At 38.5% G+C, this 144,179-nt stretch overlaps 1 protein-coding gene across 2 annotated transcripts; it reads left to right on the plus strand.

The window, feature by feature from the left end:
* Positions 1-17,444: 17,444 nt before the first annotated feature.
* FGF10 (fibroblast growth factor 10) lies at positions 17,445-84,941 on the plus strand. Of its 2 annotated transcripts, XM_054186641.1 has the most exons (5): positions 17,445-17,544; positions 17,646-17,720; positions 17,816-18,379; positions 77,878-77,981; positions 81,859-84,941. In XM_054186641.1, exons 3-5 carry the CDS (start codon positions 18,043-18,045, stop codon positions 82,054-82,056), a joined length of 639 nt encoding a protein of 212 aa, XP_054042616.1. In that variant the 5' UTR covers positions 17,445-17,544; positions 17,646-17,720; positions 17,816-18,042; the 3' UTR covers positions 82,057-84,941. The 2 variants fall into 2 exon arrangements, with proteins under 2 accessions (XP_054042616.1, XP_054042615.1); XM_054186640.1 differs by lacking the exons at positions 17,445-17,544; positions 17,646-17,720 and having other exon boundaries at positions 17,740-18,379.
* Positions 84,942-144,179: the final 59,238 nt, after the last annotated feature.

The following is a 144,179-nucleotide window of genomic DNA, read 5'->3' on the forward strand; positions in this document are numbered from 1 at the left end:
TTTTCTTTTCACACTCTTTTCAACTTTCTGTTTAAATGCAAGTTAGTTTCTTACCTTTTTGCTGTGTTCTATTTAAGCTTTTATTTTCTCTTTTAATTTTATTTCTTTTATGGCGGGCTGGCACGATTGGGAATTCATCCCCGCTGGGTGAGTCTCTGCCTGTAGACCTAGGGAGGCAAGGTACCTTATATACACTAGTATAGCCATTTATGCAGACCACATCAGTTTATTTAGAAGACTCATCATACCCCTGCAGAGCTCAGGGCTTGGTATGAGAGTGCTCGGTTTTGTTAAGCATCATCCCTTTAATGCTTAAATAGTAAGAACATTTCCAAAGGAAACTAGTAGCAGAGAATAAAATACGGGGTTGGGGGGAAGAAACACTCAAACTAGACACCCCTACACAAGACTAACCCTCTGGCACAAAACTGATTAGCCACCTAAGGCCGCTAAGAGCATAGGCACAGGATGTTTTCATAAAGAAAGGAGGGGCTAGCTTGACCTTTTAATTTATAAAGGGAAACCACACACCCAGGTGTTGCAGCTCTGCTCACCAGGAGCAATTAGGACATAATCTGGGTTGTTTATTTTGTTGGGTTCAGAGGTCCATGCTGAAAGATCAAAAAAGACTTACAGTCACTCAGTAAGCCCCATGGATGTGGTGTTTTTCAACTGGCCTTTGTGTTGGTGCTGTCTAGTTATTTGTTTGTTTGGAAAGTAAAACAGTCTCTTTAAGTAGGAAATCCCACTTGGGCTACAAGAAGTCAAATTGCTTCTTCATGTTAAAGTTGGATTTTAAAGGAAAAGAACCTTGAAAGGAAATCTGTGTCAGAACAGTGAGCTGTAGCTGTTCAGTTAAAAGTGTATTCTTAAAACTGATATAGCCAATCCCTTCTAGATGAATCCACTTTTATTGAATACTTAGTGGCTTAAGGTATATTGTTATAAACAAACTTAATAAAGAGATTGATTTAGTATATTTTAAACCATTAACAGGCTTCAGAGGCTGGAACAATTCGACTTGTTATCTATAGAGATATAAAAGAAAACATATAGCCATGAATTACAACAGATGCTTTAAGGGGCTCTTCTGAGCAACAGTGACAACAATGTGCACTGAAGTTGCACAATTACCTCTGTGACCTTCCTAGAATGAAAAAGTCAAGCTTGCATGGCTCTTCTGACCCAAACTGTGGCAGCATGGCAAAGAAAGTTGGACAGTATTTCAAACAAGCAATAAAAAAATGTTTCTCAGGCTGTCAGCAGAGACCAATAGTGAGACAAATAGAATATACTGTGGTGTTCCCAACCTCTGGTACCGTGAATCTCTCCAAAGATTTATAGGTGCTGTCCTAATAGGTGCTGTCCTAAAAGTGCTGCCTATTAGTGTGCTCTCAGGTTTCTTTAAAACAGTCCTGCATTGAAGATGTGCACAGTAGACCCTTTGGCCATGATACTGTTTCAAGGATGAATCTGACTGTAACAGCTTAAGTCACTTTTTTTTTTTTTTTTTTTTTTTTTTTAGTGCCGGTGGAATATAATACTTAAAGGAGAATTGCTTCTCTTATCCACCCAGAAAAAGTAGGTCCCTCTGTGTGACAAGACCTATCATTTATTATACTGATATGCAACTTTTAGCATATTGTAATGTCTTGGACAATCTTTGAGCAAGAAAGAGATTCTTCCCCTCTACTAAAGTGCTTGGTAGTTGATCTGTCATCAAGTACCCACAAGAGAGAAGAAGGGTAAAAATAGCCATTCTTCACAACAAATTCCTTTCCAAATCTTTCAGATTCCCTGTCAATGCCTTTTCTGTGGCTACTATTCTTGCAGCTACAGGGGACCTTGGCCAACAGGATGGCAGGCCAGCCAGTGGAAACTCTCTGAAATCTTGAGATTGGCGCAGAAAGTTATCAAAACTTGCCAACAGACTTACATTACTACAACAACTAACAACAGGCTGGAATACCACAATCTGGTCTTTACCCTTGAGAAGATTTGTACACAACCTCAAATCCACATACTGTTAGCCTGATCCAGAAAACGTTGATACTAACGGAGACCTTTTTCCGGGTGATGTGACAGACCTTTGGCTCAGGAATTGTAAACAGCCTCATTTGTACGAGTAGGGTTTCTTTCTGTGTGTGTGAACTTAAATCACTGCGGTTATGGCAGCAGCACCTACCTGGGACATGTTGGGATATGGCAGCCAAAAGCATTAGAAAGGAATTAATAGAGGGTGTTTTTTTTCTTGAAATATTCTTTTTATTTCTAATGTTTGCTGACATTTAATCTTACATCAACAAGAAACTTCAAATAAAGACAGAGTGGCTGTTTGGTCTTGTCTCCACTATTTAGAAATTTCTTCTCTAAGGTTTTCATGGAAAGAAAATAAAAATCAAGTCCAACACCTCAGAACCCATAAGACTAGACTTTTTCTAGTCTTTCCATTTTTTTTTTCCCCCATGAAAATGAAGCAAGTGTGTTTTTCTAAAGGAAATGGCATATGAAGAATTTGGCACTGTAAGATCTGATTCACTGCAATGTCTTCTTCTTCCATTCCATTCTGACTAGCACAAAGACCAGTGATGTAGAAATGTCAGCCCTCCTTTTATATGACATTAATATTTTCCACAGCTTTGACACTCTAAGACAAAAATTACAACAGAATCAGTTCTGCTGTCCTTAGCTTCAATGAAGAAAAAATACAGCATTCTATAAGATTCACAAAACTCATTTTTCTTTCATCAGAGCTAAAAGCTAATTTGCCGTGGCACAAACAGGAAAGACAGAGAAAATCTATTTCTGAATGTATCTGTTAGTTATGAACACGAATTAAGCTGACTTTTCCTTCTTTTTAAGTGACGGAAAACTTTAAAATCTCAAAAACACAGTAAGAGCAGAAAATTTTAGAAGTTTCAATATTTCATCCAAAAATAAATGTCCTGAACTTAGACACCAATTGCTTGACTTTTATATAACTGGAATATGCTTTCATTGTTTCAATTTTGATGTTTTGGGGGTAAGGCTATTGTACAAATTCATGAATGTCTAGTCCACAGCCAGTGGACGTCATACTCGGATCTTGTTCCTCCTCACAGCGTTGACTAGAATCCACTGTTGGAGGCTTCTGGAAAGTCACTTTTAACCACAAGTTATTGCACTAGCCGCAGGAATTGCGTGGAAGACAGATACGGGAAAGAGGAGATTTCTGTAGCACGCTTTAGAACACAAGATGGATCTGATTGCCATAATAGTTACTCCCGACTCTAGTGTTTATGAAAAATACGGAATCTTTATCAATAACGGATGTAAATTTTATTCCATATTTTAAAGAAAGCCTACCATGTACAAAGCAACAGAGCTACCAAGCTGGTTGTAATTTAAAAAGAAAGGCAAAGTATAATTGAGAAAGAAAGCAAATTCAATGGTTTTTTTCTTAAAATTTTAAACTACATCAGATGAGCAAAATAGCAAATGAACAAATAAGCAGATGAGCAAAATCTTATTTTGTCAGCTATTTTACAATCCAATGTAAGCGGACACTAGACTGGAAAGAATTTGCTGCATAGATGGAGCAGGCTCCAATTCTGGAGATTTGGCTCTTACCTCTTCTACTGGCCTTCCAGGTTGCCTTCAGCAGGTCACTTCCATAGCTTGTACCTCAGTTTCATTGTATGGAATGTGGATTTCCTCTGAAAAGAATTCTGAGATCTCTTCATAATACTCTCATAGTTAAATTGTATTGGTTTCTTATTTTACCGTCATCTTATCCTTTTTGAAGGCAAAATATAGTTTGGGCATGTAGGATATAATTTATTCCACAGCATTACCCTTGGGCAAATAATGTTAACCCAGGGCTGTTTGCAGTACACAAAATGGAATTTAAGGCAGACATGCATCTAATCAACTGAACTTTTGAAAACTTTTGCTCAGATATTATTTAAAGTTCATGGGGGCCTCAGGCTTCGACAAAGGTGCGTCGGCACCTGTAGAACAACTTTGAGTGTGTAAAAAGCACTTATGCACCTAAAATTGGACAGGACCAACTAACTCTGCACACTAGTCCATACTTTATATCATGGTGTAAGCACATGTGCTGCTGGAATCCTGACAGTAAATCTGCGTATTTCCATGAGGGATTCAATCCAGTGGGTGTTAAGATTCATACCTGTGAGAAGAGAGACTTCAATTTCAGTGCCTGCTTGAACTGCTGCTTATTTATTTTGCATTAGGTATTCATAAAATGCATAAACAGACTGTGGAGCAATGACTGGAACCTAAATCTTTATTTTCAGAGGAAATCTTTAACCCTAGGCCACAGTTGGTGTTTTTCTTGAAATGAGTGCATGCAAACTGGAAAAACATTTGAGTTGAGTAAGACGAAGAGAGATTATTTCACCTACATGGCTCAAGCACATTGTTGGACTGGAAATGTGGACCTAAATGCTCTTCATGCAGAGGGATTTAAACTGAAAAGTCCCATCACATTAGTTAGAACCTGTCTATGAATAGCAGTCACCACCTGTGCTTTCACCTCTGTTTCAAAGTACTGATTCCCACTTCATTTGAACAAAGATGACTTACCTGAAGTGTCTATAAATTCAAAGGAGAAGGCGGCAGCTTCCTCTAGTACGGAAACAGAACATAGGTCTCCAACAGAGTGGTAACCAGGTCAGAATATTTTCCCTTAGGAATACAGAAAACAACCTAGATGCAACAGGCTGTAGCTTCTTCTAGAGGAGCCAAGCATCTGACACTTAGTGATAAAGTGACAATGAACATCACAATGCTGAAATCCTTTGTTATGAACAGATTCTCATGGTAGTTATATTGGACTGAAACAGAGCTCACTTGTAGACATGATGATGACTCCGGACACCCAAAAATTTTTGGCCATTCTTACAGTGTTTCAGTTCAGATTCCAACTTTGTAACTCACATTTTCTCATAAAAATATGTAGGAAGAATGTTTTTGTTATCTTACATTTACCAGTAAGAAACCACATTCTGACAGTCATGTAAAGGCATAATCAGTAACTAATCTGACATGAGTAAAACACTGTCCATATGTACTTCAGGTCCTCAGTACCTTAACCTGTTGTCATATTTATTACAGCTAATTTCAAGAATGTTGCAAAAAGCTGTCGGTGGAAGGGGTGGGGAGGGAGGAGGTGTGTGTGCACACATTTCTGAAGAGGTTGATTCAGTCAGGATTTGTGGCAATATAAATTACGACTTTCTGTGTTGTTATTATTGCATTATTTGTTTGAACGCCAGCTGTCTGAGGATGTGATTCTTGGTATACTTCCCTGTTTTTCACATCTTTTACCTATACAGAAAATATCACAAAATCTGGCTCAATAAAAGACAAAGACAAGACTACTTCAAACTGATGGAGTACTTACACAGTTAAATTTTTGACACAATTAACATGGTTAAATTTTTGACATAATTTAAAAATGGCAGGAACTCTACAAATTGGTCCGGGACCTGTATTGTTACTGTAGCCTTGAGTAAGAGTGACAAATAAACGGTATCATGACAGAAGCCCTTCTGTGTCAGATAGCCTCTCATGACATTTTTTTCCCCCTTTCCATGAAGGTTGATAATATCACCAGCAGAAGACTCCTCTAGTTCAGCACCAGAGGAGTAAAAGGAACTTAGTGTACCTAAAGCTGTGGATGTTATCTACTTGGATTTTTGCAAAGCTTTTGACACTGTTTCCCACAGCATTCTCCTGGAGAAACTGGCTGCTCATGGCCTGGACAAGTGTACTCTTCGCTGGGTAAAAAACTGGCTGGATGGCCGTGCCCAGAGAGTGGTGGTAAATGGAGTTAAATCCAGTTGGTGTCCGGTCACAAGTGGTGTCCCCCAGGGCTCGGTGCTGGGGCCGGTTCTCTTTAATATCTTTATCAATGATCTGGATGAAGGGATCGAATGCACCCTCAGTAAGTTCGCAGATGACATTAAACTGGGCGGGCGTGTTGATCTGCTTGAGGGTAGGTTGGCTCTGCAGAGGCATCTGGACAGGCTGTACCGATGGGCTGAGGCCAATGGTATGAGGTTCAACAAGGCCAAGTGCCGGGTCCTGCACTTGGGTCACAACAACCCCAAGCAACGCTACAGGATTGGGGCAGAGTGGCTCGAAAGCAGCCCAGCAGAAAAGGACCTGGAGGTGTTGGTGGACAGCCGGCTGAATATGAGCCAGCAGTGTGCCCAGGTGGCCAAGGTGGCCAACAGCATCCTAGCCTGTATCAGGAATAGTGTGGTGAGCCGGACTAGGGAAGCAATCATCCCCCTGTACTCAGCACTGGTGAGGCCCCACCTCGAGTACTGCGTTCAGTGTTGGGCTCCTCTCTACAAGAGGGACATTGAGGTGTTGGAGCGTGTCCAGAGAAAGGCTACAAAGTTGGTGAGGGGTCTGGAGGACAAACCTTATGAAGAACGACTGAGGGAGCTGGGGTTGTTTAGCCTGGAGAAGAGGAGGCTGAGGGGAGACCTTATCACCCTCTACAACTACCTGAAAGGAGGTTGTAGAGAGATGGGGGCTGACCTCTTCTCCCTGGTGACAAGTGATAGGACGAGAGGAAATGGGTTCAAGTTATGTCAGGGGAGGTTTAGATTGGATATTAGGAAACATTTTTTCACTGAAAGGGTTATTAAACATTGGAATAGGCTGCCCAGGGAGGTGGTGGATTCACCATCCCTGGAGGTGTTTAAAAAAAGGGTAGATGGGGCACTTAGGGACATGGTTTAGAAGTGCCTTTTGTCAGGGTAGGTTAAAGGTTGGACTTGATGATCTTAAAGGTCCCTTCCAACCTCAGCAATTCTATGATTCTATGATTCTATGATTCTATTCCCTGCTACCACCACCGCCAACTAAATACCTTGGTGCACCAAGTGCACGCACACAAAGCTCCTACTTACCATTGCTGCAGCAGACCAATGTCCAAGACAACGGAACAAGGGTAGCTGAAGAGGTCCTCTTTTTCTCAGCTGTAAGGATGCATTCTTCAGTCTAATTGGTCACAAATGTTCACTTAACAAGCAAAGTTATTCATATGTTACAGTAATGCAATAGTGAGTCTTGAAGATTTTAAATTTTGTTCACTTGTCTCTCTAAATCAAAATCACACAGCAATTCTTATGGAAAAAAAAAAACAACCGTACTTAAAGCAAATGTCATTTTTCATCCAGGGGAAATTTGTATCCTGGAATTTAATGGATTGTTAGCATTCTTGTCTTTTTTCCTTTTTTTTTTTTTTTTACCAGAAAGCAAACCCTCTATATCAATGCATAGCAATGCTAAAAAAAAAAAACAAAGCCAAGGATTAGAAATAAAAGTAGAAGCCCTTTGCAGCTATGCTATTGATTTTTTCACTCAGATGTGATCAAATAGTCATACTGTCTGACAAGTATTCAGTGCACTGTATAAAACAAACCACTAAACCAGCTCCTAGTAGGTGTGCACACGACACAAACATACTACGCTGGAAAAAATAAAGGAAGGATGGAAAAAATCAACATCCACTAAATGAGCACTAACTACTGTCTTCCTGGGAATTTCCAGGGAATTTCTAGAATTGCCATGCCCTGATGTATTTTCTGCAATTTTGTCAGTGCAGGAAAACCACATAGAATTTGTTGAAGTCAGCTGAACAGAATCAACTGAAATTTGAGTCCTGTTTATTTTCTAAGTTTTGCAGAATTAGAGTTTTAGAGAGAGAGGATTCTCATAAAAAGAAATGGAAAATAAATTATTGTGAAAGGATGAGAGAGCTTGCTCTGTTCTTGCCTATTTTGTAGTTCACAGGAGGTGTGTCTTAGTAATGCAAGCCTTTTGTTAAGCATTTCATCAAGACCTATTTGGTTTCTTCAAAATCCTGAAAACTATAGGAAAAGAACACAACAATCATCTAAACTGATCACTGCATCAGATCAGGTCCACCTAGAACAACCCAACAAATTTCTTTTTAATTTACTTTTGAAACTTCCCATGAAAATGATCATAAAACCTACTTGTTCCTTGTAATGCTCATCAGAAGCACTGAACATTGTGTCCATAATAATGACCTTCTCCTGAGAAGATATCTAACAGCTACTTTGGTACCATTCTTTACAGTTATGAAAATGTTAGTATCTTCCAGACTTGAAAAAGCGCCGTGCAAAAACAGTTTTTCTTCTCCCATTCTGGCTAGTTTTTGATCCCTTAAAAATCTTGATAATCTCACTCCCAATACCCAGATTTCTACAAGAAGAACCCCACACCTGAGGAACCTTTTATAAGCCAGCTGAAAGTCTGAGTAGGAAAAGCTGAATAAACCTGCCCTAAGAGTGCTTAAACGCACAGGTAGCTTTGAACATATGTGCTATCATATTGAAATTTATTGGAATATGCAGGTGCTTCAGCACGTGCGTAACAAGTTGTCTAGATGGCTGGCAAAGGGCTCCAAGTTCTGTAGGGCCAAGCCCAGTTTCGCTTGAAGATTTCTAGATTAGAAGGTCTTATTTAGGGATAGTGGTTTTTATGTCATGATTTGGTGAGCGGACTTTCGTTTATTTCCCTGACATTAACCTCAGTCATTATCTCTTCATAGGTATGACTTGCACATTTGCTCCTGTTGTAGAGGACAATACTTTTTTACACATTAGCTGATGTTGATCGATTTGCTTTTGTCAGAAATCCAGGCTGGACATAGTCATTTGTGGTGCCAGGCTACTCCCTACCCCCCAAATCTATTCAGTGTTCGGAAAGGAGATCTACACATGTCAGCCATCAATCAAAAAACTGAGGAGACGACATCCCAGCCATCACTCCTCTGCAGATGCTCAAGTCAGGAACGGGACAGGCTGTTTTCAGGGTCCACAATACTGTGCATTTCTGAACAGATGTTCAAGGACAAGTTTCCATTTTGGAGGATGTATGGCTTCTCCCTAGCTCCCGTTTGAGGATACTAAGCAAGTGCAAAAGAATGGAAGGTGACCAGGGAGTAACTTGTCCAATGGAGCTGTGCATAAGCTCCCAGTCTTAAGACTTCTGGAGGAGCACCTTTTACTGCAAACTGTAGAGAAAAAAAAGAGCTTTATTTCCCTCACACTCCTCTCCTCAGAGAGCTGACTTGTGGTGGCTTATCTGATGATGTGATTTGTTCACAAATTTAAATGCATGTCCATAGGGAACCAGGACCAGAAAGACTGTTTGGTTATTAAACTGTATGGTCTGAGTTAATACATAATTTGTAAATGCTTTTTATTTTTTTTCTGACTAATCACCATTCAGTGACCATGAATCTAACTAGCTGTCTCTCATGCATAGTGTGTTTTTGCAGGGAGAATTTACCTGCCACTTTACTAACTAACCAACTAAATAAATAAATAATACAATTGTTAATTAATTGAAGAGTTTTCTGCATTTTGGTTTATGCCTGGCACAAGCACAAACAAGCGAAGCTGACCTGGGGCAGGCTGAAGCAAGGGTCACTACTGTTTCGTTAAATCATTTGTAGGACAGACTGACAGAAGTTCAGAAGACATTAAAAGCACTAGTGTTGAATGCCTCAGAAATTAAGCAAATACTTTTACCCCTGTGTCATCTGCGGATATTGTAGGTTGGCCTATCTATTCATCCCTGCCATATGCTCTCCTCTGCTTAGACAGCGTTTTGTTTTAAATAGTGCTTTTCCACAGACAACAGTCAGCATTTGCCACAACCAACGAACTTGTTCTCTGTTGTTTATATTTCTGTTGTTCAGATACACAAAAGGGGCTCCAAGATGATATTCTTTTTCCAGTAATCACGTGCATAGGATAACTTGGTGATTCAGGGCTGGAAGGAATACCAGAGGGAAGGCAGCACCACAAGCAGAGTAGAAGAGAAAGAACTGGAGGTGTCCCCCCCTTTGGCTTCCTCCCTCCGTTCTTTGGTGCAAGAAGCTCTTGTATGCCTTTGAAACTGCTCAGAATCAGCTTATGCCATATACACAGGCTTCTACTGCTTGCTATGATCAGTAATGTCTCTTGGTTTGGCAAATTTGAGCCTGGTTTAGGGGGTGCATATCTCTGAGCTGCACTGAAAAAAACTGCAGCAGTTTTTTTTTATTATTTAGTAATATCCAAGGAAGGTATTTTACCAATTATTGGCATGCAAAAACTAATGTGTCTCATTTTCAAAGTTCCTTCGTTTTAACTGCATGTAGGACACGTGAAACGTGATGTCATGTTTGCTGAATCTGGCATTTAGGAGCTAATCATTATCATCAGTAACTGGCAACATGGTTGAAATCTGCAAAAATTTGGATCTGTGTGGCCAGTTGCTACCCATATGCTGTAAAGAAAAATAATCTCTTTAAGCCTCACAGAATGGATGACTGCTCTTCAGAGAGTTGCTTAAATCTTTAACATGCTGTAAACATTTCAAATAATGCTAGAAAGAATATACCGTATTGTTATCCTTTGTGTTTTGGTCTTAAAAAGCTAAACAATCTGCTAATAAATATAGAACTAATCACGCTGCATTTCCAAAACCATAATCAGCAGCTGGAGAGTACACTATAATAGAAGAAAATCATCTTCAAAAAGATGACAACTCAGCAATAAGCTGATTTTGAGAGACTCGTCATTTGATACAGAGCCTAGCACAGCAGTAGAGCCTGGCTGTTATTTCTGAAATCCAGGACTAAATACTAAGAAGGGTGTATCTAGCTGGGCAATTATATCTGAGTCATGGTGTTCTTGCTAATAACATTAAGGGTGCTGGTATGCCCTAAGCTATGAAGTGCTTAGGAAAAAATCCTGTATATTTGAGCGGACTCCACATCTGCATTTTGTCTTCATGGTACCTTTGATGAGACATTTGTCACATACGTGTGACGAGGTGTGGTCTTAGGAAAGGTCATGTGCAACCCTGCACAGCACTTTGGTGGAAAAACAGGTGGGATGTACCTTGTAAGAGATTCTGTGCCATGTATCTCCCAGACGATGCCATGCATAGGAAGGCTGACAGGTGCCCAGCCTGGCCTGCAGCAGCTCCGGCGCTGCCCGATCAGCAGAAGGGTATGGGGAGCCATCTCTTGCTGCCCAGCCCTGCCCCACACTTCCCTGCTAGTGCAGAGCTCGCTTCCATCACCCTTCCTCACGCTGAGAGGTGCCTACTCACAGAAGTAATTCCAGTGACTGCTACAAATTAGCTGACAAAGAAGAGGCAATGTGTGAGCTCCCCCTGCAATGTGTGAGCTATTAACTAGCTCAGAAGGAGCCCAGCTGGCTACCCTGGTTGCCTGTGGTGAGGCAAGCATGTTCAGCTGTTGGGCTGATGTTCCTAGCTGTCAGCTCTGTTTCAAATAGCTCCACAAGCAATGCCTAGAAGTGACTTCTTCGCCGCCTTCCAGTAGCGCTCAAGGAGGATGGAGCCTAGCAAAGCTGTGGAGTTTTGGTTTGGCTTTGTCGCCTTTCTAAAAGGGATCCATTTGGATCCAGGAAGAGTACAGGATAGTTACCACCTTTCAGGGTACACACCCCTGTTCATAAAAAAGTTTGTGTAACTTTTTTGGTTTTGTCTCAGTTACATGCCAAAGACCTTAGATACAATTGAAATATACAAAGATGACATTTAAGTATCAAATTATCTCTATTTCTGGGAAGTTTCCTCCAGGGAACAGGAGTTTCAATGTCACAAATAAGCCAACACCTTGTTTCAGCTGAAGTTTTGGATCCTGGGAATGATTAGTGAAAATGTTTATAGTGTATCTTAAGAAGAAGTTATAGCGTATCTTAAGAATAATCTTATCTTAGAATAATCAGTATGGGAGGGAGGGGGGAATCATTACTATTACAAGGAAAACTCACAGGTGTATAGGTTTATGTGGAGGGAGGGTATACCAGAATGCAGAAAGTATGTATAAGTCCTGGTAGGTTTCCCCAAGGAATATGTAGACGAGATTGGGGGGGGGGGGGGGGGGGGCCGGGCAGGGGAGGGAAGAAAGAATCTGCAAAAACCTGACTGACATTTACCTCTTCCTGATATTTACCTCTTCCTGGCAGTTTCTGACAGTTTTGTTCTCAATCACTCATATTTATAGGAGTATTTAAGTGGCCTGCATTCATGGCAGTTCTGTATGAAATGAGAAAGAAAAACAAATCCTCTAAGATTAAAGTACCCCCTTGGAAATATTGCTTTTTTAATTATGTTTGTGCCGCAGAGTATGCAAAACTGGCTGCCAGCAGACCATTACTAAACACGGTCAGTGTCCAACCCACGCACGCTGCTATTTATGGCACTGCAGCTCAACATCTGGGGGTCTGTAGTCTCCTCTAGCTGACCTCCATAGAATGCATTTTTTTTTACTTCTTCTTCTTTTTTTAATAGCTGTATTTATCAAACAAAAAACACACATATTTTCAAATGTCATACATCTCTGTAATTTCTTTGTCAGACATAGCATAACTATAAACATACTCTAAGAGAATAGCCATAATTAGCATTTTAAGAAGAATAAACAATTTTCTTAATTGTCTGCTTGAAGCGCAGCTTTCAGACAGTTTTGCCAATGCATCCACAAGAGAGAAACACATAGTACTAATTTAAGAAATGGAGTAAATCCTGCCCGGTCCCACAATCTATATGTCTCTTCACAAGAAGATGACCTGTGCGGTCCCAAGAGCTGCCATATTTTGGTTCTGTTTCTTAAAAGAAAAAACATAAAACACGGTATATTCCAGATAATCATTACTTAGCACCAGTGGCAGTGCTAGCCGAGACAGCTCTTCATTCTTCCACCAAATCGCACAGAGTGAGTATCATTTAACTCCTCCCGAGGACTCACCTCAGCCTGGGCAGGGCACTTGGCCATTCTCACCAGTGACTCCATAGGCTGGGTGGAACCAGCTCTGGATGAACTACGTTTTGGTTATCTCAGGCTCATTTTGCACGTGTCTGTTGTTATGTCTGATCTAGAAAGCCAAGTCATTTTGAAATAAAAAAGTAATGCTGAAACAAGCATTTTGTTAACCTCTGCTATTAACTCTTGCTCGAGTTCTTCTACAGTTGTGCATACTTAGTTGGAAAGGAGCATGAACAGAGGAGCCAAGGAGCGTGCTCCAGACACTACCAAATCCCACTGCAGGCAGCTAAAACAGTATTCTGATTTTATATGTCTTATTCCAGCTTCATACACACAAATGAGTTACACCGCCTTCAGTCTTGATCTTTGACAACTTAAGGGCTTATTTTATACCTCATTCTATACATGAAATTAGAATACGAGTATTTTGAAATTAGAATACGAGTATTTTGACACTTTTTAAATGACATGGAGGTACACAAAATGGTGAAAAATAGAGATAAATACAATGATGCTGTTTTTTCAGATTTCTAAAAAAAAAAATAATCAGCTGTAATGATGATCTTTTTCTCAAACTTTAGGACATACTTTATCCAGCTGAAATGCAATGGCCTTCAGTCCCTGCTGTTGGTGGGCGTGAACTCCACAACGGAAAGATTTCAGCAGGTAGCACTGCATCTCAAGTCAAACAGCTTGTCTCATCACTGGTTGGTGACTGTGGACACTATGTGCCACTGCCTTTTCTTTATAACCAAGGCTTGTGTTTTATAACACTACCAAGTTACGCAGTTCAGAACTGACATATAGAAGGAGCCATCTGGGCTGTCGCTGGCACTTGGCATTCCTCACCTCATTTCTGGCAGATCTGCCTCGCTGGCAGTGACATTCTTGGCCCAAATTTCTCTCAATGAAATCACTGTCAAATTTCCAAACACCTTGGATAAGAACAGAATTGGGTCCCATGACCAGAAGATGCATATGCATCTCTCATCATACTGGAAGCAGCAAATGTTCATGATTGCTATCTAGCAATTCAAACTGAGGGGCTGGTGACATCTGAGAGTGAGTTGACTATTTTAACACTCAAAGGCAGAGGCAGAACTTGGTTACAACATCAGAAAAGACAACAACCCGTTGAAGGAAAATCATACAAGGCAAAAATCTATTCCAACTACCTTAAAATATTCCTTCTCTGATTCAAGTCATCTACTTAGTAAGGAAATAAAAAAGAAAACCCACAAACAAAAAAATCTCAAAACATCCCTCCTTGCTAATCAAAAGACAGAAAGATGACATAAGCTATTGCTACAAGTAACAAAAAAGTATTTTGTTTAGACTATTTTGCATTAAAATTCATGTGTGCAATTAATTTCCCTGAACATTCTTTGGAAAGAAAACAGCCTGAAAAGCAAATTCTTAAAAGGTATTTTAGAAATTTTTTAGAAAGGGTTTTCTTTATTTCATTCTGGATAGGTCAATGTAATTCAGCATTTATAGAACTGCAGCGCAGGAAACTTTTCACAGAATCTTAGAGCGAGTAAAAGGCAAAACAGAAACACTGTTTTAGAAGCAGCAGGTACCATTTCTAGTCCAAGACCCGTACTGAAGGTAGCTGCTTTTCAAGCTTAGCAATGGAACAATTAATAAAGGAACCCATTAAGGTCTGATTGTTGCTGCTAAAAAGGAAGGTTGAATTTCAGTCCTTTGAAGTAACTGAGAATGATTCAGGCCTCATTACAGAGATATAATCTACATTCATACATTTATGTTAGTGATTCAAATCTATTGGGACAGATTGAATTCCGTTAAATAGCGCATCTTTCCTGTGGAACTTTTCTCAGGCTTTCTCAGGCTAACCTAAGAGGTGACCTGACAATACAAAGTAGTGGGGTATTTAGGGATTCAACTGTGCTATAAAAGAAAGGCTATACAGAAAGTAGAAAAAAGAATGAGATATAATCTAAAAAGCTATGTCAGCTTTTCATTTGGACTCTGTTTTGTAAATGCCCTCCCTGTCATCGCACGGGATAGAAAAGGACTCTATGCGTTGTAGTAGTTTTAAGTACTGCACTGAATATTGCACCTGGCAGAAGAAGATCCAATACAAAATTCCAGATATGTTGGGTTTGCTCTTAACCACAAGATCTTACAACCAACATACAACCAATCAGAAGCTAGAAACATGTCTAAGCAGAACTCTTTTTGCGTAAACTAAAAATGGCACCTATTTTTTTAATGATCAGGGGTTAAATGTATGTGTTTGACCCCCACACTACTATGTTGTCCTGCCACCACAGATCCTAAAAGGACGATTCATTGTATTTTCCAGCACTTGACAGGAAAAAGAGAAAAAATGAAGTGTTTCTTCAAATGTATAATTTTAAGACATTATAGTAATTATTTATGATTTAAGCTGACGGATTCAAAAGAACTGCAATTTTAGAAATACCGTATTGTACCCTTCAGGACCTAGACAGCAAGCAAACATTGACATCAGTTTTGCAGACATACATGTAAGCTGTCAGGTATTTACCAGAAAGTAGGCTTTTGCCTTTCATTTTGGTTTTATTTCTTTTTTTTTATTAGTTGCCACAAAAGGAAAGCCTAAATCAGAGTCACAAAAAAAAAACTGAAATGCTTTGCACTCAGTGAAAATACACGCAGAATAAATACTCTGAAGTACCATAAACAACATCATAAAACACATTGATTCTAACATTAAATGGTTTCATTTTTAAGGCTATTTAAATGTCACCCCCAGAAGCTGAACACATAAATTTAGGAGCCGACTCTCTCCTGAATAAACACCATAATTGGAGAAAATCATTTCTAATTTCTGTTGTGAAGTTAACAATATATTTAACATCCTAATCTAATGAATCAGTCTAATTTTAGAACCATTTGTTCTTTTCTGCATTTTTGTTGTTTAAATTAAGATTTACTCCAAATGCCAACTGTAATTGCATAGGCAGTTTTCCATTGCATTCCACTGATCTGCATTATTAAACTGCCTCTATTTCAAAAAAGTTCTAGGTTTACATATTGAGCTACTCACTGTCTTTCTGTACTGCTTCACTTCTCTGCTACTCCATTCTCTTAGCGAATGTTCCACCTACTTGCATTCCAAAACAGTTATTTTACAATACTAAATACTGAACCAAAATTTAATTTCTTGCATGCTGCCCATATCCTGTCAGTCCCTGATCCCTCATTCTGGTGTTAAAAGACAGTACATCATATGGAAGATGCCTGTTAATTACTGGGAAAGTTGACAGTTCAGTGATGAGCTAGAAATATGAATCTGTCATAACATTCAGTATGTGAAATGACAAATCCATTCAGAGAGATGGAATCAAAGGAAAAACCAACTACATACACCCCTCCCGGAAAATAATAGCTTGAAAAATCACTTTAAAATAGCCTTGAAAATGGAAAATTTGTTTCTTTCTGGCAAAGGAAACTGCATTAGTTTAAGAAAAAGAAAAAAAAAAAACACCAGCAAAATATTCAGACAGATTTTATGGGGAAACCTTTGCAATCCCAATAAAGCCCCTTTTGCTTTGAAGTCAGACGCGTGATTCAGTAAATGACTCATGTTAGCAATTAGAAAATGGTCATTTAGGGCCCTGATTTCTTTTGAGACAAGGAGGGTGAGGGTGGGGAAAGAGGCACAATAAATCTTGAGAGGCTTAAAAGGAAGAGCAGGCTAAAGTGTGAACTTTTTATTTCAGCAACGGAAGCGAGAAATCAGTGATTCATTAAAGGAGGGAGAAAGACCTCCATGGAAGCTGGCAAAGAAGAAGGAAAAGGAGCTAATTATGTCTCTTCCCTTCTTACTCTCTCTGACCACCATATAATCTGCTTTTCCAGGGTCTGCCTGTAGTATATACTTTTTTCCAACCTCTCCACTCAAACCCTCCTCCAGCGGGGGGGAGGGGGAGATCTAGCAGGCAACAAGCTCCAGGTGGCTTTCTCAAGCACTTCACTGCCAAAAAAATAAAATCAAATCCTCCGCTAGAAAACAAGTTTCTTTTTTTTTTTTTTTGGTTGGGGGGTGGTGGTGAAGGGGGAGTGAAGCCTCCCTACAGGGGATTGGTTCAGCCTGGAAGACAGGGAAATTAGTAAAGCATGAGGCTCCAAGCCATGCTGGTGGCCGGCTCTCGTAGGAGAAGAACGCTTTAGGAGCAATTAGCAGCGAGCCGAAGGCGGCGGCTGCTGCTGCCGCCGCAGCCCGGGAGGAAGCAAGGGCAGCTCCCGAGGCCCCCTCCGCAGCAGGCACCGCTCGCTCCCGCTGCAGAAGGGTTTCAGATGTCCCACCGCCGCTTGACCCCCTGCAAATAAGGGTTGACCACCAGAGGCACATCCCACCTCTGACTTGTAATCGCTGACATTTAGGCTACAGCTTCCAACCTGTTTACAACCAAAGGGGGAGGGAAAGGAAGGGAAGTGGGGGGAGACAAGTTGGGATTTTTCCCTCTCTCTCTTTCTTGGTCTCTCTCTCTCGTTGGATTTTTTTTTTTTTTTTAAATACTGTTCTGGAGAATTCAAAGCAAAACAAAGAAACTGCCTCCTCTGGGGTTGTCAGTGAGAAAGGACGAGTTGTGCAACTGGTTGGGGATTTGCAAAAAGGCAAGGGGGTGGGGATCAGAAGAAGGTGCAAAGCCACAAAGTGTGAGTGCGTGCGTGTGTGTGTGTGTAAAGGGGTATGTGTGAAAAATCCCTTACAGCACCCCTTTCCGCTGGTTATTATTTATTTTTGTTGTTGTTGTTGTTGTTGTTCACTTTGCTGTCATCTATTTTTCAGACCTTTCTGCATCTAAGATGGTGAAGAAAGGAGTGAGGAAGAGAACAAAATAACTACTGGGAAGTCTCAAACCAGGTTGGGGAGTGTGTGTGTATGTGGTGGGGGGTGGGGTGGGGAAGAGAAAAAGGAAAGAGGATTAACCACAGCAACCCCCCCAAAAAACCCAACAGCTCTTTTTTCTGAGGGAGGACTCGAAGGATTAAAAGGCAGCAACTTCTGAGGCGATTTGTCCCCTGAGTTATGGATGTTGGTGCACTTACTTCAGGCCAGATCAGAGCTCAGAGGGATCTAACCAGAAGCAGCAACCACCGGCTCTCCACTTGCCTTTTACCGGGTTTTACCCTTCCAGTATGTTTCATTTGATAAGACATTTTCCAGCGCCCAGAGTTTCAGTACAATGTGCAAATGGATACTGACAAATGGTGCCTCAGCCTTTTCCCACCTGCCTTGTTGCTGCTTGCTGCTGCTCTTCTTGGTGTCTTCTGTGCCTGTCACCTGCCATGACCTCGGCCAGGACATGCTGTCCCCGGAGGCCACCAACTCTTCTTCTTCATCATCCTCCTCCTTCCCCTCGTCCTTCTCCTCTCCTTCCAGTGCGGGGAGACACGTGCGGAGCTACAATCACCTCCAAGGAGACGTGCGCAAGAGGAAGCTCTACTCTTACAACAAGTACTTTCTCAAGATCGAGAAGAACGGCAAGGTCAGCGGCACCAAGAAGGAGAACTGCCCCTTCAGTAAGTACCGCTCTGCCGCCGCGATGCCGGGCAGCGGCTGCCGGTCCCCTCCCCTCCCCGAGCGCCCCGGCGGCGGCGGCGGCCCCGCTCCCGCCGCGCCCGAGCCCCCTCGCCGGGGAGGGAAGGGGAAGGTGGCGCCTCGGCGGGGAGGGGGCGCGGGGCAGAGGTGGGGTGGGCTCCTCCGGGACGCCGCTCCCCGCCAGCCCCTATCCGCGCATCTCTCCGGTTACTACATTTGTTTTGCAAACGGAGCACAGTTTGTTTCTTTGCCTGGCAGAAAAGCAAATTAGAAAGATTTGTAAGGATGTGGCGCGGAGCGTGTGCGTGGGGGGGCATTGTCTCCCGAATCTGAAAATCATTATCCCCTGTCATTAAAGTGCCTTGACGAGAACGCTGTATGGAAACAATGCATCGATTTCCCCCGCGCACACACACGCACGCACACACAAGAGCTGTCTGCTCCTCGCTCCCTCCTCCCCGAGCCCGGAACAAGGGCAGAGGCGGTGGGGGGGGTGTTTCTCTCCTTTTATCCCCTTTTCCCGGGTGTGCTCCTTGCCGCGGGGGTGCCCAGCAGCCGGCGGTGAGGCGATGCCGGTGCCCGCCGCGTCCCGGGCGTGCGCCCCGCCGCTGCCGGGCGGCAGCGCCGCTGCACCGCTACCCGCTCCATTGTCAACATCTGGGGCTGGCTTCGCACGGACCTCACACGCATTTCATTGTCGTGTTTTTTATTTATTTTTTTTTTTAAAAGAAATTATTTCAAAGTAAAAGTCATATGGCGGTTTCCATGGCTGTAGTTTCGAGCTTTTCTGTAGTACTAATTAGGCTGTTACTAACAGCATGCTTCTGGTAATGCATTTTTGGCTGTCAGTGCTGGAAACGTAACCTTTATTCGGTTTTCCTGCCTGTGCAATCTCAAATTGAAGTAACTGTAGTAAATCACAATATATTGCATTGTAACTCTTAAGTGACTGCATCCCGCTATAGTAGCATGCTGCGAAAGTAAGCTCTGTTATGCAAGCGTTGGAGGAAATTCTCTGACTTGCTTCGCTGGTGGAGAACCACGTTTTGGTTCTTGGGTTGTTTTACGTAAATCCAGATAAACCTGGGGATAAATCCTCTGTTAAATTAAAACAACTTAAAGCGACTTAAGTAGATCCCTTGATAGCTAATGTGTAAAATGTGGAGTGGTTCAGCAAACAATTCAGCTGTATTTCTGTTAAACACCCATAACATTAGCTTACAAACAGGGAGGAGAGGGCTGCTGCATCATATGTCACTACTTCACTTGCTCCACCTTGCAACTTCATACTTCATCATTGAGCTTAATGTTTGTAAAAGCTTTAGATGTCAAAGCAGCTGAATCTTACCACCTCTGTTTCTGTATTTCATAGAAAGCCAAACTCTTGAAAAACAGAGCTATGATGAAGGCTTCATTTGATGAATTTGTGTGGAATCAGGTCCTACCACTGTATTTCTTAGATTATTTTAATTTGTGGAGGAGGACAGCATAATTTCCCCAAAATGGGATTCTGAAAGCTTTGTGTGCATCTCTGAGCACACCAGCCATTCTGTGTAGGACATTGGTGCCGAGAAGGCTGTAAGGGCCCAGTCTGACAACAGTGTACTCAGAGAAGTAAGTACTCATCCGAGCAGTCCCACTTAGCCAGCAGAGCTGTTCCGTGAGTAAAGTTGCACGCCTGCATGAGCTTCTCCTAGATTTTGCCAAGAAGAGGTAGAATACACTGAAATGCACACATACATCTTTCTACTCTTTCAGTCGACATGCAAGAACACCCCCCTGCAACTATAGGGTGTGATTCTTTTTTCCTAGTTTTCCAGTGAGTGCATCAGAAAGGGAATTGGCATTCTTGGTAATGTCATGGTTATTGTCACATCTGCAGAGTATCTACTGAAAAAGAGGAGAATGTAATTTTTTTCATATAAAAGCAAAACAATGCCTTTATTATACATAGCTGTATCCTGTCCTTCAAGTTTTATGTGCAGTGAAGAAAGTTCTCCCATCGTTTTAGAACTTGCAGCTTGCTAACAGCACTTACATCAGTCAGACGTACTGTACAACATCTTTAAATACAAAACAATTAGGATCTTGTTAGCAGAAGATCAAGTCAAACAGTTGTATATTCTTCTTGAATAGTCATTATAATTTGCAGTGTGAAATTGTGTTTTCTGTAAAAGTGCATAGTCTGAGATGATTTGAGACTATATTTACTGTGCCTTTATTTCAAGGCTGTCTGTGTAGCAACATGTTGCAAGAGATTCACAAAATCTACGCTTCTCATAACCTCATGTGTAGCTGTGCCATCATAATGCTGCCGCAATCCCCCAGTGGACTGATTGCATGCAAGTATACGGTATCTTTAGAACAGTCTGAAATACGTACTCACATGTGAATAGATTTCTGCCATGCGTAAAGACTTAGCCAGCCAGCCCACTAAATTGTAGCCTGTTTAACATTAAAGGATATTTAATCTCTTAATATAAGTTCCTCTTTCAAAACCATGCATTCTAAAACAAATAATAATGACTATTGACACACAAGGCTTTGAAATATTCTAATTTGAAGGCTAATTGTCTTTTTCTCATATGCTAATGTTTAAAATTCATTTATGCTGCAGTAAAGCCTTATCTATAGGGCTGTAAGATTGTGATATGTTGTGTAATTAGACAACAGCTTTCGTGGCTGGTTGCCAACTAAGCACTGTCAAGTAAGAAGAACAGTTGGAGAAAGTCAGAATAAACATTCAGAAAACAGAATTTAGTGTCCAGCCTTTAAATGGCTCAAGCAGCATAGATTTGCTCTGTAAATATTGTGTAGAGTGTGCTAAATTAAAACTCACTCTGGGAGATGTTTTCCAACTTGATTGCTTGGAACTATTCCATCAGCCTTTCTCTACCTGTAGGGTAATGGGAACAGAGGTGACTTCTGACTGCTCTGACAGGAGGCTGGGGGAACTTGCATCATTTGGTATAGCTGGAGGGTGTCTGTCACTAGTAAGGACACTTTTAGGTTTTGTTTGTTTGTTCCTTACATCTGGAAGTTGGTCCTCAAAGTGCAACTACTACGCAGTCCCACAGCACCACAGCTGTGAAGTCCCTTGCCCGCTGTTCTTGATGGCGCCATTCACATGCATGAATAAGGAGAGCTAAACTGCTTTCTGGTGACTGAAGTACTTGCTGGGGGAGTGGGAGGGAGGATAATCAAAAAGCCTCCAAAGAGCAATTACAAAAGCTTTCAATATAACCTGAGATTTGGGATGACCAAGAGGAGATAATTTCATATATTAAAATGGAGAGGTAACTGCATGTATGCAGTTTCTGACTTTACTTGCACACAGAAAGTTTTACTGAAGATGGTGAAACTCTTTGGGTTTAATGGGTGACATGCATTGGGCTACATGATATATGATAAACTGGTTCAGGAAAACTTGAACGTATTTTCGAGTGCTATACTGTATTCAGTTGACTTTTGAGGCAACGGTTAATAGTGCTGTAAAGCACACAGAGTTTAAATTTACAGGACAGATCTTAGTAGCAGAAGAATGGTAACACAATATGTGATGCTTAATTAGCAGCAACTAACCTGCAGTCTGCGGAGAGAGTTCTGCCTGAGTCACGCCGTTATTTAGGTACGTGTTTAGGGAGTGGAGTTTCTGTCACCGAGCCTGGATATTAGTGGGAAGAATTGCTGGAGCGAATCCTGCAGGCTTTGGACCAAGCAGTGCTATTCAAAACCTACGGTAGGTGGCGGCACAGCCACTGTCTGGTGTCACTTCTGCTCGACATAGGTGGACAAGAAGGGGCTGGATCCTCAGCTGTACGAGCTAATTTAATTCAGCTCAAGCAAAGTTAAAAGGCTCACACCAGCTGGAAGGCTATCAATTGGCCTTCTTAGCATCCAAAGTGGGTTAATCCAAACCGTGCAACAGCACTACAATTGCAGGGAAAGAGTGTTCGTTGGGGAACCTAGCATGAAATAATTAGCTACTTCTCATGAACTAACCTATTCTAGGCTTTTCCCCTGGGTATGGAATTATCTTTTATAAATAACTTCAGGATCTGCAGAAGTCCCTTTGGTTTGCTTTAGTTAGTGGGATCAGATTAGCAACATAGTGACTAATAGCAGAAAGTTTTCAGCCTCATTCTGTAGGCCAAAAGATTGTAAACAAACAGTCTAATTACTAGGAATTCTGAACATTAGCGTTTTAAGGGTGTGCACTTAAAACATGACATATAAATACAGATTTGTACTATATATTGGGTTATATACATAAAAATAGCATTAAACGTGGGTTGATTAAGTATACTCGGTTTGATACTCAGTTTCCTGATTATACCTCAATTGTAATAAAGTCATAAAACTTGATAGGTACCTTAACATCATCTCTAAAGCTCAAACCAGAACAGAATACTTGGTAAAATATATTCTTTTGCCACTGAACATTTTTTAAGCTAGCTGGTTGGGGTTATCAACTCCTCATGAGTTGATGTTTGTAAATTAATGTGAGAACTTTTCTCTGTTTCTCTGAAGACTGATTAACAGGCATATGAGTTTTGTTGGTTTACTCTCCATAGAGATCTGGTTTATTTTTTCACCTATCAAAAAGACTTAAAATAGGAAATAATACTGTTTTAGTGAGGTAATTTGAAACTTAGGTTCTTTAATATGAAATGTATAAGTTCTTATGGAGATCATTTCTCACTTTAAGTCTTTTTTTTTTTTTCCTTCTTCTCTGCAGAACTCAGTTACATAATTTATAACCATCTGTATACAACCTTAGGCACTTAGGATTTATGAATGTGGAAAGAATTGTACTATTTAACATCTACATGACACTCTCCTGTTACCCTTACTGCATTCCTGCCTTGTGGACCCTCCGTGCCGATGCTGTAGCCCTGTCATAAATCTGTTCAAAATATACAGTTGTAAGAAGACTTTTTGTCTTCATAAATCTAACTTATAGCCACTTGCAAAGAAAGAAAGAGTTAGGGGCAATTGGAAGTTTGTTCTTCTTAAAACCTCAGAAGAAAGAAACCAAAGGGCATGCAGGCTCGTAGATGCCGTGCTGCTCTATTAGTGGAAGGGTTCTCAGGTAGTGGCTCGGTCAAAGCTTCCCTTGAAGAGCGCGTTAGCTGAGTGAGCACTATAGAATGTGCTTACACTTCTGAAACATCTTGGATGCATTCACTTGTAGGATAAGATCCTCTGTTTTGAAATAAGGCATTTTAAGATGACTTTCAGATGTCTTTGAGCTGTGTGTGTGAATAGGGGCCTTTTCACTTCAAATGGGAGTCAGATCAGATCCTGCAATAGGGGAGTTTTCATTTATTCCACACAGCCTTTCATTTTGGGAAAGGAAAAACCCTTCTATGCGCAAATCTTGCTAATCTGCTGTTGTAAGTTGAAAATAGCAGGTACCTGTATGAACATAAGGCAACATCTTCTGTCATGGTGAGATTCCTGAGTTTTTCTCTGTCCAAGTAATATCATTGCACAAGGAAGGTTCTAAATAGGGAAAAAAAAAATCTTTGTAAACAGTTTTGTATTTTTGGTCTTAAGTTTATTATTTGGGATGATAGAAATAGTGCCAGCAAAGCAGAGAAATTATTCGGTCAAGTCAGGATTTGTTATATTGCTCCCTTCATGACCTGTTCTCGTTTGTTTTCTCAGTTTTCTGAAGAGCTTTCTGAACCAAACTCTTACAGTCCCTTCTTCCCCATAATAGCACCAAGTTGAAGTTTCAGTTTGCACATTTTGAACACTTGTACTGTTGGTTGCAGTCTCCATAAAACACTGAACTACCTTATCCTAGTATTCTGGGATTTATCATCTAATGACGTCTTTGCCAATTTGAACAGCACAAATAGTTTGAATATTTATCAGTACAGCAACCAATGTCAACTTGATGAGACTGCATGGTAAAGTAACCTTTGCTTGTTTTGGGCTATGAAAACCAAATTATCAGTTGAGAAATGGAGGACGCATTTAGTTAACATCAGCACATGTATATTTCTCAATCGGTAGGTATACTAGTACTGATAGTCTTACTGTATGTACTTATCAAACAAATTCTCCTTCTTTTGCTTTGACAATTTATTTTGATGCAATATTTTATTAAGTTGCAGCCTTTCATTGCTCATATGCTTTGAACACAGAAAAATAGTCAGGGGTACTTGCAACCATTAGTTCTGTTAACTAGAAAGATCGTTTCCTATCTGTATTTATTGCTTCTGTTTCTAGTGCCAATTTGTTGTAAAATATCACTGTTAGTTACAACACAGTACAAAGGAGACAGGAAACACTGTTATGTGACGTTTTGAAAAGTCAGCCTGGGCAAACTCTTTGTGTTTATGGAGAAATTAAAATCTTCAAGGGTAGGCGTGAGGAGGAAGCGGGTTAATCTTTAATCACTGAATGGATATTAAAACTGAATTCATTAGCTGAGTGGATTATTAAAACTGATTATGCTACTTCATGAATACAGTGCAACAAATGGAAGTTGCAGGGGAAAGAAATGGTTCTAAGTGAGCCAGGTCACACGCTAAATAATGGCTTTAAAGGCACTCTTTGTTTTTAAATTAGGTCACTTGTGCTCTTTCTTTGAACATTCAGTTCTAATTGCAACAGTAAATCAAAGAATACACTCAAAGTAGATTCCCATGTAAGGTGGACAACTGGACAGTGCCTTTTTACTGCTACTAACACGTGCATCCAATTACTGAGTTGATATACTCACAGTGTCAGCTGTAAAGCATTCCCCTATTTTATAGTTAGACTAAAGAATTATTAGCCTGTCCCCTTTCACATTTACCTCTAAATAATCTGTCAGTAGTGTATATCTTCTACAGTTAAAGAGGAATTTTCACACACATTGAAGCTGACTTTCAGGAAAAAAGAAATGTTGAAACTGCACCAAAAAGCTTCATTCCTTTTCTCCCTACCCCCTTCCATAATTTCTGGTGTTGTGCAAGACAGGAAAAAGCTATGGATACTAGAAACATAAATGCTCATGAATTTTATATAAAAAAATAAAGATCAGATCTTTCATAAACCTTGATCTAGTAAAGCAATATGATGCTTATGCCTTTCATGGTGGAAAACGTATGTGAAGGACGATAAATTTAGTTGTTTTTTGCAGTTCCTGGCTCCTCTTTCTACATGGGGAGCAGAAGTGAAAATAGGGGCCCTGAGGAGTCTAATTGCTCTTCCTTTTTCTGCCACTGGTATTAAAGGTTGAAACATTGCATAGAATAAAGGCAATATAAGTTTTCTTTTTGGTTTCTGATGCACATCTGTGCAGCTGTAGTCAGTGTGTGTGGGAGTTGGGGAGGGAACATTGAAGCATTTTGGAAGCATTCAGGATGTTGTTTAATTGGAATTAAGGCATGGTGCTAAGTGGAGGCTGAGCATAAATCAATGATTTTGTGCCCGCATTAGAGGAAGGGGCTGGGAAGTGTGACGAGTGCCAGAGCAACCCTGGAAAGGATGACAAGAAAGAAATAGGGGCAGCATGTGTCGTGAGGGGGAGCATGACTTACCCTTTTGGCAGCTGTGGACCATCAGTGATGTTGAATTGTCCTGTCTCATCTCACTGCATCATCGGTTTGCTCAGAGCCTGAACATGTGAAGCCGTTAAGGTGCCTGTTGAATTTGTCTAAAACCGTGTAATCAGCATGGGAACATAAACTCTTCCCACTCCCAATTTCATTGTGTGTTCTTTGACCCTATTCTATGGATACTAACTGGTACCTGCTCTGGGATTCTCTTCTTCATGTTACCCTCTTCGAGAGGATTGATAACCTGCTTTATTCCTAATGTCAAGTAGAAAGGTGGGTGAACTTACCTTTGGAAGTAATGAGCTATTTAAAGCAGCCACAAGCAAACCTGTGTTACAGAAGAAAAAAGTTGGGGTTTTGGTTGGTTGGTTTTTCTTCGATTTTTCACTATGCTAGTATCATCCACAACATTTTTTATGAGAAGCATAAACTCGAAGGACATCAAGATATCTTAAATTTCTAAGTGTTTTAATCTTTTGAGGGTGGAATAGGGTATTTTTATGACTGTTGTTTAGTGTTATCAAATATGTCATACATTGTAAGCTTATTTTTAAGATGGGAAGTAGTTATATAGCTACAAGTCCATATGTTCAGTAACTGTTACTACAGTGACAAGGGAACATATGCTTTAGAATAGGGATAGGATGATTGTGTTTAATATGAAGTGGATTTGATAAGACTGAAGTTTTAGTGCCTTCTTTTCATACATTTACAGATATTTTAGGAGATGCTAAAGCTCCTGATATTCACTGAGACAGCCTTTTGACTTCAACAGAACAAAGATTGATCTCTGTGTATTTCCTAGATAGTTATTTCTTCCTGCCAGGTTTTCCTGGAGGTAAACATTAAAAGCGTAAACCATGTCAATCTGGAAGTACCTCTCTTATCCACATGAAGCATCTTGCACCTGTGGCACCTGTCCCATGCAGGCAAGGAGGCTAATGAAAACCTTCTCCTGAACTGTAACCTTAGCTGACTTCGCTGTGTCCTTCTCCCCTGTCTCAGGGGAAGCAGAGCAGTGCTCTGGACCACGTTCTGATGACAGGACACTTTTCCTTTGTCAAAACATTCGTGCTAATAACTGCAATACATAAACTGTGTGCTCACTGAGGTCCATAACTGCAAACCTAATGTTAATATGAAAAGAAGCAGCAGAACAAGTCTAGAGCTAACCATGTGAGCTGAGTTGTGGCCACTTTTTGTTACTCTGCTTCAAGTACTAGGCCTGGTTGCTCAGCTGGTTTTTCAGATGCTGAAAAGATAACCTCCTCCCATAAAAGATACATGTGTGGTTTTGGTGCTACCCTTACTGGCTAGCTGGCTCAACAGTAGGTAATTTGGCTGAAGGGCCGGGCTAAGGCATCACTGTGTGTAAACTGGAGCAGAAAGTCAGTACAAGGTGAGTTTCACCCAGGTGTTCTGATGTACAACTGGACATCCAAACTACTGCAAACTCTTTAAATTATCGCTTTACCTGGTTCTGACAGAAATAGCTTGGAAAGTGAGTAGCATGTAAGAAATAGAAGGAAATTATTATTGTTTCAGCATCTTACAGGTGAAGATGCTGGATGAAGGCACATGTTGTGCAAGTACGCTGATTATTATGAAGAGTAACATCTACTGTCATGTCTGTCAGCTTTTATCCACAGACCAGCATCATCTCTGCTTCCAAGCACCAATGAGCACACACAACAGCAATGACTCACTTCTTAAGGCAATGCATAATTTCAACATCCTAAGCAGCTAAAAAAAAAAAAATTACTAAGGTTAGCACTGGGAGGTGCAAATTATGCCCTTTCTGGGGCCCACAAGTGGTTTCAATTCAAGCAGTTTTGCTGCTTCCCTTGGGTTTTGCTTTGTGGTCAGCCCTAGTCCCAGGCCAAGGGGGACAGAGGGAGATGCTGAAACCATGCAGACTTGCAATTCTATCCATCCTGTCAATGATGATGTTTCCCATTGCCAACATACAGTGGGAGATACTGCAGGACAGGGAGAGGGGGACAGTACTAACAAGAATCTCTGCTTGAAGTACTATTTAGAGAAATGGACCGTTTCTCTCACAACCTCATGTGCCTGAATAACCTGAGGAGTGGTAACTGGAACCCAGTCTGGAACCTGGTTCCAGTGGTAACTGGAACCCATGGCATTTAGACTATGTAACACCTATATATTACTTAGTTATTCCTTGGTACTTCGTTTTCTCATATGGCATAAACCAGTCAAGAGCAGTGACTACCAATTGCTTAAAAGCTGATTATAATTCTGTATTGAGGAGCTACAAAATTGAACCCACTGACATCACTAAAAACGTTTTAAGATCACTGTATGGAAGACATAGAAAGATTACTATTAGTAAATGCAGTGTGCAAAATACCTTACTGTAGGGCTTTGGGTGAGGAAATGTGTTTCAGTTGGATGTTATACCTCAGAGGACTGCTACTCCGTCAAGGTTGCAACTAAATTGGTTGGGAAATAAAAGGTCCAACAACAGCTTTCTTTGTAGAACAGTTTGTGGGTTTTTTGAATTTCAGAAAGATTGTTAATGTCCACAATGGATTTATTATCTTTTTTATCAAAACAAGACTGAAATGCACGGTATAATGTTGTGGGATTGTGGGAAACTAAAGGCTCATGTCCTTAACCATGTGCTGTGAAGATACCCTGGGCATGAAGGGGACTGGGGGGCTTCTTCTGAGTTCCCTGTTCTTTTCCTACTGATGATCAAGCAACGCAGAGGAGGAATCTGCTTAGAGAGAGGGAAGAAGACTGAACAATTTGTCAGAATTTGTCAGGAACTAAACTTTGAGTATAGGGACTCCCATAAAGTGTAAGGTATTATGAAATATCAGGTCCTATATATGTTTGTTATCCACTGTATCCCAACATTTATAAATGTATTTGACTCTAATCTCTCTTCAGTTCTTTGCTGCTTATAAAATGAGGATAGTAATACTTCCTACATAAGCAAGGGTGTTATGAAAACAAATTATTTGTGAAACACACCAGTAACATTGTGATGAGTGCCAGGAAAAAAAAAACACCCAGAGGGTAATCATTCTCTTTTTGCAGAAAGGTTTGGATATAAGGAATAGCAAGGGCAGTTTTGTCCTCTTATGGAACAAGAAAGAGTAGGCTGCTTCATAACTCTAGCAGACTTTGGTGTTTGCCTTTTGACTAGAAAAAATCTAAGATTCCCCAGAAAAAAAAAAATTCTATCGCCTCTCTTGCAAGCTCTCTGTCAAGATTACTCAACAAATTTATTGCATAGCATAATGGTAAATTTAACGGCAAAATAGCTCCTAACCAAGTAGCATGGGTGCAAATTGGATCTATCCTGTCAAGCTAAGCTCTAGGTCTGGTTGTGCTGCATGAACATTATAGTCATGAGTGATGTCAAAATTTATTTTGCATTACAGATATGAACATTAGGATGTTTCAGCTCAAGGATCTATAGAATTTCCATGACTAAAGGATTAAAATATAATTGCAATTTCGCTCTCTTCTCTTTACTGTCAGGCCTATCAGTCAAAGAAATTTGAGCATGATCTCCACCTAAAATTTATTGTAGTTGGCTCTATTATATATTTTTGGGACTGACTTAATTTCCCTGAAATGCTGTCTATGTGTTGGAGTTAAGCTACTGGAATTATTTGTTTGGTTTTTATTTCTTTTCCTACCATTTTTTTTTTATTATTGATACTTCCCCTTTAGTGCCACAGACATTATTCTTTCAGTTTAATTTATTACAGTTACTTTTACATGTCACAACTTCTGTTTGAAATGACAGCCATCCAAGTTAAAGTCTTTTCAACTTTAGTGAAAACACATATAATGAGGCTGACACTTGGCTCATGTGGTATTAATCTGGTCTCTTGGTCATTTCTTCTGTCTCCTGCTGCAGTCTGCTCTCAAAAAGATGTATCTGCAGCTGGGGAGTACATAAGATTAACTTCCGCCTCTCTGTGGCTTCTTGCCTCAGACCACACACCAAATAATTCCTCAAAGCATTATCCAGATTTGCTCAAAATTCACCATGCTTGCTTTATTCCTTCAGTTCTGCCACACATGCATTTGTGGACTCTGCTTGCAGCTGATTCTGCTTATGAAGCAGGAAACATTTTGCAAAGATGAGGATTGGGAGACAAACACTATTGTAAAATACCTATAATTTTTCTGTGGAACTCTTCCCTTTTTGGTTTTGCTGATTTTATAAATGTACACAGTAGACCATAAAGGTCAGCAAGATGTAACCTTTTCATTTTCAACCCAGGGCATAACAAAGACTGAAGTAGCTTTTCAGTACACACTGCATGATAGTAACTCCAGTGTCCAAAGTGCAATTGAAAAAAAAAAAAGCAAATCACAGTGACTATATTTAGGAAGATCTTTAGTGCTGTCTGTCTGAACTATTAAATTCAACAATGCTACAAACAAATGCGGCTGTGCAGATGGAGGAAGTGTTAGTTATCCAGAGACGTCCAAACCTTAACCACAGTTTAAAATCCTTGAAGATGTGAGGAGTACCAGTACACATGCTCGCACACCAATGCAGACTCAAGAAGTATCTGTAATGATGAGCAGCAAAACCAATATGTAAAAACGTCTAACTGCTAACTGCTTTCTGTTACCTTGTGCTTAATATAAGAAGTTATAACTGAGGTTACCAGACACTTCTCATTGAGTCCATAATGGGGTTGGGAACATAATTTTGATGTTTGAATAAACTTCAGTTTGGCATTTTCTAATATTCGTATTGTTGGTTTTTCAACTAAACATTTTTTTTCATGGTAGTTCCAGAATCTTTCTGCTTTTCACAGTAGCCAGTCATAAAAATATGCATATATATATATCTTCATTCATAGATGTGTTTTGTGTGCCAAGCTATGGAAGTTCTACATGCAAACTCCTGTTACACATCTACACACAATGCTAGAGTAGATTGCATGATGAAACAACTAATATACTGCATAAGATGAAGGTTCCAAAGAATCTGTAAGGGCCACAACTGAAGAGCGTACTTACATTTTCAGGTATAAACCTTGTGCAGCTATTCTTCTGAACACCTCTGAGAGATCACTCTACTGAGCTTACAACGTAAAAGCTCTCATCATGTGAAACAATTTGAGAATAAGTAGAAATCTGTGTCATTATTGTGGTATTTGGATACATTACAATAATGTCTTCAGGAGGACCATAGCATATGCTTTGCCTAGCAAAGGATGACAAATGTGAAGGGACTTCTAGATATCTAATAATAATTTCAGAATTTACTCAGTTAAAGTAGTCATCTCATTCCTCTGTTCCAATAAATACCCTGCTAATGAGTCCTAGTTAACATGACCTTGTAGCAGAGTTTTTTGCTACTGACTTTTTAACTTTTTTTTTTTTTGCATTTCCTATACAAATGGTAGATTTGTTTTCTGATTTTGAAGGAGAGCTGACACTCACAAGTCATATGTCACAAGACACTAAAAGTGTCAAAATCTTACAGCAGGCCCTTGGTGGCTTGTTAATCTCTCTTTCTCCCCCCCCCCACTCCTTTTTTAAAGGAAACAGACTAATTCACTTAAATATAATGAGAGCCATGCTTGCCATAGCCTACTTTTTAAACAGTGTCAGCTCAAGTAAGATCTGTCTTATTTCTTCACCTCCTTTTCTTGGCTCCAACAATTAAACACAAAGCTGAAAAATACAGGGTTTTATGGCAACAGCTATTTCATATGTCAAATGAGAAATGGAGGCTGCTGTTTTCCTAACAGAAAAATATACAAGTGTTAGGGCAGGGAAGTTTTCTTTTGTGCCCCCCTTCTAAATTCTCATCAACAATACGCAAAAGATAAACCTCTATGTTAGGTAGGGAGACCAGATGTATGTTTAACCTCTTGTTCTCATATTTATAATTAGCTTCCATCAGGAACAAAAAGTTAAAATATCTCTAAACAAAAATAACTGACACGTTGAAGTGAACTTTTCAAGGGAATAAGAACTCTTTAGAAAAAGACAGTATTACAGAGTCCTGTGTTAGGCCAAGAGACTGTTTTTTTGTAGTGATACATCTATACTAGGAACAATAACTCCATGTTTACTTTTGATAAGTAGTGGCAGAAAGTGTGTTGAGTTGCAGCAAAAATTCTCATGTTAAAGAAAATGTAGAAATACCATTCTACAGATCTTATGTTTGCTATTCAATGTTAGACTTTTTCATCTCTACAGACAATACCTAACCAAATCTTGAAATACGGTTGTGTTATTTTTCCCTTCTCCAGAGATGGGGACTAAGGCAGAGAGTTTAAAGACCAGGATTTTCTCTCTTTTATCTTTATTGAAGCTTATTCCACCATAAATCTCTGGATTGATGATTCTACTCTGTTCCTTATTTTGTGTTCACAATAGAAAGGGTGATATCCCTGTTCCTAATAAAAATGGTAATTGAAGCATAAAGTGTGATAGTGTTTATATTGTATAGCAGAGTATGTCTCCAACATAGACGTACATGTATGACAGATTCAATGACAACTTTAATGCTAGTTAAAGATACATAAAGTAGAAGAAAAGTCTACAGAAGTGATTGAAAAGACACAACTGGCAATTCTGTCTAAAGATAGAGGTATTGGAAAGTGTCTTGTCTTGGTAAAAATGCACACCAGCCAGTGTAGTCAAGAAAATTGGCAATGTTTGAGAATGATTTGTTCTTAATGAGCAAAGCTAGGAGCTGCTGGTAACTCATAAGCTATCATTTGGAAGAGTCTGGGAAATAAGTTTGGTTTATCATGAAAGATAAATGTTTTAAGTATAAGATAAATGTATTCACTACAGATACCAGATGGAGGGAGTCTGTCCTTTTGGAAGTGCACAGTCTGTAAATCAGCAGATTTTGCTCATGGATTCTAAATTCATAATTTTAATTGCTTCCTTCTCATATCATTAAGCTTTTACGGATAAATTAGTGTTAGGAGACATTTAAGTGAAGAAAAGGTATTCTTCCAGGAAGAAAAGAAAATTTCCTACAGAAAGGCAGGAGAAAGAGGTCTGGCAATGAAAAAATGAAAATACTATTACAATCAGGGAATCATTACCAGAATTGAGTAGAGGAGAAGCACTCCATCAACTTGTTTTACCTTCTCTGCTGGAGGTTGCTAAATCTCACCAACTGATGTTAGCATTCCATACTTTGCCTCATGCAAAATCACACCTCTTAGCTTTATTGGCTTAAATACAAGATTTCTGCCATGCTAGCTGATATTATCTAAAGCAAGAGTACACTGGAGTGTTTGGAGAGCAGCTAAGGTCCATCTGGGGAAATCACATAAAGACTGGCTGGTATAGACCTTTTTTTTCCTTTAATCATGATTCATAAGAGGAAAGTTTTAGAAGGAAAAAAATTAGAGGGAGTGTTAAAAGGAGAGACATTTGATATAAAATCATCAAAATCATTTAGACTTTGAACAGAGATGATGGAGTTTTGACCCTGTACCTAAGTGTAGCAGTCCAGGATCTCAGTTATGCATTCCTCGTATTTCTCTGAAATTGTCAATGTAAATTAACCAATTTATTCACACCATGATTTCAATTTCTATGAAGAGTATCATTTCAGCACTTTATAAAAGTAATGATACCACCTCAGAACCTAGTCCAGGAGAAAATACCAGTTGATTTTGTGGGTTGTACCAAGCCTGGAAAAAGTTGCAGATGTCAGCTTTACAGAAGACTGAAATAGCCAAAGGAAAAGCTCAGCTGTGGGATAAAAAGGAAAAGGAAATTAAAAAAGAATTCTTTGTGCTGCAAGCTGCAGTGGGGAGGCAGGAGCACTTGAATTCACACAATAAGCTCCTCATCTTTTGTGCCCTGCATCTACCTTAGAAACTCTGTCTTCTCCTTATCTGCATAAATTTCAAAAGTAAAACGCTAATATTGAAACAATTCTTGCTGGATAGCTTCAGCAGACAATTTCTGTGGAACAGCAGTCTGTGTGCTGTATCAATGGCATCTTTACTACACTTCCAGAACACTCTGCCATGCATGAGATGGGCACTTCCAGGTGGCCTCTTCCACCTACAAACATCCTGTCTTTGACCGTTTGAGAGCTGTAGGTAGGTGGGGAGTGGTTTGTGGCTCTTGGCCTGGAACAGGGAAGTTCTACAAAGCCATGTGATATGTAACCAGTGAACTTATGGTACCAAAAAAAAAATCTCTATGCATCTTTCTCTGGCTGCTTCTTTTAACATCAACTTTTGGTGGGTCACTTCAAAGTGATCAGGCAGGCCTTGTGTCCCAGGGTCAGGAAGCAGCCAGCATTGCTGTGTGGTTTACAGTGACTGGGGAGTTCTGCTGCATGTACAGCCTCACCATGGCCATTTTTTACTCTTGGTCTGTCTGTGTCCATTAATTAAACCTGTGTCAAGTCACAGGAAAGCAGAATGAAGGAAAACCTCCTGGGAAGGCTGATAGCCCCTGTTGTCACCAGTGCTTGTCATATAAATTTGTTCAGAAGTTTATCAAGTTCATTTAACACCAAGTAGGTTTGCTTACCATACTCCTTAGCTGAAGGCTGTTCCACAATCTCACTCCTGTAAGGGATATAAATAATTCTTATTTTCAAACAAAAAACCTTCATAATCAGTGCTGCTCTTCCTGCTCTTTTGCCCCAGTAGCGTCCTTCACTGCTCCCACAGCTTTTCTTCTTTAGAGTCCACCACTACAACATACAAGCCAGAGGCAGCTATATTCTCTCCTGTTTTGGTTTTTTTTTTTTGCTTCTGCTGAGGTTCATATGCCAAGTTCATTGCTAAACAGAAAACAGCATACTGAGACACAGCCTGCCATCGTCCTGACGGGTCTGGACATGAGGCAACGTAGTTATATCACATAGGCTAATAAGCTATGCATCTTGGTGGAGCATATTAGTTCCTGTGTGGCACCATGAAAATGTAGCTGTCTTGCTTTCCAAAGCCAAGTTTAATAGGTTTTCTGGGGTAGTTTAATTTAAAGTATTTCTTGTGGGTCTCCTGGTTGGTTCTGTGTAGACATGCCCTTTTGTTGTAAGATAATACTTTCACTGGTGCCAGGTTTTCATAGAATCACAGCAAACCAGGTTGGAAGGAACCTCAAGGATCATCTGGTCCAACCTTTCTTGGCAAAAGCACGGTCTAGACGAGATTGCCCAGCAGCCTGTCCAGCTGAGTCTTAAAGGTGTTCAATGCTGGGGATTCCACCGCTTCCCCTGGGGAGATTATTCCAATGGCCGATTGTTCTCATTGTGAAAAGTTTTCCTCTTGTGCCCAATCAGAATATCCCCAGGAGTGACTTGTACCCATTACCTCTCATCTTCTCCATGTGACTCCTTGTAAAAAGGGAGTCTCCATCTTCTTTGTAGCCACCCTTTAAAGACTGGAACATGGTGATAAGGTCTCCCCTAAGCCTTCTTTTCTCAAGGCTGAATGAACCCAGCTTTCTCAGCCTTTCCTCATACAGCAGGCTTTCCTGTCCTGTCATCATCTTTGTGGCCCTTCTCTGGACCCTCTCCAGCCTGTCCACATCTTTTTTGCATAGTGGGGACCAAAATGAATACAGTGTTCCAGGTATGGCACTGAGTAGAGTGGGATAATGACTTTATCTCTGCTGGTGATGCCCTTGTGTTGATGCAACTCAGCATCCTGTTGGCTTTCTTTGCCGCTGTAGCACACTGTTCACTTGTACTGAGCTTCTCATCCACCAGCATCCCCAGGTCCCTTTCCACAGAGCTGCTCCCCAGCCAGGTAGATTGCAGCCTGTGCTGCACTCCTGGATTCCCAGGTGCAAGACCTTACATGCTTGTCCTTGATGAACCTCATGAGGTTCTTCTTAGCCCACCCATCCAGCCTATCCAGGTCTTTCTGCAGGGTGAGTCTCCCTTCCAAAGTGTCCACTTCCCCACTCGTTTTGGTATCATCAACAGACTGCACCAGGGTACACTTGATCCCATCATCCAGATCACTTATGAAGATATTAAACAGCGTTGGGCTCAGTATCGATCCCCGGGGGAGCCCACTTGTGACAGGTCGCCAGCTTGGAAAGGAGCTGTTTACCACCCCCCTCTGGGTGCGGCCTGTCAGCCAGTTCCCCACCCGCTGCACAGACCACTTGTCTAGACCCTAACGCATCAGTTTCTCTAGGAGGAGGCTGTGGGGAAGCGTATCGAAAGGCTTGGAGAAATTCAGGTGAACCATGTCCACTGCTTGCCCCACATCAACCAAGCAGGTTGTTACTTTGTTGTAGAAGGTGGTCAGATTTGTCAAGCATGATTTGCCCTTGGTAAATCCGTGCTGGCTTTTCCCCAATCACATGCTTCATTTGACTTGTGATAGCTCCAGGAGGAGTTGTTCCATATTTTTCCCAAGGACTGATGTAAGGCAGATGAGCCTGTAGTCTCCTGGATCCTCCTTCAAGCCCTTCTTGTAGATGGGGGTGATACTAGCCTTCTTCCAGTCTTCTGGGACATCCCCCAACCTCCATGACTACTCAAAGACTATGGAGAGCGGCCTTGCAATGACATCAGCCAGCTTTCTTAACACCCTTGGGTGAATATTGTCAGGGCCTATAGATTTGTAGGGGTCCATCTCCTGTAATAGTTGACACACCAACTCTTCCTTCAGTGACGGCGGATCTGTGTTTGCATCAACCTGGATTGTTGCTCCCGAGGCCTGGGGCCCAACAGTGCTGGTTAAGACAGAGGTGAAGAAGGTGCCGAGAACCTCTGCCTTTTCAGCGTTATTGGTGACTAATTCACCTCTCCTGCTTAACAGCGGGTCAGTATTTTCCTTCTGTTTCTGCTTGTTGTTTACGTACCTGAAGAATGCTTTCTTGTAGTTTTTGACATCTCTGGCCAATTTCAATTTGAGCTGAGCTTTAGCTTTTCTAACTGCATCTCTGCACACCCAGCAGTGCCCTTGTACTTCTCAATGGGTGTTCATCTGCTTTTCCATCTCTGGTACACACTTCTTTTGGTTTTGATCAGACTCAGAAGCTTGCAGTTAAACCAAAGGGGGTCTCTTGCTCCACCTACTTCCCTCATCTTTAATGAGGATGAACTGTTCTTGTGCTTCCAGGAGAATGTTCTTTGAAAACTTCCATCACTCACTAACTCCTTTATCCTCCATGGGAGCTTCCCATGGAATCCCTGACAACTGAGCTCTGAGCAAGCTGAAGTTTGCTCTTCTGAAATCTAAAACCTTTGTCTTAGTACTAACCTTCACTGTGCTCAGCAGGATCCCAAACTCCACAATATTGAGATCACTGCAGCCAAGGCTACCACTTAACCAAGATACTACACAGCAGGTTTTCTTGGTTTTTGAGTTGCGATTCCAGCAGTGCCTCATTCCTGGTTGGCATTTGTATGAGGAAGCAGTCCTCCACACAGTCCAGGAACTTGATGGATGACTGGATGTCTTAAACCAGAATTGCGCACCATGTCCCAGACCTAAAAGAAGAATGCCAAGATTGCCAAAACTAACAAAGCCCCAAAATAGACCTCACATCTGCCACTTGGCAAAGGCCTCCCGCTGGCCAATTAGTAAAAGAAATGTGGACTATAGAAATGGGCCTGGTTTAGGGTGTGTTTGACAGGGCAGCATCTTGGAAAGGTTGAAGTATTCTGTTAAGAGTGGTGTTCAGAATACAGCTGATGCAGGCAAAGGTGAATTGATACAATTTATCATGTAATGTTTTACTTTCATGGATTTGCAAGTAAGACTTCTCTTGAAATTTGAAAGGAGAATATTGCTTTAGGGGTGTTTTGGGGAAGGAACTTAATTTCCCCAGTTTCTTAAAGATGTTGAAATGCTAAAGCATTTTCCAATTAGAGTGAATATGAAATGTTGAAACAGACTTTCCTACGAAATCAAAGTCCAAAATAATGTTGGTTTAGATGAAGCATGACATTTTGTGGGAATTAGTTAGAAATATATCATGAAAACTGTCCAAATTGATTTTTCTTTTACTATAGTAAGCGTGACAAGATGTTTTTCCTTTTCTTTTAAAAGTCTAAAAAATGAATTTTATCATAATTTTTAGAAAGTTTAATTGAAAGTTTGGTTGAAGCCCATTATTACTATGGGAAAATGAAATTAATTTAGTTTTATTTTAAAATTAAATAATATTTGGTCATAAGGGTTCCATATATAGCTTACTAATTTCAAAATAGTAAAAGAATTGGAGAGTGTGCAAATAAATGCTCAGAAGAGAGTTGTAGTATTCTTTGCCAAAATAGTCAAGCTCTTCACTGACATGATGCTAAACACAGAGAATGACTATGTTGCATTTTGCACAGGCCTGTGTCCAAGTTCTTGGTCCCAGCAAGCAGTTTGACCATCTGTAAAATGTCTAAGTTAATACTTGAGGCTCAAGGCACTGATGTCCGTATAGGAGTAGAAGGAATAGACAGTTCCAGCTAGTCCTTAGGTAGCTTCAGTCCCTAAGATTTATTGAATTATTGATTAGAAATACTAGAGAATTAGTGTGCATACCGATAATGGCTTAATACTTTGCACAAAACTGTTGCTTTCCATTCAGAAACCTGCCCATGGGTCGTTATCTTTCTGTCCCACATGTAGAAGAGAACAGGCAGGGCTGTACCTTTACTTCCTTGGGTTCATTGCCCAGTGTTATCAATGTGTTTAGGATAAACCTTCGGAAATAGGCCTGTTTTCTGCTCCCCAGACAAAACATTGCTTCCTCTGACTTTTTTTCATGAGTAGGAAGACAACTGCCATTTGTTCTGTATACAGAGCAAACTGAACAACCATGACTTTTTTTCATGAAGTTGTATCTTTTTTATGCTAAACACACATTTGTATTTAGAAAAGCACTTTAGGAAACAGTATGCTTTATGTGGCTGTATATTTGCATTTGATATAATCCATACAGGTCTCTTAGCTTCTGTGTTGAGGAGCGATGAAAAGAATGTGTTGACATTTTTTTTTTTTTTATATTGTGACAGATCTTTTCAATATAGTAGTTCCTGAAGCCGTTAGGTATAATTTCACTTGTTTCTGCCATTCTAAGATAGATACATCAACCAAAGCTAGTCTTAGCACTTCCCTGATGCATCAAGATGTCATAGAAGAGTGTGGACTGTTGCAGCTGATATATGGAGGTAATGGGCACCACATGACAATATTTTTTTTTCTGTTTTTCTTTTCTTTTACTGTCTGTATGTCTGGCTTTAATCAGTGACTTCTCTGTGAAATGTTACGACTGGGTCTGAACAAACTCTCTGCTCTTCTCTGATATAGACCTGTGGATTATAGGTGAAACTGCATTAAGAGGCTACAGAGGTTAATTATGCCTGAAAGTTCCCAGTACTATCCACATCAGTTGACACTCTTGGCACACTACATAAACAATCTGGGAGAAGCTATCATTAGCAAAGCAGGAGAGCTGCACTCGCCCAGCCCCTGCACTATCTGATTCCGTTTCGAAGCCTTCACACATGATTGTACGTTTTCCATGAGTCATTTATGCATTCGAATAAGTTTGTTGGTCAGCTGTATATTCTGTGTGTGGTATTTCTTTCATATATATGAGCAAAAAGATTCCTACCTATCCTCCAAACATTAACACTTAAGTAGTCCTTTCTAAAAGCTTTCTTTTTATTTAAAATACCAAATCTTTATTTTTTTAATAAGAGCTTGATGTAATTTTGGTAGAACACCTGCATTTATTGAACTTGTCCCGAACTTTTGAGGTTCTGTGATTACATTTTCCTAGTTTAAAAAATATTTTTTTCTCTCTTGTCCCATGAAAATTCCGTATTGAGCCAGAAGCTAACTTTCATTGGGAACAGAGTAAAACTGATGTTATCAAGTTGCCAAGAGTGCAGTGTAAGCATACTGATAAATTATTGCCCTCTTTTTAATAGAATCCTTGTAGGTGTTAGGCTAAAAACAGAAGGCATAAGGGTTTCAGGCAAAAGCAGTCCTCAGGACAATCTTGTCTTATTTAAGGTTATTTCATACCAAACTCCAGTGAAATTGGTTATCTTGTATGAAAAACAACGAAATAAAAGTGCAAATACCTGCTTCCCTCTATCTCTTGTTATGATTTTTTTTTTACATTCCAACACCATTTTCTTAACTCTTTTTGAAGAGAAGAGGCAGCTTTATGCTTTGGAGTGTGCAGGAACAAGTTGAGGAAGGGTTGGAAGGTCAGCCAGTGAGCTCAAAGTGTGGCAATTCACTTCTGTCTCACCTCATTCCTGCTTCTTCAGAGCAACAGCACAATAATCTTTTAAATCTGTTTGATATGGCTTGTACGCTTGAAGCAACTTGGACACTGCTTATGTAGGAGCTGTCTTGAATTTGCCTATATGAGATTACAGCAAAAAAAATCATAGGACACTCAAGGAATTCTCCAGGTTGCTAGACTTAACTACCAGAATTTCTAAGGAATTCTTTTGTACCAAAAATAATTGGATCATCATTTTTTTAAGTGGATTAGATACAAAAATATAATGTAAAACAGCCATTACTTTGAGATATGATGTGGGACATTTTTAGCTGTCAAAATGTGCTTAGAAATGTATAACAAATGCCAGCATGATACTGTGAATTGTGAAAAGGAAAAGACACAAGTTCTGCTGTTTGCTGTTGCCAGTAAATGTCTACTTTTGTTTAGACATTATTACTACAAAAGCCAAGATAAGATTGTGATTTGCCAAATGTTGCATTGTGCTGTCCAACTCGGGTTTTGAATTAAAATACACGTATGCCAAAAATTATGTTTATATAATTTAGTATGTTGTGTAACAGAAGACTGTTAGGTAGTCTCATTAATGAAACTATTAAATTTTGGCAGAGTTATATTAAATTGAGTTTGTGTTTAGTATTGTTTTTGGGGAGAGTGGGTAGAAGGAGAGTTGAATTCTACTTCATATTAATTGAAACAGACTAAGGTGCTGATATAATAATATCTGTAAATAGCAATTAACTGCTGTGTGATGGTAGATTTTTCTAAGAAGACAACTTGGAAAGAGTTTGCTTTAAAACAGAATAGTCTAAAGTGGAGCCTGTGTAGCAAACTTCCCTTTTAGTTAGGTGAGATGTTGCTGGTCCCAGGAGAACCATGTACTGGGGAAAAGGTCTTTTAACTCAGAGTGAAAATCAAAAAACGAGAGTTAAATATTCATTGGTAGAAGCTGGTCCATGGGAATTAGGATACTTTAATATCTTCTGTCAAATGAGATCTTGGTTCTCAAAATGAGTGCGGCCTTTTCCATTTTTTGTAAATTAGAGTATATGTACAATTTAAAGGAACTCATTCTTCATATCAAAACCCTATTGTAGTCACTTGGATAATTTTCTTGGGGTTAAATATCACTTGGATGGAGGAGTTTGCACGATCAGCTTTGGTTTCCTTGCATGTTGCCCAGGCATTTTCAGTTGGACAAAATCTGCACACCCCAGCTTTTATGAGTTATGTTTGTTATTTATTTTTCCATTATCAAGATGACCAGATACATGTTTCATTAAGTAGTTTTTTGATTAAGAGTGTAGCAAAAAAGCTCATTTGTCCCTTGCTTGGTTTGACACCCTTCCTGGACGCTAACACTTAATTAGTCATTGTCCAGTCTGAGGAATTTCAGTTGCTTGTTTTTGTTTGTTTATTCCATCCCATCAGTAAGTAGCGTAGTGTAAGACATGTCTTGAAACAGAACATGATGTGAAATGTCCATGTTGAAAAATTGCTCATTATGGTTAACAGAAGTTAAACTATTGCGCCACTCTTAAATTCATGTTGATTATGCAATGAGAGATGACAGTCTTCTAAATTACTTATCAGAAAAAGAGAGGGATGGGTTTAAATTGTGGCTAGGAATATCTCTGAAGTTTGAAGGTGAAATTACTTTCGAAGGTGAATTTACTTTTCTAGTAAAAAAGTAAGCATTTAAGCCACTTTGAAGTAAAGCTGTCTCGAAATCAACAACGGTAGTTGTAAAGGGCCTGTGCTGTCAGTCTAGACCTCTTTTACTCTTTCTTCCTTGCATTAGCTCTCTAATTTGTGTTTCACTGAATAAAAATGTTAAAAGAAAATTCAAGTCCTAGAAAGATTTCCACATAGACAAAAATAACAGCCTTTTTCCTTTTTGAATGTTTTCAAAATGCAACAACTCAATCCCAAAGTGTTCATTAAAGTCGATGTCTGTTAAACTTCATAATTTCTGGCTTTATTGTGAATATTTCCAGTTGTTGCAAACTAGGTAATTGCATTTTTTTCCCTTTTACTTAGCAAATTTTGCTGTAGCAATAAGCAAATAGGCAGGTAAAGATGTTTCAAAGTATTGTTTTGTTTGGATCAATTCAAGTCAAACCTTGACAGCTTGTATTTGTATGAAATCTTTCCCTTTGTATTTATTTTAAATTAAAAGAACTTTAAAATCTTGATGCTGGAACCTAAGCCTTTGGGTATCCACTGGTAGTGTCCAAGTGTTCATACTTTTATGCACATTCAAGTATTTATAGCTGTTGTCCAGTAGGATACACCAAATAGTTTCACCCTGCTCACATACATTGCAACAAAATAGCTAGAAATCAATAAGAAAGGCAGGACAAGGTCCAGAACAATAAGATAAAAGATGAGAGATATGGTTATTTAAAATTATCAAGAAAAATGTCATCACTGACATACCTCTTATGAGCATTTGCTTTGTAGAAATATTTGTATAAGATGACCAGGTCTGACTGCCAAGCTGTGGGAGAGTATTAGGTGTCTTGTAGTGTTATGGGCACAGAAAAACCATAATAATTGAAAAGAGTAGGGGGGGTGTGTGTGTGACTGTGTGTATGTACAAAGAATAGATTAAATAACAGATGTTATCTTACCCACGGTGGTTTGCTGCAAAATAACTTATTTTTTTTGTTGTTTTTTTTTTTTTTAATTAATCATTTGGCTTGTTATCTAGCTGCCGGGTTTCTCATGGCTGCAGTTGTTTTGCCTAGATACACACATGCATGAACATAGATTGCAGGAGGAAGGATTTACTGTAATTTACAGAAGTTAGCCACATGGAATAAAAGCAATGGCATTCCTGTTAGAAACCTGGCTTCAGCTAGTGTCTGCCTAACCACTGTTGAATTTAATGAATAGCAATGGAGCCTGGTATTATGAAGTGCAGGGAATCATCAAAGGTAATAAAATTGAGATCAGACCAAAGCAGCATCTGGGAGTGAAGTTTTAAGTAGCAGACAGGAATGTGTACTAATTATTGCATTGTTAATATGTTGCATGTGTTTGTTGAGTAGAGATGGTGTGACTAAGGGCAGGCAGTAGCACAGCCAGTAGCCCTGGATTTTATCCATCACAGATTCTGTATTAAATCTCCAGCTGCTTTATAACTTTCCTAATACGACATATTCCCATGCAAAACCTGTCTGTCCAACTGAGCACACCACTTCTTTCAGATGTCACCAAATTTATGTAACAGCCTAGGACCATTTGGCTTCCTGCTGAACTGGATTGAAAGCTTAGAAGAGACAGCTGGACAATGTTTCACTGCTACTAAAATATTTGCATTGTATACATCAGACACTCAAGTTCATCAATGTGCTTTGATGGCTTCTTTCCTATATATACAGCAGGAACATTTAGATATGATATTGCAGCATTGCCTTCAAACACAGCATTCTGAGGTGTCTTTTATCCTTAGAGAAGACTGTTCTTCGGTCTGTTCTTCCTTTTTATAGATCAGGGGGCTTCGGAGAAAGTGTTGTTTTCTTTTCTGTACAAGGTGTGCCAAAGAAATACAGAGCAAGCACACTTCCACAGCCAAAAAAACCTCTTCATCCTGAATTTTACATGTTTACTATTTGAAGTATCAAAGCTGTGAAATTAAATGTAATGCTAAGCAACAAGTTGAACAGAATAATATTTAGCATTTGTACTTCAAATTTTCAAAGCTATAGTGACATAAGCTAATGAATGTTCTAGAAGCACAGGAAGCAATAAATGTCCTGTAGTGCTTTGAATGCGATGTTGCAGGATAACACAATCAGCTTATATGTCTGCATGAGAAATAGTCTTGAATATTAGCTGGAGTAATAGTGTGGTAAGTGAAGCCATCATTTTTCTCTATGAAGTATGCCAAATTTCAGGCTTTTGACATCAATATCTGTTTAAAGTGCACAAAATTCACCTGTTATCAACACTGCTGTTTACATCATTCTCAGTTTATGTCCATTTCTGCTCCCAGACTTCCTTGGGCTGTCTGATATCAATGAAAAATCAGAGAACTGTGACAGATGTCAAGGTAACTTGCCTCTCGCACCTGGTAGCTTTGTGAAGCTCTTATGGAAAATTTTTATTTCTCATGTCAGTTTGAATGTTGTCTTCATGTTAGGGAAATATTTTGTTTGTAAGTAAGGAAATGGAATTTTTCTATCAAGGGCATTTTTAACATGTGGTATCAAATACTTTATGGACAGTCTGTTAATGTAGTTGTCAATCCACAATGAAAACTTTTGGTTAGTGAAAAGTAGAGAAGGACTGAAGGACCTCACATCACCATCACTTTGACCTGGGAGTGAAATTGCACTTATGCTTTGGTCAAGAGCATACGTCAGGAACACTCACATTTTGTTGTGGCCTCTGTCACAGGGCCATCAAGAAAGCAGGCAGCGGGGCGCAGGCCACCAGCTTAATTATGGTGCTCTGGATATGCCCTATGACAGTCACGCATTTCTCACCTCAGTCTTAAACTGCCCAATGACAAGATGCTACCCCACTAAAGAATTAACATTTGAAAAGACAAAGAGCAAGTGTGCTGTAGCTCTTCTGGGTTTTGTCCATTCTCCTGTACATTAAATTTGACAGGCTACCAGGACTACAGTTACATTTTTCTTATTCTAATTTTGGTCTCAGACACTAATGATGAGAAAGTCTGATTTTTTATTTTTTTTTACAACTCTGTAGATTTTGAAACCTATCTTGTCATTATCTGTTTTGCTTTATAACATATTTTACTTTGGACACAAATACCGACCTATCTGATTCCAGTGGTAGCAGTGGCTTGGTCAGCCTCCTTGATGCAGAGTGGGAACGCTTTTGAAATCTTGAAATGTTTTCTAGGCTAGAGAGATTGTTTCCCACCCAGCTCTCACTAGCAGTCACATATTTATCCATGGAATCCCCATATGGCTTTGTGGGTGGTAATGTGTAGAGGGCAGCTTTCCCACCACAGCAGTTTTCCTCAATACAGATTTATTTCTCTTTTGCTTGCAGAGTTTTCAATCTTAATCACTGCTAAACTTAGGCCTGGTGTTCATAGGCAATATTAAGTGTATGAGGAAATAGCCTATATTGAACCTTACAGCTCCTTGGATACCCATTTGTTACTTTTTGTCTTTAAAATTGGATAATTATTTTGAAAGTTTCCTCATCCTGACTAGAGGCGGAATAGAATGTACAAAATCCTGGCACCAAGACTTTCATTACAAACTCTGGCCTGGAGGCAAATTGGTGACTCTCTGAGGGTTGAAAACTTCAGCCACGCAGAAAGCAAAGAACCAACAAAAGCAAAGTCCTCTGGCTGACTCCTGTAGATGAGAGCGCTGCAGTGCTCTCTGTACATAGCAGGGGGCAACTTTTGGCATCTTTGCCAGCTCTGAAGCCAACACTCCTCAGAAATTCATGGCACAAAAGTATGAGAGCAACAGGGTCACCCTGAAATTGATAAATACCCGTTTGAAAATGTCTTCCGTTATATAAAGATTGGCTGGAACCAGACTGAGTGTCACATATCTTGCCCTGTTAACTTGTGAGCTGAATACAGGAATTTGAGATGTGTACCTGCATTTTGTTATTAATATGACCCAAGGGGCTGAGAAATTTTTTTATTCCAGTCCAGTAGATACAGATCTTAGCTCAGTTAGAAGATGCCTTTCTGGGAAATACGGCTTATTCTCTTACTTTGAGGAAATTCTGTTATTATATTGTGGAAGAAAAGGGAAAGAATAAGGCAGGGTTCATACATCCTGTCCTCACTCGAGAACTAGGGTACAAGAAGCATTTAATGCACACTGTCGGCTTCCATTGCAGCCTGATCCAAAGGCAAACGTTGCGGCTGGAGACCGCAGGCAAACCACCTCTCCTCTTGCAAGGTGCATGGACTGCCACTGTCTGTCATGGTTTTAACCCCAGCCAGCAGCCCACTCCCCCAGTTCAGATGGGGGAGAGAATCAGGAGAGTAAAAGGGAGAAAACTCATGGGTTGAGATACAGACAGTTTAATAGGTAAAGCAAAAGCCGCATGCACAAGTAAAGCAACACAAGGAATTCATTCACCACTTCCCATCTGCAAGCAGGTGTTCAGCCATCTCCAGGAAAGCAGGACTCCATCACTTATAACGGTTATTTTGAAAGACAACGCCGTGACTCAGAACATCTCCCTTTTCCTCCTTCTTCCCCCAGCTTTATACACTGAGCATGATGTCATATGGCATGGAATATTTCTTTGGCCAGTTGGGTGAGCTTCCTGGCTGTGTTCCCTTCCAACTTCTTGTGGCCAACACCCCACACCCCATCCTCAGCCTACTCACTGTCAGGGTAGTGTGAGGAGCAGAAAAGGCCTTCATTGCTTAGCAACAACCCAAAACATCAGTGTTTTACCAATACTATTTTCATCCCAAATCCAAACCAGCACTATACCAGCTGCTAGTAAAAAAGTTAACTCCATTGCAACTGAAACCATGAGACTATCCCAGTCCCATCATGCTCATGGAGCTTAAGGACTGTAGGCATCACTGTGTTTCTTCCTTTCATGTAGCTCATTGGAGGTTTCATACTCACAGGCGAAATTTTTTTTAAAAACTGTGGTTTTTAACAATATTATATGATGATCTCATATAAAATGTAAAAGCTGTTAGAGTTGTGGGTGTCTGTGCAGCAGCCTCACAATGGCATGCCTATGTGTATCATTTGGCTCAAGTCTGAATTTTTGTTTTGAATTTTAAGATTTCTTTCAAAGTATTCTTCTCCTGCTTAAAATTACATGATCATCATCATCTCACTATGTCTTGTTATTTCATAAATGCCTAGCATAATAAAAGTACAAACAAAAAGTAGGAAAAAAAAAAGGATTGGTTGAGTCTAAACTCTGTATGGAAGTGCTAAACACTGCCATTCAGATGTTGCCATACAGCTGTCTCTAATTGATACTGTTTAAGCAAAAAAAAGGAAGTAAATAGGATCAGCTAATAACGTACATCAAAGCAAATCAGTCAGTTACAATTCATAACTCATTTCATTTTCATTCACATCAATGAGTTATCGCTGTATTTCCAACCATCAGAAAACCGAAGTTGTGAATTAAAACTAAGTGCAAGCGTACATGTAAGTAAGCACCTAGTGAATGCAACTTCCTTTTTCCTAATAGAACAGCCAATAAAAGAATTTGATTTTCTGCTGCTACAATTGAAAAAAAGATTGCCCTAAATTGTGTATGGTGTTTGCAAGCTAAAGACTTGTGAGGTTCTCCTCTGTAGAAAGAGTATACTGCTTTAATCTTCTCATAAAGAGAAGTACTGAATATTTTTGAAAGTATGCTTAAAAGATGCCAGGCCATTCTTTCGTTGTTTCTAGTTGTTTGGTGGTTTGGGAAGATTTTTCTTTGTATGAAGAAGTAGGATTCTGGGATCACGCCTGTGAGGTGTTGTATGAACACTTAAGAAAGCATAGTCTCATCATAAGTGAAGCCTTCCTCTTGTGTCTTTGGAAGTGGCAAGGAAAAGAGGAGCAGGAAGAGGACATGTCAGGAATTGTCATCAGACTAGGGATTTCAGGATTTGTTGTAGTAATTGTAGGACCTTAACCTTACAAAATGAGCCATTTGCTCCTGGTTTAGAAACAACAAAAGGTTTCCTTCTATACGTATAAACTTAGTGTAAGAGAAGATTGAGTGGAACAGCAAGTGCTCTGGAGTAAGCTGTGCCCCAGGCACATTTGCCGAGTTTGGTGAAAGGGATAAGAAGAGACTTGGTACAAACTCAGAGGATAAGACTGCACTAAGGGAGCTGAGCACTGAAAGGCACTAGAAAGGACCCTTGCCCCTCTGTTTGCTTAAGTAACTTAGTGGCCGTATATTACAAACCACAACTGACTAAAACGGAAACAGAAAGTTCAGTAGTTAATGTGTGTTAGTGCCTCTTCTTTAGAAGAAAAACTCTTAGAATAAACCTTAAAAGAGAACTTTTTTTTTTTTTTTACTGCAAGTAATTTCCATAGGTCTAATTTACCCTTTTGTTTCTTTGGTGGAAAGCACTAAAGAACTCTTTCTGAAGTCCAAGGCAAATGTTTTCTTCATAATGTAAATCAAAGTTATCGTCCCATGACACTGTGGTGCCATCTCTTATCTGTGATAGAGTACCAAAATGTACTGCTTTCATTTTCTTCCCTAAATTTAGTTTTCTGAAAAAGTCAGTATCATATTCTCAGTGGATTTTACAGAATCATGGAATCCTAGTAGTTTGGGTTGGAAGGGACCTAGTCCAACTCCCTGCAATGAGCAGGGATATCCTCAGCTAGATCATCTGTTCGTTGTAGTTCACCATACTAGGAAAGTAGCAGCTGGAATTGCAGGACCTGGTGGTGTTCTTCAAACCAACAGTAGTTTTGCCATTGAATTCATTGGGAGTAGGGCCAGTTTACATTTCACTAAAGTGTAAACTACTGTTTCTGAAGAAGAATAGTACTTCTAAAGCAACCCTTGAACTAATTTTCACAATCTTCAAGTCTTAAGTGTATCATACAGATTTTATCTCATACAAAATAATCCATTGAAAGCATACTGTCCTAGATAGAAGTCACTGACAGAGACATCCCCAAGGGTCTTCTTGGTGCGTAGCAGATCTTAGTAGAGAAACTACTTCATTAGCAGCAAGAAAAAACATCACATTTTTGTCTTTCTGTGGCATTTTATTTTATGCAGTTATAGCAATACCATAACAGTGTGCAAACTGACAATTTGAGACAGATTCTTGGGTGCTTTAGCTCCAGGCTTATTTATCTCTGTTGAAATTGCTGAGGTCTTTTTTGTGTTTTTAAGTATCCCCTTAATTTGGTGTCACAGATAGAAATAAAGAAGAAAAACATTTTCTGGGCATTAGTTCTTTGTGGAATACTAGCAATGTTCAGTGGGTGACAAAAGCTCTGGGCATCCCCATTTGAAAGTTACTAAATCACTGAAATTCCAGAAACCAAAAACTTCATTAGGCTGTTATGTACCACCAGTGGCTTTACATATCATCCCACTCACAAAGTCCAAACAACCTTATATCCAAGAAAAGAATTTAAAGATTTTTTTATTCTACCCAAATAATATTAATAAACAGAGTAAGACCTCACTGGGTGTAAAAGAGGATACTCTATTGATTCCAGGGGATTAGCTTTGATATCAGGTAGATTAGGGTTTGATTCTTTTATTTTATTGAGTTACACAAGTTTTTGTTTGTCTTTGTGAGTGGGAAAGGCTTGATAGTATTTTTGTTATCTTGGTTTTGTTATTCAACTATTTCCTTTAAGAGGTCACATAGGAAATGCTCCCTTGTATATGTTTGCTGAGAGTTGTTGATAAAGTGATTATAATTATTGTTTTTTGAAGAAAAATATGTCCTTCATTGTAGATTGATAAAAAACAACTGTTGACTGTATCTGGCATAGACATAGCTGATCATCAACATACATTAATACATAATTTTGGTATGGTTTATTTTGCAGACATCTTCTATGTTGTGTGTATATTTTTAGATTGTGATAAAGTAATATTTATTCTGATTGAGAGTTGAGTTTGAGTTGCGAGGAAATGGACTTCACTGAGATATGTGCCATTAAAGGGTCCAGACTGAAGTTCATGGAAGTGTTTCCACTAACTCCAGTGAACTTTAAATCTGGTCCCTAATGAATGTCAAATTAAAGATGCCTTATTTTCTTCGATTGCTCAAACATACTGCCCTGCACTTTTGGTTCACAACTGGATGATAACAGCAACCAGTTTCAATATAAGAATTTCAGTTCTCTTGTGTAAATCATTATTTTATATAAGAGAGGTTGGTCCCTACATTGTTAAAATGTAGTTTTTTCAAAAGCAGGTACTTCTTTGAGGTGCAGGGGAGGAAAAAGCAGGTGCTTCTTTGAGGTGAGGAGAAAGAAAATCTTTCCAACATACAGTTGCCTTTTATTTTGTTTTATTCTTAAGCCTCTTATCTTCAAGAGCTACTCTTTACCTTAACTTTTAAATAAGAGTTTTTAAATCAACTTTAAATGCAGTTCCAGATAAATCAACTTCTAACATGGCTGTCTTGGCAGAATATTTGTTTTAAGTAGAGCTAAGAATTAAAATGTGTTTTAGTTTAGATAAAAAGGTTGAAAAGCCCAGAGATTGTTATATCATTGTTTCTCAGAATACCCCAGAATATTCCCATTCTATGTTTCCAAGCTTTAATGATCCATAAAAATTATTGTATGCTTGCGATGGATGACAAAGTATCAAATTTCTTGCTTTGCCTTAGAGACAAGCATGCATCCTCCTGAAAAATGATCTGGATAGCAATTTCAACATGACTTTGAACTCATTGCATCTTATTCTGAATACAGTTTAGTCTCAAAGGGCCCTACTGGACACATGGCTGCCCTCAAAGATTCAGGTCTCTGACATCTGGAGATGATCTCACTTGATCACTCTCTCTCATCTCCCACCAATCTTCCCTTAAACAACTTCCAACTCATTTTTCTCATGCAGGCATTATTATGCCCAGAATTCATCTTTGGAGTATTTTTATCTGCACAAAGAAATGGTAATAGTACAAAGCTATGACTCATTGAAAAAAGTCTGTCAGCATGAATTCTGAAAACTGTTATGTTCAGATAGCTTTGTTTGGCTTCTGCTAGCCATGTTAGTCTTTATTGACCATTTACTCCAGCTTTTGAAAATAACGTTGCTGTTTCTTGTCTGTTCCTTCTCACCTTTCTCACACTTTCAAAAAATCTGTAAAAAACATTATACTGTCCTTTCCAGTTTCTGCTTCCAGTTCATAAGTATCACAACATACCCAGAACACTGCTGCTAATTGACCTTACCACATTGTCACAATGTTAACTTGTACTCACTTATCCTATTTGTTGCATCTTGTCAATATTTATTTAGGGTGAAAACTCTTGGGACCAGGGTCATTTCAAGAATGAGTGTGAATACAGAGCTCTGTAAAATATGGTGTTAGATCCTGCATGAGATGTCCAAACACCATCGCAGTTAAACAGCAATACCTTTTATGCATGCACACACATACGTAGCCCAAACTTTCCATGTTAGGAAAACTCTTCCTGTCATTGTAAAGAACCAAGGCATATACTTTAGATGCTTTGTGCAGGACCATGTAGAGATATGGTTATGGACAAAGATCTGGTGTAATTCACTCCTATGCACCAAGCCTTGTGTACATGAAGTTCAGCTTAAGCACATTTACAAGACAAGAGGAATCACTTTGTGTTTTTTTTCCATTAGTATCTTCATCCCCTATTTGCATGTGCATTCACCCTTTCAATTGCATGAAGGCAGCAAGGTTGTAATTTCACTTCCATCTGTTGATAAACAAGGACAGACTGTGATTCTTTACAGTGCCTTTCTGCTTATGTAGAACATAACCTTTTTTTCCCACAAGTTTTTTCAGAAAAATGCCATTTGGTGAGCTGTTTTTCAAAGGACATAGGGTCTTAAAGGCAGGTCTTAGCAAAAAACTGGTGTATTGAGACTTCTGTCCTATGATAGATGGCCACACCAGTCCATTATATATTCTTTACTGAGTGGCATCAAAAAAGATATGGGATGCTTTGCCACTGGCTATTATCAGGCAAAAAGGCTGCCCAGAGAGGTTGTGGAGTCTCCCTCTCTGGAGATATTCAAAACCCACCTGGATGATGCAATCCTGTGCAACCTGCTCTAGGTGAATCTGCCTTGGCTGGGGGGATGGACTAGATGATCTCCAAAGGTCCCTTCCAAACCCTTCCATTTTGTGATTCAGTGAAAAGACATTCTGCAGTACTAGTATCTACTGCTGATTCAGGTGAAGGAAGACTGCTCTTAGTAATTCTGACTGCTCAGATTCTTCTGCTCATTTTATCCAATTTTTTTCCATTTTGACTCATAAACAACAAAAAATAAGGTAGTCTAAAACTCACGGGATAAAATTATTCTCTTCTTCAACATTCACTGTAAGTGCATGAAAATAAATAGAAAATGGGATAAAATTTAACATAGATTTTCCAAAAGGGCATAATGTCAGGGTAATCTCATATTTTTCTTTGATGATTGTTCTTTTCTGGACAAGGAAAATAAACGAGATCTTATTTATCTGGCTGGACTTTGGTAGAGTTGATACATTTTCAGTGCTTTCAGTAGTAACTTGGACAAAAAAGCAGATTAAATTTGGTGGTGTGACAATGAGAAATTTCAAAAATATAAAGCAGTAGTAGCATATAGGAAGAATTTGATTAAATTGGTGAGTAAAGAGGTGGAAGAAAATTTGATAGCTTAAAGAGCAAGACATACCATTATCAGCTAGTAACCAGAATATATGTTATAGGCAACTGTCGATTAATCTGAAAGTAGGATTTCCACATACAGCTTCATCACAGAAGGAATAAGAATTTCTAATGTGATGCAGCCATGAAAAATATAAACACAAGCCTGTAGTGTTCAGTATTAGAGAGTTTCTGTAGAGGCGGAGTAGTTGTGGTTCCATTCTGGCACTGTTAAGAACTCATCTGAAATAAAATGAGAAATGCAATAAATAATAAATAAAATGCATGATTCTTGTTAAGAAAAAAATGGAAATGGAAGCTGAGGCAGACACAAATCTGGGGATAGCTCTGCAATAGAGAAGCACAGTTTTATCAGGGAGTCTGAAAAAAAACTAACTTGTTTAACCAAGCAAAAGAAAGGCTAAAATAAGATGTAAGAATTCTGTTAATGTAGCTAAGCAATAAGATAAAAAGGAGTAACCCTACATATATGGAAAGAGATAAGATGACTGCTTACAGTAAGAGGGACTAATGATACAGAAGAAAATGGGTAAAAACTGACCCTTTAAAAATTTTGCAGGAATTTATATTTTTGATATATAGAGAGAGGATATTTTTTAAATGTGTTTTCAACAAAAACCTAAGCAGAAATTAAGGTTTACCAGTTTATGAAATTATTATATGGTGCAGTTACTTCACATAACAAGCAACTTAACCCAGCTTTACTACTCCGCTTTATAATACCATGATTTAAAGCATCCAACAGCAATATTTAATTTAACAATAATCATTTTGCGTTTGTTGGTTTTAGTCATTTTGTTAATTCTTGCTGCTTGGTACTGTTTAACACTCCTCTTTGGTAACCACAAAGTATCTGCAGATTTGTATGTACATCATTACATGGCTTAATGAACAGTTACTCAGATTTATAATTTTTCGGTTTTGGTTTTGCTTGAAAATGGTGGACGATAAGTTAGTTATTTACAAGATAATTATTTACATATGTCTTTTGTCAAGCCACATTTGTAAAGAAATTAGCATGTAACTAAAAAAATTAAAAAACAACAATTTAACATTGTTTAGTTAGTTAAATTACATTAAATGACATTATGTTGGAAACATAAAGAGTCATTTGTCAAAACATGCTTTGCATTTAGTATGAACTAATTTATTAAGCAAAAGAAGTGTATGCAGTTAGAGTACTAAACTGGCTGTTTCTGGTTATTGTTTCCTTTGGGTTTTTAAAAGTAGTAGAACTCATCTTCTGACACCTTAATTTTAATCATTGATTTCTTTCCTGTTACAAATTTCACTGTCTTTCAAAATCACAATCACTTATTAACTTTGAATGGACACTTTACTGACATGAATAAATTGAATAAATCATAATGAAGAAGTTATTTCCTCTGCTAAAACTTGGATGTAAAGTGTTTCATCCATGTCCTTTACTGCTCAAGTGTTTGACACCTAACTTCATTAGCAAATTTACTATCATGATTTTAGTTTCAGTCTTAATATGTTGTCATACAGGTGAACTTTCTCATTAAATAATATTTATTAAATGAAAAATAAACCAGATAAGTAAATATCATGTTAAAAATAAACAAATCTAATACTACGTCTTTGTATTTTCCAATACTGCAAAAGAGAGACGTGGTGGGTAGTTTAATAATGGCAAGTGCTGTAACATTGCCTATAATAATTACTTGAGCAACTTCCATAATTCAAAACTATCATGGTTTAACCCCAGTAGACACCTAAGATCCACATGGCCACTTGCTCACTCCTGTACCTAGTGGGATGGGGAAGAGAATGGGAAGGGTAAAAGTGACAAAACTCATGGGTTGACATAAAGACTATTTAATAATTTTTTTAAAAAGAAAAAATAAAAGAAAAACCATACAGTGTAAAAGAAACAAAACATGGAAAAACAAGTGATGAAAAAACACAAACAGAAAACTAGTTGATCGCCACTAACCAACTGATGCGCAGACAGTCCCCAAGCAATGGCAGCCCTTGCCAAACACCCTCCCCAGCCCAGATTTATTGGTATGGAATATCCTCTGGTCAGTTGTGGTCAGCTGTCTCAGCTGTGTGACCTCCTAACTTGTTGTGCACCCCCCAGCCCACTCGCTGGTGGGGCGGTGTGAGAAGCAGAAAAGGCCTTCATGCTGTGTAAGCATTGCACTGCAGTAACTAAAGCATCCTGTGTTATCAACACTGCTTTCCATCACGTATCCAAAACACAGCACCATGCAAACTACTATAAAGAAATTTAACTCTATGCCAGACAACACCAGTACAACCCCCCAATATTGCATTCAGATTTTGTACACCCCACTACAGTCAAAGTAATATCTGTTTATGTATCATCTAAGAGTCAAATGCTCAATCAGTAGATACTGAGGAGGCACAATATTATAAAGGGATAGGGGGATGCAGGGTTGAAAGAAATTCAGCATTAATTTTAGTGGAAGCAGATTTAGCGCAAGAATTAACTGTTCAGGTTTAGGCCAGTCTTAAATGTCACTGTGTGCTTGTCTTGTTTGCCCACTCTACTGGCACAAATAAAATATTACTGCAATAAACGAGGCAAAATAATGTTGCCATGGACATTGTGTGATGAACTGTAAATTTTCTTATGTACTATAATATCTAATTCTGCAATATTCAGTAAACTTTGATTTTTATTATTCATGATGTCTTCAGGGACCTGAGCCTTTTTTCAAGCAGTAGATTGTTTCCAGTGTTGGCAAGGCTTACAGGCTGTACAGTGAAAGTATTTTATGTGGAGAAGTCAGAGAGCAAACTTGAGATTTAACTATAGCTGACACATCTCTACTAAAACTGCTGTCACCACTGTATTTGCCAGCCCTGCTCACGGCTCACAGGAAGAAAAACTATGAACTCCAGCCATTCTGTGCGCCCATTTTCAGACACTGCATTTCATAATTACATTTCACAATCCCTTTTCAGCAAGGCCAGCCAAATGTTTCATTGCAATCTCTTCTTTATTAATGAAGTGTCCCTGTACAGACGAATTTTTTGATGATGCACTCATGATGTATTTGTGGTGAGTGTATGAGCACGCTGTGTGAACACACTTCAGCCCTGTGTTGAAGCACACGTTGCAATGTAGTCCATCAATTTTAGTTTTCATTATTTATTCTCTTTTACGTCACTTGACTATTTTTCTGCTTACTTATAATATACTTATACTGAAAAATCATGCCAGATTAGGGCATCTGACAGATAATTTCTGTGGTCTGGAGAGAGACGCAAACACCTCCATTAATGAGATTAATATTCATCAACTAGATTATTATTAGTAGATATTATTATCTTTAGGGATATATTAATGTAAACATACGTGTTAATCTGATGTCACCAAAAACAAATAATAATTTTTATATATGCTTGCTAAAAGTTGTTGAAACACAGCTGAGCTGAAAAGGTACCCATAATTACTGAAAAGCTTGGAATACTTTCTGAAAGACATCCTTCTCTAGTTCTAGCTGCCATTTCTTTTGTTTTGCCTGCCTCCAGATGGGAAATAGCTTAGATGAGATCTACCCATTAGACAACATTGGCATCTGTCTTATGGGTAGAAATATGAGAAGGGAAGATGAATGGTGTCTATTGCCTGTGCAGATATATATCAAATTTTAAGAGAGGCAAATTCACCCTGTGGCCTTGGATTACATGAAGCCTTTACAAGAGGTTGCTGTCATTTTGCCTGCACGTGGAATCCTGTAACTTTTCTTTTTCTACATAATTTTCCGTATCAGAAATATTCATTACTACCTAGTGTGCTTTACACATGTTAAGTATAATTTGAAAGTATAAACAATTCGATAGCTATGTAGCAACTTAGCTTCTGATGTGAAATATACCAGGGATTTCACCTAATGGTGTACTGCAGAGTTTAGCAGTACATTTCTAAATTGTGTGTGAAATGGCCAATTATATATAAGTCTGCATAAACAGTATTTCAGTAGTTAACATTCATATAGTTGGATCTATATTTTTACATCAGACATATAATGAGGTACATGTATACACAATATATGTTTAGTACATATGCAAAAATTTACGTGTGAAAAAAACCTTTTCCTACATGCAGTTTAATGTCACAAACAAGATTAATGTAGATACTTTCCGGTGCATCAATAAAGATATGATCTCTGTCAGTTCAGTTTTGTTGCTGAACTTGAAAGTCATTTGTTTTTCTGGTGTCTTTTATGCAAAGGGTTGTGTAAAACTGTTCACGGCAATTTAGCCTTTACAACCAGATGCCAGTTTATAAATACTATCTGAAGATATGGTAAGATAGGAACAAAAGTGAAAACATCACTGGTCAACTGGACCAATGATCACAAAAAGATAGCATCTAATGCAGGGGAATGGCTAAGCACAAAGAATCAGAACAAGTCAAAGAGAAAGGGTGAGGTTAATTCTGGAGATGAGACAATGTATTTCTTCTGTAATACAGAGCTGTTCAAATGAGCTTTTAACTAGCTATCCTGAGTATCAGCAGCAGTCAAGCCACTGGGTTGAATCACTCTGCAGAGCTAACACAATGCATGCTAAGCATCTAGAAATCCATGGCACTAATCCTCTTATGCTGAACACAGTACAAGTACAAAACAGGAGACAGTTCCTCTGAAAATGTGATGGCATTAAACATATTATTTGCTTGGGTTTTATTTTTTGTCAGATATAGTGTAACACCTCTAGAGGCATTACATTCAAATCAAATGATTTCGATAAATCAGTGCAGGCTCCTAGCCTGCATAGGAGTTTGTCACACAGGCAGGGCTGTTCTCTCAGATGTTGAGATGTCTTAGCAAGCAGACAAATCACGTTTCCTTTTAAAAAATTCTCTGTACTGCCTCAGCTGTTGCAACTCTGTAGTTTTGTTTTAATTGTTCTGTTAAGTGACATTACCCAACTTTCTCCAGTCACAAACACTAATGAATTCCAAGGTTTTCAGAAGAGCTGTTTTCAGTTTACACTGTAGTATTTCCATTTGTCTCTAGCAGGCAAACTCCTCCCTCCAACAATTATATGTGCAATTATATACATGTTGTTTCTGCACATCATACATGTGTATTACTAAGAATTTTGTTGTCACAGGCATTCAAAAAACTATATTTGAAAATAATGCTTGTTTGAAGGAAATGAATGCCAAAGCGTTCACTATTTTAGCCTTGTGTACCTGGAAGTAATTGTATATGTGCTGCTTTGTTTACAATACTGACCTATCCTGTGGTTTCAGGCAAAGCAACAGAGGGAAAATGGAGGAGAATCTTAAAGTGTAAAAATGGCAGAATTAGGCGCACTTTCTATTTATTTCAAAGGAGCAAACATATTAAATTAAAATTAAAGCATATAGTGACTAGATAAATAATATTAGATAGACAAATCTAACAAGTTACTGATTAACTTACTTAACTTAAAAATATGTACACTTGGGGAAGGAGACTGTGAAAACAGCTTTCCTCTTGGATTTTGCAAATTATGTTCTCTCTATGTCCCTCCACCTCCTTTTGTAGGGTGATATTCAACAGATGCTTCAAATTTTTGTGTCTATTTCTATCTTTCCTAGAGTGTTACCTACATTTAGTAGTTCTTTCATACATGAGTTACGTATATTGCTTTTGTGAGGAGCAATGATATTCAAATCTGGTTGTAGGTAAAATAATTGTTTATCTTGAACCATGTTTTTGCATGCGTAGGGTTTTCTACTTCCTTCTGTCTAAACTTGTTTGTTATATTTAATTTATGGAATGGAATTTTTCAAAATAAACCTTATAGCCAGTATAGAGCTTGCATACTTTGTATGTCCCCAGACATCTATAGTTTATTTCCACCACCCTCATTTATTTTTCCCATGGTAGATAAATGGTTACCAATTAACAAAAATTGTTAGCTCAGATATTACAGTATTTCTTATAAACGCTAAAACTGTATGTGGCAGTTCAAAGCTGCTAGGAAGCTTTTGTTACAATTCAACCTTTTTTATAATATGTTTTCTTTGAAGTTGCACTGCAATGGGGAAGATGAGGACAAGGCTCTACTGATATATGAAACACATCAAAGGCTTAAGAAACTAAACATGCGAGACAGATGCTTTTGTAAACGTGTGCTGTATCTCATTTCACCATCTTTAGCAGCATATACAGCTTCGTGATTTGACAGAATTACTATTTTGCTGCTTATTGATGTGAAAATTTGATACAGTAGGAAACACTTGTTTCTGGAGGGAAATCACATTTTTACAACGATTCTAACCTAAAAATACAACCTTAAACAAAAAGAAAAAAAGTAGATAGAAAATTGCTAATATACAGCAATTCTTAGAGTTCTTAATTGTATGGAAAGATCCATAGCATCTAGTCTGACTGCTTGTATATCACAGCCTATTGCATTTCCTACAGTTAACACTGCAAAGAAAATGGTAACTTCCACTTTGAGCATAACTAATATTTGGATAATCATATATCCCAGACAGGCATTTGTCTTGGTTTAGGCACATCAATATGTATAGAACATTCATTTTTTCTTTGATAGCTGGTACCAAAGCCTAATCTAAATTTTTTCTTAAAATGTTGTGCATTTATTCTTAATGAATTTTCCTGGCTTCAGCTTCTACAATTTGATCTCTGCTAAGTCTCTTGAGTATCCTACATTAGGCAGTCATTGTTTTTTGGATTTTTTTAAATGAGCAGAAACCTCAACACAAAAATAATGCCACAGGTGAGAAAGGTTTGGCAGTATGATTGTAACAGCAAATCCTTCCTAATTTGGGCCCAACTTTAGACCTGAGTTCTGAAGTTTCAATTGGAAACAGCAGGGGAAAGGGAGTTTGGAACTCCTTGTTCCTGCATGGGGATAGGCCCAGATGCTATTCCCCTCGAACTCCTACATTCCCAGCTTCTGATTTCTGATATTTTTTCTTGAAGTAAAACAGTAATGATGGTGTTTATAATCTAATAAATTGGCTAATGAATATTAAATAAATTGGCTAATGAATGCTGCCCTCTACTGCATCGACTCTGGGTATGCATAGGTCTAGCCTGTTAACAATTAAAGACAATTCTTCCTAAATTCAAGTGTCAGAGAGGCCTGTTACAGCAGGAAGAGCTGGGTCCTATCCCTGCTTCTGCTTTGTAACCACAAATTTGTTACAGTACTTTACACATACTGCTTTCCATTTGTAGACCTCATAGAAAATAGTCATCTCTAAATATTCCCAGCTTTCTGCCTCATTCAGAATATGATATACCACTGGGATTTCCTTATCTTGTTTAAACTGAAAATGGGCATGGACTAAGACTGTCAGTTTTGGTTTATTCCATTATAGTTAAAGTAGCAGCCTTTAATCATTACCAGCAATATTAGTGCCACAACAGTGTTTACATCTCAAATATGCTTCTAATTTTCCCAGTCAAAGGCAAATTGTTGGTGATATCTTAATGTTTTTTTAGGTAGCTAATGCCAAAATGCAAGGTTATGATCTTGATCTGAATATTTCCCAGATGTGTGGTAAGGTGAAAGGTGGAACAGCTAACAGAACTTGACTTCCTATCCGTGTTACTCTAAGTTAAGTGAATTCTAAGTCAGGCATAATTAGAGAATGAGACCCTCAGAAGCGTTCACCTTCACAACTGTTTGAGATGAAAGCTTAGTGCTTGGGTGGATGTAACATAATCCACATGTTGGAAGAGAAATCAGAATCAGCTGTAACTGTCTTCTTGCATATGTTTTACAGTGCCCCATTAGCCACCTTCTTCTCAAAAGTTGGTGATCTTCTCCAAACTTAATGCTTCTAATTCATTTCCAGTGGAATCAGGACCAGATTCTGAATCTGTTGCCAGTTCTACCCCAGTGACTTCCACTGAGGTTTTGGGTTGCATATGGCAGATCCAGTTTTAGAAAAGATGGTTTGTAGAGATGGATTCTAAGGCTCCTCAGTCATGGAAGTCACTTAACTCTTTTCCAGGACAGCCACATCAGAGATAACATAGATACCAAAAAGAAGACGTAGAACAACTTAATAAAACTTTGAATTTGGCCCCTGAGGTTTGGACCAGATTACCTCCAAAGGCCTTTTCCAACCTAAATTATTTTATCAATTGAAAAGGCATTTTAGAAATCTTTTCTGTATCCCACAACACTGGAATTGTTAAGCTGGAAGTCAGAGATTGATATTCAAATCATTTATGATAATTAGGAAAGTTTGTTCTTATTCAATATTGTAGCCTCACTGGATAAAACACTGAAATAGAACTTAGATAGCAGAGTCCTGTTTCAAGCTTTGCTATTATTTTGCTAGGTCATTGCAGTAAAAGCAGTGTTTCCTGAATCAACGGTGTTTACTCGCTTCTCAAACTGATCTCACTGGCTCTGATACCTAATGATCCTGCAGTGAGGGTCACACTGATTACGGGTAATATATATACTAATACGTACATAAAGGAGAAATGGCATTCAGGGCCATACCTATTAACAGTCGACAGATAATAGCTTATTTTTAATGTACATGATGAAAAATATTTTATGAAGGCAGAGTGGGAAGACATTATAGAGTGGTTCTGTAACAAATCCATCAATGATTTACCTTAGCCCACTTGTTACTAAGAGGTAAGCCAGGTTTCTTGAAGAAGTCAGTCTTCTAATAACTTTTGCATCTGCTGGAAATTTTCATTCAGGTTAATGAAGAGCTTGGAGTTTTCATGTAAACAAAGATACAGCTCTTATGAGATAACAGGCAAGCAATCAGAGAAGTCAAAAATTATTAGTAGTTCTACGCTAAGAAAAATGGTAGATTTAATCAACCACAAGCCAGAGATCTGCAAGAACGTTTTTTGCTAGTTTTCATAGTTATGTATTTTGTCAGAAGCAACATAGAAATAAGTAATTGCTGAAGTATCGGCTGATTATTACACTATATTTTGGGACAGTACTGATCACTGACTCTACGTGTTACACCTTAACTAAGAAAAGGAGATAAGGCTTCATAAATTAGAGCATACTGCTCATTAAAATCTTTCTATTTCTGAGCACTGGACTTATGTTTTTGAGCAAATAATGATGAACCACGTGAGAATTCTGCCAGTCTCATCACTTATCGATTCATCTGACATCTCCTGTTGAAATGAGATTTAAGGAGGAAGGATAGACCTGTCATAAACTTAGGTCAGCCTGTGGAAACTTCCAGTCTTCCTTACTGTAAGTAGTCTGCCTCGATTTGGGAATGTGGCCAGAGATCTCCCTTTTATGTGCAAAAAAAGCACTGGAATTGTTACATTGGAAATTAGAGATTGATATTCAAAGAGTTAAGATCAATTAGAAAGGTCTGTGTGATTGCTGAGGTCAGTGAGCACTGGGTCTTGTCAGCTGACATTTGCAGCAGTGGCAATGACAGCTTTGAGATCCTTCAGGCAACATGCTAGGACTCCTTGCGCCAGAACTGTTCCACTTTGATACTAGAGAATTGAGAAGGTAGTTTGCCAACTGGGATTTCATCATCTCTGTCTTATTAAAGATTTTACAGAGTCCTAGCTGTTGCTCAGTATGTGCATGAAACATATGGGACGTGGAAATTAAATATCACCGCCAAATAGTGTCAAGAATATATTGATGTTGCTCTGTTGTCATAACAAAGGAAATATTTGCCATAGAGTTTATATCCCGATACAAAAATTTCTTCAGTCTTTCATACTAAAGACTGGTTTATTATGTTCTGCTTTCTCTGAGGGCTTTCATTTTTTCATAGGCAGCTGACAATGCAACTGGTTGGACTGAGTGGGGTCAGGCAGTCCAATTGCTCTGTAGTGGCATGGAAGTGAATTATGATTGTGCAGATGCATGACAATAGATTTAGCAGTGTCTTGTAACTGTTGATTATTGTGTTAGTTTATACACAGCAAGGAGCTCCCAGAGCGTGGTCTTGGCACACATGGATTTCAAAACAGCAAAATAAATAAAGTAAATAAATAGACTGACAGTTAAAAGGCAGCCACTGTGATTCTTAGTCATATGTTTCAACTTACACTTTTTCTATCAAGTTGTTCTGTTATAGTTGACCCCAAGGATAGAGGAGGATATCACAGTGTGGGCTTGAGGGGAAAAAGAGGCACCAGGAAAATGACGAATAGGAACAAAATAATTCACTAGAGGTGTACAGAGGAACATGGACATGGACATCAAGAATCAGATTTTCAGAAGTGGTTCTGTTATCTTCATGTTTTGCTTTGTAGAATACTTGCTGTCTACAAGTCTGATTTGTAAAAGGAGTCCCACAAATCTGTACGTCTTGTAGGACCTAGAGCTGGGAGTCCAGCTTTATAGGCTTGGAAGAAATCTCAAGAGGTCATGTGGTGGATCTCCTTGTACCACAATGTACATATGTGGATGATAGCAATTATCAGTTCTGCTGGACACTTTTATAACCTGCTCTTATGGACTGCACACACTCCAAAGCATCTTTAATGAATACAGAGAGGTTTTTACCACCCTTATTAAAATCTTATCATTCTTAATATCCTCTCTTACTCTTCTGTGCTGTTGAGCTAATTATTTCTGTTGCCTCTTGCATGGAATGTTCCCCTCCTCTTTCCAGATATTTTTAAAATATTTGAAAGTTACTGTTATGCTTTCACTTCCCAATTCTCCTCTTCTTAAGATAAACAGAATGAATTTATTTAATTTTCCATTGCAAATCATGTTTTCTAGACCTGTGGCCATGCTGGTTGCCCTCCCTTGACATATCTTGAAATGAGCATAGAGCCCAGATGAAGCCTTTCAAGTGCTGGATGATGTGGAAAGATTTTCTTTTGCATTTCACACACTATATTCATGTTTAGACATGTTAGGAAGATGTTTGCTTTTCATGTTTTTCACTCAAGCTGAGGTTGTGGACCACTGGCCACCCAGACACTTTTCTGCAAAATGGTTATCTCATTCTTTTTCATCCCGTATTGGTGTTTGCCACCAATGGAATCAATACTTCATTCCATTTTGGCAGTGAATCATTGAGAATGATTCTCTAAGTATGGTTTTCTAGCCTGTTTTTCATCCTACTTAAAATACAATTTTATATGAAACTAGTGTGTTTATGATAATGTAATTTGATAGTGTCAAAAGCCTAACTATGTAGCTCTTTTCATTATATGACCTTGTTGTCATAAAATGGAATTAGATTTAACAGAATTTCCTCTTGACAAATATTTGTTGGCTGTTTATCTGCTTTCTTCCCTTTCTCTATATGAAGTGATGTGTATGTAAGAATTAAAAAGGGCAACTTCACTGCTTCAGACTAAAGGTCAGTCTGATTTCCTGTCTCTTGACAGTAGCAGTAACAGAAGCCTGAAGAGAAGAACAAGCATATAGTGATAACTGGCTATTATACTTTCCTAGTGTCCATCAGTATGCAATTCAGAGACTAATGATGACTATTTACTTGTCTTAGGAACGCATTTTCAGAATTAATTGTTCTGATTGATTTTCAGTTCATGTAAACTGAAATCCCTCGAATGACTGCTATAGTCTAACAAGTGTGAAAATATACCTTCTTTTGTTTTAAACATCTGGCCAATAATTTCATTTGATTTAATGCACAGTTGTTCCTTCTTCACTTTCTCAAGGTTGCCTGCAATACTATAGATTCCCCCTCCCCAAGCCATTTCTGTTCCACCCTGCAAAGCTCTAGGTTTTAGTTATTCCTCAAACAATAGTTAATCCTTATTTCTGATCATGCATGTTGCCCTTTCCTGTAGTTTTTACAGTTCTACTCCATATTTTATGAGATGGGACACTAGGGTAGCATGTGCTCAAATGCAAGCACAGATGGATTTAAACTTTGTTGCTAGATTTTCCATTTCCTAAACATTCCCTACACCTGTCCTATACATTCCTAATTTTGTTTTGCTATCTATCATAAGACTAAAAAGTGATAGCTGGGCCATAAGCCATTCTGTAACACATTCCATGTTTACAAACTTAACATTACTTTCCCTGTGTGCACTACTTTTTACAGTATTCACCTGCATTGCATTTTATCTGGTATTTTATTGCCTTGTCAGCTTGGATCCTGAGATTCGTCTGTGGTTACTCCCAGTTCCTCCATGTTTACTAGCCTGAATAGTTTAGTATAATCAGCAGGATTTGTCATGGTGTTACTGTGGATCATTAATGAATATGTTGAGTACGGACAACACCAGGACTTTCCTAATTACTTTCCTGAGAAAACTAATTACTTTTGTTCCCTATTTTTAACCCATTGCTTATGTATTTATTGTTATCTGTACATCAGCTACACAACATGTGTATCCTGGAATATAACTGCGGAGTTGGTTCATGCACAAGCAATGCAACATTTTACATAGACAATTTTATTTTTATTGTCTAGGCCCAGTCTGTACAAGCACCACATGCACCATAGTTCTGACATTGCTCAGAAGTGTCTGTCTCCACATGCAAAATCCCAGACAGAAATATGACAGCTCTGTTCTTCTGATGCTCATCACCATAGCTGTCTAAGACTAGGTCTACACTGTCAACTAACTTATCTCCCCGGGTGGCTTTTGGATCCAGCACTCCTGAGCCTTCACATTGCACGTGTTAGTTCACACTTAGCTTTTTTTGGCATCGTTTCCTCCCGAGATGAACCTCCACAAAATTCTCAGGATAGTTCACTGCAGGGATGGCTCCTAAGAGGGAATATGGACAAGACCAAGCCAGGCTTGGTTGCTTTTGTTTAATACACTCTCATGCCAGGTTCTGCAAGAGGATGTCTGCATGTCCTTGGTATCGGATTATGCAAACAGCACACTGGTCGGCTGCTATAGTCTTCACAACATGTCAGATGCTCAGAACAGAAAGACCACAAACGTGTCTGAGGGCTGTGGGTAAAGTATCTAGAAGTATTAGTCTGAGGAAAATTGAACCAAGCACTCTCAGAGACACAGCAGACCACCCTAGAAGGTGCAAATATGATTGTCGGCTGGTTTGCACCAAATGGCCTAGGGGCCGGGTGCTCTTTGCGATGTTAGACAGTAGTGTAAGCAAAGGTCTCTCTGAGCCTGACATAAAAGTACATAGAGAAGATGGGAGGTTCTTTGCCTGCCCTCTAGACATCCCCTGACAAGGATTCTGCTGGGATCACAGCAGAAATCACACTCGCTGTCAGCTGAGTGGTTGATTGGGGTTGGTCGGCTGATTGGGATTTTGTTCTGTTAGACTCCAGTGAGCAAAAACTCCAATTTAAATAAAGAAGGTTGAGTAGAAAAGCTGGAAAGAATGTTTCAAACCTTCTGAATCGTATTGTCTGTTAACTGTCTCAAGCATAGTTTTGTATTTGTGCAAGAGACTTACATAGTTCAAAGAAGGCAAAAACCAAAAAAGACTTCATCAACCCAAGCTAGGAAATCACAGTTTGTATAAAAGGACAAGACTTGAGGCAAAAGCATGTGCAATTAGATCACATAATCCTATGTGCAAATCATGCTTGTTAGCTGCTATCTGAGGATGTCAGCAAGGGAACAGGATAGAAGGAGACTTGAAGATAATGAAAGCAGAAAAGTGTGAAGTGATTGTGCTCTGCAGATCAGCCTTTTATGTTTCTGTGCAAGATTGATGATTCTGTCATCCTGCTTTTTGATGAGGTGTTGAATGAATGTTTAAGAAGACAGCACTTATCACTGCTCATCAGAGTTTAAAAAAACCTGTTTGTACTAGAAGACTGAAGATACCAGGTCCAGCCAGGTTAGGAGACAGTCAAGTATTAAAGATGAAAACACTGTGAAAGACATATATCAGGTGCTTGCACTGTAGCAGGCAATAGTTTACATCTGCGTGCAAGAGTACAGACCTTGTTACTTGCTTTAGTGTTTCAGCATACCTTTGATGATGAAAGAAGTGTACAGAATATGTAAGAGAAAATAGAAATCTAGCATTAAAAATGAGAAGCTGATCACATAACATTATAAAAAGAACAATATAGTTACTGAATGGTGTCTTTTTGATTTGTTGTAATTTAGGATGAATGTAGCACACAGAAAACAAAAAATAAATGGACAAAGCAATGAATTGTGATTAGAGGTCATTGAGTTCTTTTCAACTGCTAAATTGTTGGCCTTAACATCTTCTCATACAGTAACAACTTGCAATTAGTTTCTTTATTTACTCCAAAACTGCCCAATAACAATTGTTATAATTATTGTGTCTTTCAATAAATATTTTGTCTGAAAAAGTTTAGACAGTGGTTTGTTTGCAAAGTAACCACTGGGGTTATGAGATACTCACAATCTATCACTGGTCATCTTAAATCATATACAACATTGACCCAAACTATGTAAATATGAATATTAGGGTGAGAGACCTACCTTCTATTTGATCACATCTAGGTCGGTTAGGAAAAGAATTTTTGAAGAAGAAGAGCTACAAGGGACAAAGAGCAGTTAGGAATTTTAAGATATATTGAAATACTGTTTGCAGTCATTTTATTAATACTGATCACCCATACCATAATCTACACTTCTCAGATGTTCATTCTGTTGCCACAGTCATTGTAAAGATTTCTTTTAAAAAGTGGTTATTGTGACCAAGCAACACTAGGAATATTTGTGGCATTGTAGAAGAAAAATGCTGGAAGTGTTGATAAGTAACTGCCACGAAAGATAATGATGTGAAAAAGAGTGATCATTACAGCTGTCCAGGGGTAGTCTTTCATTATAAACATGTGTATCCCGCATTTTAAAATACCATGGATTCCTTTTTCCTGTGTGAGGCAAAGACAGACATAAACCATTAGAACCAACAACTAATTGATGTGGTGGATTAGTGTGTTTGGCTACTTTCTGATTTGCAGAGAAAACACTAAAAGATCCCTTATATTTCAGAGAAATGTAGCAGTAGCAGAATACTGCTAGGAACTGTGCCTAGTCATGGTCCCTTAAAACATAACCTGTAGAACTTTGTGATTTTTCTGTTTTACCCCATTACTAGGTCACTATGCCCATACAGATTTAGGAGAGGATCCTACCTACTACAGGCAGCGCAATGCACATTGCCAGGCTTTGTGGTACAGCTGTGCACTGCGTTTCCTTCTGTCTCCTACCTTCCACAAGAACATAGGGATTTAAGACTATCAAATGAGAGACCATATTTTTCCAGTGCCGTTGTCTTGCACAGTGGGGATCCATCATAAGAACAAATGAGGCCCAAAGTTAAACATGACTGTTGAAAGAAACTGTTGTCTCATTTTGATGTGCAGCTGAGGAGACTTAGCTGGAACAACAGCTACAGTATGTGTCAGTCTCAGTAGGAGGCAACAAACCTGGCATTTGCATAAAGATTGTTGACAGACAAGTAGCAGAGACCATCTGCAGCACACTGAGATTCATAAGTATCACAACTTCCATACAATGTCTCATAGGGATACCTCTTTTCATCTGTTTGTACATACTCTGACCACTTTAGCACCCAAGCTCACTTCCATCTGCTCATACCTATCAGAGCCTAAGTAGTGATTGGCTCGATTTAATTATAATTTGTGCTCCATTTGTGTATATATGTACTGTATTTGCTAGAAGCTCATGACTGAGCAACAGCTGGCTGCCTGAGCAGTGAAGACCTGCCTTTCCTGAGATTGCAGGTGATGGACAGCTACTTCTCCAGGCAGTCACCACGCATTCTGACTGTTTCTTCTGCAGTGCCATTGCCTATGTATTATCCCTTTCTTGTGTGTTAGGACGGGTAATGAATGGAAAAGACTTAACTCCATCCAGTTTCTTTCAATTTGCAATTATTCACATTGAAATTTATACAAATGGTAAAATGCACGAGGTGAAGGTAATGTGAATGTGAAAGATAACTCGGGATTCCAACCAGGTTGAAATATGCAGCTCCGCACCCCCCTGAGAAAATGTACTGAGATTTACTAGTCTCTTATAAGATTTCCATTCTCCTGTGTATTTCTGTGGAGATCTAGAAATCTAAGAGTTGGCAGAAATCCTAAGTGCTTGGTCCTGTCTACTAAATGGAAACATATATGGACTGCCAAGTTTCGATTAGGATTTGGAATGGGATCCAAGTTTCCTTATAAACACATGAAGTAATCTTTCTGCTCAGTTCAGTACCCATCAGGCCTTAGTTAGAACATCAGTGCAGTCTTGGGCACCTCACTTCAAAAAAATTAGCCAATTGGAAGGAGACCAGAAAGAGAGAAATAGGAGGTCTAGAAAAAATATACTACCAGAAATGACTGCAAAAACTTGGATTGTTTAGTCCTTGGGGGTTTAGGTTGATTTGTTTTCTATTGAGAGTTATTTCCAAGCCAGGTCATTCCAACGATTTTGTTTATAGTGCTGCTCCACAAACAGTTATATTTGAAGGGTTGGTGAACTTCAGCACAGAGGCAGGAAAAACTATCTGGGGGAAGGGTGGGATGAAGGTCCTTAAGCCATCTTTGTCAAGAGATCTAACAAACTGGACAACTACAACCCTGCATCTAACCATATATACTGGGTCAGGGTGATTTGTTTCCTTTTTTTCCCTTGGCATACAAATTGCTACCATTCCTTGATCAATATGAGTTGCGAGTTATAACTCCATCCCAGAAAGAGATCAGATAATGAATTATGACACTGTCTGTGTCTAATCTACAAGTTATCAAATCTTGCAATTTGGGATCAAGCAAACTGAGTTATTCAGACCCTTATATTTTCCCTGAACATTCATGTAGTTGGCTATATGTCTTCTTGTCTTGGCTCAAAGCATGGATCTCAAGAAATCTGGGCTCTGATTAACAGAGCGAGGTACAGTTGGCTCTACCTGTAGCCACCCAATCTCCACAGCATGAATTAAATCCATGTGAAGAAAGCAAATGCGTTTATCCACCCTCCTGCGAGACCGTTCCCACACTTAGTTTAATCTGATGACCTACTTGCACGTTAGTGATAAAAGTGACAGACAAGGTGTCCTTGAGAGCAGATGTGAACTCATTTTAACTGAAAGCACAGATGTGTCCTCAAAGTCACTTCCTGCATTTCCTTTGCTTAAGTTTAACCCATCTAACTTTGGACATTTAACACAAGGAGTGATAATGTTTAGATCTGTTCTTTGGAGTTGCCCCCATTCACTGACAAGAGGGAAAAATGTAGGCTAACTCTGCTCCTGAATTGTTTCAGTTACATGTCAGGATGTATATGGGCTAAATTGATTCCTGACATTCTTGTAGCTAAACTTAAGCTCCTCCTTTGCTAACCAACAACTCTCAGTATTGCATCACTAATGAGGTTCTCTCCTCCCGTGTACCCTACTGCTGCCATCCTTCCATTTACCTGGTCTACAGACGATCATTGTTTGAGTAATCCTTGCTCTGCTCTGAAATTACAGCCATAAAAGCAGTAGATAAGGAAAGAAGAAGCAGTTTATTTTCCTTTAATCCCTTTGTGGGTCTGAGAAATTATAGTTTTACATGGTCTTTATGCACCATGGAGATTTCACACCTTATGCTGATATTGTGCAGGAAGGCTGTTCCTACAGCCTTCAAGAAGTTTGGATACATATCTTAGGCTTATCCAAATGCATCAGATGTGGGAATTGGACTGGAAGGCTCATGGCACATTCACATTTTGATTATAGTTGCTCTAAATATGACACGTTAGCAGCTTGCTTTGTGGTCTTTCAGTACTTTCACTTCTGATTTAGAGCAGGAAAGGTGGAGGTCTCAGAAAATATTAAATAATAATAAAAAGCACCAAACTGATTTTAACTTTTAGTTTTAAGCGAAAGCTGGTTATGGTTCACATTGATTATTTGAGATTTTTGTCCATAACTGTGGCATCATGTGTTGCGAGATTTGTATCTTAAGCTGCCTTCCAAAGACAACCGCAATGTCTGTAAGATTACATTTCAGTGGAACTACTTTGCTTCATTGAAAAAGCTTCCAAAACCAAGTCTTGCTTAGCTGATCTTCAGTTTCCTAGGTTCGTCTTATCTTCTACTACATCATCTTCCTCTTTCCGTTATGAGTAATTCTTATGCAAAGCAAATAAAATATAGGAATAACACCATAACTTCTCAATTGGGGATGTTTTCAACTTGCTTTGCACAGGTGTAAATGGTGAAACAGAGTGGAAACCAAGTCAGTGGCTTCATATCCCTTAGCACTTCACTCTTTTATGACCACATCCAACAAGCCTTCTAATTTCTTCAAACCACCCTTTTTCAAGCCACTTACTAAGAGCAGGTTTTTGAACTATCAAATTTTTAACGTTATACTTTATCACCAACTTTGTTTGACCTAAGCCAATGCCAGTCAAATGTGCCCCTTCAGAGAAGCTTCCTGGAGGGTGCACAAACCAAAGTTCAGAAAGTCAGTTTTGAGCAATGTTACTAAGTTCTGCCCTCTCCTGTGGCCTTTCGGAACCTCTCAGTCATCATCACATTCCATCCAGCTGAACCACTCTGTGATATTTCTGCAGACAGTAGAAAAGACAAGGGAGGGAAGGACTGCCTGTGTGTTGCCACATATATGGGATAATATCTGAAAGTGGAAGGAAGATGCAAGGTAGTCCAGTTCCTCTGCATTAAGAGGACTGCAACTAGGGCTGCAGACATTTAAAGTGTGTTTTAAGAACTTATTACACAAATGATGCAGCTACGGAAAAATAGTCACTGCCTCACACTGCAAAGAAGTTGATTTTGATCCCAGATTCAAGTGGTTCTCATTGCAGCATATATTTCGATCCGTTGCAGTACTGCTTGATAATAGACCTGTTACTAATAATTTCACTCAATTGTAAATTTTTTGCTTCATATTACCAGAATTTTTATAAAAGCATAGGACATTTGGAATTTGCGTACAGAATTACGTAAGTGCAATTTTTCACTCGTATTTTTTACAGCTCCTTTGTGCAGAGCAAGACAGCCAGTCAGCTTTCTCTTGCCTTCTCATTTATATAATGATCACTTTTATAAACTATACAAATACAGTTTATTTAAGTTAAATATATTTGGTTTCTATTGGGAATATGTTTCTAGCCTTTGGGACCTGTAAAGAGAGCACATGCATAGCTACAGGGCACATCTCAAGCTGATATTTAAAATGCTTCTAACTATAATGAGTTGGAAATTGTTTGGGTATTGAAAACTTTTAGGCTTTTACAGTGGATGTGGTCAAAGGGGATTAGTTGTAATTGTTGAAGTTTACAGAGTTATGACTGTAAAATAATAGCGTGCTATCATTTTAAAACCATAATGGAAGCCACAGCATTTTTTTTTTAATTATTTTATTTTCCTTGCCAAGTTCCTAAAAAGCATGGGACCAGAAATGAGTAACTACTAATAAGAATTTTCTCCCCAAGAATATTAATTTCTTGTAGTGCTTATTATCAACCCTAATTATAAGTCACATTATATCATGGAAATTATTTGCTTTACACATTTTCTTGAAGTGAAAAGTTTTAAGGCATGGAAATGACTGAGGCCAAGCAATGGTATAAATCAGGTACAAGGAAGTGTAGTGAAATGCCTTTTTTGTTTCAGTCTTCACAGAAAAGAAACATGAGCTCCAAAGAGAAGCTAACATTGGTTGGAATAGAAAAAGAACAAAATTAAAATGACTTGGATGATTTATCTGTTTTTTGCTTGATAAAATTTACTCTTCCTACTGAGTAGGCTGGCCAAGCCTCTAGAGATTCCTTCTGAAAACTTGAGGAGAATAACGACTTCCCACATAACTGAGGAAGTAATAAATATACTGTCTTCAAAAAGGGACAAAACAAAGACCTAGAGGCAAGTCAGCATATCCTGAGAAAAAAAATCTGAAAAGTAATTTTTAAATATATGTTTGTAAACACCAAAGAAATTATCAAGCAAAAAGAATTAATCAAAGAATTAATCAAAGAGAAGTAAAACGAAACCAAACAAACTTTCAATTGTGAAGAGATAAAAATCTTCATATTTAGGAGAGAAGCAGTAGATGCCATAAATTTGGGAAAGATTTTTGAAACTAATATCTCTAATGATATTCTCTTAACCAAGATCAGTAAGCAAAATCTAAGTGAAAGTCTTACAGTATGGAAAGCCGTACTCAGGAATTAGCAGTTTTTCACTGCCAATCTGAACAGTGGTGTCAAGTTCCACCAGAGTCTCTTCAAGGTATCTCCTAAGCAAAAATTCTAATAACTTGAATGGAGGAATTGAAAATATGGTTGTAAGCGTTGCAGGCAATATGAAATTTGGACTAGTTGCAAGTATTTTGGAGAACTGAATAAGAGCTCAAAACACCATTGACAAATTAGAGAAATTATAAAATAAACAGGAGACCACTTAACTGGGGCATGTGTGAGGTATGATATTTAATTAGGAGTAATCAAATTCACAACTATAGAATGAGGAATGATTGCTTACATTTCTTCCATGTATCCAGGGGTGGTGGATGACAAATCAAACGCGAATCAGTACTACCATATTACTGTAAAAAAAAAAAAGGAAGTATGAATAAATGTATGAGTATGCATATATCCTTTGCAGGAAATATTAAATGTTCCTTCATGTATCAACATTGGTAAGATTTCAGTAAGAGTGTTATGGCCATGCTGTGGGCACAAGCAACAGGAATGTTCACTGATCTCAAAATATTGAAAGCTTTAAGGAAAACATTGAAAAAATGGGCTTGTTTAGAGATTCAAAAAGTTGGTAGGTAGGTAGGTGTGGTAATAATTCCTGAATATGTAAAAGGTTTCTGCAAAGAAAAAAAATAATCTCTTTTTCATGTTAGTTTACAGGTTAAACAATAATTAATGGGCTCAAATTACAGCAAGGCCATTTAAATTGGATACTAGAATTTTCTAGTGTTGATAGTGGAATAAATTACCCAGGAGGTCATAGAATATAATTTTTTGAAGATATCAGAGCACAATCATCTGTCAAGAATAACTTTCCTAAGGCCAGTGGAGTACCCACAGTGGTCTTGCATCCTTTCAGCCATATTGTCTATAACTACACATAGGCTCTTACCTCCAAGCCTGCAGCCCTTGAAGAATATGAAATTTTACAGATTTAATCTTGAGACCCCATGGAAATTATATTTTTTGTTGCAGTAGTATAGAAGTCCAATCACAACCCATGACTCCACTGCATAGACCTTGAGGAAAATTTTTTGTCCCCCCGAAGAAGTCAGTTTCATTAGATGGTAAAAATGCTACAGTTTTAAGCTTCATACTGTATGTCTCAGATTTCCTCTTTTTTATACATTCCTGCTGAATTTAATAATGACTCAAGAATAATAAAATACATATTTTCACCCTTACATCAAAGGCATTTGATTTAAATTCAGTCTTTTTGAAAGTTCTGAAAAGTCCTTATGACTTCTGCTTGTAGATCTATGTCAGATGAGTTGATGCGCTCACGCTGACCCCCGAAATTTGTGTCTACATCACTGACTCTTCTGAAAATAAGGGTGGTGAAATACTGTCTCCTTCTCCCAGCAAAATACTGCAGAGGTTAGAATATGAAAAATTGTCACTGCAAATTAGACACTTTTCAACTTCTAAATACACAAAACACACTCAGAATAAATCGAGGATTGGTGGTGATGAGATCAAACTGCTAATAGTTCCGAATAATTCAGCTGCATTCGGCTCCAGTAAAATAGCGTAACTAGGTATAATCAAGCTAGTTGCTGTGGATATAATGTCAATGTAGTAATAATTCTCCTCATGACCTCCTTTCAGCTGCCTCACTGGGGAATATAATGGAGTGTGAGATTGCAAACAAACTTTACCAGAAAAAATACTATATTTTCATTAATTATATGAAAATTTCTGTTACTTTAACTTAGGTATTGTACAGAAAAGCAGTGTATCTCCAGCATTCAAGTGCAAAGCACTTCAAATGGGTTAATTCAGTGCAAGTTTCTTATTTAAGCACTGTTCTCCTTCAGCTACAAGTGTAATAATCAATTGAAATGGTCTAATATGGTGTTATTGTTACAAGGATAATATGACAAAACATAACTCAGTTTAATCCATTTCAACATAAAAATTAATAATGGCATGTATTATGCCAGTATCTTTTTGTTGTTGTTGTTGTTACCGCTGTTGTTAGAAATGGACCCAGCCTAGTATTACTGGTGCCACAGTTTGGCTTACAGCACTTAATTTCTGTAGAAAGAATTAACTAAATTCTTCTCATCACTTTTTGGTGTGGAAAATGCAAAAAACCCCATGTCACTCATGTAAAAAGAAGCGGGCATTGTAGCAGTGTTTGCACCACATTCTTACCCTCTAATAGCTTGTCATCCACATAACTTAAGGCACTCCACTCAAGTCTGTTTGATTTTGAGCACAAATACTTATAGGAGATGTCTCACAGGAGAGAAATATTAAAGAACACTGCTCTGTATTAATTCAGAAGATCAAGAAAACAACTTTGGCTTTTTTTTCTGTGAAAATGAGGAACACTTTAGGAGTAACAGAAGCAGAATAAGCCTTAGCTGGTATGGACTCAGTGATCTGCTTGTATCAATAGCATGACATTGGTATATGTGAGCTGACTGTCAAGACTTAATAAAGGAGTCCTCACAACTTTTCTTGAGATTAGAGAGTATAATTCTCTTTATCTTACATATGGAAAATGATATATGGCTTCTTTGTAACAGTAAACAAGTTAGCCTTAAAAGTAGGCCATGGGTCTTAACTGAGTCTTCCCTCACATTTTTCTGTCTTCCTAGATTACAGAGTTCCCCTAAGTTATAGCTCCTCTTATTTCCACCTAAGCACCTTGTGCTAATTCTCAAACTAACATCACATATTAGTAACTAATGGAAGTTGTGTTTAAGAGTTTTCATATAAATAACTGGCCATATCTTTGTTGCTTGGCAGTAGTTAGGCAGCTCCAGATATTAGAGAGGCCTTTGCTGCTACTAAGTTGGATACCACTGATTATGGAGTGAGCAGATTTTGGGAACCTTTGGTTTTATCCCCTCACAGGTAGCAGACTTGCAGTGCTGTATGTAACTGCACATTCACTCTGTTCAATTCTGGGTTTCAAGCCTGGGATGTGATTAGTGCAGAATTCTTCTCACATGGCTGCAAGGAGCTCAGTGGATATTCAGATCTTCCACAGCATAGGTGAAGTTTTCTTGGTTTATATGTGCAACTCCATCCTTAGCACTACTGATTTTTCATGCTGCAGTTAAGAATCTTACCATAAAAATCTTACTGCAGAAGGCTTTATCAATTGGGTTTATTTTAATAATACATGATCATTTGTGTCTATCAACATTTATATTTACATTTTGATATCAATATTTATTGAAAATATTTCTTCATCTCTTTATAGGTTCGGATAAGAAACTTTTTTTTAATATTGTTATTTCTGGTTTAATGTGGTCCATTGTTGCCCAGAGAAGTTGTGGATGCCCCATCCCTGGAAGTGTTGAAGGCCAAGTTGGATGGGGCTTTGAGCAGCCTGGTCTAGTGGGAGGTGTCCCTGCCCATGGCAGGGGGGCTTGGAACTACATGATCTTTAAGGTCCCTTCCAACTCAAACCAAACCATTCTATGATTCTATGATTTTCTGAAGGGTTTTACTAGATCCTAGACCTACTGTTGTTTGTCTTGCAGTTCTCACTGAAGTCTTTCTCATATGCAAGGGTCTTGTAGCTGTGGCCAACTTAATGCTTCTTCTTGCTAAGTAAACACAAAACCTTTGGTAATTTCACTAGAATTTATATATGCTTATATCAAAATTTATGTACTTTATATAAGCATAGAATTTTATATATATTTAAAAATGCATCCAGGAAAGGCCACGTCTCCTTTCTTGTCAATAAAAGGCGGCCTTTTATGTTGAATTGCCTGGTTTGTTGTTCTCTCTCTTCTTCACTGCATAAACTATGTCATCAGTTTACTTCCCAATAAAAATCAGCTTTACTTTTTCATGCTTGATTCACAGCCACTGCCCAGATAACATCAAAGCCTCTACTTCTAGTCACAGAACAGGTAACACCCTCACTCCTGAGTTGCATAGACCGGTTCAATGGCCATACAGAATGGCTTTTGCATCTTATGGAAAAAAAATAAATAAAAAAAAAAATTTGCAGTGAAAGAACTTCCTCCTCACCTCCTCTGCACACTAAAGTCCACATAGTTCCACAGTCTGAACAGACTGCATTCAGTTTTCAGGGACAGAAAACCAGCATTTCCAGAAAAAGCACTGAATACCAAGTTACGCTGTTGCCTTCTGTTGGTGTGTGGTTATCAAAAGGAATTTTTAAGTAAATGAAAAAGCATACAGATTTTCCAGTACTGCCCAGCTCAGACAAAAAGCATAGAACGTATTTAGGAAGAAATTATTGCAGATTCTTTTTTTTAAAGCAGTTGGCAACTCATCAGTGTTTTTCTAGATGATCTATTCATCACATTATTTGTTGGCTGGATCTAGGATGTTCTTTACAGTTTCTCGACACTTCTGCCCCTCCTGTAATTGCCCCATTACTGACCACTGAATTAGATGGGCTATTGTTCTCACTACTTTAATATCTATTTTAATATCAGGAGAAATGTTGGAGCTAGGCATACTACCTGGATAAAACATTTAGAAGTTATTCGTTTGGAGCCGTATTTATCCTGTATTAAGACAAAATGCCCAAACAACATAGCCATCCAGTTACTGTAGTAATAGCTGAAAAGGAATCTCTAAAGTCACTATGTAAGTTGTAGTAACTTCTACAATCAGTATGCTCTTGGGCAGAAAATGTAGAGATGAAAAGCTCTGTCTCCTATTATTGGCCCCTTGAGCCATCCAGTATTGCAGATGGAGTTTGTTTTAAAGAAAAAAAATGAATCATATTTATTACAAACAAAGCAAAATGTTTCTGATATCTGAAAGACAAAGATAATGTGGCCGTTAGGGTTAGTCTTACTATATCCCAAAATGTCAACACACTTGCCAAAAGTGAATTTATCAGCTCAGTGCAGCCAAGAGATTTAGTTTATCTAAATGTCCTACACGGAATAAATAGTTTACCACTGGTTTGGAAGATTGGGGTATATCTAACATTCTATTGACATATGCTATAGATTTAATTTAATGCTGTGGTTCAGATGTCTCTTCTGATAAATTTTAGTAAAATCTATGCTAAGAAGAATAGAGCCGTTTCAGTATTTATGGGGTTTAAACGCAAGGTTAGCAAAGGAAACATTAATCGAAACAATGTTTAGGTATGTTCTTGCAAAGATTTAGAGAATTTTGCTAAAGTGTGTCTGTTTGTTCAGTTTTTTAGTATTTTTCAGGTTTATTGTCTTTTCTATAGTGAGAAAATCCTCTAATGAAGTGACTAAATAACTCAATTTTTTTTTTTTTTTAGGCATATTGGAGATAACATCTGTAGAAATTGGAGTTGTGGCAGTTAAATCCATTAAAAGCAACTATTATTTAGCCATGAACAAGAAAGGAAAAGTCTACGGCTCTGTAAGTATTTTTTACCTTCCAAATAGATTGCAGTAGTCAGCGTAGTTCCCTCTCTTGCCTACTGAAAACCCCACTTGTTTGTGTATTACTACTAATTAGAGCTGAAATGAGCTGTTCATCAAAATTTCATCCTTTGGTAAACCAGCAGCCCCCTTCTCCACAACTCCCTGTTTTTTGTTAAACTTTTGTCATACGAAAGCAGCTGCTGGATTTCATCATGTTTACTGCTTCAGTCAGGTTTCATATTAAGTAGTGGCCAATGGAAAGGGTCTTACAAAATGTAATCCTTAATGCTGTTTTTTCCTGGTTTTCTGCAGTACAGTTACATTAAGCAGTTAATCTGAGGAAGATTAAGTGTGCCTGAAGTCTTGGAAAGTCCAGCTCATGAAGCAGACACACCAAATTATCAAACTATGACTTCCAAAAAGATTTCTAGAGTAGCCAGGTTTAAATTGACTGTATTAATTAATACACAAGATTATGGGCACTGCAGAGAAATATAGACTAATATATTAGCAGATAAATAAGCTTTGACTGAGCAGAATTTGGGTATCGTTTGAAAATTTGTGTCTGTGAGTTTGGGGTTACTGATACTTTCAGGGGGAAAAGAAACAAGCAAGCAAACAAACAGTAAAACAATCAAAAAACCCAAACAAACAACCCAACAAAACCCAGTAACTGTCCAAATACTTTTAATAGGAAGCAATATGATCTATAAATCTGACTACTAAACTCAAGTGTACCCTCATACATCCACATGGTTACACAAACACCAGATTCTTCTGGTATTATGTCCCGTTTAGTTTGTAATTTTGCAAATTTTTCCCAGTTCTGGTAAGTTTGAGCCTACATACATGTAAACTTATTCAAGTCACCTGCAAAGGTTATAAGCTGATCTTCAGTCTGCTCAGTATTCAGAACACCCATAGACTTTACAGAGAGCAGGTTTGAGGCTGGGTTTTTCCTTGGGCAATGTAGCTAAGACTACTACCTCTGCTGAAGGTAATGAAGTAATGCCAGTCTCAACTGAGACTCAAGGGACTTGAAGTCATTTAGCCCTCTTTTTTAAGGAAGCATTTCTATGGAGTGGGTTTAATTCAAACTGTCCTCCCTCATCTGCACTGTGGCTAGTCACTCCTCATTCAAAAGGTAACTTCTGACTTTCTAAACTGCTGGGCAGTGTCAAGGAATCACATTGAGGAAAGACCAGAACAGATAAATGTTTCTTAAACTCCTGTAAATGTGGATTTTAATTTCTAGAATTATATTGGTCAGAAGTACAGGATAAGCAGCGCTCAGTCCTGCAGCATTGAGAGGTGTAAAGATACACTGAGTTGCTGACAAAGTTACTATTTGTCAGTTAAGCCTCACTCATTGATCATGGGTATACTTCTGTACGTATGTGAAGGCATTAGCATACATCACCATCTTCAATTCACACATCTCAGTTTACAGCGTTTAATTTAGTCGTTTTTGATGGTCTGTCCCAAAGCCTGAGGTAAATTTTCCTACCCAAGTTGTTAACCATGGCTGGTTTTCTGAGGGTCCATCCCAACCCTATATACACACAAAAGAAGTCAAAGCAGCTTTCATGTATCATAGGTGGAAACTGCTGCCATAGGATTCCGTAATTCATAGTGTATTAGAAATAGTGTTGACAGGAGGATACGAATGTGGAAAGCCTTTTTTTAAATTCCAGCTGAGATAATTTTTCAGTATTCACATCATAAAATCACAACATAATGACTTATCAAAACCTATTCCATAATACTTCAGAGATTTAAAGAATGCTTCTGTTATTATTTTTCCCATCCTCCCAAGACTTGCAGTTAGACTTGTATTACTACAGTGTGGCAGCTTGCAGATGGATATGAAAAACAGAACCAATAGAAATTCTAAAAACACTCTTAAGCATGTGCACAATAGACATTGGTGCGGGGTTATGCTGAAATTTGTTTAAAATGAGCAAAGCAGTCTTGGGCTAACACTCAGACCCCTGCCAATAAGACTTCTTAACCGCATCACAACATCATCTGTTCTCTCTGTATTATCTAAGAACAGAGATAAAAGTTTGGATTCGAGTACAATTCTGCATCTGGGAAAACAATTCAAGTAACACTGTTTCTATGTTTATCAAATACATTTCCACTTGACTGACTTTGATTAGAATTAGGGAGCAAAGGAAGACTCACTATTTGGTTTCTTTAACAAAATAATCTGCTGGCAGATAGAAGTTACTGCAGTTTAGAATTGTGATTGACAGCCACCTGCCTTCTTAATACCTTGACGCCAGAGGTGGCATATTACAGCAAATGAATGTTAAATTATCTATATGCAGCTTAGTGAATACAGGTTGTATCAAGGGTCTTTCTGTAGAGTCTTCTTTTGATAGTGTCTTCCCCAACAGTCATTGTTCAACTACTAGTCCCGAAGTCAAAGAGCATTTTGGGAGGTAAACTGAGTTTGAATATGGGCAATTCAGTTAGGAAAACATAAATGTGGGTTCTGTGGTCTCAGCAGTAACTAAATAAAACATTAATTATAGACTCAAAAACTCTTACTGTATCAAAGTACTGAACATCAACTAGTTTAAAAATTCTAATTTAAATTAATAGGAGTGGAAAATATATTTTTTTAATATTCTTATGTCCTTTTGTATTTAATGTGGATACTTTCTATATTTTTACTAGTTGAATATCTATGGATTTTGGTCGTAATAAAACATCCCTGAAAACATCTGATCTGTACCATGAAAATTGTTTTATTATTCAGACATATTTCTTGTCTTGTTCATAGACACGTTGAAAATAAAACATGTAATTAGTATATCATACTCTGAGATTCTGACACGCTTCTGCCTGAGCTGTGAAATAATATCTTATTTTCTAAAATGCAGAAACAACAAAATGCTAATTTTTGGTTGTAATTTAAGTATGTTGTAAATGTTCCACTTTCAAAAGCCTTCTAAATGGAATATAAGTAACTTCATAAAACTGGGAGGTTTTATATGTAGGAATTACCTCTTTGTGAAAACAAAGCTTTTTTGTCTCCAGAAAGAGTGGATCTGCATAAAAGTGCGTTTAACATTATAGAAAAAAACAGTCTTCCCCTACATGCTTCCACATGCTTGTATTTTTTATTCTCTCTAAAAAAACCGGCAACTGGTTCTCCTTTAAAAATAGAAAACTTTAATCCCTGGTACCATGCACAAAATTGCTTTCGAGTTTATTTAGTGAATAAGATACAGGATCATACATGATTCTTTTTTATGCTAAGCCCCCCTTCAGGTCAGCAAAGTAAACAAGCTTCACATCCATTGTAACAGCAGCATAACAGTGATTTCCACCCATCCAAAAAAAGCCCTTCTTCATGGCAAGTGTGGCGTAAAGGGTCTTACTTTCAATAAGAAGTAGGCCTATGCCATGCATATTTGTGTAACACATGGTATCAATAATCTGTTTCAAGATATTTAGGGGTTGTATTTGTTAGAACTGAAATATGATGAATGATTCCAAGATTGTTACCTCATACTTTGAGTTTATGACTGAGAATTTGATTTAATATTGCTATATTCCAACACAGAGGAGCATAATTTCGGCTGTGAGTGAATTATACCATTTCACTGCTGTAATTATGTATTGAATAATAGTTTATGACTTTTGTTGCTTCATTTCTTGCAGTCTAACTGATGTTGCTTTAAAGGCTGTGGACACAGTGAAACTTTTCTTTAAATACACTGTGGAGCCCTAAAAGGGCGCCACATACAAAACACTGAAATCTTCCAAAACATTATTAGAAATTATTTGCCTTCAGTACGCTTCAACTCTGAAAGATTATGTTTATTATTAATTGTGTATTTGTTTTCCTCTTTTAACAGAAGGAGTTCAACAGTGATTGCAAGCTGAAGGAAAGAATAGAAGAAAATGGATATAACACATATGCGTCCTTAAATTGGAAGCACAATGGAAGGCAAATGTTTGTGGCCCTGAATGGAAGGGGAGCCACAAAGAGAGGACAGAAAACAAGAAGGAAAAACACTTCAGCTCACTTTCTTCCAATGGTAGTAATGTCATAGATGAAGGAACTATTTTATTGATGCAGTTGAACCAAAGGCTCTTATGTCAAGAATATTTGGTAATCCTCTTGAAGAGTAAATGCAAAGAAATAGTGCAGACATTTGCTTGTTTGAAAAGAGAGCAGGGGAAGCCTTTGAAGGTTTTGTACTCATTGCTGACACATGAAATACCTTTAATTAGTTCGGTGTCATATCTTATAATCAAGATACCAGCTGCATCAAATGGGATGGAAGTTATTGCCAGTGTGAACACTTTTTTTTTTTTTTTTTTTTCTGCAACAGAACATGCCATGAGGCAGTCTGTTGCATGATCTTCATGGGGAAAGCTATTTATGGAATACTAACTCATATCAAAGACCTTAATTGCTTGTTCAAGCCTGATGATCCAATGAACAGTTAGACACATAAGTATTTACTGGAAGCACTTGGATCATATGCACAAATAATGACATTTCTGGCGAAGCCTTGTGGAAGAATGGGATAGAATTAAGGAATATAAGCAAAGTAGTGTAAAACTGTTCTAACAAAACGAATAGTACGATTTGCTTGTATGTTCTTATTTCATTTCTTTTTATTTCTCTCTAAGTTATTTATTTAATAGGATGTTAAATATCTTTTTGATTTGAAATGTTTTCCTCATTTGCTTCTTTGTTATTTTCCCTTTTTCTCAATACTTCACGCAGAGGTTGATAGGTTAAAATGTCAAAACCTCAGAAGTACTCTGAGAATAGGTATTAGACAAGGCTTTAAAGGCAGAATTTAATGTGTATAATCCATTTTTTTCCTAAACTGTCTTGCACTTAAGCAAAAAGACCAAACAAGCAGTGCTTGGATTTATGGTATTGGGTGTCTTTTAGCTGGTTAATTTTTTTTACTTATCAGCACTCAAGAACAAGCTTCAAGAAATACTTTTTTCAAAGGGTCTTTCTGCTGTTTTGAAATTGAGAGAAGGGGCCACATCTGTACTTGGGTGTCAATGCAGCTGTGTGTATGTTGATCTGACTGATTTCAATTTGGAACTAAGATCTAATGCATTGCAATCAGTGCAATATTCTGCAGCAAGCATTGGTCTTGAACCTAGATGGGGACAGCTCTGTTAATGTCACGGAGATTGCAAATCTTAAAATTGAACAGTGTGTAATTCCCAAGTGTAAAATTTGGCCTCTGAAAGGTAAGTAAGAAGGCAACACAGTCCTTCCTGCACTCCCTATTCAGTTAACATGCCCATTCAGCACATTTGTCCTTGTTACCAGCTTTTAGAATCACGGGCACATAGTGAGAGTGATACCCAAGTAAGGACTGAGGAACGGGGGATCCAAAATCATGCTCGTGCATTTATCAGAGATTATTACTCACATGTATATTATATATGAGAGCCAACCAAAAAGCTGTGCTGGTATCCAGCTTTAGCATGCCTTTCATATCCATCATAGTAACTGAAGACTCAAAATACATAATATCCAGCACATTTTTATGAAGTGTTACTAGTCCCATGGCTTAACTTGAGCAACTGCAGTATAACAAAGTTAAGCATAATATGAAGTCTGTTGAATTAAAGGTACATAAGGTTTGTTTTATGTTTTGTTTTACTCTGTAATTTTAGAGAGCTCTGGATAGCTCACCAATATAACCATATTGAGATTCATTTTGTTAGAGCAGATAAATAGAAAACAGTACATCAAACAATTTGTACCACTGTCTTCACATTGTATTCCACTAAATAAATAAATAAGCCTTTGCAGTGTCTTTAGTAAGAAACAAAAGTAGTATAATATTATTTTGTTCTAAATACTTTAAGTGATAACTATGAGATTATATTGATGCTGCAGTTTTATCTTCAATATTTCTTGTTGTGAAAATGTTGGTTTTATTTTTATTGTTTGGAAACTGTATTTTGGTACAAACGAGAGCCTTGCTTAATGTGTCTTTTTGAGAATGTTTAACCTCTATAAAGGCTGGTGTTGTTGGAATCTTCTATAACTTATTTAAGTCAATGTTTAACCAGCACTTCAATCGTAATCTGTTATTTAAATTTTAGCTGTTTTTTAAAAAAAAAAAGCTAAAAATAATAGCTTTCCCATAAAATACAAAATGGTCAGATTGTATTTCCTGTCCTTAAATAAAGTCAACTGTTTTAAAACCAGGAATTCATTGAGAGACAACATTTTAGCTGATAACTGGCATTGTATTTCATGCTATTTTATCTCCAGCTTTCTTCTTCACAAATGACATTTTTCTAGAAAGGAAAATAAGTATTTGAGATTTTAAATGTAACTGCAGGTCGCAGCAAAACTTAACTACAATGATAAAAGTGAGTTTCTGTTTAAAATTTGTAATCAGTAATTAAAACTGACAAGACATAATGAACCACCCGCAGTGAACATTCTGAGTGAGCTTGGGCAAATGCAGTATTGGATGACTACTAAAGAACATTGAGGGTACAAATGAAATTCTCTTTTGACAAAATTACCTAGATGACTTGATCAGGGGAGTGATTATCCACAAATATTATCATAGTACTGAAAATACCAGATTACTCAGAGGCCAAACTTGGGAAATAGCACTTTTCCAAAGTGAGTCATGAGTGCTTTGTGACATGAATAATGGTTTCTGAAAATTGAAAAACATTTAAAAAAACCCCAACCTTAAAGGAATCAATGATTCCTGTATGTTCGGTATACTGTAATACCCACTGTAGTGGGGAGTAAACTGCAGACGCTCTATCTAGAGGATCTCAGATCCTCAACCAGAAGCTCGTTTTCTGTCACCCTTAGCGTAACAGACTCCTGAACAAAAGAAAAATATGGGGATGAATTTAAAAAAGAAAAGAGAAACACAAATTGCTGAGCAAAAATGTATAGTATATTTAAATAAAAATAATAAAATGTGAGGAGTAGAGAATAAGAGTATTGTCCTTGTGTGTCTTATTAACCTTAAATGATACTGCACAATAAAAATTAAAAGCGAAAAGATCCATTGTACTACAGGGTGTGCTTTGGTGCTGTATAGGTCCAAAACAATGCAAAAATCACTTGAACGTTTGTAGTTTCTTAAATTTTGTGGGGGGGACTTGGCTATCTCCATACTAATAACAACCAAATGCTTTAGATTCTTCCTGTAAGTATTCAAAACCAACTAGTTTATACAGTGGAAAATGCAATGAATTTAAAGCAAGCATGTTTGATGAAAGAATGAAGAGATTTAGGAAAAAGAACATGTACTCACATTTTTAGAGTAAACTTTAGATACGGAAAAAGAGTTACATTTTATATAAGACTTCATTCAAGACATTTCAGGTTATAAAGTTCACTAAAGGTTAGTAAGCTTTAGTAATACAAGAATACCAGCGTATGAGCACAACTTTGTAATTCATGCTGAGACTGATTGTCTCTATTAACACAATCAGTTGCAACTGCTTCAAAGATTGATCTTGAAACTAATGCACACAGACAGCCCTCTTTTGAAGTATCAAGTATCATTATTTACTCTGTTAAGTTAGATTGTGGGGCAGAATTCATCCTCCTAATTTCCTATTAAACTGGAGAATGAAAAGTACAATATATATGCAAAGACATTTTCTGCTGCAGCTAGTTAACGTGTGATTATTGATGGTATTTTTCAGAAAAAGCTCATTGATGGAAACAATTTCAGTGCAACTGCAAATAATAAACATATGCCAAAAATTTATTTCCCATCACATTATAAGCAAGAAATAGAATATGAAAAATTAATTGGTTTTGGACCTATCAGATAATGGTTTATAGTTATGCTTACCTGCTCAAATATTTGAACCTCATGTTTAACTATATGGGAGCTTTCTCAGAATAAGTTTTGGGATTTTCTAAAGAAGCACGATGTATCTCAGATACTTGATTGATGTATTTTCAATCACTAATGCCACCAAAAAAAAAGAAAAAGTAGTATGTCCTTTGTCTGCCTCAACAATGTAAAGAAAATATGGTCCTGTGAAGGGCGAAATAAAGGAACCATAACTAAGCCTCAAGTAACTGATAGGGGAGCACTGAAGTATAAATGAGGAGAATTTGCACTCCTGAAATTCCTCACCAGGACCTTTAGTGTTGCTACTGTATACTATTTCGTTAATGCAAAATACTAACTCATGCGATTGAATAAACAGATAAGCTGGTGGTGACATCAAAAATACATGTGCTATCATAACATTGTCCAAATATGAGGCTATGAGAATCGCAATGTCTGAAAAAAAACCGCAGGAAGTACCCCACTGTATAGTTCTGTGCAAAATATTTAGCAATCTGAGAGTATATAGATAATGTACCACAGTAGAAAACCCAGACTCTTACATCAAAGCTCAGATGCTATATTTATCTTGCTATAAAGTAGTAAATGAAGAATCAAGATATTACAGTTTCTTTGTTACTACTGAAATGTAAAGTGTGTGTACCTTTGGTGTAGCCATTCATGCAAGTGTCAGATCTAATATTTTACCATCCGATCTATTCTGTGGCTTGGTTTAAATTATGCTACATGATTTTTTGATTACGAAGCTATTTCACTAATTGCTCAATGAACTTTTAACCCTTTAATTTGCTAACAGCCTTCACAAAATTCTGGGAAAAGGCTGAACACTGGTCTACAACTAAATCTACACCTTTTTTTAGTTATAAAAGCTGAAAAAACAGGTTATATTCAGTGTTCTACATGCAGGATCTTGCCTTATTCAATGAGGTGTGTCTGAGTGCAATGAAAAATTAATCTCTCTGATCCATTATTTGAATGATGGCCATCTAATCTGTATGCTTTCTTGCATTAGAAATACTCCTGAAGTCTCGTTTCCCCATGTTTCTAAAATGTACATCACAACATTGTATGAGCACTTTAGCTTTCTCTTTTCTCTCTTTTTTTTTTTTCTTAACAAGTTGAGACAGCCAGCACTCAGAAAAGGAACTGCCTTATCAGGACCCTACATACACAGTTTAACATTCTTTCCAAATTTCACTGAAATAATCCCTTTAGGACAATCAAAATGTTTTGAGCCTGCTCTTCTAGTATCCATATCAGTAGGCTTCAGATACAATTAACTACTTGTAAAAACTATTTTATTTATATTCATTTATATTCAACTGTAGAAAGACCATGAACAGCAGATCTGGAAAAAAACTCAATAAACACGTTCTAGGTGTTAGGGTCAATAGGCTGGGACCTTTCAGGCAATATTTCTAACAAATCACAATATAAAATGAGGGTATTGGGTGTAAATAGAAATCACAGCATAAGTATTCATGTGAGGTTTTTTAAATTTTAAAATTTGCACTAAAAATGTGAGCTCCAAAAACACATTCACATTTAATCTTTTTGAAAATTATAGTTTTCTCTTTACTTTTATACTGCTAAGTATGTGCTTTATAATTCTTATCCAGTTATGTAACTTCCTATGATTTCTTCCTTCTTTTACATATTGTGATCCCCCCAAACAACAAGATTCATAAAGGGTTCACTGAGGGAGCTTGCACAAATGATGTCTTCTGTACTGTGTCATTAATACCACAAACATAAGACTCATTTCTCGTTCCATGTAGGATATGACACAGAGATTCATTTTGATTTTTTTGATAGTGTTTTGTAGTGTTTTGATAGCAGTTTTTTGATAGTAGTGTTTTGATAACCCTTGGCTCCCCTGAAACTACCCATATACTTACTATGAAACATGCAAATTAGGTTCAAAAGTTAAATATGCATTGTGAGGGTATAATAATTGACTATTATAATAACGACCATGCACAAAATATGTTGCAAATGAAAATATATTTTTCTCCTTCTTTCCCTTTCCATTGTTCACTCAAGGAAAGGGAAACAGGAGGAAAGAATATTATATTATTATCATTATTTACAGTCTTTGTTGCTTTTCTTAATTGGTAGCCAATACATGACCTATGTTGGTCTTTGACTGGATCTTATTTCAGCGATGAAATAGAATACAGATATCAGCAGTCTTGTAAAAGAAGGGTCAGCCTCTTTCTCTTCCTCATGGTCAGCCAATTTGACTTACTGAGTGCTACTGATATAGCATACAGTTTACGCTCGCTTAAATATAGATTAAGCTAAAAGATTCCAGCTTTGGAACAAGAGATATGTCTCTGCTTATCCTATTAAATGAGTACTGTATCCTTTGCCTGACAGAGATGGATAAAATTTAATTCATTAATTTATTTAACTGATTGCTTCTTAAATGTTCTGTGGTGAACAATATAGTGTGAAAGTCTAGCTGATAGCCATAATTATTACATTTTTGTGGTAATTGGGAGGAGCAGTGGGAAGGTGCAGTGTCAGGGCAATTAAAGTACCTCGGTAAAAAATCCTGCAGCAAGGTTCAGCCTATATTCATACTGAAAGCCACCATTGAGTTGTAAATGAATGTCTGGGCCTCTAGATTGAGGAAGTCAGTTATCCAGAAGCAGTGGTAGGCCCTTTGCTCCCCTGACTGCTCTAGTGCCTTAACCATTCTCCACACTAAAGCAACAACAAATTTGACTCTGATTACATGTACAGATGTAGAATGTGAGGCAAATTCTGTTCAGAGTCAGAAAGTGATAGCAAGCGTTTAAGTCACCTGTGGCAATCATGTGTTCCTTCCCCTTCACTCTTGTAAGACTTTCCCCGGACTTCTTGTCTGACTCCTGACACAAAGACAGTTTTTCGTCATTGCACTTGAAATGCAATATAGCATGAGGTTTCTAGCACCATGTCCGATGTCTATCAAACACTAAGGATGAAAATCGACTTGTGAAAAAAATCAGGTGAAAACTGTCAGGTGGCACCTTGCAAACACAACCATTACTGAAAACTGCCTGTGAGACACAGGACCAAATATAAGAGCAGACTATTTCTCAGCACTTTTGTGACAGGTATTCTGCTTGGACTTAAGGCTTACATATATTAGATTTTCCCCAAATTTGTAACTTATTTTCATAGAATCATAGAATGGTTAGAGTTGGAAGGGACCTCAAAGATCATCTACTTCCAACCCCCCTGCCATGGGGGAAGGACACGTTCCACGAGACCAGGTTGCTCAAAGCCCCATCCAATTTATTTTGCCATAAGGGACTTCAGTGAGCTTTGGACAGTTGTCTACACTTGTCTACTGAGGGCTGTTAATACAAGACACTAGGCTTTGTCCCAGGAAGTACTTGACCTTCGTAGTGCCAGACTTTGGAAGTGTGCTTTTAAGGAAATACTATAAAACCACTTCATTCTTCTGCTCATCCCTCTTGCCACACTTTTATGATCACTGTTGAAAGCAGAACACTTTAGAAGATAGTTTTTAACTGGCACAATATGGCTGTTCTCATCCTTTATTTGCATGTTAAGAACTCCATTTTGGCTTCTAGACTTCCAAAAAACGCCCATCTAGCCACTGCTTTTTTGCAGATCAACACATAAGTAGTGCTGCAGTAGCTGGGCACTCCCAACTCCACTCAGACTGAGTGCATGTACTGAAGTCATTTGTGAGACATAGACACAACATACAACATACTTGAGAAAGCCAGACCCTCAGCTTCTACTCTACATGTAATATCTGTGTCCAAGAAAGTGAAGGTACTATGGCACTACATAAGAAATACTTAAACCCTTCGGGCCAAAATATTTATATTAGATTACCAAATCAAACTGCAATGAAAGAGGTATCCAGTAACGAATTCTGCAAAATAATCCTGGATTGATAATCCTAGAGACTGAGCTCTTCTCAAAAGCTGTAATGCTTGTGACCATCATAGGACAGCATTTCTGTACCACCCTGCACATTTAGCCTCATGTGACTTTGAGGTAGAACTGCTTCTACTGGGGAAGCTGCTCTATTACTAGAACCGTTAGAATCACAGAATGTTTCGGGTTGGAAGGGACCTTAAAGATCATCTGGTTCCAACTCCGCTGCCATGGGCAGGGACACCTTCCACTAGACCAGGCTGGTCAAAGCCCCATCTGACTTGGTCTTGAACACTTCCAATCCATAACTTCTCTGGGCAACCTCTTCCAGTGCCTCACATCCTCATAGTGAAGAATTTCTTCCTGATATCTAATCTAAATCTACCTTCTTCCAGTTTGAAGCCATTACCCCTTGTCCTATCACTACATGCCCCTGTAAAGAGTCCCTCTGCAGATAGATCAGATTAGATTAGATTAGATAAATTCATCAAATATGTTGGGACCAGTCAAAACTGGTTGTGTTGATTTTTGATACATGTCCAGTTGGGCTATACTATTATGTCAATAAAAAAAGTATCCCTATTTTCACCACAGATAGCTTAAGAATAAAATTATCGAACTGAAGTAAGGGAAATTTAAGTTTAAATATTTGGAAATATCTTCTTAATACTGAGGGCTCTGAAGTAAATTGATTAGGATGGTTGTATAACTTCCTTTATGAGTTTTAAGCATGTAAGACCTAACAGGAATGGCTTACTTTGTTGATTCTGCTACAGACAGGAGGATGGACTAGCTCTCTTCCAGGGTCCCTTATAGCAATATTTTCTGTGCTTCTATGAACCATCAACTAAACCTATTAAAAAACCTAGACAGTCAGCTGCAGTCAAAACTTTTAATTATTACCAACAGGCTCAAATTCAAGCCCATAACATGTAGATATCATATAAAAAAACACCCAGAGCCATCCAGTTTCCCCCTTCTCCCTGACCCAACTACTTTACAGAAGTGTGTGCTGAATAGGAAAGAACATAAGTAGCAAAAATCTTTCTAACTAAAAGAAATCAGAGTGACCAAAAGCAGCCCAACTGTGAGTTTTTTCAGCAGAGCACAAACTCTTCCAGGAAATGTCAGCATGATGGTATTTCATCCGTTTTTACTAACCGTTACAGAGAGATGAAATCTGGGTCTGACTCAAGCTTCCATTGCACACTGATTACAGGAAATGAGACTGACCTGGGCAGTTACAATATGCAAAGGTCAATATCCACCTCCATTTGACATTTAGTAACTTGCACAAAAAGCAACAGATAATTTTCATAGATAATTGCTATATTTTTCAGTGGTCCTTGCAAGAATAACGTCACAGTGAATAAACCTCTCCATTAATCCACTGGTCCTTGAAACGTGCTGTCCTAGTATTAGTTGACTTACGGGTACCAATCAAGAATCTTTACTTATTTCAGCTTTCACTAACAGCACTATAATTTAACCAGGAAATCAATTTGTTCTATTTAATGCTAGTTTTTGACCTGGTGGCAGCTTAATAACTTGTAGTGTTCAATTTATGTTTATTTTCTTTTGTTGTTTTTTAAAATGTGGTAGTTAATCAAATGGCAGACTGACCCTGCATTACATAGAGCCCTCTATTTCTAATGGGGACAGCTCAGACACTCACAGTATCTTCTTCTCACACTCTGTATCATCATTTGATACAAGCCCTGAAAAGAAGGGCTGTTCTAGGGAAGAGGGAAACTATACAGTGTTCATGACTGTTCTGTTACTACTTAGGCTCTGCAAGCATGACAAGGACTCAGCATAACTAAAATACATGGGGAAGAGGGTAAAATTATTGTTCCAGTTAATTGTAGCATGAACAAGATACAGATATGTCATAAAATATATAGTATGATACATGTCCTAAACTCTTTTTTCTTAAATTAATTCTATGTTAATGTATTTAACATGTAACAGTATTTATACCCAGTAGTATAAATACACACAGACTTATACCACTGGTGGTTTCCTGCCAAACTCATTATGTTGTTTTCTTTTTTTCACCCATATGAGCACCAATGTTATCTGCTGTTGCTACGTGTTATTTCAGAGGAACATAAGATGAACCTTGCCAATGCACTGGAATGACCAACGTAAATGCTCAGTGCTGTTCAGAAGTGACATGATTAACTGTGCCACCCAACAGCTGCAGGAAGGGGAGAGTGGCTGGATCTAGAGCCATACAGGAAACTTTTATTGAAAATGTTTTATCCCAAGTTACTTCTTCTTTAAAAAAGTAGTTAGCTCAGAACTATATTACCCGAGAATAAAAGGGATCATATCTGCAATCTAGAGAAAATTAGAGCCTTAATCTTTACTTAGAAGTTATGTCCTAGGTGCAGCAAGGTGATATAAGGAGTTTTATGCATAGGGGATCACTGCAAGAAGCTGCTGGGCAAGGACAGGTGTCATATCACAAAAGCAACAGAAGAATTTAAAAGTGGCTAGACCAGGAAACACAGCAGTGTAAATAAGGAGTCTTGGGAAGAATGAGTTAAATTCACTTTGCAGAACCTCACAGAAAAGGTTCAATTTAAGTTTTGGACAGTGCCTAAGCCTGAGGGAGAAGTCCAAATTTTCTTCAAATCCAGTCCTAGAAGCAAGTTGCTATTTGGTTCGAATTATTAAATTAAATGTGATTTTTGTTTGTTTCAGTCCCTCCCAGATTGTCTGTGTTGTAAACATTTTACTGGTAACATTATTGTGTTTTATGTAAATATGGAGAATTTTCTTAACTTGAGCCAGATCACATTTAAAACAAGCACCATGTAAAAAGGACAGCCCTAATTAAACAGAGGACAGCTGGCAGTACTATTGCAATACATAGAAATCTTGTGCTGTTTCCTGTCTTTTTTTATTGAGCATGAAATCCACAACAGATTTCTTGCCACCTAGGTAGATCTGAATAAGACACACTCTCACTCTTACTCTTTCCTGCAAATGCATATAGCCAGTACTGTACAAACCCACAGCATTGACTGTGGCACTATCCAGTAGTCTATGTTCACCCAGGCACATGATATGGAGCCCTTGCCAACCTAGGCACTTCTACAGAGGACACTGAGACAGTTTAGCATGCATCATCTCTATCATTGAACATGCTTTAGAAAATCCATTAGGGAAGAAGTTCTTCACTTTAGCAGCTGTTCTCAGTTGCCACACAACATCAGACTTCACTCTTTGGAAGAATGGCAGCATAAAGCAAGAATGAAAGTAATTTACACAGCGCAAAAAGGGCAAATAAGGTTGATAGTCAGTGTTCTATATTACATGTTCAGCTAAGGACACCCCTGTGCTCTAAGTATTGCTTCCTACAAAGACCAATATAAACAAGAGAAAAGATCAGAAAAAAATAATGAAGTCAAGACACACGAGGAAAAAGTCTGAAGTAGAAAATGCAGGGAGCATTTTCCAGAGGGGATGCAATACTGGACCCTTTGGTCACCAATGCAAGTGACTTCATCAGTGATGTCAAGATTGGAGGCAGCTTGGGCTTCAGCGATCATGCACTGTTGGAGTTCACAGTCCTGAGGGATATGGGTCAGCCAAAGAGTAAAGTCAGGACCCTGAATTTTAGGAAAGCAAAATTCCAGCTGTTGAAGGACTCAGTCAATAGGACCCCCTGGGAAACTGCCCTAAGCAACAAGGGAACAGAACAGACCTGACAGATCTTTAAGGACATTTTCCATAAAGCACAAGAGCTCTCATTCCCCAGGAGTAAGAAATCAGGAAAGGAAGGCAAGAGATTGGCACGGCTGAGTCGAGATCTGGTATTCAAACTAAAGGGAAAGAAGGAAATGCCCAGGCAGTGGAAGCAGGGACAGGTATCCTGGGAAGACTATCAGGACATTGCCCGGTTGTCTAGGGAGGGGGTCAGGAAGGCCAAGGCACAACTGGAGCTGAACTTGGCGAGGGACACAAATAATAACAGGGGCTTCTACAGGTATGTCAGCCAGAAAAGGAAGGTCAAAGAAAGGATACAGCCCCTGATGTGCAAGACTGGTGTCAAACTGATAACAGTGGACAAGGAGAAGGCTGGGGTACTCAAAGCTTTTTTGCCTCAGTCTCCACTGGTAACCTCTCTCCCGACACCTCTCCAGTTGATTGACCATAAGGCAGGGACTGGGGAAGTAAAGTCCCTCCCACTGTAAGAGAAGATCAGGTTTGAGACCCCTTGAGGACTCTGAACATACAGAAGTCTATGGGACCTGATGAGATGCATCCCACAGTCCTGAGTGAATTGGCTGAGGTAGCTGTCAGGTCAAGTCCCCAGGGACTGGAAAAAGAGAAACATTGCACCCATATTTTTTTAAAAAGGGTAGAAAAGAGGACCCTGGGAACTGCCAACCTGTCAGCCTCACCTCTGTGCCTGGGAAGATCATGGAACAGATCCTCCTAGAAGCTATGCTAAGGCACATGGAGGACACAGAAGTGATTCAAGACAGCTGGCATGGCTTCACCACAGGCACGTCCTGCCTGACCAATGTCATGGCCTTCTATGATGGAGTGCTTACATCAGTGGGTAAGGGAAGAGCTACACGTGATGTCTACTGGACTTCTGGAAGGCCTTTGACATGGTCCCTCGCAGCATCCTGCTCCCTAAATTGGAGAGATAGGGATTTGATGGGTGGACTGTTGAGTGGACAAGGAATTGGATGGATGGTCGCATGCAGAGGGTAATGGTCAATGGCTCAATGTGCAGACGGCAGTCGGTGACAAGTGGTTTCCCTCAGGGGCCCATGTTGGGACCAGTACTGTTCAGTATCTTCATCAATGCCATAGACAGTGGGATCAAGTACCCCCTCAGCAAGTGTGCAGGCAACACTGAGTGATGCGATTACATGCCTGAGGGTCGGGATGCCATCCAGAGGGACCTGGACAAGCTCCAGAAGTGGACCCATGTGAACGTCATGACGTTCAACAAGGCCAAGTGCAAGGTCCTGCACCTGGGTCTCGGCAACCCCCAATATCAAGACAGGCTGAGGGATGAAAGGATTGAGAGCAGCCTTGAGGAGAAGGAGTTGAGGGTACTGGTGGATGAAAAGCTGGACGTGAGCAAACAATATGTGCTCGCAACCCAGAAGGCCGACTGTATCCAGGTCTACATCAAAAGAAGTGTGGTCAGCAGGTCGAGGGAGGTGATTCTGCCCCTCTACTCCACTCTGGTGAGACCCCACCTGGAGTACTGCTTCCAGCTATAGGACCCCCAACATAATAAGGACATGGACCTGTTGGAGTGAGTCCAGAGATGTGAACCTTAGTTTCAATTCTAACTTTTTCCACTGGAGCTAAAAGGCAGTGATACCCAGTGTTTTACTCTCTGTGAAGGAAAAGAATCAAGCCACTCTCAATGTTTCTAAATAGACGGAAATCTTTCAGTTGCTCATCATCAGGCACATTGCTCCTCCTCTGATACTGCTTAAGACATTATGTGGCAACACCTATAGTGTCTACAGTATCCTACCATATAGAAGCAAAACTTTCCAGTTTTATCACCCCTACTTGTAAGTCTGAGGATGAGGCTAGTTCCCCTTTTGCCACAGAATGTTTTTTTATGAAATTAGTTTGTACAGATATGTAAGAAGTTTATGCATATGTTCAGGTCATTGATTAAAATCCTGAATAGCTTCAGGCCAAATATGCTCACTTCTGTAACTCCTGTCTAAACCCTCTATTTAGTTGTTTTTTCTCTGATTGCTACTTTTTGCCAATTGGTATATCATTTAACGTGTTTTACTGCTATTTCATAATGCTGATTTTTGTAACTGCAATACAATATGATGCTAAATGGGAAGTTTATAAAATGTAGTATATCTACACAGTTACTTTTATCTTTTGAATTTGTTATCTTATTAAAGAAAATTTAATTTACTTCATAAGGTCCAAATTTCCTTTGAGGCCTATTAGCTATTACTATGCTTTCATTCTCTGGTTCATAAATCCTCTAGCAGGAATTATATAATGCTGGCTGGCTTATATACCCCTGAGTTATACCACATGCCTTTCATAATTACAATTTTGTATGCTACGCATATAAGGAATCTGATTTAATTTAATAATTTTGAATGTACTCTGTGTAGATAGTTCCCAAAGAGTCCAAAGGATTAAGAAAAACAAACCTATAATCTATATGCCTAATTTGCTGAACAGAAGTTCACATCTCCATTTCCATTGAGTCTGCAAATGGGCTGAAAATTATTCATGTAGTCATTAAGACAATGGCTTGCTGTAGGAACTTAACAAATAAGAAAAATCCATGCTGGTTTTGTTGCTTACAAATCATTAATAATGAGTCACATACTAAATTTGGCAGCTTATCCAGTAAAAAAACCATGCAATGAATTACCGAATCTTTCTGAAAATTTACAGTTAATTTTCTATTTGCTCAGTACTTATTACTTTTACCAGTGAGCTGGAGATATAAAACTGATAATTTTCTATTCCAGACCTTTTGTCTAAGCTATAATCCATTACCCAGACCATCCCTGACAGAAGTTCATCTAACAGTTTCAACATATCTATTTATGGAGATTCTGCTGCTTCTTTAAGTATCCTGCATGGCTGTTGAATGGACCTTTAGATGTTAAAGTTTTTCTTAATATCTAATATAAATGGTCTTTGTTACAAATTATTTTATAAGTTAATTCATGTTCTGTCTTTGGCAGGACAGTTGATCACCATCTTCTTTGCAATCACCTTTTATGCATTTGAAGCCTGTTACATATTGCTTCTTCATTCTTCTCTTTTCCAGACTAAACAAATGAAATTCTTACATGCTTGCTTTGGAGGTCATGTTTTCTAAACTGCTTATCATCCATGCTATTTATGATAAACTATCTCCAATTTCTATGTCTTTCCCCAAAAAGTGCTCACCAATACCAGGTAGCATGAAATAAACACATCCTAAATCTAACAAGTGACATGCTTTTAATAACTTTCTGGAATGACATTTGCCTCTTTTATGAATAAACATTCACTTGTATCGGTGTCTCCAACTTGTTTCTTGTGTTTGCCAAGCTAGTCCTTGCCCATTTCCTGTATGCATTCATTTAGTCAGTGAACAATAGGTAAGATGGTTTTCAACCATCTGTGACCTCATTTTATATTAGTTTAACTGAGTTAGTTTCACCATTTGTCCCTAGTTTGCTTGATTGTGGAACAGACGACTGCAAGGAAAGCATCGAATCAGTGCAGATAAATATTAACCGAGATGCTGATAATTTCTATCCAGAACCAAAATTCCTGTACACTCAGAATTCTATCTCTCTGCCTTCCAAACATATGCTCTACAGAATCCTATCTACGTACTACATAGTGCTGCTCTAAAAATTTAGTCAACAGTTTTGATTCTTGAGATCCATAAAGTAAGAGTCAAGCTAAATTGGCTGGCTTTTCATATAAACTTCCTATAGGTAAGTGTTTACTTTAGTTAGTTTACCCCAATATGTAGCATGTGTAATGTGTTTACTTTCTTTAACACTTGCCAAGCCTAAGTGTCTAACAGACCAGTAACTCCACATATAATAGTCTTAAGGATTCCCAGAGACCCCAGGTATCGCATTTTAAATATCTGGTTTATGGTTGGACTTGATGATCTCAAAGGTCTTTTCCAACCTAAAGTTTCTATGATTCTATGATTCTGGAAGCTTTTTATAGAAAATTAGTGTCACATTTCAGGATACTAATCTTGAACTCGACAGAGGAGACAAATGCAAAGAGTTTTCATCATTGCATGCCACCCAAAAGTCAGAAGTGAAAAAGAACATTGTTGAAACAACATTCCTCATTAAAATCAAGCTATCTTAAAAAAGACATTACAGCAGCTTAGTCTGAGCTACTCTAGCACTGCTATGCTTTGAAGAAGGGATTTGAAGGTTAGCAAGAAGTTTGAATTTCATTCTGTCGTTCTCCTTGTGATGATATGTCCAATTCTAGCCAATTTATAGTGGCTATTATGCCTACATCAAGCTGCTTTTTGATGTAAAGAATGTCCTGGAACCAAGGAGCAGAATCTAGGATTCTTTCTGTCCCTGATCACGTCCTCCTCCATGAGATGGGTGTAGGTTCTCCTTTCTTCCTTCCTCTCTAGCCACACCAATTTGGTCCCTTGGCTCTACAGTAGAAATCCTCATAGTGAGGGGTGGAACAATGACGACCTATTAAACTGATGGTTATATCAATTTTTTTAGGAGCCAGACGGTAAGTACCCACAAATTATTATTTGAAAGGTGACTGGTGAGACTATTTTCTTCCCCAGACATGTTTTAAAAGAAAAAGTAGACACAAAGTCAATGGCATTTGAGGTATAAAGCCTCTTTCTGTAAGAGACTTGTTCTGCTCCGTGAACCCTACTCTCACATACACATTGAAAGCAGAGGAGATGTATGTACGGCCAGAAGATCCATGATACTTCTTCCTTGAGTCAGCTTGGGCTCCACTACACTGATATGCAGGCCATCAAGAATCACAGTGCACCCCAAATTCTTCCCCTTAACTTCTAGGAAACTCATAGCCTTCATTCATGTTTTGAATTCTACTTGCAAGGCCAACTACTAAGAAACTGTCTTGTTTACCTGTTCTTCAGAACTGGTCAATATGTAGTTATCAGGTAAGTTTTATAAGTAATGTTTTACTCAGCTTTCTTTTCTTTAAGGTCAGTTCCCATACACTTCTACACCTGCACCCTGCAATGTCAATCCCCCATATGCAGAGCAGAGCATCATTGTCTGTTCACATTATTCACAGAAACAAACAAAAGAAATACTATTTCTGACCAAAAAAAATAAAATCATTTTCTGTTGTTTAGAGATAGGCTATACTTTTTTACTCTAAAAAGATACTTGGGACATCCAGTTAACCTATTGAATAAAATCAGCAAGTCATCAGCTGCAAGCTCTGTAACTTTTTGTAAAATTTATAGATAAAAAGAAAGCAGCCACCAATTTTGTAAGATGTGTTTTAGAAATCATTGTAAATATATCTGCTAAAATTTCCACTACACACTGTCTGGAGTGTTTTCTGTGCCACTGTTCCAATAAAATAAAACGTTAAGATACTCATGACACAGGGGTTCAGCAGGGGTTGGAAGTGAGACAGATCTTTAAAACACATTGGATTTTGTTTGGGTGATAAACAAGCATTATGAAGATTAGCTTATCTTTCAGACTAGAAATCTACAGAGGTTCTGATATTAGAGTGCATGCTAAGAGCAGGTTGCTGAATATAAACAGTGCCTTACTGAAACCTGCTTGATGCTGAAATGAAGATGCTGAGGCTGGTGTCCTGATGTGATTTAAAAGCATGTCTTTAATTACAAAATGACTAGTTAGTTTTGCAATTATTTAAAGCTGAATTTAGGGGCTCAAACATGCATGTTTTTCAAGCAGTTTTCAGCATGTTCTTAGAGTCATATGAGCACCGGAGCATTAAGGAACCTCAGATGAGGAAAGCAGATTAAATAATATGAAACTTCTATTTTATTTGGCTTTGACAGAATGAAATTCTCTTTCCAGCCTAAGCTGAAGAGCACAGGAGAAAACCCATATTAAATGTATTATTACAGCCTTATGCTGCACTTCTGAAGGGCAACTGTTGAGTGCTAGATCCTCATGTCACCTCAAACCAAAAGCTATCCCTCTTTGAAATGTTTACTGTAGAAGACAGGAAATCTGTTTGCAATCTTAACCACAGACCAAACTTTTCAAAAGATGTCTCTAGCATCTAAGCATAAAGATAATCTTGTGGGTAAGGCACCGGACTGGAATTCTGACCTCAAATCTCAGCTGCCAGAGTGGCTATATATGACCTTTGCAAGATGTGCGGAGCCAGATATAAATAAAAATGCCTAAAATAAAGATTCAAAAATACATCTGTGGCAGATGATAGGTGCATGCATCAAAATTTGTAATCTGACAAACTTCATTTAGTTGCTGCTTAAATTTCATAGGTGCTTTTCTCTTTTTGGTCAAGATTCCCTACACTGTGAGACTCTTGTTGTGATCCACCATCTTGGTTTCAAGCTCCCTCCTAAACATGTTTTTCTTCTGTGTGAGGTACTCACATGAGCTGAGGATTCGGGCAGCTGATCTTACATCAGCAAAACCAAATCAACAAAAAGAATGGCTGCTGTCTTCCACAACACAGTGACTGGCAGAGATGTTTATCTATCCCTCAGAACACTGTTTTCAGAACTTTGGTAAGTATGACCTTTTCAGGGATTCATCCACCCTTGTGGAACATTCCCCCTTTCTCTGTCCATCACATCGCTGTTGCAATTACTAAGGAAACAACTAAATACTTTTAATTTAACTGGTTAAATTAAAAGAGTAACAATTAGTTGTATATTTTTGTTTCTGGTAGTTCACAGTAGTTAGTTGCCCCTGGCTAGTATGAAAATTCTACAATGCCCTTGACCCAACTATGGCCCATCTGGTGATTAACTTACTGCTTAGACTAAACTACAGGTTAGATCATCTACCAAGACAGTAAAAAATCTATGTTCAAGTCTGTTCTGTCTTATTGTCCTGCCCATCAAAAGTTCTGACATTTCTTACAGAATCAAATGCTGAATTGTGAATATTTCTCTTGAAACTGCAGACTTGGGCACAGTTCTGTCTAAGAAGTCTTCCCATTAATTTGTTCTTCCCATATTGCAGCCTTTTCCTCCTGCCACAGACAGAAACATGTGTGGCAGGGATGTTTTCAGGGCTCCCAAGAATAAAATTCCAGGAGGTTACCTCTATACAGGTTAACACAAGCTCTGCAGCACATTCTCTCAGCCTGAAATGTGTGCCCTGAGAATTCAGCTGTCGCCCCATTAGCTACAAGAGAAGCCTAAGTATCCAGCCTGGACAAGATCCTAGCTTTCACAAGGCTAAAGGTGGACCAGGCCATTTTAAGACTTCAATCTCTTCAGGAGATGTACTGTTTTAATCATGTGCCACTTCCTTCCGGAAAACGTCCATAATCATGATAGGAGCTTCTGTGGCATCAAATAGAAATTAAGGTGTTGTTATTAAAAATTATTACTTCTCTAAGTTTGTCCATTATTTTAAGTAATGCATTTTAATAGCAAACAGTATTTTCTGCTCTCTGCGCATTACAGAAAGTAACGGCTCATTTTTTATTTCTTTAGTCCAACTGGATCCACTGGTAAGCATTAAGTCCTCAGATCAAGATGAATTAGTTTGACTAAACACAGTTAAGTGTAACTCACGAATCTCATAGCAAAGCTCTAAAGTGCAGCTTCTCCATCCTGACCCCAAGGAGGTCTGTATGGGGTTTATAAGCTCTGGTGTTTTACAAGCCCTTCTTCCAACGCTGTGTTTGATACAGTTGTTCAATGCTTAGGAACAGTACATTGTTACTGGATGTTCGTCCCAATTCAAAATACCACGACATTAAACATTTTCAGCCGAACATAACGTCTAGAGAATGTTCCACATGTTTGGCCCACAGAGAAGAGGTTATAACACTATTGCAATTACATCCTCTACAGATGGCACATGCTGTATAGATTACAGTGTTGCTTGTTCTGTTGCTGTGGACTTGGTTTGAATTGTCTGTGAAACATTGGAACCATAAATCAATTCTTCTCCCTCTCAAAGAAAAGAAAAAATATTTCAAAGAGAATTTTGTGCAAAATGGCAAGGGTCAGGGAGGCTAGGGTCACCTTCCACTTCGTATCAAGGAGAGGAGGCCTTCGGAATAAAACGAAGAAGAGGAAGCCCTGTGAATAAAGCAACTTTTTTCTCCTGACCTCATACATCAGAAAGAATATCTCCATTGAAACAAACTATAATGGAAGGCAGACTGTATTCAACCATGTCTTGTATAGATCTCCAGGGCTGCAATTGTCCTCAAGAGCAGCTTTACCAGCATCAGTGGAATACTGAGCTAAACTATATATCTAACACATACTCTTTAAAGCCAAACTGTTTGTGGCAAGAAGGATTGCAAAATGTTATAACAAAATGGTTTTCAAGATGAGTGTTGAACCAGAGAACAAGGTAATGTCATGGCTTGATCAAGCCTTATATAACTGTTGTGGCAAGTAGCAACATTAAATGTCAGCTACTCTTACTAACATTTATCTTCATATGCAAAATGATCATTAGAATTACTGTATTTAGGGAAACACTTTTGATAAAAATTTGAAATTGTTTTTGCAAAATTCTATCCTGTAATCTTGATCATGTGTTGCAATTATTCCCAGACCTTATTGTGGTTTCCTGCAGAAAATTATATCCTTAAGCATACCAGTCCAGCATTTAATACAGACACAGGACAATAAAAAGTCAGCAGCAGGAGACAATATGTTTTATATGTGCAGTTAACTTTACACAGTGCTGGAAAATATTGGCAAGTGACACTTAATTATGGTACCCCTGGATTCTTACAACATAGCACAAGAACACAAAGCTCTTATTTACTGTAGGTACTTTTAGGAATGGCTTTTAAGATGCACAGGCTTTGAATCTTAGAATAAAATTTCAAGATGTTCTAATTTTGCTAGTACAATTCTTCTGTCTTGTTTGCATTCTTTCTTTCCTTTAAAATGATTACTAGTTAATAATTGTATCGAAAGTGGTTTCATTTGAGACATCTGAGAAATAAATCCAGACAGATCTAATTCCAATTTTTTTACCATGTTGACTCTAAGTCCGTAAGTTTCAAACAACACCAAAGTTAGAGGATTTTCTGTTCCACTGCACAATGCCTAGATCTGGAAATAGGATCAGTGATGTAAAGACCCTTCTAAAAAGAAAGGCAGGGTACAGAAAAAACATCAGTAGGACATTTAATTTTGTGGTCCGTTAAGACTACATCCTAACATGAAACTGCTGGAAATGCTGGGCTGAAAGTTCTTCAGAAAAAGAAATGAAGAAATGATCTGATAGTCAAACCTTCCCCTTTTCTACTTAAGGATGCACTCAGATTCCAATGATTTAGCCCCATCTAGCTAATGTTGACCAAACTTGTATGCAGAAACCGTATCCAATTTATTTCACTTCCTGATAAAATGTTCTACCAAGAAATGAAACTAGCTTAGCATAGTCCAACCTCTAACTAAATGACATGAGAGGGAAAAGGTTACCAGCTGACAGTAATCTGCTGCTTCAGTAGTTTGTGCAAGAATAACTTTATATATCAACATAAAGAAAAATATTTGGGACAGTAAACGCCTTCTAAAAATTGTAACTACTTCCTACACTGTAGCATGCCAGTGTACAGTGTACTCCCTCACTGTCTGAAAAAGACTAGTTCAGGGTCTGATTCAAAGGTCCCTGGAGGTACTAAAGGAAATTCTGGAAAATATTTGATCTGACATTTTCAACTAAAAGTAAAAAAGGTAAAAATGGATAGCTGTAAAATAGCTTATTCTCATTTTTTAAAATATTTGCCATCTACAAAAAATCATCTAGAGGACTAGACTTACTTTTTTGTATATTGTAGGCTGACAATTTTCTTAGTTTTATGATTGAATTTTATTAGGAAAGTAAATACGTAATATGATAATCCCACATGGATTCTTCAAAACTTCATAATGATGTAATTTCAATAGTATGAACATATTTTAACAAATACCGCCTTTACTTTCACTGAGTGCTACAGACAGCATTACAGCTCAAACACTGTGTTTAATAAACAACCATTTTTGTTACTACTCTGGAAAAAGTTATTATTAGACTCAATACTGCTAACTTTTGAGTCGCATGTGGAGGAAGAGGCCAAGATTTTTTCTTACCAGCCCCATAGTTTGACTTTATTGACAACATTTTTAGTTTTGCCAGATTGATTAAAAAAATAATGACATTTGTCTCATTGCGAAAACTTTAGAAAAACAGCCATTCCTGCCATTCACTTTCTTATTTTCTTGTTACTACCAGGACTGCACATAGACACAAAATTGCTGCTCGCAATTTAGAAGCACATCTTCTCCTGCCATCTGGAGACATGGGGTGTGCATGAGACAAGGCCGTGTTCATGGGTCTACAGTTCTGTTAGCCCCTCCTGCTGAATCCATCCTGACTGGCAGAATAAAAAGTGTTGGGATTTTTTTTGTGTTTGAATGTTTTTTAGTAAACTTACATTTGGTTTCAGTTCTAAAAGAAACAACAGAGAAGCCTTTGACAAGACCCTTCTCAGACATGAGATACTGTTCCACTCGCTTTAGTGGCATCTACGTTGATTTATACCTACTTAGGATCTGTTTCAGGGTGTCTGTGTTAACTCCAAGTCAGAATCTGAATCTGTGTTGAGTTCTCCTGGACAATAAAAGCTGCAAAATGAGCGTAATGAAAAAGACATCGCCATGTGAGAAACTGGTATGTGTTTTGTCTTCTAGCCTCACTCAAATTAAAATGGCTGTTGTCTTTGCACACAAGAAGGTGCTTTCAAAGGTCAAAATGCAATTCACAGAATATGAAGACAGTACAGATTTAAATTACATAAACCAAAGAACTTTTAAAATATTTTGATTCTTCATCCAGAAAAAGTAATGAAAAGTTTTTGTAATAAGCTTGCACTAAAAAGTTGGAGGAAAAAAAAGGAATTCAGCCGTTTATCAGTCTGCTAGGAACCTCCTGGTGTATACCTGCACTCACAGAAGTATATGGCTCAAGGAAAAATCAACTTCTTACATTCTCAGTCTCCTTCACATTAAAAGGGGAAAAAAAATACCACTGGGCATTTCCTGCCCTCGTAAAGTAAACAGTATATGCTGAGCCACGTATTTTACAAAGACTTTGCGGTTATGATGGCAGCCCAGAAGATCAATCCTTATTTTCCAGACATTAATTTAGCAGATCATGGGACATTAAAATCGATTCTTTATTTTGTTTATACTCAGCTAAAAATTAATTGCAATTTGAGAACACATACATGCTTTTCTTCAGCCTTTTAGGAGAACCGTTGCGATATAACAAGTTAGTGTAATTTCACACTACTGGAAAAGCAGGATGCAAATATTGATCCTTACTATATGAACTGATATTAGCCAGTCTAGCATTTGCTTATGACATCTGGAAGAATGGTATCCTCCTTTGTAGGATTGATACTGTAATCCTGTGGTTTTTTCTTGCTTTAATTATAATGGACAGTCTGTCAAACCTCAAAGATGTAAATACTTAAACTTCACTTTGATCCTTTGACATGGTTCTATCTCATTAAGCAGATACATTTGCAGTTTCCACTTCCTTTTCATAGATGATATATCTTTGGTTTTCCTACATTTTAATTAAATTTGAAATAGGCTACATAGGAAACTCTTTCCTGAAGTATATTTTTAAACCTGCTACTTCAGATGATATGAATAGATTTATAGATACAGGTTCATCTGATTTATCTTTAGACATCTAAATGGCAACTAGGACCTCTCTTTATTCAATGTACAAAGTTATATTTTAGGATGGTATGAGTCACTCTCCAGAGGTGACCACCTCCTTCCATTGATCATCAGAGGGAGTGTCATGGTCTCAGTTGGGATAGAGTTAACTTTTTTATTAGCAGTTGGTATAGTGCTGTGTTTTTGATTTGGGATGAGAAATACTTTTGATAGTGCACTGGTGTTTTCAGTTTTTGCTAGGCTCGGCCCCTCACACTGCCCTGCCAGTGAGCAGGCTGGTAGGGCACAAGAAGTTGGGAGGAGACACAGCTGGGACGGCTGACCCCAAATGACCAAAGGGCTATTCCATGCCATATGACGTCATGCTTAATATATAAATACGGGGGAAGAAGAAGGAAGAGGGGGATGTTCAAAGCTATGGCATTTGTCTACCCAAGTAACCAGTACATGTGACGGAGCCCTGCTTTCCTGGAGATGGTTAAACACCTGCCTGCCAATGGGAAGTGGTGAATTAATTCCTTGTTTTGTTTTGCTTGTGTGCACAGCTTTTGCTTTACCTACTACACTGTCTTTATCTCAGCCCATAAGTTTTTTTCTCGCTTCTACTCTCCTGATTCTCCCATTTACTCCCCATCCAAACTGGGGGAGTGAGCGAGTGGCTGCATGGTTCTAGGTGCCAGCTGAGGTTAAACCACAACAGGGAGTCATTCAGACTAAGAGAACAGGTGAGAAAAACCTCACCCTTAGTCTTCCAGAAAAATGAAACGTGCACTTTCAGGCTTACTGTCAGATATTCTTTGGACATGGGCCACTTCTGTGACCATGAACAAAAAAATCATTAAAATCAAGTGTGCATAATTTCACCACTCTACAGTTTCTGTAGGAAGTATTTTGTAGAGACAATATAGACAACTTTCTCACAAAATTTGCAGTTCTTTAACTGAGTGTAAACAGAATGAGTAAGGGAGATTACAAAATACTTCTGATATGTCTACACTTTGGATACCTCTGTGGAAGCCACTTTTAAGCATATATCTACTCTGAAAATGAAAATCTTCCTCCTACTATGTACATGAGACTTACATACACTCTCAAGAACTGGAGAGCCAAGAGAAGCTCTTGGCACATGACGAGACACGTGTCATTTGAATAGACTCTGCATCTTCAGCAAGTTAAATCTACCTGAAGCATTTGCAGAACCTTAAGTGTAAGGCAGTTTTCAATCTCTACCATGTGGAAATTACAGTGAAATATAACAGTGAGCCTATAATAAGAGTGAGCATTAATACTTACATTTACGCAAGAAAAAGCTGAAGTCAATCTCTTCAATATTCCAAATTGTCTGTTGATTTTTTTTATAATAGCTATTGCATCTTAAAGCACTACTGAGACGACAGGACAGCTTCATGGAGCAGAAAAAGGGACTGAATAAGACAAGAATTCTGAAAAGAAAAATTGTTAAAAACGAGAGAGTATGTTGAAAATCACAGCTATGTTTTCCTCTTGTTCTTCTACTTGTCTTTATTGTTCATAGTGAAAAGATACGGTATATGAAACTCTAAAGAGTTGAAAGAAATATGTTAGCAGCAAGCTGCATTTAAGACAAATTAATCATGTCAAGATGTACAGCAGTGTGCTATTAACCCACTTCTGAAGATACTGAAGTGTCTCAGCCTTTGGTCTCCAGGCTCCCATCACATCCAAGAAGTATACCAGCAATCTGCTAATGCACACCCTTGTTGTGGCTTATTATTATATGTCTGTGGCTTATTATTATATGCTGCTTCCACATGTTCCCATTTTAAAACTGTCTGACATTTTTGGTTGAGTGCGTTGTGGCTAAACATGTGCAGGAGCAGTTTTTCCAAAATGATGCATTTAGTTATTTTAAAGTGTTTATTTCCCTGAGTAGCCAAAAGTACTGGTCCACAACCACTACACGGTGGATTCAGAGGGCTTACAAAATTGCATTTCAAAAACCAATGAAATGTTTAAGTTAGAAAAGTGTGGAAGAACACCTGAAAGCAGTAAGTTCCTTTTTATTTTTTTTAAGTTTTATTTGTGTTTTTTCACTTGCACTACCGTAATTTGAAAGAGAACTAAAGGGGTTTCTCAAATATTATGAAAACAAATGTGCTGCAGGATTGAATATCTAAGTGTCAGACTGGGAAAACATTTTTACAACCACATTATAATTCCCTGAAAGATATCAAATGTCTTATTATTGAGTGGGGAATAACTCAGGTTTTAAAGCAATTCTATTCTGCTTTGCATTGTTGCATCCATGCCTAGAGCTTCAGCACTCTTTCAGTGCACACAAGGGCAAATATATTAGTTCCACATAGCTTGTGGAGCCCTGGTGATCTGAATGGAAAAGAACCTTTGACTTTTGGGCAACTTTCTTTTATAGTCATATCATGTTCTAAGGCAGCTTTGTTCAGCACTTTGACAAGGGAACATTTGATTTGTTTGTTTGTCTTCATGTTTTTCATCTTATTTTCTCACCTTTTCCAATTTTTTCACCCGTTTAGGTCATTCCTATTCAAAGACTCTCTTTCTATTAGAAATGAAGAAGAACTGACAGTCAACAATAATCCCTATAAAATGTCTCTGGATCTATTTCTCCCTTCTATCCTTAATCTTCTTCCTTACTGCCATTTCACTTGAGGTTGTTTAATTCCAGCCAATTCTTACTCTCATTTTTCAACATTTCTTTACTTACATGCAAAGGGTCCAGTTTCCTCCCCTTTAAACTTACTTTCAGTCCTTGCTGCAACCAAATTACATTTGGACTGCTTACTTCCTCACCCACCCCACTTTATGGAGTTGCTTGCAAAGTAGTAGTTACGCTGTCAGATGGACATGCCTCATAGTCATCCCAATGAAGTTGCAGTATTATCAGTTGAGAACATTGCTGAACTATTGTGGATCCAGACCATAGCAATTGTTTACCGCTAAAAAATGCATGCACCAAAACACAACCCATAACCAGGCTATCCTTTGCTTTAAAAATGGAGTATCCTTTTTCCTTCTGCTTACCTAGGTATGGTCTTCATATCTTCTCCCTGTAGAAGTGACAGCTGACCCACAAGAGACATATATGAAAGAAGATTGTAATCAGTATATCTATGGCTATTTCTCAGTCCATAAAAACTTAAAAGAGCACCACTCAGTTCAGTGTATGTTGGATGATTCACACTTCTGCAGGATTTCTCCAGTCCACATAGGACTGGAAAAAGTAACTGATTTTTGTGCAATAAAAAAGCAGTGCAACATTAAATTTTTAAAAAAATTATTTAAAGTTGCACTTAATTTGCCTGAAAATATAAACAAAGAGGCATAGGAATAGAAAAGGCTTTTACTTGTAGAATTAATAGCTTAGTCATGGCTAAATGTTTTAAACAAAGCACTATAGTACTTTCATTCTATTCTGACCTATTAGAACTACAAAATCTGCCTGTTGTCTTAAAAAATGGGTCAATACTAAAAGGCAGGCATCATTCTACGAACATTGGTCAAGCAATTAACAATGTAACCCAAAATCAGATCTCCACATACCAGGAGAACATCCCAAGTAATTTCCTGAAACTGACCAGCTTCAAGAAGAAAAATATTCAGAAAATGAAAAGACATGAACAGTGTTCAGGTCTGTACATGCAAATATATTTACATACAGTGTTTATGATTCAAGATACACACCTTGGGGCAAAATTGTCACCATTGTTACAGAAACCTACAGGTACAGTCCGAAAGGCCTGGTAAGGATTTGTAGTCTATGCCCCTGACTAAATCAGAACCCATTCTTCCCTTTTATATTCCTGAATGATGCCTTTTGGACACAATTTTTAAAGCTTTCAGTAATGTAGATCCCAGAATTATCTCCAAAAAATCTGCTTTAGAATTTATCTGTCTTTAGAAACTGCAGGATTTCTTTTTGCATACTGTTGCACAAACATATCAACTTAAGAAAATAATTTTATTTTCTTGCTTTTAGTAACCTTTCACATTTTTAAAGAACGTAATCATGTATTTCTGCCTTCTCTTGTCTCTTAAAATTGCTTTGGTAAATTCAGTTGCTTGTATCATTGTTAAACAGCAAAATATATTGGCAAAACTCATACTTTCCGGATAGAATATGACAGAGACATTCCATACAAGTCCCTGAAAATGATTTGATGACAATCTCAAACATAATGATAAAAATTATTGCCTTTATTGAAAAAAAAATATAAAAAAATATGGTGGGGGGGTATACACTACATTGCAAAGAGAAAAACCTTGCAGGCTGGGATGATGCGGGTCCACCAAAACTGCACAGCAGACGGTCTGCAAAATGTCTACCTAAGACTGAAGCTATTGAAGCAAAGGATATTATACTGCTTTTGGAATGGCAAGGCAGTTTTTTGCCTAAATTAAATTGCTGGATGATTCACTGCTGGGCTTATCACAGAATCACAGAATCTTCATGGTTGGAAAGGACCCTTAAGATCATCGAGTCCAACCAAACAACCTACAATCTCTGCCACTAGAGCATGCCCTGAAGTGCCACATCTAGACATTTCTTAAACACCTCTAGGGATGGTGACTCAACCACCTCCCTGGGCAGGCTGTTCCAGTGCCTGACCACTCTTTCAGTAAAGTAATTCTCCCTAATATCTAATCTAAACCTCCCCTGCCACAACTTCACACCATTTCCTCTGGTCCTGTCGTTATTCACCTGGGAGAAGAGGCCAACACCCACCTCTCTCCAACCTCCTTTCAGGTAGTTGTAGAGGGCAATGAGGTCTCCCCTCAGCCTCCTCTTCTCCAAGCTAAACATGCCCAGCTCCCTCAGCCTCTCCTCATATGACCTGGTCTCCAGACCCCACACCAGCCTGGCAGCTCTCCTCTGGACACGCTCCAGCACTTCAATGTCCCTCTTCTACAGAGGGGCCCAGAACTGAACACAGTACTCGAGGTGAGGCCTCACCAGTGCCGAGTACAGAGGCACAATCACTTCCCTGCTCCTGCTGGCCACGCTATTCCGGATACAAGCCAGAATGCTGTTGGCCTTCTTGGCCAGCTGGGCACACTGCTGGCTCATGTTAACCTGGCCGTCCACCAGCACCCCCAGGTCCTTTTCTGCTGGGCAGCTTTCCAGCCACCCTTCCCCAAGCCCGTAGCGTTGCTTGGGGCTGTTGTGACCGAAATGCAGGACCCGGCACTTGGCCTTATTAAACCTCATACAGTTAAAATTCCATGAGCCTTGCTAACTCTTGGCTTAGTACCCTTTTCCCCATTTGGGATAGGGTTTTCCCATTCTTTGCGAGCAGGCCCGGTGTCCTGTAGATCAAACTATGATCACTGAACCCAAAGCCCTGCTCGTAGCACCAGTTTTGGAGCCAGGTGTTGATCTGTCCAATTTTCTTGTTTACCCATTAGTCAGTCCCCAAAGCTGGAAGAGCAGAGGAGAACACAATTTGTGCTCCCAAACCCTTGACAAGCTGTACCAAGGCCCTGAAATCTTTCTTCATCGTCCTCAGACTTCTACTCTCCAGCTCCTCACTGTCTGCCTGTAAGATCAAAAGAGGGTAATAATCTGAGGGCTGTATCAGGCCAGGAAGCTTCCTGGCTATATCCTTAACATGGGCCCCAGGGAGGCAGCAGACCTCCCTGTGGGAAGGGTCCAGTCTGCATTTGGGACCCTCAGTTTCCCTCAGAATGGATCCCCCTATGACTATTGCCCTCCTCCTGCTCTTCACAGAAGCAGTCTTAATGCATGGAGCTGGCTGCTTTGGTGAATCCCTGGATGGGGCTTCATCAGCATCCTTAGATCCCTTACCATCTACCTCCAGAGGCCCATATCTGTTCTGTACGGGCACCTGGGGGGGCATGGAGGGCCTGGAGGGGGCTATCCTGCTGCCGCAAGCAGGTACCTCCTTCCATTCCCCCCCATCCTCTCCTAGTTCCCCTCCTTCTGCCTGGTGACAAGAGGGCAGGGGATCCTCTATCTCTCGTGGAGCCTCCTCCTGGTGCCTTTTCCCTAAGGATGGCAGGGTGTGGCTCCACCAATCAATCTCCCTTTCACACTCCTGAATGCTCCTCAGTCTTTCACATTTCTATCACATGTAATAATGTATCACATGTAGTATCACATGTAATAATTTAATTGCTTAGGTTTGGCTAAATTAAAAGCTAAATATCATGAAGTGGCTTTAAGGGGTCTTCCAGTTGCATAGAAATTTAACATTAAAGCAAGAAATTTATTTCAGTTTCAACATACCTTATTATCCAACATTTTAGCTAATAAAATCTACTAGCTTAATAATATATGAAAGGACAAACCCATCATTTCCATGAATTTCTAATGAAGTACTTACTTCTATCACTGTGTATCCTACCTCCCACTGTAGAAGGAGAAAAACACAGACTGAGAATGGAAAAAAAGAACCAACTTGCAACCCAAAATAACAGAGCCTGGGTGGGAATGCAAAAGGTTAAGACACAAAAAAATTAAGTTGGTAACAATTATTGCATCTGCAGTCAGGCAGTGTTCAGTACTCACTGGCAAGTCTTGATGTTACAGACAGTAACAAGATCAGTGAGTCCAGTACTTTGTGTTTTGTGAAAGGATAGAAGGACTCTTTATTTAATTGTGAGCCTACTCAAACATTGTGGTTATCATGTTTGTTTTCTTTCTAGGAGAATGACAGAGGGAGGCAATTCTGCTATAAAAGTGAATTAAATATGACTCACAGAAAATAGGCAGAACAAGAAAACAAATATAAAAAGACAGAGAGCAAAGAAAGAACAAAGAAAATTCAAATGGAAAGCAAATAGGTGGAAGAAAAATGACACGAGGAAGCACCTGCTTTTGCTATCCCTGGGGTGTCACACACCCTATAAAAAGCCCAGGATTATTTTTATTTTAGCTAAAAAATGATCACATATTTTTAGCAATTAGTTTATTATGCACTTTCTAAAGAGCCTAAGTTTTCAGTGCTTACCATCTCAACTGCTCTAAGATACAAGTGGTACAAGTGTACCTCTTTCTTTGCCAAAGCTTTATACATTTGAACAGTGGGTCCATGCAACTGAAGTCACTTTGTAGCTTAATTTGGAAATCTTTTCTTGGTTTTGGTATAAGATCAAGAAGCTGAAGCTACAGAGACTGAAGTAAGGCTGTGCCTGAGCCACCTGCTTCCCACTGTTTGGAGTTTTATAAAAAGGGAAAGTGTGATTTCAGAGTCACAGTGCAGAACTACACCAAGTTCCAAAATATGTCATGAATTATGATTCAAAACTGTGTGTGCTAGTACAGATGATAAGTTAATACACACAAATTTTCCAAAAGCAAATTGCTCAGTTTTAAATGATCTGTCTTACTGACAGGGTCTTAAAGGAATGAGTTGCCAAAAATCTACACTGACTAGAAAACAGGCCATAGTACACCTGATGGATACAAGAAGCTGGTCTGCTCAAATGTGTCACTGCTGTATGTGAGCATCTTTTAGCCATGCATTAAGAAACATGTCTGTTCTCCTGCTTCTCCTAGCTGAGCTACGGATCATTTAAGTTTGGAATTGTTTGTGTGTTACCATATATTACATAGGCATATGCATATTGGTCGGTGCTGGAAAAGTCAAGGTCAAAAAAAGATGTCTTACATTTAATTACATGGCAGTGAGTTTTTTGATGGTTGTTAGATCACACCACATTTTTGATCTTACAGACAAGTTTCCTGCACAAAAGAGAACTGGCACAAAGGAATTTCTTATAATGACTTTCTTCGTCCTGGAGATTTTGGAGGTCATCAACTACCCTAGCCCAGACAAGTATAATGTGATAGGTAAAGAAGCACAGAGACCACTCCCCAAAGGCACCTCACAGGTCACTGCTCTCTTTTTAGGGTTAAGAGAATTGGCTAGTATAGGCAGGGGTCACACCATGCAGGTTGGGGACACTCTCAGTGCCTGGAAACATACTACTAAATGGCAGGGGATGAAGGGAGATGTACAGGGATCTGGAAATCGTAAAGTGGAATCACAGGCATTGGGCTGTCATGCCAGTCTGCAAAATACCCTTGCTGTAAGTTCACCAGTCACTGGAAAAAAGGTATCTGAGAGAAATTAGTATTTCAAGCTCAAGAAATACAGCACTTACAACTGATGCGCTCATCATCTGAAAAAAAAAAAAAAAATTTTTCCCCTTAAAAAGCATTTTATTTTCAACTGTAAATGAAGAAAAAGAAGTTCCACTACTGAAAAACAGAGATGTAATTAATTTGCCATGTACAGCAGCTGCCTTTGGCACCACACCTCTGCAAAACCAGCTCATGAGAATGACTGTAGAAACAGTAATATTTTACAATGCCTGATTTACACATTAGAAAATCCTTAGTGATTTTTATTGACTTTCACACATCTTATACATAAATTGAGTATAAGCACATCATCAGGATGAGATATGAATTGATGATAACTGACCAATTTTATTTGATGCCCATAAGGCAAACTAAAGCAAAAGTCATCAAATACAAAAAATAGAGAGCAGAGATAAAAAAGAAAGAAAAGGAACACAAACTCATTGCTCTAGGTGATATGTGACTTGGGACTGCCAACCAAAAAACCAAACATAGGGTATTTTTTGACCCCATTTACACATCTAAAAAATTTTGTTCCTTTCCGATTTTTGTTGCATAGTTCTGCAAAATATTACAGAAACAGAAAAAGTATAAATATATATATAGATGCACTCACTCCTCTGAAAATAGCAGCTCAGATCAGATAAAGCAGCAGTGAATCCAAACTGCCACCTAAAATATGAACTTTTTCAAACCTTAAGAGGTTCAGATGACAGGCTTGTTAATCTGTTTTTTATTGTTGTATATTTCTAAAATTCATTTCCTTCTTAGGTCTCATTCTAAAAATCACATGAAGACAGACATTCTCCAAAGGTTTTGCATGTCTTTGATTCTAGACAGACAGACAAAAATAACTTCTTTCCTTGTGATCTATTAGCACATCTGATTTTAATATTTTTCGAGTTCAGTTTTAGCTTAAATCAGAAAATACAAAGATTTTAGAACACACAAGCCCTTTTGTTATTTTATGTATCCATTCCCTGCTAATCAATATGGTACCCCAGGTGCTTTTAACACTAAATATATCCGTTGGGTATTCTAAACATAAGATTCTCTGTCTTTTGCCCTTTACCAGGAAAAAAACAGACAGAAGTGGATACACTTCATAAGAGGTAAGGCAAAATGCAAGTGAACATAGTGGTTTTGTTCTTTGTCAAGAGAGTCCTGCAATACCTGCAATATTCTAGCTTTTGGTCTCATTTTGTCATAAATGTGGCCAATATTCTGAGATGTCCTGACTCTCAGCCCAGTGCTATAATCATGCTTGTAACAGCTTACTCTCAGAGAATATGTACATATATGTATATATGTGATGGTTATAACATACAAATCCATCTCAAAAGCCATTGATATGCCAATTGTAGCTCACTTATCAGATACTAAAAAGTAATGGTTTGGGAAAAATGTTACGGGATTTACATTTTAACGACCATAGTCCTCAACTAGGGTAAATCAGCATATCTCTAAATCAGAATTTCACTGATTTACACTGTCCAGAGTCTACTCTAAATGCTTGTAAAAGGCACTCTATATTCAAAGCAGCTTATTTTATATCAGTGCTATATTCCATCAATGAACTTAACAGTAATTTCTATTCTCCTAAACACAATTACAGTCCTTAATAAAACCACCATGACTTATGTGGATTCTTAATAAATACAGTAGAGTTCTATAGTTAGATGCTTTGCCCTATTTGCAAACTGCTCCTTACATTGTCTAAGAGATTCATGCCTTGTGTAACTTATGTAGGAGGTCAGATTCTAGCTTTAATTTCTTCTTTCCTGTGTTCTCTCTATTGATGGATAGTTTTCTTACTTAGCTAGGAATTTGAAAAGGGAGTTTTCCTGTGAGGCCCAAGAAGGAATCAGTATTAATCCACTTAAGAAAAGCCAACATAACAAAAAGAAAAGATGAAAGGAGTTGTAATGGACAGTGACAACTTATGGGATAGGCCCAAGCCTTTGTCTTTTTTCCCTTCAGTAAATAAGGCAATTAGTAGTCACCTCGCAGTATTACTTATAATTTTCTCCCTGTGGTTGTGCATAAAGATAGTGGAAGACGAAGCCAATTGCTTCTGGGCTGCCCCAGAACAGATCGGGTATACGTCCATTGTCTGGACTTCCAATAGCAGAAAACCACTGAAGTGATTATGGACTATAACTATGTAAGTTTTTGACATTTTTTAAGGAAATTATACTATATTAGAGTTTGTACAGAAAGGTCTTTTTTGCTGAGACAGGTGAAAACACTTCTGTTATGATATCCACTGCTGGGCATGCAGGAAGCTGAGAAACACACATAGCTATTTGCAAAAGCTTTAAAAAATGGCAATTTTTAAACTACACAATGAAGTAGAAAAAAAGAAATAATTGTCGAACACGTTCCCAGGGTTTGTCTGTCTACTTTAGTTCAGAAGCAAGATATGGCACTAACGAGAAAAAGTATTGAAAAGGGAGGGATTAAAGTTAGGTTTACGTGGTCTTGATTCTAGTTCTATAAAAAATATCATTAACTCACCAGTCAACTAACAACAATGAACTTTGCAGACAAGGGCAGCTCTGATGCACTGTCAGGTTTTATGGAAAAGACGCACAAATTTTATGAGCAATGTGTAAATTTACATGAAACCTACCAAAAGAGAAAAACATAAATTTCATCAATGGATAACAGGCCAGTAAATGCTAATGTGAATCTTTGTGTTGGAAAACACTAAGATAATATCCCTTTTTAAAAGTACAAATATCTTGACATTAAATTTGCTGGCACTTCTTAGTTGATATTATTAAGTTATTATTATTATTAAGTTGATATTTAGTTGATATTAGAATCAAATTTATTTTAGTATTTGTACCTTCACAAAAAAACCTTGAACACCTGAACTCAGAAGACTCAAGCAGCAGAAGATGTAAAACCCCAGAAGGCATTTTATTACGTTGTATGATTTTCAAAACAATCATATATTTTAGTGAGACAGAATTTAGGAGTTTTGAGTTTCTGAAAAAACAGTGTATATCCACTTGCTGCATGAATTGTGTCTGGGGTAATGAAACAGGAGTCCAAGTGTAACAGCAGCTATATTTTTTCTTTCTGAAGTGACTCAAACTCTTGCTAATACAACTGAAGGTGCCATGTTGAAATGAAACTTCAGAGTCAGTGCTAGAATTCCAGGCATCCATGTAACTGTTCTGTATTCCAAGTGCTTCTTTAAAGGAAAAGCAATAACAAGAATACGCGAGAAAATGGAGAACTAAGTCCCAGCCAAAAGCCATTTCCTTATACTTTTAAAAGTGAAATGATAGGTTTTGATGATATGTGACTGAAGACAGAAAGAAATTAATCTGCTTCAGAAGGTATTTAAAAGCACTTTTCCTTAATTTCATGATCACATACAATCTGTGCATTCAGCAAATGACAAAACTGACAAAGGATAACTCAACAGGAATGATGATTTCCTTGCATCCTGGCACTTGGTTGCACTGAACGTAATTTATAATTTAGAGTTTCTATGTAACGAAAGGCAATTATCACACAACACTCTCTGCCCCAGTTTTCGCCAAAAATATGAGGCAATACCTCCAAATTTCACAGAAGCTTTCTGAGGACAAAAGTCATTCACATGAACTGTTCTGACACTACATAACTGAAGGCTATGTACCTTGTTTGCCGTTACAGTGAAAGGATGCAAAGGTCCTTTATTTGCGAGAGGCTGAAACGGTGGCTATGTATCAATTGCACACTGGCATGTCATGATGACAGGCCATTTTTTTAATTAGTCTTCTAAAAAAAGAGATAAATTACTAAAACAGGAGTCTCTGAAGTGATTCTTATGCCTTCTACCATAAAAAAATATCCGTAAGAAGTATGATCTTGTTTGAGCACAGCACAAGTCCTTAGAGCCAGAATCCCCTAAACCTGCAAATTAGGAGCTTTAACAGTACTCCAGTAAGAAAGCGCTGGTCTTATTCAAAAGCTCAGAGAAGGATCATAAATCTTCCTTTTAGTGCTTTGCACCAACTTGTCCAGAATAGCTTGACTTAATGACTTAGTACAAATAAAGCCTTGTCTTTCTAACCTGCTAGGCAAGTGCCAAAATGTACAACCTATTCAGAATCAAAATTAAATAGGTAAAAGCAGCATGGGTTTAGAGTTATTTGCTATTGACTTGTTTAGGTCACCTCCTCTGCTTTGCTCGTATTCTCTATCTTCTTACAATCAAAATGAGCTATACGAACTTTGAGGCTGCTCCATGTATCAGAGACTCTTCAGAAACAGCAGAAATCTGCCCTGTGTCTCTGTCGGCCGGCATGAGATTGGAAAGACAAATGTTGTCATAACCTCCACCCACTGGAATCTGGTTGTTGGTTAAGTTAACACATCCTCTGGCTATTTGAACTGGTCACTCCAGAAGACAACAGTAAGTCAAGTTGTCATGCATTCCTTATTAGTCATTTCCTCCCACAGCTGCATCTTCTGCATTCGTGTTTACGAATCAGCTAAAATCTTGTTTGTAGTTTGAGGAGGAACTGAAGACATTAGAGGAGTATCTACTGTTCAACTCTGCAAATGTAGGTTTTGGTTCCCCCATGCAAGCAAACTTCACCAATTTACTGTTTGCCTGCTGTTTTGCTACTGCTAAGTTTTCATGGGGTTTTCAGTATCTTTATTTCTGGGGGGGAGCCGAGGGAGCAGCGAGAGGGCGGAGGGGCAGGTTGAGGGGTGGACACGCATGACACATCCTTGATCCATTATATGTAAAGTACCCAGGCAGGAATCTCAGCTATTTTCAGTGAAGGAAATGCTTGAGTTATTTGATGTAGTTTTTGCCTGACGTGGTAGCACTGAGCGGTTATGTTTGTTCATAGAAAGAAAGATGCACGTATAATGACTTTTTTTTGTCTTAATGCAACAGCTATTTCTGGGCAGAACTTCCAGCTATCTGGGCAACTGTTGAGACTGTCAGTCAATATAACTGCTTGCTTTTGCTTACTTTCAGAGAAGTGAATAAAAATTCTACCTGTAGGAATTTCTTCAGCTTACTGAATGCAGAACAGGCAGCATATGAAAGTAGGTAAAATGGGCACGATATAAAGGAGGAAAGTTCTAGCCAAATCCAGCTCACTGTCAATTGCATTTCTTGGCAAAATTACTCTTTCTCTTCTCTCTAAAGAGTTACCTAAAATGTGCCCCTATCCTGCCATATCTGACTAGCATGTCCATCTTTTCCACAAAGAACTTTGCTCATTAAACGTAGAAGACTTCATCTATCAAAACTTTTTTTTTCATCAAGTGTTCTTACTGGAACCATCTGGTTTTTTTACATAAAAAAAATTTAATTATGTTAAGAATTGCCTGGAGAGAATGTAGAATTGCCTGGAGAAAAGTAGAATACACTTGCATTAAAGCAAAAGTAGAATCAAATAATAATGTCCCACAGATAAATTTTGTTAATCTATTCAGAAAGACACACAGCTTAGGCATTAGTCAGAACATTCTTATATTAAATATTTAAAGTCATTCTTTAGAAATAACTACTACCTAATCATCATCTTTTGGATGAGTGTTTGTATTGGACTTTTATTTTTTATGACATCCCATTCCCAAGAGATTAATAAATAGAATACACCAACTGTGAATGTTAAACACGTCTACTGAGTTGGAAAAACTGAATCTGACTCTCACCTATTTTTTAGAATAGTTAGCCGTATATTGCTCTTTGACTTTACCTGCAGATGGAAATGCCAAGACTGACTGGTAGTCAATTGGGTACCCAGAGACTGAGGAATCCAAGCATATCATCCATGAATGGAAAGTCTAACAAATGCTCATATTTTACAGCACTTGTTTGTACAAAAACAAACTGAGGTAGAAGCAGGACCAGTTCTCCAGGGCAACATCCCAGTGCTTAAGCAGTACAACAGCCCTTTTTCCCTACAGTCCTCCCAGTCCCATCATTCTATGATAACAGACTTATTATTAACAGATTCTATATGCAACCTAAGAGATGCACACTAACTCACATCACTGCCCAACCATTACATATCTCCAAGGTCAGGACCCCCACATGAACAAATTGAAGATAAAGCTTCTCTCACTATCATGGGGAAATTTCGTTGATTGACTCTGCTTTAACATGAATGTTATTCCTTTATGCTAAAGCTCCTCCCAAGGTTTCTTCCCCAAGAATCTAAAGCACTGCCAATTTCACAGTGAGAGCCAACTGGCAGTTATGGGCCACGGAGCTGAAAAATCTTTCATGGAAGTTTTCTAAAATGGTGAAGAGTCTTATATAACATTTAATGTATTCACTACCAGGCCTCTTTTGTCTTTTCTAACAAATAAGAGACCTGATGCAAAATAATTACATTACTTGTAATGTCAGAGCTTCAGCAAAATAGATACTAGTTTCATTTGTGTATATTATGAGGAGGTAAGTACATTTTGCAACAGCATCTGTTTGCACTGTCAGGAGTACAACTTTTTTCTGAGTTCATCTCACAGCAGCCATTTTCTTAGTTCCAGATGAGACTTGTCTTGAACCAATCAAATATACATTATATAGATATTCCTCCATTTATATGAAGACAGGTTAACTGCTCAACACTGAATGTTTTCTTGTGTGCTTTTTGCCAGTGACTAAATGTCACAGCAGAAAAATGTGTCTATTTGCACTACATTTCTTACCTTGACAACAGAGGGTTACACTCATACACAGGAGACCCATTTTGTTCAGATTCACATTTGTGCTAATAATTTCACAACCACTGCTGCCACTGCTGCTGCTGTGTTTAAGCAGTTACCTTCCTTGCGGTCCACTGTACTCTTAGGCTTATTTCCGGTAACTAATACAAACTGAGTCATGGGATGTACTTGGCCAGCAGATGGAAACAAGAAGAAGGAGGGAGATATGGCTTCCAATGCTTTGTTTATGAGAACATCCTTCCTGTCATCAATATCCGCATTCCATTAACGTATGGTTTCAATTCTGCCTTTGCGATGTGGTTCAAGCACTATAGTCAAAGCATATATGCTCCAGTCAAGCACATTTCACTTTGTATTTAATCAAGTAAGAGGGGATACTATAGCAGTTTCTGTGAAAGCTCTAGCTGCTTACTAACCTGCTGCTCCTAATCATTCTCAATGGTACTGCAAAGCTTTTTCCATTACTTAAAAGCAAATTCAACCTCTGAAAAAATAATATGGATAATATATATGAAAAATAAGATGCACTCCCAAATGGTTGTGGTTCTAGTTATTTATCTAGTTGTTTAAAATTTACATGATTTAAACTAGGATTCCATCAAAAATTTGTTTGAAGGAGCAAGAAATGAGAAAGCAAGCCTGAAAGAGAACTGCTAATCATTAAGAAATCAAAACCTATATATATATTCCTTCATTTCCATAGCATATAGATTCTATCCAGGTTCATGGCCTGAGAAGAGCCTTAGGAAAATGTTTGGAATGTGAACTGAAATTGCAATGGAACTGAGGAATCTGTTAAGAAGATATTTGAAGAGTATGAGTTATACTTTTTCTTGAATTTCTGAGGGTCAGCTAGGGTATGCTCTAGGTTATCTAGAGTCCCATTGCCTCTGATACAAGTGTAAGTACATGATTTACACGCAGACATCTAAATGTAGATGTCTCTATCTGCAAGATGTATTCCACATTAAAGGTCTGAAGACCCAACTTTAATTTGCCTGGAGATGCATTATGTCCATGTCTTCTATTAAAGTCAGCAAACTGCTACCTGTATAATTGTAGTGACATTTACAATGCTGGCAAAGTTTACAGCTTATATTAATTCCCAACATTAAGAAGGTGCTCCCTGGTCAAGCAGTCTTACATATTGCTGCAGAGCACTGCATTGTCACATGCGTATGTAACTCTGACTGCAAATAAGAGCTGAATCAGAACCAGGGACTGGATCTGCTAGATTTTTTTCTGTGGCTTGAGTTTATGACATTGGAACAGCCTGTGGTCAAGGAAATAAAATCACCTTAATCTGCAGCTCTAGTCTCTTTTCTAACAATTAGACATTCTTGACTAATGTGCAAAATTTCCAGTAGACAATTAATCATAATAGGTATTACCGCTAAATGAGTTATTCCTAAACATTGCGCTAAATCTGTAACTATGTGTGAATCCACAAGGTTGCCAAAAACCAGCCTCTGGCAACAGACGTCATAGATTCTTCTGTGTAAAAAGGCTTGGTATGATCTGAATAATAGCCAATTTCTCTTATGATGATGGGAATTACTGAAGACATGGGACAACTTTTATATTCGGAAGTGATAGTAGCATGCCACCTGTACCAGGGGTCCATCTCTAACTCCTGTTATCTTTTCTGAGTCTTCCTGTGACTTCTCCTGGATAATTTGTGTCTTGCTAAAGGATATAAAACAGGACCAGACTATCAGTATTGCAGAACCAGTAGTTATAATACAGAAACTGCACCTGGATTCTGCATTTCCGTTTTCAGTGTTCACAGCAGGTGTTATGTCTAACTTAAATCTATTTGTGAGAATGTCTTACATATTTGTTAAAATGCCTTCTCTAGTAAATATTTAAGACTGATCTATTTCTCCTTCTCTAGAAATGAATAGAACCAAGGTAAAGTCATTGGCTTCGGTGGAATTACTCCTGATTCACAAAGCTGACTGCTCTTCCCCACAACTTCCTCATGAAAACCAGCCTAATGACTGCTGGGAAAGGATCTGAAATACTGCAACTTCCATATACTTACGAGCAAAATCTCAAAGTAATTTAGAATAGGCTAGAATAGAATAGACTATTTCAGTTGGAAGGGACCTGCAACGATCATCTAGTCTCACTGCCTGACCAAGTCAGAGCTGACAAAAGGTTAAAGCATGTTATTAAGGGCATTGTTCAAATGCCTCTGAAACACTGACAGACTTAAGGCATTGACCACCTCGCTGGGAAGCCTGTTATAGTGTTTGACCACCCTCTTGGTAAAGAAGTGCTTCCTAATGTCCAGTCTAACCCTCCCCTGGTGCAGCTTTGAACCATTCCTACACGTTCTGTCACCAGATTCCAGGGAGAACTCAGTGCCTCCCTCACCACATCTCCTCCTCAAGAAGCTGTAGTCAGTGAGATCGGCCCTCAGTCTCCTTTTCTCCATGCAAGACAAGCTCAAAGCCTTTAGCTGCTTCTTATAGGGCATTCCTTCCAGCCCTTTCACCAGCTTTGTTGACCTCCTCTGGATGTGTTCAAGGACCTTCACATCCTTAAACTGGGGGCCCAGAACTACACACAGTATTTAACGTGAGGTTGCACCAATGCTGTGTACAGTGGGATAATCACCTCTTTTGACCGGCTGGGTATACTGTGTTTTATCCACCCCAGGATGTGGTTTGTCCTCTTGGCTGCCAGGTGTCGTGATTTAACCCAGCCAGGAACTAGGACCACAGAGTCACTTGTGCAGTTCTCCTCCTTTCCCCCAGCAGAAGGAGAAAAAGAGGGGAAAGGGAAAGGAAAAAAACTTGTCAGTTGAGATAAAGACAGTTTAATAGAACAATAGCAGAAAATGAAAATGAAAATGAAAATGAAAATGAAAATGAAAATGAAAATACTAGTACTAGTAATGGTAATAGAAGTAATAACAACACAAGTCACACTCACCACCGTGAATTTACACTTTCCTGAGGAGTAGTTGCAGATTCCCCACACCTCAGCCAGCCCCCATTTATATACTGAGCATGATGTCTATGTTAAGGAATATTCCCTTGGCTATTCCATTGTTCTGTCTGTGCTCCTACTCAGTTTCTATGGGAAGTGGAAAAGAGTCCTTGAAAAGTACCATCACCTATCAAGAACTAAAACAATATGCATTATTAGTATTCCTTTCACAGGAACCACTAGAAAGAAAATTAACTCTTTCCCAGACGAAACCAGGACTTCAGGGCTCACTGCTGACTCATATTGAGCCTGCTGCTGACCAGCACCCCCAGATCCCTTTCTGCAGGGCTGTTCTCCAGTCACTCCTCTCATAATTTATACTTGTGCCCAGCATTACTCCATCCCAGGTGCAGAATCTGGCATCTGAACTTGTTAAATTTCATCCAATTAATCACAGCCCAATGCTCCAAATTATTTAGATCCCTCTGCAAGGCCTCTTGTCTGCAAGGCTCCCAAGACCTTTGGTAGATGACGGGCAAGGGTTCTGCCATAACACCTGCTAGCTCCTTCAGTACATCAAAATGAATCCCATCAGGGCTAAGGTCTGTGAGTATTATTAAAGACTGAGGCAAAAAAACCTCAACTGTTTCTTCATCCCTTTTAGTCAGATGACCATCTTCAATAAGTATTGGTCCAATGTTTTCTTTAGACCTCCTCTTGCTATTAACGTACTTTAAAAAGTCCTTGATATCTGTCACAACACTGGCCAGTTTCAGCTCTAATTGAGCTTTAGGCCTTTCGTGTCTGCTCCATGTATATACAGACCACAGCTCTGTAAGCTTCCTGCAAAGCCTGAGATTGTTTCCAGAGATCATACAATTTCCTTTTCCTCTTGAGCTCCACAAGAAGTTCCCTGTTCAGCCAAGGTGGTCTTCTGCTCCGCTTGCTTGATTTATGACACAGTGGAATTGCCTGCTCCTGTGCTTTTAAAAGGAGGTTCTTAATGACTGGCCAGCACTCATGGACTCCTAAGTCCTCAAAAGCAGATTCCCAAGGTTCTCTGATAAATAGCTCCCTGAATAGCTTAAAGTTTGCTCTCCTGAAGTCCAAGGTAGCAACTCTGCTCTCCTTTTTTCTCATGACACTGAAAATTTTAAACTCAACCATTTCATGATCACTATGGCCAAAACAACCATTTACCATCACATCCCCCACAAGTCATTCTCTATTAACAAATAGCAAGTCTAGGAGGGCATTTTTCCTAATTAATTCACTGAGTACCTGTGACAAGAAGTTACCTCCTATGAACTTCAAGAACTTGAATAAACAGACATAAAAAGGGGGGAAAAATTATGTTCCCATTTACTAAGTTCAGTTGTTGAAGAGAATCAAGCATTCTGGAATATAGACAAAACTGCTTTAAATAAGCATGTCATCTGAAAGTTTATTGTGGGCAAAATAGCTATCATTTGCTGGAGTGGAGCCTAACTTCACGCTAATAAAAATGACTCCAATACTGAGAAAAAACTGGAGGTTGGAAATTAAAAAAACAAACATTTGACCACATTTCAATCTTGCGGTGCAGGAAGTGATGGGAGACACAAAATTACCTGAAATCCTGCCAAAGCTTGCAAAGGATCTGTTGGTTCCTAAAGAACAGGGTGTGCCTCAAAACCATTGCATGGTTCTTGTAGTAACCAAACAATGGATTTCATTAATATGAACAAGGTATTCAAGGGTGGGGAGTGCTATTTCCACAGTTCAGCTTCTTGGGATTATAGCAACTGACTCCTAAACAAAATGTTCCAGCAACATGCGTCACAACTAAGAATTTGTAATTGATACAATTTATGAGGATGTATCATTTTCTATTAATTCTTAGGCTTCTCTCTACACGCAGCTGAAAACACGTATCTATTCCACTGCAGGAATTCAGACATTGTGACTCAAATACCAAAGACAACACAAAGGAGCTGAATTCCCAAGTTGTTTCTATTACTTTGAATATTGATTATGTTCCTAGTGGTAGCAGCAGTTACAGTTCCTCAAAATAGGTCTTAGTTTATCACAGAATCACACAGAACCACGGAATGGTTCAGGTTGGAAGGGACCTTAAAGATCATCTAGTTCCAACGTCCCTGCCGTGGGCAGGGACACCTCCCACTAGACCAGGCTGCTCAAAGCCTCATCCAGCCTGGCCTTCAACACTTCCAGGGACGGGGCATCCACAGCTTCCCTGGGCAACCTGTTCCAGTGCCTCACCACCCTCACAGGAAGGAATTTCTTCCTAATATCCAATCTAAATCTACCCTCTTTCAGTTTGAGGCCGTTATGTACTATCGTTACGCTCCGTGATAAAGAGTCCCTCCCCATCCTTCCTGTAGGCCCCCTTTAGGTACTGAAAGGCCGCTATAAGGCTATAAGGTCTCCTTGGAGCCTTCTCTTCTCCAGGCTGAACAACCCCAACTCTCTCAGCCTGTCTTCATAGCAGAGGTGCTCCAGCCCTCTGATCACTTTCATGGCCCTCTGCTGGACCCGTTCCAACAGGTCTCCATGTCCTTCTTACGGTGAGGACTCCAGAGCTGCACACACTACTCTAGGTGGGGTCTCACCAGAGCAGAGTAGAGGGGCAGAATCACCTCCCTCGACCTGCTGGCCACGCTTCTTTTGATGCAGCCCAGGATGCGGTTGGCTTTCTGGCCTGCAAGTGTGTGCATTGCTGGCTCTTGTTGAGCTTCTCGTCCACCAGCACCCCCAAGTCCTTCTCCTCAGGGCTTCTCTCAAGCCATTCTCCACCCAACCTGTATTTGTGCCTGGGATTGCCATGACCCAGGTGCAGGACCTTGCACTTAGCCTGGTTGAACTTCATGAGGTTCACACAAGCCCACCTCTCAAGCCTGTCAAAGTCCCTCTGGATGGCATTCCTTCCCTTCAGCGTGTTGACCGTGCCACACAGCTTGGTGTCATCGGCAAACTTGTTGAGAGTGCACTCAATCCCACTGTGCATGTCACCGACAAAGATGTTAAACAGCACTGGGCCCAGTACTAACCCCTGAGGAACGCCACTCATCACCGGTTTCCATGTGGACATTGAGCCATTGGCTGCAACCCTTTGAGTGTGGCCATCTAGCCAGTTCCTTATCCACCAAGTCATCCATCCATCAGATCCATGCCTTTCCAATTTAGAGACCAGGATGTCGTGTGTCACAGTGTCAAACAGTTTGCATAAGTCCAGGTAGATGACATCAGTTGCTCTCCCCTTATCTACCAATGCTGTGGCAACATCACAGAAGGCCACCAAATTTGTCAGGCATGATTTGCCTTTGGTGAAGCCATGCTGGCTGTCACCAATCACCTCCTTATTTTCCATGTGCCCTAGCAGAGATTCCAGGAGGATCTGCTCCATGATCTTGCCAGGCACAGAGGTGGGACTGACCGGTCTGTAGTTCCCTGGGTCTTCCTTTTTTCCTTTTGAAAATGGGGGTTATGTTTCTCCTTTTCCAGTCAGCAGGAATTTCACCAGACTGCCATGACTTTTCAAATATAATGGAAAGCGGTTTGGCGACTTCATCTGCCAGCTCCCTCAGGACCCGTGGATGGACTTCATCTGGTCCCATGGACTTACGCACCTTCAGGTTCCTCAGATGGTCTCGAACCTGATCTTCTCCTACAGTGGGCAGTTCTTCAGTCTGATAGACCCTGCCTTTGCATTCTGCAACTTGGGTGGTGTGGTTTGAGCCCTTGTCGGTGAAGACACAGGCGAAAAAGCCATTCAGTACCTCAGCCTTCTCAATATCCTGGATGACCAGGTTTCCTGTCTCCTTCCTGAGAGGGACCACATCTTCCCTAGTCTTGCCTTTACCCCTGATGTACTTAAAGTTTTTCTTTATATACATAGGGAAACATTTTCTTTATATACATTTTCTGTATATACATAGGGAAAAGAAAAAATTAGTTTCAGAAACTCATAATACTTTTACTGGAACAAATCTTGCTTCTGACACTGTGAAATCTCCCTGACAGCACTGGAAGTGATGTAAATTCATTTCATGGGAGCAGGGGGTTATGGGCACCAGGATACTGACATCAGGACACAGAAATTAGGACTTCATGGACAGAGTTTGTGGAGGGCCAGGCATCAAGTCACAGGGTTATGTATAATACCCATCATCAAAATCAGGGCAGGAAAATAGCTGCTGGAACTACTGCAGCTTCAGGGTTTCTTTTCACACAGACTATTAGTTGGAAAGAAATAATTTGAGATAATAGAGTACAACTGGCCTCTGAGGGATTTTTTAGATTTGTAAATTAATGCTATTTCATACCCGTAACTAAAGTCCTTATTGCTTGTAGTCCAGAAAGCTAGCTGAGAAAATCATACAGTAAACAAGGCAAATTAAAGTGGACATGACCTTTACTCCAGATTTTGCACTACAAGAGAACTGTGGAATGAAAGGCTGAACCTGAACAAATGCTAATTCCCATAGAAGTTTTTTCTATTTTTCCAGACTTGTGACAAAAAAAATAAAAGATATGAACACTGGGAGGCACTGGTAGAAGGAAGAAGGCAAAAAGAGTTCTAGGAGAAAAATAAAACTGTTCACAAGAAGCTCCTGGACTACAGCATGATATCCAAGTAGTCAAATGAGGTATGTCACTCTAGTACCCATAAGAGCTGGCCCAAAGAATCCACAGTCAGATGTTGCGTCAATAGGGAATCACTAAAGAAGACCATATTAATGGATCTACAACTAATACTGCAAACACACTTTGTGATTGTGAATCACCAAAAGGGGACACTAGTTAATTATCCCTCAAATAAATCTTTCAGTCCTCCTACTGAAAATGAAGCCTAATACAGTGCAAACAGTACAGTCAGTAGCACTCACCAGATGACACAACAGCTCTATTCAGAAATTGGGAAAAAAAAAAGTGAAAGAACTTTGTGTGTTCAAGGGAAGATTCAAACCAAAAGCCAGGAGAACTATGAAAAATCGCTTTGGTACCACTAAGTGATGAACAACTCATTATTAGTATTGAGCTGAACAGGAACACTGGCAGTATCCACTTTAAACTTCTTTCTTTTGCTGAGAACATGGATATTACACATAGACATCCAGGTCACTGGTCAATGATCACTGACTTTTATAGACTGTTTTGTTAGCGGTAACTTGTTTTTTTCTGCCATATGCTAGCCTGGTGGTGATCTTACTCTTCTCTCCCTTTTCTGCCCTCCCTCAGGCAATACACTAACAGACAGAGTATCTTTCAGACAGAGCCAGAGGAGTGCTCTGGAGGCTGGTCACAGATTAAGCCATCCTTCATCACTTATGAAAAAGATATCAACATTAGCAACCGAGACAAATGGCTTGGTTGGGAAGGTACTGAACTAAGAATCAAAAATTCTGAACAGAATTAATAAATCACTATGGGAATTCTGAGGATATTAATTAATTATATATTGTGGTTTCTATCCTAAATAGGTGTTTATTTTTCCAAGAGGCAAACATAAAGTTCTGATTTGGAGCTTTTGTTATGCCAGTGTAAGACAGATGCATTATGGAGTTCTCATCAGGTACCCTCTTTCAATTTTGCTTAATTTTTCCAAAAAAGATTAATTTAGTGATCTATATATATAAGAGCAATCCTCTTCAAATCAGATGATTGTGTTTGGACACTCAACACTGTCTATACCCTCAAAGGCTATGAAGAACTTCCATTCAATCAATTTCCATGAAAAATCTACCTATGTGCAGATAAATCTCTTAACAAAGCAGAAACCTCTATTCAAAAGTGCAGCTGAACTACCCAGACAAAGTGGCGTGCTCATAATTTTTGCCTTCTCAGATGCAACCACGAAGGTAATGTGCAGTAATGTTATGATTACGGTTACTCATTATACACATCACAAATGAAAACAGTCTCTGTAAAGCATACATTAATTCTAATTTCTGGGGAAAGGAACCAAAGAGGGTCACTTTATCTGAAATCAGCAGCTGCAAATAAAAGACAAGCAAAATCAGTAAAAGTTTAGAAAAGGAAAATTCAGCTCTGTAAGAAATTGTATAGCATTACAAACAACAATACCCATTGAAAATTACTCATCTTTTTTCTAGGGTCTCTAGACGTATAGTATGTAGACAAGTACATCTCCAGGCTTCTACCAGGGGTCAGACTCATCTCATCTCTATTTAGATGTATAATTATTAACTTCGAAAATCATAGAGAATCAACAGTTAGGCTCCTTCTCTGTTCAATGAATAGTAATGTGCATTAATAGAGATGTGAGGTTGAGTTGCACTTGATTACTTCAGTGCAATTCATATCCTTCTGAGAGAGGGTGCCCAAAAATCACCTTCCCTGGAAAAAGCCATGCTACTTCACTGACTCTGAAAGAAGCCTTGGGATGTCTATCTGTTAGATACCCAAACTGGACAAATTAATCCATCCCTCTATTGCCTAAATCCCACTAATACTTAAAAGCCTGTTAAATATTTATATGGTTTATGCACAATTTTATTTAAACTAGGGCTCTTAAAACCTGGGTTTCATGCTACTTGCTTACTTCATGCAAGTGCAAGATCCTCCCTACTGTGCAATCTTCTGCAATTTTAAATCTAATGCTCTGAGGGAAACTGGGCTCCTCTGAGAAAAGGTGATTAACCTCATTTACTTAATTTTGGACTTCTTTTTTTTTTCATTTAACAGATGGTGACCTTCTCTAACTGCCAGGAATCCTCACACACATGTTGACCTGTAACTAGTTATTTATTCCAAGGAAAGTGTGCAATAGTTTGACTCTCCACTTTATACTGGCTGACCTACAAGGTTTTCCCTAATGTTTCTACTCACAGCAAACTGGACTTTTCACCATATGACAGTGACCTCAGAAGCCAACAGCATAATCTGCTGCGTAAACAATATGTTTTCAAGATAAACATAATGGTGGATCAAAGCATGATGAGTGTTTCCAAAAAGCAGCATGTTAGCTTCGTATTTGTTATGCAATCATCCTCAGCTTCTTGCCTCGCTGATTTTCTCTTCCTTGCATATTAGTTTTCAGCTGTATTTTATATATCCGTTAAAAAACACCATATATTTACTCCAGCAGAAGTTAAATGTCTCAAGGATGGATTTAAGTGCATGATCTCTCCTATTTCTGTGTAATTACATTGCCTTCCATGTTGCAGTACTGGTCTCAAAATAACTGCTCAGTTCCCTGCAATCAGAACTTCTGAGATAGTTCAAGCTCCAGGAATTCATCCTACAGAGAGCTCAAACTAAACAGACTCTGGCCCAGTGGAAATCAGGCACTTTCCCAAAAGGTGATAATGGATAGGCACCAGATGGCTGACCGAGAACAAAATAAACGCTCCCAGTGTGTGCCAAAAAAAAAAAAGAAGAAAAAAAATGGGAAAAAAAAAAAGAGAGAAAAAGATTGGCATCAAAGGAAAACAGTAAAAGCAGCAGTAGCTAGTGTGTCTGCAATCTGAATTATCATAATACACTAGACAGCAGTTTCACTCATTGTATTCAGTTAAAACTTTTGCGCCATGCTTATTAATACACACCAGTGAAGCAAATGAAGCACAAGTTATGCTTTAGCTCAGCCACAAATTGCTGGGCACCCTACAGGCATATGTAGGAAATCTGAAAGGCTTGTAGAGTGCAAGAGGTCAGGCAGACAGGCCATTCCTTTGCAGCCTGAAACCCCAGAGCCTGTGAGTCCCAACGCGCTTCTCAGATTCAGCTCTAATAAGCACGTTCCTGAAGACCCTCATCTGGATCGTCCATCCATTTCAACTGTTTGAGAAATTATTATTCAGCCTCATAATACAGAGTTAACGTTCGAAGTTTCATGCAATGTCATCGTGACTCAATAAAATAAACTTTTATTACCTTTGCAGACTCCAAGGACCTTCTGCTCTCTTGTTGGCAAGGTACCTTGAACATCAAAATGAGCAGCTCCAAGACCGATGGAGACAGTGAGGCTGTGTTTCCAGACTGCACAGGCTCCCATAAAGGCGGAAAGTCTCTTTTGCCTCCAGGGGCATACAGCATTAACCTTCCTTCACCAGACACTTTGAGGATTGGAGTCCTATATCAGATTAAGGTAGGGCAGACTCTCCGCACAGCTCCTCCTTGTCCTCCATGCTGTGCCAGGGAGCTGGCTTCCCTTCCCGAACAGGATGCAGGCCCCAAGGGAATCAGAGCATATGGGAGGTCAGAGGAGCAACAAGGGTGAAGGGAAAGCCCAAAATCATACTGATGGCTCTTTCTCAGAGCTCCCTGAAACCAGCCTTCCCAGGGACCTGTGGGGCGGCCGCTGCACACCTGAATTCAGAGTCCGCTGGTCAACCTCCGCCTCAGCCACCCCCGCTGTGAGGCTTTCCCTGGACTGCAGTCTCCAAATGGTACAAGAATGGATAGATGCTTAGCCAGAGACAGAGGGGTCAGAGAGTCACATTTCTCACAGGAATGCAGCAAAATGCAAGGTGAGGGTGCTGCTTGGCAGACGGAACAAGCCAGAAATGGAGGTGAAGGACAGGAGGATGCAGGAGCTCTGGAGCCACACTGTGGTGACAGGGTCAGGTTTCAGTGGCAGTGTGCAGACCAGCACACATCTGAGAAAAGGAGCAGAAAACGCCTTGGTAGCCATGGCCTGATGGCCTTGTCCTTGTGGCAGCAGCTTCAGGCCCCCTGGAACCTTCCAGAAGGAGGAGCCATGTCAGAGCTGCCGGGCGGCCCCATCGGGCAACACCCTGGGACAACAGGGAGGGCCGCGCCATAGGGAGGCCCTCAGGAGCCAGGAGCCAGCACAAAACCAGCCCTTAGCAGAGAAAAGCCTTTCCCAGGGGCACAGGAGAGGCAAGGTGGCAGCTGCTGTCACCCAGGGAGCCACTGCAGATGCCTGAACAGGGAACAAGATGGTGGCAAGCCGTCCATCCTTCCCTCTTCTCCCCACTGTGCAGCCACAGTGCCTGTGGGGAAGCGTTATCTTGTTCTCCCCCAGCGCAGCTGTACTTTTTTAAAGTTTGTTGTTCCGCATTTTTTAAATTGCGTGGGTTTTGTTTAAAATGCAGCTTTGGAGTTTCAAAGGCTCCATTGGTGTTTGCTCACTTTCAGGGAAATGACATGAGCTACCTCAGAGGTCTGCTCGCCTGGGATTTCACCAGGGAAGAGAGGAGGAATTGCATGGCAATACCACTATTGCAATAAACTGGGAATGTATTACCCTTAAATTTACTCATAAATAGTATGCCTATATCATTCAGAAAAGGCATAAAGAGCATGGGCTAAGCTCACTCCCCGTGCAACTACAGGTAAATTTACTGTGTTCTGTGTCATCTCTGCAAAGGCAAATTGTCTCCTTTCCCACTTTAAATGTTCGATAATGTAAGTAGGACATCTGCAGAGTTGGGGAAATTTATTATCCCACAAAATAACTGACTTGAGCACACTTAAATACTCTGAATTAAGATATACAACTGCAGATCCCTGTGCTGATTTGAAAATCAAATTATGCAAGTGAATAGAAGACCAAGACAAGGCCACTGCATATTACACAGAGTATCTTTCTACTTCCATTCAGATTAAAGGATTTTAGTAGCATTAGTGGATTTTTAAAAGGATAAGCAAATTAGTACAGTATTCCTTCTGCCATTACAGGCTTTTTTAAAATTTTCAGTCTAGAAGCTGTATTTTCCACGTACATTGGCTACCATATTAAACAAAAGAGACTGTAAGTTTTCAAGACAAAGCTACCCTAAAAATTTATATGTATAACAGGCCTGTTCATTTAAATCAGTCAGCTTAAAATCTAAGTATTGTTATACCTGAGAACTGAAAGGTGCCAAAATATGGAATTTCCACAGCTGTAAACAGTAAATACCTGAAATGGGGAGAGTAAGAATGCATGAAACTTCCAGTAGAGTGTGTTTTGCATTAATGTACACAAATCAAATGTTTTGTGAACGATTTAAGTAAGTGAATGAAACGTCAGGAATGAAGCAATATAATCCAGTAAAGTAAAGCATGCATACCCTGAGGCAGAAGTGTTTTTACTTTTCTTGTCATAGCACAGCATTTTGTTGTGTGTTTGTGGAATGAAGTAGGGGACGCTCGAAACAAGGAGCTGAGCAAAATTCTAGAAGGTCTTTGCAGATATTTCTGGTGCTAAAGTGCAGATCTCTGTTTGGGGTCACAAACCATACGCCAAAGTGCCCTGAAATTCAAAGTTCCACCTTCCCTCACATGGGTTTTCACTTTCCTCTCTGTTATAACCACCAAAATATTCCCCTGCCTTTTCCTGTATGCAAATATAATGCAGATTGCAGATAATGTGTACTTCTAGCATTGCTTGTTTATTTTTTACTTTTTTACACTTTTCTTTATTCTCTTTTTCCTTACGTATGAGCTAAAGAATTTAGCAACTGGAGGCTGTAGTGTTCTCGGTCTGGGAGTTATCCATAGGTCTTGTCTTGTCCTTCCCAAACACATAGTTCAGTGAGAATCTAAACACCCTGGAGATTTTTTTAACCCATTGCAACATCAGACTAAAATGCTTCTGTAAACAACCTGCCACCCACTGACTGAGCTTTGCAGAGTTCAGGCATTTGCTACAAAACGTTATCTTCAGAAGAGCTGCTTTTAATTAAGTCTTTACTTTCTATCTTTGTCTTTTGGACTACATATCTATGTGTTCGTTCTTTTCACAAATCATCTCTGTGTTTCATTTCAGGTTCATAAGTTGTCTATTACTCTAATTACCAGTAGTAAAATAAGCAGCTTGAGTTATGTCTTTTTGAGGGAGGTTAAAGTCACTACACATTATACCATCCTTCGAAGTAGGAGAAGGCTTGCTTGGGTTGATCACCTTTGCACCAAAATCTTGCACTTCAGATGCTGTGCCTTAGTGCAAAATAATCTCCTATTTAATTAGAGAAGAAAAAATCACTGCATTCCATTAGCTTTCCTTGTAATTTCTTGCAGTTGTTCTGAAAGTGTGCATCAGTAAACAGCAGTTATATAAAGAACATGTCCCATAATAAATTTCTGAATACTTTAATTTCATTAAATCAAATGTGAAGCGTACTTCATTAGTAGCCCATCATGAGGAGGAATAAATCATAAGAATCTCTGTCAGATTATGAGGTGATTTTTTTTAAACGGAACAGGTATGTTTTCCCAGGTCACACCATTTATCCATGACTTTTTCATACTGCCCACAGTACTGTCCCCTCCTGTCTTATGGACTGACAAGTGACTGCAAGCCTGGAAAAAATTTTTTGACATTACTGGCAGGCAGGACAGGACTCCATGTGAATCTTCTTGCAGGATTTCTTTGAGCTGTGCTGCCTGATGCTGGGCTCGTCAGAAGGCAACCCCTGGTGTTATGGTGCATGCCCTGCTGGTGAGTATACAGCACTTGCCACGCCGTCATGGTGCTTTTCACACTTCAGTGTGATTCTGCTGAAAGACTGTTATCTTTGATCTCTCTCAGCGCTGCCTTTCCATAGTATGTATTTTTACATGCAGTGGAAGTAAGCCATTGATATTTTTCTCCTTTTTTTGAAGAGGAATTCTCACAGGTTTTCTCTTCTCCATCTTTGTGAGCTTTAGCGGAATGTTTCTTCTCCACTGAGAGGAATATGCTGTTCATGTGCACTCTCTCCTGCTCGTGTTTGTGTTGCCTGGAAAAGACCAATTTTCCCTAACTGCATCATGCCACACACTATAAATCACATTTGTGTCCCATTTAAAATATAAACCACAACAGACACAAAAGAACAAAAGGAACCACACGCCCAGCTTTTTTGACAAAACTCCCACACATTGATAATTAGAAGCACATAAAACCATACACAGGCTAGGAGAGCTCAAGTGGCTGTCATGCCTCATGCTGTCTGTCACAGACTCCTCCACTTTCAATTCTGCCACAAAATTGCCTGGAACAGTAAAAAGGGCAAGGGAAGATTAACATAAACAATCTGTGAAACAATGGAGATTAAAATAATAGTAAAGATGGCCTGACAAGTGTGTTTTCATGAGACTCTGGGAAATCTTTGCTTTAATTAATTATCTGCACTTGTCCACGGGATATCTGAAGCACTTGAACATTAAAAAGAGAACAATGTATTTTAAAAGCCATCTCTAACACAAATAATTGTTGAAAACCTTTAAGTAACTTACTGCATAGGCGAAGTGGATAGGGGATTCTGGCCACATGTTTGTTTTATATTTTGCAATCAGACTTACTGGCTCTCCAGACTTGAACTACAATACTGCAAACTCACATGTGTGAGTATTCCTGATAGACTGAACAGAACTATTCAAAGGACTGGATTGTCCAGTTTGTTATGTATACCACCAAGGGTAATGAATAGCGCTCATCACATCTGTCAACGTTGCTGCTGTTGCAAGGCTCTATATGTTTGTGCTTAAATCATGTAAGGCATGGGGAATCCTCGTGCCTCATACACCTCATTGCCCTATTAACAGTTTAAACACCTAAGAAGGAACTGAACATATTACCAAAGTGTGGAAAGAGAAATAATGGTTTGAAGGACTAAAGGACTTTACCCAAGGATATCTAACGATCAAAGGAAAAGCTCAGTAGGAAAAGTAGGGCTCTTCGTTCCCCACACAATGTCACATACTCGATGGCAATGTCTACCTTCACAGTAGGATTTTCTCCAGCTTGCAGAATCAGGCCCTTATTTTTGGTGTATTACAGCAAGTGTAACACATGGAAATGAGGTGAAGAAGAACCTCACTGATCTCAGCAATGTAATGATAAATATTTGGTTTAGTCTAAAAATTTATCAGCTTAGAGCAGTCTCATTTCTCAACTTAGATAATTTTGGCATCAATTTTTTCACATTAAAATGTATTTATCTTTCATTAGTTTTACCCTCTAATTCAGGTCAATAAGGATTGGTAGGACATAACCATCGTTAAAATTAAAGATGCCTTTTTGAAAAACTCAGTCGTTTATATTCTTTTTCTTATTTTTAGATCTGCTGTTAAGTATCTCCCATGCAGACATTGGCTACTAATCCTCTGTGCCAGTCTGTTATAGGTGTTTTACCCAAAGCGAGGGAGGTGCGCTTGGGGAACTTACACAAAGTCATATGAGCTCCACAGCTTCACATCATCCTGCCACATATTGTATCACACTTGCTCACTTTGAGCAGTGTTGGCCATTAGTAGATTCTAATTTCCCCAGGACTACACCAAGAGTAAGTACCTACTGAATGCAAGTGAATTACTCTTAATTTACTGATTGTAAGAGTAATTACTCCCAGGACAAATTTACTCCTCTTGTACGTCTAGTCAGAAGCAATCAACAGAAACAATTATTTAGTTTAAGAGCCTAAATTAGTTCCTAGGTTCAAGTGGATGACAGCAAGATGAAAGTTAGTTAGCTCTATTTGCTAAAATTTTAAATGGTAGTGAAAAAGACAGTCTCATTTTGAGGTAATTAATTGCCTTTTGGCCATCCAAGCTGCTCATGGTTGCAAGCCTGAAAAGACTTGTTATGTCTCAAGAAAACAAACCAGCCTTATAAAACCCTGGAACATCCTATCACCAAGCCATCAGGAAATTCAAACAGCTCTTTGTCCAGAAATCAAACTAAAAACAGAAGGAAAAAAAAAAATCTTTTGAACATGGAGTTCAAGGAAAAAAAAGTCTTGAAATATCTGCTATTAAATAAAAAGGAAGAAAAAAACAAACTTCCATGAACTGTATGCTAAGTTTCTTGCGTACTTTGGTTAATCTCCATCCTCCATCAAAAACAAAAAAAAATCTGAAATAGGTGACATATTTCTATTTATGAATTTATTGTATTATCTGAATTATGATGCATTGACATTTGATTTTTATTTTAATTGAAAATACCCTTATATAACTTTGGCTTACTGAAAAGAGTAATTTATTTTGTATGATCTGAAATTATTTTTTTCTCTTCAGCTGTCGAGAAATCAAACAATAATTTTCCAGTACAAGTGAAGTCATGATTTCTGCCACTTACTTCAATAAAACATGTTCTTCTCCAACTATTACCTTCTATTCCTCCTGTCTTTAAATCCAAATCCTAGCAAAGATGAAGATTATAAAGAGGTTATATAGAGTGTTGTTAAACACTTCAACACTTAAATGTTTTTGAAATACAAATAAAATATTTATTTTGTCTGAATTTTTTCCTATTATTTCCAACAAAAGATTCTGTGTTTTAAATTTTCAAATTATGTCTTATCTGATACAGACATTCTAGAAGTTGATCAGAAAACAATGATACTATATTAAAATCATTCTCTAACTTTCTAATTATGCTTATAAAAAACTGAGACAGGATATTTCCTCATGTTTTTTAAAGAATTCTTTTCAGAATAGAATTTTTTTTTAAGTAAGGAAAAAGTGGAAAAAATATTGTTCTGGTTTTCATCTGGAAAAGGGGATGAGAGCTTTTTAAGCTTTTCATAGTGGTCTTTGGAATTGCAACAATTGAGCACAGTACCAAAAACTATTTTTAGCCAATTTTTAATAAATTTAAAAAAAGATAAAAGCAAATCAGACATATCTGTGTCTTATTCTATCATGCCACTCTTGTACATGTGCTAGTTTTGCTTAGCTTTAATACTGATTTTTCACTTTGTTGTTGCTTGCTGTTTTTATTTCACCCTTCCTGTGAGCCGTATTTCTTTAGGTACTCAACTGTAAGCTTATTAACATGGATATCTTATTCTTTCTCTAGTTTATTGTTGCAATATAAAAGGATTATGACTATACTAAATTAGTCTAGTAAGTAAATATTATATGTGGTTTCTACCTTGACTTCTTAAAATGGTTCACTTTTTCTTACACATTGCAAGGCAGCACCCGGGAGAGAATCTTGATTGACAAGTCTAAGATGCTTCATATAAACCATTTCCAAAGTACAGCAGTGCTTGCATATTTTATTCTACTTTTTTCTTAATAATTTCCCATAGTTAAGTAGATGCTGGCGAAGGCAGCTGACTTCAAAATTACTGCAAATGACACAAGTTTTCTCTGGTCCTTGAAGAAATAATTTCACTTGCAACTGGAAAAAAAAATCCTCCCCAAATCATTAAAATTCTTGCATATTCCCAATTGAGAAAATTGTACATGTTTTTCCTGTGGGGGCTTAATTACACCTCACGCTTGGGGTTTTCCCATACAGAAAAAAAGGAAACTTAATATAGTCTTTCACTAGTTCTTCAGTCTCTCAGTAATTCCTATTCATATAACTTTATATAAGTTAATTTTTCATGGAATTTCTTCCCGAACGGCAAACTGAACTGGCTCTTTCCATGCTTTGCTTAAAACAGAATGAGAACTGAAATCCTAGCCCAAGAAATGGTGACTTAGACGTTCCCTATTATGTGGTCAGACAATGGTTTATGGAAAGAGAATTGAAAGGTCATATTAATTACTTATACAGCAGACACTTCTACCCACTAAAATTATTCACCGAAGGCATATATGTGTAAATGAAATTCTACAAATTTGCTGTATTCAACCTAGAATCTTGTCTCCAAATAATGATGCTATGTTGATTTATATATATATATAACTTTCCATTTAAATGTAAAAGGAAGCTGAGCTGGAAGATTTGGAACTGTGTTTTTTTTATAATTATTTTTGGGAGAAGGGAGAGGGTGATTTTGCACTTTTTATTTAAAAATGATGGGAAAGGAGGGAATTAAAAAGCCTAAGGAAGTGGAGGTTATATACACTTAAAAAACAGAACCACTCATGTTGTTTGGCTTAAGTCCAGGAGAAAAAATCTAACTAAACATCTTGAAGCCTTTAAAATTGTAATTTTCAACTCAGGAATTCTTATATTATCCATGCTAAAAGAAAAATAAAAATTAATAAAATAAAGTAAAAAGAAGCATAGGTCCTTTTTCTCCATACATTTTCAGACCATAATTAAAATGTATTATACATACTGTAGGTGATACTTTTAGGTCAGATTGCCTGGTACTGTATTCTAGGTACTTTATGTATAGGTCACAGACAGTTCAGTCGTAGACACACACTGTTTCTCTGCTGCATGGATAGAATGTGCCTTTCCCAATGCCCTTCACTCACAGAAACAGCACTTGAATTTTGTAAGACATTTGAAAGGGTTGTTGGGTTTTTGTATTTTGTTTTGGTGTGGTTTTTTTTTTAATTTGTAACACTCCCCTTAGGAAGGTTTTTGTTGTTCCTGTTATGTTTGCTTGCTTTTGTAAGCTGAGAAGCCATGTTGGCTAGGAATTAATTAGCAAAACTTCCCAACTCAAAAGTAATTGACCTTTGGAAACTTAAGTTAAAAATGCTGGTCCAGCAGAGAACCCCATACATCAGGACTGTTTCAGTTTAAGCGTTTCTCACCCTTCACAAGCACAAAGACCACATGAGGCGATGGAAAGCCTCTGCACATGTTTCAAAACCCTGCCAAATCATTCAGCTGAAAACTTGGTAATTACATGTAACTATTTTTGGCCATTTAAGCAGAGGCCTCACACAAACAGAATTTCATTGTTACTCAGCCTAGATGATTACCAATGACACATCCTCTTCACCAGAATTTTCCTTCTTCTCGGTACTTTCTATTATACTCTTTGGCAAGGTAAAGTGTCTCTCTCAAATTCTCTCTTAATCAAAGCTGCTGTAAGCATCACAGTGAAAACAGCGTGACTACCTGGCATGGCTGCTGCTCCCTCAGCCCAAATATGCACCTTGGAGCTGCCTCCTCCTGCCTGCCTGTGTTATCTGTGCGTTGTGTTCATCAGTGTTCAAACCGGATTGATTAGAGCTCTTCAGCTGACAGACGGATTAGGAAAAGCATTAACAACTGCTCCATTTCAAGTGCCATGTCTTTTGAAAGCAGCCCAATCGTTCCATCTAGGCAGGATTAAAAGCCAATCACAAGTAAGCCAAGCAAATGGTAGCCAAAGCATAAATCATCATTACATGCTGGCAGCTGGCTGCAACTACATGACAACTATTCACAAACAGGATGCTTGGTGCCCTTTTATGTGGATCTTGTGTTCTTTGCACATGTTTGTTCCACATGAATTGTTCCCTTGGAAATACAGGGAGAGAAATAAGGTGCTGAGAGAATAATAAAATACCTCATTGTCTCCTGCTGCCTTTTATTCTTCAACAAAAGAGCCTTTTATTCATGGTCAAAATAAGATTTGCAGAACCAATGCAAAGAGAGATAAGCAAAACCTGCAATGTTTCCTTTAGATGTGATGTGGAAAGCATATATGTGCTTGAGTCTTTGCCACCAACGTAAAATGACTTCGAAAATTATATGAATTGCAGTCCATTTCCTGAGTTTTCCACCCAGCCACAGCATTAACACCCCTTCACCATTACCTGGAGCTCTCTAGCTACGTGGTATTTCTACCCAACACTATGGTCTCTTTAGTCAGAGAAATATTAAAAATATCACCAAGAACATAGAGTTCCTTTCCTCTTGGAGTGATTCCAGCAGTGTTATCACATGCATGAAGATCATCTCCCATTCAGGAAGAAGACTATGTTTAAATGACTCCATTTTTAGAAGTCACAACTCGGAATTCAGTACGAATTAATGGCTTGTTTGACTGGGTGTTTTTTCTATATTTGTTTTACTGTCTTTTCACCACTTTTCATAAATAAGTCAAGAATACATACATATCAGTCACACAGATACATAAAATTGTACACTTGCACCAAGAAGAGAATGCAAAAGGAAACCACACTAACTTGCAGAACAGATATTTTTCCCTCAAAATCAAAACCAAGCTATGTGGCATGATTCCATGCCAAATGTTATTCTTTATGGCATTATCTCAGTCAAATACAAAAACCCAATATCCACAATAAATACCTATAAGAAAGAGTTTTAGAACAATCTCAAAAATAAAGAGAATAGCCAACACACTCTTTTCCCTTCCTGTACATTCACATATATTCACACCTCCTAGCACGAGAAATACTTTTCAAACCATAATGATTGTAAACTATCTCAAAGCAATCTCAACATCTGCCATTCAGTTGTTCTGCCATTCAGACTTAGAGGTCAATGCCTTATCTGTAATTGTTGTAAATTCCAGATGTAAATATCAAAGAAAGGTGTGAGAATTTCAGCATAGGCAGGTGTGGGATAATCGTCTGTCATGTTAGCTTTCATCTTGAATCCTAATCTTTGACAATGGTTTATGTATCAAACATGACACTGTGTCCTTTCAAAATGTGTTAGCTTTAGCAGGTGTAAGTCTGAAGTTCTTAAACCTTGTGTAAATGTCCATGACTTTTCCAGACTTTGCTGAGTGCTTCATCTCGTTGACTTTCTCTGGAAAAGTGCTGCATGGATGTTTCGGTAGACTTCCTGGTTATTGCTGATGTCTGGAAGGGCTTACTAGAGTATATTACTGTGTTGGGTTTTTTTGTTTACAGCCCTTATTGAGCTATACCAAGAAATATTTACAGAAGTCCCAGATTTTTCATTTCACAAATCTTACAACCAGCACAAACATAGTCACGGATTACTCTATGTAAACAATAAATTCCCTTCAAATTGCCTTAGTTATTAAATGTGGCACCAGGACATTAATCCACTGATTTCTTCCTGCCCAATATTTTGTTTTATCCATATATTACATCTAACAGACCAATTAAAATACCCAAATGTTAGATTCACTAATGTACATTGTCAGAATTGTCAGTAGCTTCATATCCTGATAACATATTAAGTAATATGAGAGTTGATAATTATTCTGGAGCTGGAACCTATTAAAAATAACAGAAAGCTAAACCAGAGAGGGGTGCTTTCTATTAAATTCCCAGCAGGAGTGAAAAGTCTATGAATCCAATTAAGTGACCTCATAATTTCTGCTTGAAACCAAGGCCTTATTGGTCTACACACACATTTTGTCCTGAGATAGCTTTTCAGATGAATGGGATTATTTAAAGCAAAAGCTGTATTGATATCCTGCTAATAGGGATCCTTTTATTTCAATAAGCTGATTTGCCTTCCTACAGGGTATAAATCAGTTGTAACACTTTTACATCTGCATAATTGAAGACACAGTAGTAACTTTTATGTCACTGCAGAAGTGTCAGTAAGAAAAAGTAACTTAAAATAAGCATCTTGGAAAGGCTGTCAAAGGGTCATATAGGCTTCATAAAATTCTTCACAGAAAGATGGTGTCTACTGGCTTAGACCTTAGCCCACAAGGCCTTGTGAAAGTGTCTAAAAGCCACTGTAGTCAAAGGGCTTTAAAACACATGCTAACTACCAGAATACACTTAAGAACCATTTCTGAATAAAAATGTTTTCTTAATCAGGACCGTAGACAGGCTCAGACCTTCTCCCTGCGACCCGGCTTCTCGTGTGGGTTGCTGTAAGTGTTGCCTTGAGGAACTGGCACCACATGATGATTCAACAGTCAACATTTTTCCAATTTGTGCTGGTCCTTTGTATTTCCAGGAATGGGTGGTCCCAATTGGCTTTGCCCCAGTGTTAAATAAGGTAAAGGTGTGTTGAACAGCAAGCCTCAGGAAGACATTACTATTATACTTACTTGTATGGCTTGTAAAAGTAGTTTTCTTGCCAGCAGCTACAACAGTAGTAAGTAACCGGAATTGTTTTATTTCAGAGACTAATGGCAAATGCAAATAAAGACTTCTTTGCTCAGAAAACAACAACCCTGGGAGTTAACAGAAAACAGAATAACTGGTAGCTTACCCTCTAAGTAACAAATACGGTTTCCGGTTAAACAGCAACCCACATACATGTCTCAGAAGGATCTTTCTGCTACATATTTCTCCCTAGCTCAGTTACTATCTTCAGGGATACTACCTTAGGTCTGCTATTCAGAACTGCTTCAGCAGCCTGGAGAAAAAAATGTACATTACATAGAAGGACTAAGTTAGTAGTTCTACTGAATTTGAGCAAAATCGTTTATTTCATGAAAACAGCACCATTTTATAACAAGAACGTCTTTAATCACAGCCTTTCCTGCACGGTAGAATAAGCAGTAAGGCTTAGCTGCTGATGTACTTTTTTTGTGGCTGATGATCAGTCAATGAAACTGTTGCAAAACAGGTTTTAAAGTAAGATTTGAACCCTCCTTCAATCCGAGACCCTCAATTTGGTGCACAGAAATGGGAAAATCAGCCATAGGAGATGGAAAAAATGAAGTTATGACTGGAAACTGTGGAAAAAGGTACATTTTTTTCAAGGTGGAAAAAACACACTATTACAAGCAGTCCATTCCCCTGTGGAGTTTTAATATGACACCATTATTTGGAAGTAACGTGAAGGTTTTTCATTGATGTCTACTCTCCTTCCTACTGGCACAAGCTTTTGTGATGCTTTCACTCTAAAGTAAAATTAACTTTTTTTCTGTAAGATTCCTGTCATAAGATCGTAGTAAACAAATATTTCCATCTGTTTGGGGAGGGAAATGATTAAAGATTTGCCAACAATGGAAGTTAGTATGGATACAACCCAACCCAAACCCAACCCAGCCCAGTCTCCAGACTTAATAGCAATAATCAGAGGGGCAATGAACAGAAAAAAAGATGACAGAACACAAGCTAAAACCCTGGATATAAATGATCCAGAACTGAGGAACAGATGAGCTAAAATATCATTCCAAACTTAGTGACTTGATCTCATCCCAATGTGGACTGAAACTAGGTCCATGACTGCACTGCCTTGCTAAGTGGGAACAGAGCTGTGCCACAGCCCTGTGTCTGGTTTGAGAATAAGAGGATTCATTGTTGCAGTCTCGATAACTTAAATATTAAATGCAGATTGAGCTAGTAAGTTCAGGGTCTGAGTTTTGAGCAATATGGGAGGTATATGAATCCAACACTGAGTCAGGCCTCAGGCTCTCTTGCTATTAAGCCAAAGCTGTACGTCTGCCTAGTATGCATTTCCAAATTCTGTACATAATGGTCCTCTCTCCTCCAGATATTGTTTGTTCTGAAAACCTCCCACTGCCCCACCACCCCCAGCTTCTAATTCTTTTCTTCTTCTTCTTCTTTGTCCTGGGATTGTTTTTTATTTTTCTCCTATTTTTTTGTTGTGGTTTTTCTTTTCCCTGCTCTGCACTTTAATTTGTCCTTTTCTTTACAATCTCTTTATTGCTCATTCTTTTTTTTCCTTTTTACTAATTTAATTTTCCTTTACATTGATTGACTGACTATGACTGTGTGGGAAATGACTGGAAATATTCAGCAATCTAGAAAATGGCATAAAATGAGTGA

The sequence above is a fragment of the Rissa tridactyla genome, chromosome Z (assembly GCF_028500815.1).
Source record: "Rissa tridactyla isolate bRisTri1 chromosome Z, bRisTri1.patW.cur.20221130, whole genome shotgun sequence".
NCBI classification, from domain to species: domain Eukaryota; kingdom Metazoa; phylum Chordata; class Aves; order Charadriiformes; family Laridae; genus Rissa; species Rissa tridactyla.

Bases quoted from the DNA above. Each gene is read 5' to 3' on its own strand.
- FGF10 (XM_054186641.1), top strand. From the start codon at position 18,043: ATGTGCAAATGGATACTGACAAATGGTGCCTCAGCCTTTTCCCACCTG. The intron at 18,380-77,877 runs GTAAGTACCGCT...TTTTTTTTTTAG, and splicing joins GAAGGAGAACTGCCCCTTCA to GCATATTGGAGATAACATCT. The intron at 77,982-81,858 runs GTAAGTATTTTT...CTCTTTTAACAG, and splicing joins AAGGAAAAGTCTACGGCTCT to AAGGAGTTCAACAGTGATTG.